This window comes from Lipophrys pholis, assembly GCF_963383615.2.
Source record: "Lipophrys pholis genome assembly, chromosome: 15".
Lineage (NCBI taxonomy): Eukaryota > Metazoa > Chordata > Actinopteri > Blenniiformes > Blenniidae > Lipophrys > Lipophrys pholis.
Genome location: NC_137642.1, coordinates 17,747,807 through 17,877,109, shown reverse-complemented (window position 1 = coordinate 17,877,109; position 129,303 = coordinate 17,747,807). Strand labels below are relative to the sequence as shown.

General features: G+C 41.4%; 2 protein-coding genes across 2 annotated transcripts in view; one reads left to right on the top strand and one right to left on the bottom strand.

Moving 5' to 3' along the window:
* The window catches only part of LOC308121147 (signal-induced proliferation-associated 1-like protein 2), an 89,231-nt gene extending 60,846 nt beyond the window's left edge, over positions 1-28,385 (top strand). The window contains exons 10-21 of the mRNA XM_080482245.1: positions 1-142; positions 3,059-3,205; positions 4,419-4,522; positions 4,980-5,068; positions 6,327-6,700; positions 9,619-9,882; positions 13,212-13,350; positions 19,076-19,295; positions 21,373-21,504; positions 23,752-23,869; positions 26,031-26,109; positions 26,559-28,385. The exon at positions 1-142 is cut by the window's left edge and continues 113 nt beyond it. Coding sequence (XP_080338371.1) covers positions 1-142; positions 3,059-3,205; positions 4,419-4,522; positions 4,980-5,068; positions 6,327-6,700; positions 9,619-9,882; positions 13,212-13,350; positions 19,076-19,295; positions 21,373-21,504; positions 23,752-23,869; positions 26,031-26,109; positions 26,559-26,705 — 1,955 coding nt within the window. The 3' untranslated portion in view covers positions 26,706-28,385. The remainder of the gene's footprint in view (positions 143-3,058; positions 3,206-4,418; positions 4,523-4,979; positions 5,069-6,326; positions 6,701-9,618; positions 9,883-13,211; positions 13,351-19,075; positions 19,296-21,372; positions 21,505-23,751; positions 23,870-26,030; positions 26,110-26,558) is intronic.
* A 48,294-nt stretch (positions 28,386-76,679) lies between these two features.
* disc1 (DISC1 scaffold protein) lies at positions 76,680-128,907 on the bottom strand. The gene is made up of 14 exons (XM_080481585.1): positions 128,366-128,907; positions 123,446-124,356; positions 122,476-122,545; positions 120,232-120,388; positions 118,768-118,864; positions 117,800-118,032; positions 113,465-113,519; positions 111,656-111,758; positions 111,293-111,481; positions 96,937-96,997; positions 89,057-89,297; positions 86,864-86,908; positions 81,054-81,179; positions 76,680-79,071 (listed from the first exon to the last, which is right to left on the bottom strand). The coding sequence occupies exons 1-14, from the start codon at positions 128,439-128,441 to the stop codon at positions 78,880-78,882; spliced, it is 2,556 nt and encodes an 851-aa protein (XP_080337711.1). The 5' UTR covers positions 128,442-128,907; the 3' UTR covers positions 76,680-78,879.
* Between the last annotated feature and the right edge of the window lie 396 nt (positions 128,908-129,303).

Here is a 129,303-nt window from a genome sequence, read left to right as displayed (position 1 = left end):
CCACAGCTGCCGGCACTCCCTTATCGCGCGGATCGCCCACTCAGGGCCCGGATCGCCTGCAGTGCCAGCAGATCCTCCAGCAACACCAGGCAGCTATTCCCAGAAGCACCTCCTTTGATCGGAAGCTGCCAGATGGGTCCAGGTAAGCTCGCTCACCCTTTCCACTGTTCTTGTTTCTTGATTAAAAATGGCCAGACTGCCGTGTGCCAGTTGAGGTCAAAATTCAACAACGTGTTAACAAAGCTTTATTAAAGGGCAGATCAATGTAATGCTGTGACAAATAGAAAATCTCAGTTAAAGTTAAAACTAGATCACTCTTGTTGGTACAAAAATCAAGTTCAACACTTCTTTCTTTGGGGTTGAAAGGTTTCCAAGCTTCTTTTTTCTTTTCTTTTTTTTTTTTGTTGCCTGGTGTGAGACTTTTGATCAAAAAATCAAATCCTGTGAGATGAAACCTTTGAACTCTCCGCTTTTGTCATCGAGCAAAAAAGAGCGACAGTAACACCGTGAGAGCTGTTTTTGTGCTCAAATATTTGCATACACATAAATGGAGCATTTTAGTGAAATGAATTCACGGCTTGGCTTTCATCTCACTTCAGATGATATAGCCACACTCAGACTTTGTTCCTGTCCCGGGCTGTGTCTCTTTTGGACATCTCCATTGAGCCATGTAAAGCAGTGATTTGTTCATTCTAATGAAACCCCTACAGTCATGATAACCTTTCCAGTTTGTCACACCGACCCCCTCCCACCACCACCACCTCCTGTGGCGTAGCCTGTTCTGACTACACTGAGATAATGGCCGCCCTCTCTGCCTAATCAGAGTCCCTGGCAGTGGGTACCCTCCTTCCTCTGTCCTCCTCCGAATGCCGCTTCCCCCTCTCTCTCTTCCCGGGCTTTGCCGAGGAGGAGGTGATAGGGACACTGACACAGCTCGGCTCATCTCATCCAATTACTGGAGAAACAAAGAGAGAGCTCTTCCCTGGACCACGATATGTAGCACCCCAGAGGGAGCAGGAGAGGAGGACGGGGATGAAGGAATCATAGATTTAAGAGGCAGAGAGGGAGACAGAAGGAGAGTATTATACACTCACACATCCTACAGGAATAAATCAGCATAAATTATTTTGGTCATTTGTTAGAGTAGCTCTACTAATTTACAAAAATAGGTAATTAGATCATTTATTTACACACATTGAATTTGCTGTGACACCTCAACAGTGTGAGAGTAAACAACCTGAACCATGAAAAGAACAACAAAAAAAGACACTTAAATCTCTAAAGATTGTAGGAGTATTAATGGTATCTTCAAATATCCACTATAAATTCAAATTAACTGGAGCCTGACTGGTGTTGTCATGAAAATACTTCATCTTGCTGTGTTTTTTTTCTTAATATGGAGGTTTACAGGGCACATAAAGCACCTAAGGCACCATCTCATCCACACATGTAGCTGAATCCACATTTCAAACCATAAATGTGATACTTTCCATGAAGCCGAATGAGACAGACCCCCTAATCTCTCTACCTACAGCATGCAGTTGGAGCTGAGAGAAAGCGCTTTCAGTATGCCCTCAGAACTTTATATGTCAAGAGAAGAAGAAAAGCCTCTGCTGCTGTTTCACATTAAAGTGGCTGGACTCTGCTGAGGAGACTTATGCTTCAGCCGAGGAGGAAATGTAGGGATGTGGCCAGCACGTTTGATGATGTGTGCTACGATTGAGTTACTGACAGTTTAGTTTCCCTTGGAGATCAAGAAAAAGAAAGCCGGTGACAGACGCAAACTGTTGATGCGGAGAAATGTCTCGCCTCCTCAGTGAAAGTTCCTGCTTTAATTTGTGAACTGCCACCCTCTATGAGATTATTTATATTTGATTTGTCCACACATTTGCACATTTTCAATCTCCGCATGCAGCTTTTGCATGTGACGAATCGTACTTGGAATTAAATGTTAAATCATAAACACTTTTGTCAGCTGGGAAATCAACTTCGATTCAATCCAAATTCATTAGCTAAACAAACATGTAAGCAAAAAAGACTACGCAGATATGCAAAGTATGAATTATCCAACCAGACTTGGCCAGGGACTTAATGTGAAAGCCATGCTGCCTGTGTTATTGCGGTCTTATTTCCTACTGGTCATCTAAACCTACTCTGGTGTGCTGGACAAAGGAAAAGCCTCCAGGCAGCAGACGTCACTTGCATGAAGTGTTTATTTTTCACTCCAGGCCGTCGTCCACCAGTTTTTCCTGGCCAGACAAAAGTAAGCAAAGAAATCTCCTTTCTCAAGATATGAAGTCGGGGCAGTGAAGAGATTTTGGAGAGTCTGAGCTGAGATGATGGTTGAATTAGGTAAATCTATGGAGTTTATTTAAAGGCCACATGTGCAAAAACACTTTCAAGAGCGGAAATCTCAAGCTTCCTCTCACATATGGGAGCTCCTTGAACCTCGACACACACAAGACTTCACCATCGGGAGTACTGACTGCATCTTATTACCATAACTAATGTCTTTTTTTTTTTTTTCTGTCATTTGTCTTTGCTGAACAAGACACTTTCTCACTCACTGACAGTTTCCGTTGAGGTTCCGGTCCATGGTGCTCACATGCATCATGACACCCAATGATCATGTCATTAATGGCAGGAGTGGGAGACGTTTTTCAAGTGGTGGTAATTCTGGTCTTTGAAATACCAAGAAAAAAAATAGGTTTTTTTATGCAGGGTCCATGAATAATTTGTAACAGCCCTCTACAAATAGATTGGTGAATAAAATTTTCTAAAACTCTCAACATTATTATATTTAACTAGAAAATTCCAGAGAAAAAAACTGTGCCAGGAAAAAAAAAAAAAAATGCCATCCTAGGAATAATAATCTTTGCACCAAATATAAATATATACCAGGAAAAAAAAAAAAATTCCCATTTAAATCCCAACATCCAGTAATGGCATCACATTTTAAAGTCATCCTGAAGACATACTAGCCATTTACACTTTTAATCTGTTCATTGATGGCATTGTGCTGAGCAGTGCTTTATATTGTGGTGCTTTGTTTCTGCAGGATGATGCAGGATATGGAGAATCCCCAGGTCAGCTCCTGTAACAAGGGAGACCAGCACTACCGCAGCTCTCCCAGTAACCAGTCCTCCTCCAGCGATCCCGGGCCCTGCGGCAGCGGCACCTGGTCCCAGCAGCCTGGATACGACGGGTATGTGACCACAGCACTGTTACTTTTTTTTTTTTTTTTTTTCAAATAGCCTCTAAGTAGTTCCTCCAGGATTATGTGGTTTTGCAGTAATGAAGGCAGCAAAAAATCAGTCCCGGCGCTATTTCTGAGAAGTTGCAATTTTATAAAATGACAGCAATTTTTCAGCCTGAAATGACCAAATCATCAGAGCACTTTTAGCCCCAGCATCACGTTTTATTTTTTGTGTTTCTTTTTTTTTTTATTTTCTGTGCAGAAAGTGATCTAAAAAAATAATGAAATAAAGGTCTAATACTACATCCAAAGCATAAAAAAGCTTTGGTTTCCAGAATTGTTTCAGAACAACAAAAAGTGCCTGAATGGGAACTTACAGTTTATAACTGTTAGAAATCCCAACTTGGTAAAGCTTTTTGTTTTGTTGCACGCCTTTAAATTCATGTTCATAAGAATTATAAAAAGATGTGCACTGAACTATAAAAGGAATTTATTGTATCATGAATCTGAATGGCAGATTTTGTGTTCAAAACTGATCAGATGAGGTGGATGACACAGATTTAGATCTTTTTTCTTTCTTTTTTTACAACCTATCGTAGGAAACTCGTCTTCACTGTAGTTTCAGGTGCTTGCATAGCCTGCAGACAGTGCCGGAGTAACATGTGTCGGGGCTGTGTCTCGTACATGAGCAGAATACTTTAGAAACCCGACGTCCTGTCTGTAAGTGGTTACAGACCGTGACAAGAGGCTTGGCTTCCCACTCCTGCCTTTCTGTCAGAAGCCTCAAAAGTGCAGTGAACTCTTGAAGGAGCGCTGAGCCCCGTTGGAGCCGCTTCGCTGCAGTTCAACAGAGACGGCGTCTGATCTCCAGTTAGTCTTTGTTAAAGATCACGCACCACTGTGGCTTCTGCTCATCTGCTGCAAACCTTTATCCGCTCTTTAAGGCTTAATTAAGACCTGCATTGAAAACAATTTGCTGCTCTGTCTCCTTTTTTCGAGAGCGAAAGAGTGCATGGCATGCCGAACCAAATAAAAGGAGGTTGGCTGGCAGCTCCTTTGTTCCATTATAAGCTCAAGTGATTTGACCTTTAATGATCTTGAGCTAATTGCTGTACATCTGTGGAGAATCTATTGAAGCCTTTTCACTGACTGGAACACAGACCAAGTTCTATAGACAGACAATCGTTGACGGGCCCTTTTTGCTCCTCTTTTCATCCTCCAGGTGTCCCTCCCCTATTCTCCATGAGCTGGTGGGGGACATGCAGGGAGGAGACGGAGAGATCCACAGGGAGAGAGAGCCCACGCTGGAGAGGACCAGGTCTGCTGGTGAGTCTGATCCTCTCATGACTCATGGGTTTACGTTGCCTTGTACAGATATGGGCAACTTGTTCATAGGCTACTGTCGGCTCCACATTCTTTACGTCACGTGAGGCAATTACTTTGAATTTATTATTAGTTTTCCAGGTAACGCTGATGGAGGGTCATTTTAACCACATTTAAACCAGAAATCAGTTTTTATTATAGATACTGTAATTACTACATTGAAGTGTAAAAATATTAAATGAATGCATGTGGATTTGATGATTTCAATTTTGAGACGAGCAGTTAGTCTGTGGTCGTGGTGCTTTGTCACAATTTGGCCCTCTGGTAGTAAGCATGAAGTCGCTAGCCCCAAGACGGCAATGTCTTAGCAGGCATGTGACAAAACTAGCTGTTTACTCTGCTGCCGCCGCTGCTGCTGCTGCTGCTTCTTTATGCTCCACGTTTCTTTATGGCTCCGCAGAGGCCAAATGGCACATCCCCTCCACCAAGATCCTGAACCCTCTGAAGCAACGAGAAGGAGGAAAAGACTCGCCTAACAAGCTGTCCAGGGTAAATGCATCAGCTACTCTCATTTTACTTCAACTGCAATGGAAGCAAATAACGTGCTGAATATTTAAAGTTTGACGCAGGCTGTGTGCAGTAAAGTGTTTTTGTTGTATTCAGCCCTGCACTGTCAGACCTGCTTTACCCCATACTGGCATTTCAAATGGTGCTGGGGTCAAATTGCCCTTGTTTTGGACTTTGCTGCAATCAGCCGTTGAATTGGGCCGTTCAGCTGGGCTGTTCATGTTTCCCCTCCAGACACTCTTTGCAGTTATCACTTTCCTTTCATCAGCATGCTAACCAGCGTCTCATCTCATCTCCGTTTCTGGTTGTCTCACTCTTTTCTAGGACACATTTTCCTAGAAGGTTGAATATATTAGGAGCTGTAGCCTCTCATTTCTCTCCCTCACTCTCTCTCATTTATCTTTTTTGAAGCCCCCAAAACAGTCTCTTTTATTATTCCCTTTTTGAAGCTGGAGGCCTGCAGATACACCTACCAACTTGTTTCGGTGCTCTCAGCACTAAATCCGACCCGCAGAAAAAAACTTAAACCATTCTCCTGGCACCATATGTTCCAAATACACAGTTTGTATTTGTTGTAATGTTATTTAAGATGCTTCCATTATTTAGCAACGTTAAGCATACTTTATTGAAAAAAGTATGGCAGGTCAGCCCTTTTTAATTTATAATTGATATTCTCATACCACACATACTGTTGACACTCTTCACCAGAGCATTGTTTCACTATTCAATAAATTGATTTTTAGTGCTGCTAATGCACATAGTACATTCACTGAGGTCAAGTTGACCTGACCTTGACTTTTTCTTTAGCTCAGTTACAAGCATCTCTGACTGTTTCATTCAAGCTGGAGGAAATAGGTGATGAAACTGTCACTCATTCCCTTTGAACTCACCGAGAAGTCATATTGTGTTGGATTCTCACATAAGTAGCCAAATACGTCACGTGTGGCGTATTCTTTGTGTATTTTCTTGTCCGTATTACTGTCGACTAGCTGACAGAATAATGGGCCTCGGGAAAACAAGCTGTCGCCTTAGTCAGGGACACATGAACATGTGATGTAGCCTGATGGGTGAACCCCTCCCCGTCTGGTACGCCAAGCATGTTAAAACAACCGTAAGAATTATTTGCAGCTGCTGTTTGACCTCGTTTGATTTACTGGGTATTTCTTTATCCTTCACCCCCTCTCCCCCCCCAACCCCCCCTCTCTCTCTCCCCCCATCTCCCTCTCTCGCTCCGTGCCAGACGGGTGATAAAAACTCAAGCCACTCAAGTAGCAACACTCTTTCAAGCAACGCCTCCAGCAACAGCGACGATAAGCACTTTGGCTCTGGAGACTTGATGGACCCGGAGATGCTGGGCCTCACATACATCAAAGGGGCGTCCACAGACAGCGGCATAGACACTAATCCCTGCGTGGCTCCAGGGGCCCGGGTGCTTCTGCAGGGCCGGGCGGGGGAGCAGGGACACCCGTGGGTGTCGGAGCACCATGAGGATGGTGCATCAGAGGAGGATCATGGGAAGCTGTACTTACAACAAGGATATGCTTCTGCCATTATGTCCAGTCATGTGACAGAGGGCAGCATCGGAGACCTGAGTGAGATCTCGTCACATTCCAGGTACAGTACAAACAACACTTGATTTTGTGATTTTTCTCATAATGACACTTTCTAAACTCGTGTCTTCTTTGTTGTTTGTGGGGAAAACAAAAACTTTGTCTTGTGTGAAGCTACAATCTGCGACCTATTGAAGGAAAAAGGGCTTAAGTTACTTATATTTGTTGCTACAAGCACACAAATCATAGGTTGTCGCTTTCAAAATCATCACATCTCAAGCAAAATGATAACTTTTAGGGTTTTGGATGAATAGATTATGAGTTTTCTTCCCATCTCATCACATCTACCATCAAAATAAGAGACTTTCTTTTGTTAAAACAGTATTTATCTTTGCACTTCAGTTTCAAGGACTTGAATAATCCATTTCGAGGTGCACTGAAACCGTTCTGGAGGCTGGAGAATTTGCTAACTAATTTTAATCTGGTTTTGTTCAAAGACCATCACGACTGGTGATTTTTCTTGTCCATTGGCAATTGCTTTTTTCCAGTCCAGGCTTTGTTCTATCATGATGGGTCAATGATTTGCCCGCTGAGGTAATTCACACCCACTTTTATAGCTCACAGCAAAATCCATTGTATTCACATATGAGGATGTACAGTCACACGCAACCATTGGCAAACTCATCAGCCTGCACTGTATCCCATTTAACAAATAAAAAAACCCACAAAGAAAGGTCGCTGGCTGCTAGCTGACCTTTTCACCCCATCGTCTTTCCTCACTGCTGACCTGCAGCCCGGCCTATCCAGCTGTGCTGGAGCCGGTGGGTGGGGCTGTTGTCAGGCTGGAGCAACACGGGGGGGGCTTCATCACACTGTCGTCCAAGTCTTCCTCACCAGACTGGGGCCCATCTGGGAGAGCGAAAGGGTGTCAAAGAGAATTGGCCCTGCAGCCACTCACAGTCTGTCTTTATGAAATAAAATGAGTATCTATTTGTTTATGTCGTGCGGGATTATGTTACCGCAATCTGTTCAGATCATTGACCTGTTGGGGAGGCGCCTCAACTGTCCACTTCAGGATATCAGTCACAAATGTGGAGATGAGCCCATGTCGTCACCTTGATTAGTCAGACGTTTCCCACCTTTCCTGTAATGGTCTTTGACACCAGAGTGTCATCTGAAAAAACAGTGAAGCAGCAGGAGCACGTTTTGCGGGGTGTGGCCCAGATGGTCATGAATATGGAAACAAGAGTGTGTAGCACCTTCAGCTACAGACAAATCTGATGTCCCAGGGTGTTTTAGGAGAACATTTTTGCATTTAGTGAAAGTTATCCAGCAAAAAAGAAGACACCAGGACCTGAATCGGACATCTTTAATGAGCCGGTTGCAGTTTTGCCCAAATCAGAAATCCATTCAGAGGAGCTAACAAATGGATGCTCACCACAAAGAAGACATGAAACTTAAACTGTCCACTCATACTGAAGAGATAAATGATGAGAAGCTACAGCAGATGAGAGTTTTCAGGGTTCCTCTGCACACTGTAAAGTAAAATGTTAGAAGAAACTGGCAGGAGTATTCATGTGATATGTTCACATCACAGTCAAACGATTCATTCAACTTACTCAGTATTTGAACTGAATAATCTTAAGCATTTTCACCAAGCGGAAATAAACATCACACATGAGCAAATATCAGAAAACCATTTTAAATCGGGCAGAGTTCTATAATACACTCAAACTGACAACTGAGCTTTTGGTGTTTTTTTTTTTTTTTTTTTTTTTTTACAGACTGTCAAAAATAACTAGAAATATATGTCTCCTTTACTTCAGGCATTCCTTTGATCGCTTGATCATAACTTTAAGGGTCAGTTCAGTCAGATAACAAAATTAGAAACAGTTCCCCTTGTGCCTTGTGGCATGCACTTTAGTTTTATGCTTGAAGTACCATAAATCAGCAGAAGTCCAAGTGATAGATATCCTGAGCCTGTGTATACACTGTATAAAAAAAAAAAGATTTCAGGTTTAAGCTCTATTAGCTCATTTTTCTTAAATCAGTTCTAAGCTACAGTGTGTCCACTTCAACTATCTAGGTCAGTTGTGTTCAAATAATATTGGTGAATAGTCCTAAAAAGGGGGAACAGTTGAATTGTTTTAAATTAGTTTGGGATCACTTAAAAAGTTTGGTCATTATACACCTATTGCAAAGTTCTTCGTACTATTTTCATCTAAGCAGTTCAAATTAATCTGAACCATTAAAGTAAGATCATTAGCTTGCTTGATGCAGTTTAAGGGCAAGGTTATAAATGATTTTAAGCCCAGTTAACTATTAATCTTCTGTGCATTACCCAAGCCAAAACGGCAAACTAATTAGTCCAGTAAGCATTCGATTGCATTAAGATTGAGGGATGAAGCCGGAGAACAAGAGGTAAACCCACACTGGTACAACGACATACAAACTTTAGACACAATTGTGCTGAATCCGAAATGTTTTGGAACCTGTGTCTTTCTGCAAAACAGCGACAGTGCAAAAATGATGCAGCCCATCATTGTGTCGCGCTTTTTTTTCTTTTACAGTGTAGCACTCCGAGTCTGAAAGAAAGCGCCTCTCTGCAATTTGAACGCACTGACCCTTTAATGCGGTTTGTCAGTTGATATTTGACTAAATACTGAAAGGTCAAGGTTCAGCAGAATAAGTCACATGATAGATTGGAACTGAGTCATCTCCTGAAGCGAGCGAGCAGGAGTACACAGCAAGTCATTCCATCAAAGCAAATACAGATTCAAACTCATTTTCATTGTAAATATCTCATTTGTTTCTACAACCTGTGCTGCCAGCATCTGTTGTCATTTCTTTCATTGTTTTAAAAATGCTTGATTTGACTTCTTTTATGATTTACTCATTTGTGTCTGTCTGTTTTTTTGGAATTCATTCATTTTGTGTTCACTTTTGAGTTACATTATGCTTTATTTTTTGCTGTTTGATCAGTGGCTCACATCACTCTGGCAGTCCCTTGGCTCGCGGTGCCAGATACTGTATGTCAGCTGACTCGTCCAAGGTGTACACCATCCCTCAGACCAGCAGCTCGGGACCGGGTCCAGAGCCGGGACCCGGGCCTGAGCCCAGCTCAGAGGCCTGCGGACAAACACGCACACAGTCCAGTTGCAGTCTCCCAATGGGCACGAAGACTGCTGGTGAAGATGATGATGATGCCCAGAGCACTGAGGGACCTCCCAACATTTCAGAGTGTGGGTGAGTGTGTGTGAGAGAAATAAAGTCGACAGACCACATATGAGACATCAACAAAAGTCCCCAACACCACAGAAAAACTGAAAAAGTTTCTAGTTTCCTTCCCATTCACATGGTTCACTGTTGGTTCAACACTCGCTCTCATGCAAAGCTCGATGACACACTTTATAATCACGCTCCTGTCAGCACTATTCCTCTAGCTGCAGAGCTCTTTTCTCCAAGACCCATTGTCGTCCCACCAATCAGCCCACCCAGAGTGCATAAACTGGCCTTGATTGAAGCCGACAGCCACAAAATAAATAAGCTCAATGAAGCCGCGGACATAATACACTTGGCACATGTCACTTGTGGTTATTGATCGTTGTTGTGAAGCAGGGTCCCTGTGGACTTGCAGGCTGAGACTCCACCAGATCAGCATCTCTGCTGGGAGCCAAGCGATGATCCACACACTGCTGTCACACATGCAGCCCAAGGACAACAGCCACACGTTTGTCTATAGAATTATAGATGAGGAATGAACGCTGCTGTTCAGCTACGTCGAGAGCTTGTAATCTCTCCAGACTTTATATGAACATCAATGACCCACTGTATCCATCTGATGATTAGATTTTGTGTTGGAGGAAAAGAAAAGATTCTGACAGTGAAAGTCAAACACAGACGTGATGGTGTGAGTGTGGTGAGGTTCTTGTTTCGAGCTTTGGGTATGTTTTTGGAGGAGTAAACCTGGTATTTGCCCTGGAAGACACTCCCCGCCCTGTCTCTCAAGTAATTTCATTCAGGCTGGGAATTTAGCTACTTACAGCTGTGTGATTGATCGCATGCACTGAAGTCATCTTCTGCCGACTTATGAAAAAGCTCCGTAATTCACTTACCCTCCCTATTGTTTGTTTATATATTCCTGCCGTTTTATTTCATCTTACATAACGGTGCCCCATGATGAATGGCCTAATAATACTCACAGATATTGTTCTAACATAATGAAGTTTCTTTTCCCCCCTTTCTCCAAAGTTTTCTCATTTGCTCACACTGTATGTAATGCAAGATGTGGAACAATTCCTCTAACCCTCAGCTTTTCTTTTCTTTTCTTTTGCTTTTTTTTGTCTCTGGCTTCTGCTTCATGTTCCAGCGGAGCGGAGAGCTTGTTAGCCTTTCTTCTCAAAATCCTCTCTGAGCGTTCAAGGTATACAGTTGAAGTCAACCCTGATCTGACCCAGCCTGCTTCCCTCCACACACCACAACCCTCCACCCCTCCCCTCCACCCCAGACCTTTACACCGCTCCTCTGTCATGGCAAGGTCTTTTGCTTCGTCTGCCATGTGGTAGATGCTGTAAGTGGAGGGCAGCTAGGTGTGTATCAGTAGCTTGACCAAAAACTGGAGACATGGAAACATCACTTCAGCACTATATGTAAAGCTGCACACTCTTATATAAATATCGGTTATGCAAGCCATGCCTCTTTGAAACCTCTTGTATAATCTCAGAAATTAGTTCCTGCAGAGAACTTAAATTAATGAAAATGAGTTAAACTGACAGGGAGCCTATTTTAAGCTGATTCGCAAGTATAGGGCTGAGGTGACTGGAGACATCACGCAGTGAAAAAAAGATTAAAACATCAACAAGGGCCAATGCTTTAAGAAAAGGAAAAAACATTCTGGTGTGACACTGGACCAAAAGTAGCTTCATGAGAAATTCATATGGCTGTAAAGACAGAAAACGGTTGAGAAAATAGCTAAATGTTGTTGTTTTTTATCATTTGATTAATGCTGGCTGTTCAAGTCAAGACTTCTCATGAATGAACAACAGTTAGCGGCTTACACTTTCACACGGATCCCGATTAATTCTGCCCAAGATCTTCTGCAACATGTACCCTGTGGTGTTTTCGTCTTTACTTATAGTGGCGGAGTGGAGAAATATGCGAGGCGCCAAACCATTACTGCTGTGGTTATATGCACTATTGCATCTATTGTGGGTTTCCAGTAGAAGAAGCGGAAGGTATTGCTACATCGCGGCGCATCAAAGGAGAAAATCTATTTCCATCAATTTTTTATTGTTTCCTCTTTTGGAAGTCGCAAAGCTTCCTACCTCAGCCAAGTCGAAAAAAACATTACATTTTCCACCTCAATCTTTTGGCAAGGCTGATATTAAAAATGGGTAGATGAAAACATGCCTTCTTTCTTCACACTTATACTTGAGATCTGCGGCACAAGGACACATTTTAACAGAAAAAAATTACACACAATATAATCACTGCTGCACAATATAGCAAACTTTACCTGCAAAGGTCAGTGCATTAGTATTGTTCCAATCTTCCTGCAATTATGAATCGATCATGTAAGAGCAAATTGGACAAGCACTAAGTCGAGACAGAAACGCTATTTCCCTACAGTTTTAAAATGAAGCCTTCAGCAATCAGAGCTTGGTGAAATGCTCTGATTTTCTTTTGAAAACGGAGCAACCGCTCGTAATTTTAAGATGTCTTAAATTGGTCAGAATGGCATCTGGCAATCACACATTTTCAGTATCTGTCTGTGTATTTGGGGCTTGGTTACTATGGCGCCTGAAGCTTACATCAGTGCAACTCTCAGCCATAGTGTCTCTAGGTAACCATCACAGCCATGCTGTCCCATCATCTAATCATCTAGCAAATCTCCCCATGGCCGTCTAACACCCTGCCAACAGCACTCAGTGTGTCATGCTCGGGCTGCTCACTTCAAGCAGAGGTCTCGCAGCCACATGACTTCACCAGCCAGGTCGGTCACATCCTCAGCGCCCGTGCCTTCCCCTACTGAAAGACTCGCCACCCTCAAAATCATTTAAATGTGCTCAGACAAACCACCTCTGACAACCTCCACCAACAAAACATGTCACCTCTTGTGAGTCCATCTCCAGGCCCATCTAACAGCTCTCCTGCCTCCTTCTGTGTGAACACTCCTCTTGCGTCTGTGGTTAACACTCGTGTCTAGATGTTGTTTTCTCTCCAAAAACCCTTGTTTCTCCTTTCCTTTCTACCTCTCACGGTGCTTGGCTGCATCCTGTGCAATCCCTTTAATCGCTCTGCTGGCACAGTGATGTGGGACAGGATGGCATTGAAAATATTTCCCCTTCCTCGCTCCTTCTCCATCCCTGTTACCTCACGTTCACCTGACTCGCATGAAGTGTGGAGGCACCTGATGTTAGAATGTGAAGACAAATCCTCCGTCTAAACCCTTTTTGTGATACTTGCCACTTTTCTCCCAAGTAGCCGGGGCTACCTCTGATGGCCTCGCTCGCTCGACGGTCCGTGTGACCCTTGTGGTGAACTCTGCTTCTCTGTGCCCTCTGTATCGTCTACAGGCAGCTGTACGCACACGAGGCTGCATGCAGGCTTCAGGCTGCTGAGCGGGACGGGAAATCACTGCAGAGACTTTCCAAAGAAGAATACATTAAAATGATGCTGCCTGACAGCCCACCGGGAGAGGACAGAAATCGGAAGGTGAGGCCTTTTTGCATGGCTAACTGATTAATTTGTGTAATTTGGCTTCGCAATATTTATCAGAGAATTCAACGATCCGCCAAGTACCGGTAAGTCTGTTACTCCTGATAGTCAAAAATTTGTATTTTATTTTGTAGTTTCTATCCTATTTTACACAATGAAACTTTAGGAATTGTTCTGTTATGTTTTCATAAGAAGTATTCTTAAACTGGTATTTGGAATACATTTTATTATGAATACTACACAGTGCTACAAATTGATATAAGAGGCATGTTTATCTTTATTCAGCTCAGACACTGTGGTAAAACCCGGCAGTATTCCACATTTTGCAGCTTTATCCATTTTGATCAATCGTTGCAGTCCTGTTATTCAAGCTGTGCTCCTTGCATTGATCCTTTGAGGACAAGCCATCATACATTCAGAGGGAGCCTGAGATTATGATGTTGTTTAAGCCACACAGGAAAATCAAAACTCATTAAAACTGTAAGTAAATGACCAAAACTATTAGTGAATGGCATCCCGGGAATCGACTGCAAAATCTAAGGCTTTTTGCTTGTGCTTTTCTCCTGCTGGGGAAGAACCAGAGCAGATAACCACTTGCTGGGAAAGCAAGACAAACATCTGCTGTCTATCAGCTGGCACTGCTGCCGTACACCACAGCTGATACGACTCCTGGAGACTCTTTCAGTCCACGTCGACTGGCACAGTGTTTGGTTAATTTCATTTATGAAGGGGCCTGAGTTTGCTCAGTCAGGATGTCATGGATTAAAGGCAGGAAGTTGCAGCGCGCACATTGATGTTTGATGTTCCTGAGTCCCGGAGACTCTATTAATTGCATCTTGAGTTTCCCGCACCCTCCCCCATCCATTATCTACCAGGAAGAGACCCTGGAGAAATGGACAAATGGGCTATATTTGGATGCTGCTCAATTCTAATACAAATGCACTTCACTTCCCTAGAGAAGGCCGGCATGTCCTCTGGCGTAGGCAGGCCTCGTCCCTCAGATGAAAAGCTCAGGGCAGCTATAGCCTGTGATGTAGTCTACTTGATGAGAAAGGTCAGAGGGTTTTGTATAAATCATCTGTTAGAGTACAGTTAGGTGACGTCACTGCAGTATAGAGATGTTTTTTTGTTTTTTCGCTAAATATCAGCAAAGTGGCCAAAAATGAAGGTGACTGACCAACGTCATGCTAAAGTCGAGCAAGCCACAAAACTTTGCCTGCGGTGGAGATCAACTATAGTTAACCGTTTAAAACCAAGCCTTTTTTGTTATTCTTTGGCTCAAAACATTTATGCTTTTAAAGTTTGTGCATGTGGCATCAAGTGGAAAAGCACTGGTGATCAAAATGTGGCAGGTGGTTCGATGAAATGAAACAATTTTGATATTTTGTTGGTTTGATTATTGATTGTTGGAATTGTTTGTGGAGCATGTAAATATACTGTAGCTTGTATATTGTTATATCATGCAACTTCTTTAAATTTGTGGACACTATGAGTCTACAACAGCTTAGATTTACACTCAATGATGAATAACGCAATCTGCATTTTGACAAGAGAAGCTTATTTTTGGTCAGTTTTCAGCAATTTGTTGGAGTCTTTCTCCAAAGACTCAAATTAAAATCAAATTACAAACACAATTTGCTGAATAGTTTCCAAATTCTATTTATTGAATTTGTTTTTCTCCTTGCAAATTTCCTTGCCAGTCACACGGCCTTAAACACGGCCTTCCTTGCCAGTCACACGATATTTCAAACCTACCTCTGCTCATTCCCAATGTAGTTACTACAAATTATAAAGTGTGATTAAATGAGCCTTCATCATGTCAGACTTTTTTTTCTTCTTCTCTTTTGCTTGACCTCTGAGTGTATTTGCATCTTTTGCAAGACAACACCAAATTTGTAATTCTATTAAATGAACATCGTGTGACACTTGATCGAGTGATGAGCAAAAGTAACATGGACTCCTTCAAATTTGCCTGAGTTTATCTTTATGTGTGTTTTCACTACTAGTCGTGAGTTGGTCTTATGAGGTGAGATAGTAGCTTCAGTCAAGGAAAAACCTGCTGCACAGAAACACACACGGCAAAAATCAACGACTTGGCTCATAATTCTAAACACTAATTGAAAAGCATTTACAAAAGCCCATTTGTCTTTGCAGTCTTTACACGATATCCTCTATATATTCCTGTAATAATCCAGAACGTTGCACCGCCTCTTGCGTGTGTATAACTGTAAGCAGCTGCGTCAGCCTGCACTGATACACCGTCATTCCACTGCTGCTTTTCTCTCACAGAGAATGATGGAAAACAGTGCTGGTTGTTGCAATCTGTCTTGCCTCTCTCATCGAAGGAGATGATATAGTGCATTGAAGAGCAGGTCTGGGAAAGGGATGTCTCGCTGAGGGCACAGAGCCAGACACTCCAGTAATACACATATGATCCTTATAAACATATACTGCACTTTTCTGGGAGCAGCTTTGCTTGGACTGCATGTTTTCCATCATAAGCTGGCACGCAATAGAATGAAATTACCTCCATGGCAGTGCTGAAACCACCGTCACTTTATTCTTAACTCGCATCGTATAGTCTTGACGTGTTGATCGTCTAAGTGATTGAACAGTGTGTACAGTAGTACGGTAGTCACCCGATGCCATTCTTTGCATGTCACTAAGCAGGTGCAGAAAGATTTTCCCTGCCGGCGTCCGCCATGACGCCCTTCCACAGCAAGACGGGCCATTGTGTGGTTGACGTAAAGGAAAGGCAGTTCGCAGTTTATTCTCCCACAATGTTCCTCATTTTGAACCTCCTGTGGGAAAGAAAAAAAGCATTTTGAATAGGTGGTTGTCCAACACATCCTCCCAAGTGGCACTTCAACGGGTTCCAACGCTGCTTGTTGGCTTTGTTCAAACATGGGCAGTGAGGGGAAAAAAAGAAAAAAGAAACGAGGGGAATCAGGAAAAATGGGGGTGGATGTGTCACCGCCGCCTCAGCCGCACCGCTGTACAAAAGAATTCAAAGACCTCACAGCACAACTCGGCAGTGACTGCTGCCAGCTGAGGTGGATTTAGACACGCGAGAAACGTTGATATTCTTGCAGGTTTTAATAATACCTTATTTTCCGTGTAATGTGCACAGCAGGTTCAGTTAACCAGTGCCAGGATGTGTGCAGAGAGGCTGGTTTGATGCTGTAGATGGAATAAATAGATGGCTTTCTGAAAAACATAAAACCCCGTTTTGGAGATGGCTTCATTTGCCGTGACTCTCATTTATTGGAGCTTTAAATCCGTGCTATTTCTGCTTTATATAAGAGAGTAGCAAATCCCCTTCAAAGTTGTTTTGATGAGCGAAAATCTTATGGGGTCTAATCTTGTAAAGTTGGGTGGGAAAGCTTGCAATGAGAGACAACCTTGTTAAGTCAAAGCCTTTGAGATGTTCTGTGAAGGCTGTATGTTTGTTGCTTTGAATTCGAGTCTATATCTCCACTTTAAAGACACTAGATATTTGTTAAATTCTCACTCTGGGATCTGTGGAGGATCTGCCTTTGAAATGGAGATGGCTGGGTGTTGGCCTGCGGGGATACCACTGTAGTATGTTGGTTACAGCTGCGAAGCTACGAGGCAGACTTCTACTCATCTGGCCAACTGCCCCCGCATATCATTTGTGGCTACTTTTTATGTCACTCCTGCTGTATTTATGTAAGCTAAATGGGACAATGATGGATGGGGTTGGTTATTGTGGTTTTTTGTGTTTAAACTGGAGCTCTTCTGTCAAAATTTTACCCACAGTAATGAAACACTGGTGTCTCTGCAACGATATCCTGTGTAATGTCTCACTGTGCACAGAGGACACCCCCCTCAGGATCAGGCTGCTCTTCAAGCCCCCTCAAGCTTTTTTGTGATGATTCATCCTGACCTCGAACTCTTTTTCAACCACTTTCATTTGAATCGGCTTGAACAAATCTTTAGATGTTTTATTAAGTGAATTCACCAGCTGGCATGACTATTAATCATCCCTCTTTTTTATATGCTTGTTGAATCTTATTAATTCTGTTTTGCATGTATATGATAATATGACAGAAAAGTGTTCTAAAGATTTAAATTTCATTTATTGATTTTTTCCTCCAAGGTGTTATTCTTTTGAGTTTTCATCCATTTTCAAATCTAATCAAATATTTATCTATCAATATCCATCAAATAGTTTTCTTTAAATTTGGAAAATTGATTCACCTCCCTTATAGTTGCAGATTTTGTCACGTAAAGGTCACCTTATTGATTGTTCAAATTTAGCATCCACATTTGTTCGTACACAGGAATGATTTGATAGTATTTGGTGGTTGGTGAAGTCATTATGACCTAATATTGGGAAAAACCTTTCAGGAAACACTTGTGCAACATGAAGAAGTAATAATTGCATATATTGATATATATATGAAATGTAGCCCCAAAAGTGATATTTACCTTCCAAATGCACAATGTTTCATGAAATTCAATAAGTCAAATAAATGACCATGACATGTTTTCAATAACCAAAGTTATAGTTGTAGTTTTTTGCTAAATACATGTTTGCAGGGTATTGTATTTTATCATGGGATCTGCTCTTTGGATATTATAGGAGTAGGCACAAATATGTTAATAATATTTGAAAAAATATGAAGATAAAATAATGGAGACTTGTTTTAATTAGGTGTAAAACAAACAGTGTGTATATTTTGTGGCCACACATCGAGGTGGACAATGTCGAGGTCAGAAAGAAAATCTTGTCATTAATGTAATAAATAAAGTAATTAATCTCAAAAGATAATCAATCTTAATAAAATAAAACAAAATCATTTCTTATTAGAAATGAGTAATAATCTTTTATTCCATTTGTTCCAAAGAAAACATCCCTATTGTGGATTGGTCATCTTTGCCACCGTTATTATATGACACTGGGGTGAAATGAATGTTATCTTCGGTGGTTGGCGGAGGAGTACAATTACATGTCCATTATTGTAGTTCACCTGATGCTTCTGGTTTTATTAAATGTAGTTAAGCATCACAGTGAAAAGACTCATCATCATCTACAGTATATAATCACATAATACCCTTGTTATTGCTCGTCTTAAGGGTTGGATTCAAAATGAAATCTGCTTCATATGGGAACAAACACACAGAGTGTGGCTAAGTTGTCCAGGATGTCAAACATTTAGCCACATTGGCTATCCCACAGAGATCCCTCCTGTGTTCATCCTTTCACCATCAGAATAAAGAGCATAACTTGCTTCATGCACAATCTTTGTTTTGCTTGACTTTCTGTCTTTGGTGAGATAAAACAGTATCTCCCACTGGCACACAGTTTCATCTCTCTCACACTTGGCCTGCTCTGCTTTGTCTTGTTCCTCACATCAGGCTCAGTGACTACGTGCTGCCACAGCACAGTGGCCTCTGTCACCACCTTCATGAGCCTTGTTCCCTCTTTTTCCCTCGCTCTGCCAGACACTCTCCAGCTGTGCTCAATCCATCTGCATTTTCCTGCGAGCACAGACTGTAATTGATTCCCGACACCGCTCTCTGATGTCTCTCGCTCACCCACCCGACAGCCCACTCACGTAAAGCTGCTGTGCAGAGAAAAGGCAAAGCACAGCAAAGGTGCATCCAGGGGGCTCAGGCAGGAACCCGAAGATCACGCATCTCCTGACGTCCTCAACGTCGTGTCTGTCTGCTAACAAATTGTTTTTCCATCTTTCAGGTGTCAGTGGTGGGCAGTTTGTCACCGAGACGTTCCCTCTATCGAACCCTGTCTGACGAGAGTGTGTGTAGTAACCGTAAAGGTTCGTCGTACGCCAGCTCGCACAGCTCCATGCTGGACCAGGCCATGCCGAATGACATCCTGTTCAGCACCACTCCACCTTACCACAGCACGCTGCCTCCTCGCATGATCCACAATCAGGGCGCGTCCAACCTACGGAGTAAGTACAGACGCAAAATAATTCAGCTCCTTCTAGAGAAAACAAAACAGAACTTCAAACTGTCTCATCAAAGTTGAGACAGAAAGCTAATGCATATTTTCTCTGCATGTTGCTTCTGGATTATCATTCCGCTTTTCTGGCACCATACAAGAGCCAGGATAAGATACTCGTTTGAAGAGCCACTCCTGTCTTACCAATATCATTAGCGCAACTGGTGCACACTCTAGCAACGCTACTTAATATAGCCAGCTAATTGGAAATGGGCGAGGCCGCGTGCCTCATGCGAGGGACCTGCTTCTCCGTCTGCATTAAGCAGACACCTGTCACTGTTGGCTAGTATTCCCCGCTCTACCGTCTTCCCAGCATCCACTGAACAGGCATTAGCGATGAGAGGTGAAATGTGTCCTGCACACACTGCTGCAGGTCTTTAGGATCTTTGACATTAACATGCCTGTTTTTCCATCAGAAGTGCCACATTGTCTGTCATACATAATGTTTCATTCACTCATCAGTTCTTGCCTGCCTCCCCTTCTCTGTCCTTCCAGTCTCATTTCCATACGGTTCCTCACCTGTCTCCTGCTGCTGTCATTAGATAGAAAATGGCTTTTGGAAAGATGTTTTTTCTCTTTAGCCTCCTCTGGCTGTCAACCTGATGGATTCCTGATTGTTTTGAAGGATAGTTGAGAACACTGGCTCTCTCTTTTCCTCACTGAAAAAGCCCAATTTGGTAAACAGTGAATCACTCAAGCTCCAAGACGCTGGGTAAATTGAAAGGAGAGTGTCAGCATCACCTCAAGCTCTCTTTCTGTCTCTTCTCTACTTCTCCTCTCGTGCTTTTCTAAATGGCTCTCCGCAGAATGGGAGCTTGTTTATTGCGTTCGCTGTCTTTCAAGGGCTGACAGGGAGGAGGGGTGGCAAGCACAGAGGGGAGGGAAAGAAGATATTGATTGAAACATGAAGACATTCACTTAGACAAGTCATTTATCGCCTCTCAGACGAGCGCCTCGCGAGTGCTACGCACAAAATGCGGTTTAATGTGACTGGAGCCTATCCTGCTGTCACATAGATACAAAACTTTTCTTTGCAAAGTGTGATTGTTTGCAACCTGCTGGAGGATTTGTCAGATCGAGGCATCTCAAGATGATTTGGAGTTGCTTGACAGCTAATAGACCTAAGATGTATAGAAAGAGGGACACTTCACTTTTCCTCCATCCCACAATATAAAAGAAGCCAAATCTCTTGCATGTAAATCCCGGAGTCTCGCAATGGTGATATCGTTTGCGTTAAACTTGCGTTAAACCCGTCCCTTTTTTCCACCAGGCCCAGTCACTAGTAAATGCACAAACACAAATTAGATGTTTTTAATCACCATATTGAATAATGTATAAAACCATGTATCTTATCAGAGTAATGAGCACTTTATCAATGATGATTAAGATCGAATCTACCACGCCACGAAAGCAACGACCTTTAGGAAAAATATTGATCTGTTGCGCTGGCTCGTGTTCTTCCAGGGTTTCAGTTTTACGGAGTGCTCGTGATCGTTCTAAATCTTTTTATACAGTCGATGCTATAAACTATCAAGTTGTCTTGCTTTGAATCATTTCTCAACAAGCTTTGTGTAAACAATAAATTGAAAAGTCTGTGAATTCTTCGTCTGGAGACTTTCCAAGCTGTAATAATCCTATATGCCAAAGCATGGCGTTGGGAAGTGAAAATGTAATTTATGATTAATTGAGCTGCAAATTCTTGTAACACACAGCAACATTAGCTTGGGTTTAGATTGTAAAGGTTCAGCTTGAGAAGAGCAGCTGTGATTTGAAGACAGAAAAAAGACTTCATAAGTCATAAAATGGGACAACTAGAGGTGTATTTGAATGCCACATTTATTAGAGTTTTAATTAGACAACTAACTTTACCAGTAATTACGATTAAAGTAGTGCCTTCATCCCTCGACGCTGCTGTATTCCTTCTCCTGCCCCCTTTTGTTCGATTCCAACTGATGGGTGACTCAAACATTGACCCTAAACTGCGGCCAGGCCCAGACACTGATCGGAGTGCGTGCCTGTCTCTGCAGATGAGTTTTGGTTCTCTGACGGTTCCTTGGCGGACAGGTCCAAGTTCAGCGACCCGGGCCTCATGCCCCTCCCAGACACTGCCTCGGGCCTGGACTGGTCTCACCTGGTCGATGCAGCACGAGAATTCGAAGGTAACCAGCCTGGCTGAAGCTGCTGGCACCTCGTGTAACCCAACTTCCCTCCCTCCTTACTACCTGTGCCTCTCCCGACTGCTTACCGCGTGTGTGGCTGTACGTCAGTAGATCTTGCAAGTGCTGGCTGACTTGCATGTGTAGGTTTGTGTGAGCTGTGTGTGTGTGTGTATTTCTTCTGGTCTATCCTAAAGTGTTGGAGGAAGGTGGCTTTTGGGAATTCTTCTTTTTTGCACCTGTGCTCTGGGCCCCTATTGTGATTCCCATCAAGTACATGGAAGAAAACGACTCCTTTCTCAGCACAGACATTGAGCCAATTTTCATACCGTAAAGCCACCAAGGAAAAATGATTCACCATGGTAGCTTGTGCGATTGGGTTGTCGGGTTTTTGGTTTTGAGGTGATTTGGGTTCTTCTCTTGGCCTTTCTTTGTCCCGAGAGAGAGTATTTGTGTCTTATGGCATTCAATCTGGATAGACTTAAGCTTTGACATCGAGCTCTGAGGACACCATGAGTCGAAACTCAAAGTTTTTATTGCACTCTGGTTTTTGGGTGATTAGCATCAACACATCTCAACCATATCATGGTTGGCATTATCATTTATTTATTCTTTTTCTGATTTAAGTGCTTTTTCAACCACCGTCATGCCAGCGTGTTTCCCCATCTATCCTAGCGATGCAAAAACATGCAATTTTATTCCCCCACTTGAACTCCATGTGACCCCGGACCAGTGAGCAGGCGACGTAGCATGTGACCATTCATTTGTCATAATTAATGTATTCACCGCAGAGTTTCTTCCTTGATACATTTTCCTGCCACATCGCCTGCAGCCTATCGTTTAACCATAGCGGAATCAGTGCAGATGATGCAGAGTCTGACTGGCAGCAGCAAGGCAGTCGTGACGGCGGCCCTCCTGGCCCAGAAAACGCTGGGGAAACTTCTGCCCTGTTGCCGAGCAGAATGTGACTCCAGGCTGCCGTAGCACCATGTATGTTTAACCAGCTCTGTTTAGAGCCATGGGGAGGCGTAGAAAGAGGTTGGCTGAGATGTAAAGCATTTATAGCATTCATACCGTTAGCCCTGTGGATCCTCAGAGGCTGCTCATTTTCATGATGCAAACGGACGGTTTGGATTAGCTTGAAGTGCACACACACACACACACTCACGCACACACATAAACATCAAAATGAGACTGTGTTCTCTTGACTTTCAGAAGTAGAAGCAGATGGAATTAAAAGCTATCTTTGGTAAATTTCATCAACAAAAGGCTTCTGGTGCAATCACTGAATGTTCTCTTTGCCACCAATGGGTTGATTTATTTTTTCTTTGGTTCTAAATAAACAGGGAGCTAACATGTACACTCAGAGGGACTGCTGTGATCTCTCCTCACTGTAAGCTGTTTTTCCCTTGATTTTTCTGCAGTTTGTCCACTAAATCTGGACACAAGGTCACAGGAAAATAACAAGCTGCTCTTCTGCGCTCTTTTCTGCTTTTTCTCAAAGTCTTTAATCTTTCTGATGCAGCCATCGAATATGAGGGAAATGTTCATTCATATGTAAATAAGGGCCTGGTTTCCCTTTCCTGCCTCGTTTGAATAACCGACTCTGGGCACGACCAGCTTTTGTCTTGGAGTGGATTAGCTTTCATTTGGGGCTAAATTAATGGAAGGGTTTCCTTAATCTTTCCTATGAATATGCAGATTCTCCTATCTTCAGGCTCAGACCAAAGGTTCGCGAAAGAGTAGTTTGTAGAGAAAAGAGCATTGCGCTTTAAAACAGAGCACTCCCTGAGCATAACGTGCCAAGTTTTGGTTTTCCATGGGGCTTTGATGAGGCTTAAGGGCCTGATATGGTAAAACAAGCATGACTGGTGTCTTACACCTCCCTGCGTTGCACTCCATTATGTGCCAAACAGCTGTCACAAGAAGCTCTGAGGGGTGAGGGACCTGATGCGTCACCAACAGGACTGACTTTATCTGTTATTTTCTAGAAATGCTCTGGTTACCACCTTGTTCTTCATTGTCTGGTTATAGATCTCTCACGATGTGAGAGCCGCCATTGGTGCCTTTGCAGAAGGTTTTACACTTCAGCCATTCATTCATACAAACCATGAATGAATTCACCTGTGTGCATGCATGTCAGTGTGTTGTTATGTTTTATTTCTGTTGCATGTAAACATGGTACAGAGACATCTTCTGCTGTGATGAGAGGCAGATCATGACTTATCGTGTCACCTCTTCTGTCTCCAGACCAGCGTGTGGCGTCTTTCTGTACCATGACGGACATGCAGCGTGCCGAGGCTCTGCAGATCTCAAGGGAGCTGACCAGACGAGTGGCGGAGGCGGAAGGAGCGGCGCTGGGAGCAGAGTAGGCTTTACAAACAAACTCACAAGCACCAATGCTCCAGTAGCAAGAAATATTGACTGTGGGTTAAATCTGCCCCACTGATTGTCCAGTCAGAGCTTCGTAACGGTTTCTAGGCACAGCAGGTCTGTCAATCTTTGGATTCCTCCACATGATGAAGGGGTTTGCGTGAAAGTCTAATAAAATTGATATCAATCAATCTCTATCTCCAGAGGATGACCGATGGTGAGACTAGAATTTAACACGGGTTGTGATCAATGAATTGAACGTAGTAGTTTTCGGTCTTTTCTAATCTCGTAAATAATGTTTAGAAAATCCCTTTGCAGGACTGGAATATCCATTGAGTCAGAATCAAAGTATGACGTACAGAATGACATCAGAAGCTCTGACATGCTCTTCATGTGGTTTTGGAAAGTTTACACTCCTTTTCCCCGCCTATAGTGCTGTATAGTTTATTTTGATGGTTTGTGATTAAAGGATTGCATCAAGTAACATCTTGGCTCCATTTTACACCCGTTGCAAAGCCACACCAAGCGCAATGCAAGACACTTTAGTGGGCTCAGAGCAGCGTAACTGTGATTTTAGGCACCTATCTTTGCGGTGTAAAAGCGTGGCAGGCTTAAAACAGAGCTCTCCAAACTCTCCCGAAGGGCCACTGCCCTGCATGTTTTCAATGTCTGTGTCATCGTCAAGCTCGTGAAAAAGCCTGATAATGGGCCACTTATTACATTCAGGTGAGTTGGTGTTGAGAGACATGTGAAACACGCAGGGCAATGCCCCCCAGGACCTGGATTGGACCACATTGTTTCTGAATGAGTTTCTGCCAGGTGCATTAGTGGCACATTGTGATAATGGGGCAAAAAAACATTTGTGCCAGTGACCCCTTTAAATCAATGGTACATTGTTGTTGGGGGGTTTTTCCCATTATTCTAAGGGCGCTTACTTCCCATAACTGATTTGGATTGTTCGTGTTCTCTACTTGTTGGCCTCAAGAGTCTTGACAAAACAAAAAGTTGAAATTGTGTTTGTAATTTTTAGCTTTTTATTATGATTTTTTTTCTCTTTGTTTATTAAATACATTAGCACCATTAGCATTAGCATTGTTAACATCCAACAACAGTAGAGTCTGCTTGTGTATCTCCAAAGTGGGACATTTTACATTTGCACACATTGCGTCATTGTGACTAACAAATTATGTTGACATGAATTTAGCTAAAGGCAGATACAAACAAGTGAGCTGTCACACAGTCAATGTTGATTTGTGCCACAGTTAAAAAATCGCAGTACTGATCTCCATCATAATAACTTAGTGCACAAGTTGATGAGTTCTTTTTTTTTTTACAGCAAAAATTCCCCTCAAATCCTTGCACCAGTAAAACATCAAGGCGTTGGTGCACGTGGCTCTTAAAGAAGATGAGAAGATGACATTCTATTTATTTCTAATTGCTACGTAACACTAAAGATAGAATTTGGCCGCACACGAATACATTTGCACATTATTCATTAGCCGACAAGGAGCCCACAGACACCCAGTACCACCTTGTGAGTAGACCGAAGAACATGTCTTTAAATTGAAGGCTTAGTGCAAACAATGCTAAAAAAAACAATGCTAAAATGTGAGACTTGATGGTTTCCTTAAAATGTCATGAGTGACCATTTAAACATCAAAAAACAGGAAAGAAGTCAGCAGTGCATCACAGGGAGAGATGGTCACACACATTCAGAAATTAACATAAATTGGATATTTTTTGAATGTGGGCGAAATCCAGAGAAAACCCGCATACACTCAGAATGACTCCACAAGTCTGGACTATTGTCACTGTGAGGCAAGAGTTCCACTACACCACAAATGTATGTACATTAAGGGTTAACTGCAGCTCGAACTACTCAGGGAGTTTGAAACAGGTCGCTGATTTGATCACTCTGCACCATTAAAGGATCTCTCGGTTTGAAGGTTGCTGACGCCAGGACTGTGGATTGTTCAATATAATTCTTAAATCTATCTTGAATTCCCCGACGTCACTAAAATGCTGAAGTGTCATGGTTTTACTCACGGTCTTGAAGGATTAATGTGTGTAAACTGACGTTTTGTTGCATGTATGGAATAAAAGATTTTATTTTTCTTTAGTATAATCAACACTTTCTGTTCCTCGTGTAACCTCAGCGGCACCCCGTCCACCCTGACCGGGAAGGTCAACCAGTTGGAGGTGATCCTCAGGCAGCTGCAGCAGGACCTCAGAAAGGTGAGCACATAAACTGCCAGCGTCTCAAACAAGCTTTCTGTCACGTCTGCACATTTTACAAACAGTGTGTGTGTGTGTGTGTGTGTGTCCGTGTCACACTACTCAGAAGAACAGCCATTGAGTAATGGTTGCCCAGAGGTCTGTGTAATACAAACTCGTCCACTTAATTCAATATCCTGCTTCCTTTCCTTATTGTGTCCCGGCCCAGCATTTCCCCACCTCTACTAATGTGCCTAAAATGGAGGGAGGAAATGCACTTTTATCCGCACAAGAGGAAAGACTGCTTTGCCATGTTAATGCCTCCTATTTAAACCTCACCGACGAAAAGACGGATGTTCCTGTAATGGGAGGGAGGGGGCTTTTATCAGCTTCTTTTGTATCCATTTATTTTTTTTCCCCAGCGTTGATTGTGTGCTTGTGTGTATGTGTGTGTGTGTGTGTGTTCTCAGGAGAAAGAGGATAAGGCGATGTTGCAAGAGGAGGTGCAACACCTGAGACAGGACAACATGCGACTGCAGGAGGAGAGCCAGACGGCGGCAGCTCAGCTCAGGAAGTTCACAGAGTGGTTCTTTCACACCATCGACAAGAAACCCTGAGAGAGGGAGGAAGAGGAAGAGAGAGACCCACGGAGAGAGAGAGCAAGAAGGCCTTCACTCCTCCTGGGCACACAACTCCTACTTAAGACTCCCAGATGATTCGCAGCCAAACAAGCTATAAAACAAACCATTACTGGACCCCAAGAGTAATCAACAGTTCTACAGATACATTTTTTTTTAAACTTCATGCTTAGGAGACTGTCCTGCCCTGTGTGAGCGACTTGAAAAATGCCGATTTAAATCTGGAAGTTTGGGGATCCTCCTCTGAAGTGCAGGCCTGTTTCTGACGTGAAAGGTTGCTCTGTGTTGGCAAATGAGACTCTTGGGAAACCTCCTCATCTCTGACGCTGGAGAGGAATTAAGAAAGGCAGCCGCCCCCCCACTCCCGTTACTCTGGACTGGGGGGTGGGTAGGGTGGGGATGGCCCCGCCTGTCTCCCTGGGATCTTCTTACAGTAGTGGAATGTAAAGCTCATTTACTGTAGTCAACATATAATCTACCTACGTTTGTCGCGTCAGTCTACTGTACTGTATACTCAGCTGTACTGTATCATACTGCACACACTGTCACACAGCTGTTTCTGCACCGGCCTTCACGGACACAGGAGAGCAGAGGGGGGCGAGGCGCTGGAGGGAGGGGAGAGGAGGGGAGGAATGTACTGGACATAATGAAGTGGTACTTACTGTCTGCTTGCACCAAGAGGAATCCACATGTGGCCGTCTTGAAACGCACGGCGGGAGGGGGGGGTGAAATGAATGTAGCTCAACTGAGACCCCCTTTTTGCAGTTTTCTTTTAAATGTCCTCTAAAGTTCTGGTTCCCAAAGTCACAAAAGTGTTTGAGTTTTATTTTTTGTTATGTTTCTTTTGAATTAATTCCACCATTTCTTTTTTTCTTTTTTCTTTTTTTTTCCGCGTCATATCCTTCGGGTCACATGGCAGTAAACTTTGATGTCTGAAAGGTGCTTTTCCTTACACACATTTGTCGGTAGTTTCCATTCACTGTCCCCATGTCTTAGCAATAACAAAGTGGTAGTAACAAAACTGTGTTTTTAAAAATATAAAATAAAATTTAAAAAAAAAAAAAAAAAAAAAGTGAAAAGAAGTTAGCACAAACGTGAAGAGTTCCTGTGGAGACGCAGTGGTATTTGACATGTATTTATAAAACACGAAGAGACTGTGCCTAAAACTCTTGGTTGTAAATGGATTGTTTCTTTTTGCTTTTAGTTTTCCTTTATAAACACATGCCTTGTCTGTGGCTCACTGATATAAAATCATGTGTGAATGAGTGAGTGCGTGCGTGCGTGTGTGCGTGTAGTTTATCACAGCAAAACGAGTTCTTATGCAGTGGTTTCTAGAGCATTAGCGCCAGTGAACCACACTTACAATGCCAAATGTGTTTATTTCTGTACATATCTGCCACAGAAGTGTCTTGTATTTAACACTATTATTTAAGCTTATTTAACCTAAAGTTGTTTATTTTATTAAGGGTATTTTTTTTCTGCACTAAGGAGAGATAAAGCTCTGTGTATGTTGTAAAAGTGTGTAGCTTGCCAGGGCAAAACACTATATATTTAAATATATAAATGATGACTTTGGAGATTCCAACATTTGGATGCTGCTAGATTAACAGTTTGCTGGTTTGTATGCTTTTAAAAATGTCTCTCTCCATAAGCAGTCTCATTCCTGGTGGGACGTCGGTCGCTTTTTCGTTTTTTGTTTTTTTAAATAAATGTAGTTGTGAAAAATAAGTAATTGTGTTCGCTGGTGTTTCTGCTGTCCCCAAATTTGATACACCAAGGCTTGAAAGCCGGATGTGATATTTTGGGGGTGAAAAATGAGTGAAGCTTTTACTGAACACATCACATACATCACTATTCCGAGTGTTGTGAATAGCCGTTTATTTATAAAGTCATCTTCAGTTCTCGGTGCACTCGCCTTCTCAGCTCAGACTTGTGCCATTGCTGCTTTTGCTCTCACAACATATTCAGGCTGCACCGGAGTCCGACAGCAGCCGCTCTGAAACCACCTCTTCAGGCCCTCAGAACAGCTGCTTTCTGTGGTCCTTAGTGTAATTTTGCTTTCACGCTGCATTCAGACAAAAAATAAATAACTCAACTAGTTTGACCTAAATACAGCCTCGTGAGAACACTGATGTCTTTTCTCTGGTCTGCTGGTGAAATAGCTAGTTATGATAATTAGTGAAAAAGGGAATAGAGTAGTATATTTTTGCGGCATGAATTCTTACAATGTACTTTTTTGTTACTTTTCATGTAAAATGTACACCAAGTAATGTGCTTTGCTATTTTTAATTGCATCAATTCAAAGGCAAAACCGATTGTGTCTAATCAAATCAAAAAAAAGTGTCATTTTATTAAACTTTATTGCCTGTCTGAGAAAAGTGCTCGAAACGTACTTATCTTTTAGAAGTAAATTGAATCAAATGACAGCTAATAGTTAAAAAGGAATGAATATTGTGAGTAGTTTTTGAGAGTATTTTGTACATAAGTATTTGTTAATTACAGACTTGTATTTGAGTACTGTTAAGCAGTCTAACAGTAGCAGTAACTTTTGAGTACTCTTTCCATCTCTGGGTACACCAGCGCTCAGTAGTATGATAGAACGACTTTACATCTTCTGGGATTTGCCTCCAAAGAAAAGTGTGAAAAGTCAAAAAGCCACTTAATTACATTCTTATTTCAACCTGTTGTGTTTTTCATTTGTGCAAAGTGGGCCCAACATGATGGGGCTTACTGTATGTCGGTGTTTACCTTCAGTCAGATGTGGGTATGTAGGGGCATCAGGATGTGCTGGTCAGCAGATTGTTTTTTGGTTCTTAACTCTTCTTTTGCAAGCGATTTCCCTATTCTCAGCCTATAAGTTAACCTTCTGCCGAGCTTTATGTTTCTTGTGCAGACATGAGAAGCTTAAAAGGTTTTCTTGTCTTAAAGCTCAGAAAAGTTGCTGAGCCAATTTCCAAAATGCCAGACAGTTCATTTGATACAGGAAGATCTTGCACGTCTTAATAGACAGCTGTAGCTTAACTCACATATGAATGACAGAGTTCTGATTTCGGAAGAAAAATGCATTTCACTGTGTTCTGGCCAGCCTGAGACCATCTGCAAGCTAAGATAACCTGCACTCAGTTTTGTCAACAGTGGAGGTAAACAACACCCACAACCACAACATTCATGCTTGCTCAAGACTCTGGTGGTTTTAGATTTGTCCTCCTCTGTCCAAGGGTACTTGATATGCTCTTGTCAAAATATTTGAAATATTTGTTCAGAGAAAACAAAGTCGATAAGAGAACAGTGTAGAGACTACCCCATATACTATATCACATGAAAAAATCCCATGTGGTACGAGATTATTCAGGCGGACAGGCTCCGCGAAAACAACATCTTGTTTTGAATTAGGTTTATGTCTGAGGAACTGAGTTTATGTTTTTCAAAAGGAAATCACAATGGCTTTATGATACACCCTGTTTAACCAGCATGTTTCAAATTGTTTCTACTCATACACCTTCATACGTGTATGTTGTGGTATAGCAGTTTCTTTTGAAAATATTAACTTATTTTGGAGTCAACTCTCTGTTTTATGGACAAATAATGCCGTAGCTGACCATTAAGATATGCGACACTGCCTTGGGGCATTTCTGCATGGAATTTGTATGTCCTCCCTGTGCATGGATGGTCGTCTGTGGTTTCCTCTCACGGTCAAAATTACCACCACCACCACCACCACCACCACCCATCCAAATGCATGAACTGATATAGAAGATAGATGGCTTGGCAATTATTTTTACAATAAATTCTCAAACTTCTTCAAAGCTATAGATTTGACTTACAAACAGAGCAATAAACATTTGGTGAAATAAAGTAATTAAAAAAATTGTCAGGCTCTGAATTCGTGCTTCTAGAAGTGAGTTTAGTTGTGATTTGGAGCTGAGTATAGAGAGTGCTCAGCAGCAGCTGATAACCTGCTCTCAAGGCTTAGACATGAGACAAAAAGCTAATTTTGGAAAGTACATTTCTGAGCTCCTGCAGAAGAAAACCAGAATAACCACCTTTTCCGTCAGATTTCTCATCCTGTATTTCGTAAACAGCAAGTGTGCTAAGACTTTTGAGTGGAAACATGAAACCATTATGTGTTTGTGACTTGATTCCCAGCGAGCTGGTGCGCTTTAAATAAATGACAGATGTTGCTTTCACTGCTGGGATGGCAAAAGACTCGCTGAATAATTAATCACAAACCTTTTTGGGTGCAGACAGGAAAAAAAACAATTAAGTTTGTTTGCTACATCCTGCATAAACCTCCAGCCCAGCTGCTGGAGTGTGGTCCAATCCATCTTGTTCTCCTGCGACCGATGGTTATGCAGCTGCACTGGATTGTGGGTAGAGCTGTTCTGGCTTGCTCGCATTCTTTCCCCTCTGGGTTTTACCTGCAATGGAGCCAGCTGCTTTTTCCATGTTTGAAGTGTTGTTTATCTTTATTTATTTCCATTTGTGCTCCACCTCTTCTTCAGCAAAGGTTGAGGTTACAGAGAGATTTACATTTCTTTTTTAGAAAAAGAACCTGGCTCTATCCATTTCTAAACACTTCATGAATGAACCCGGAGGTTATTGTGTCCCGACTCTCCCGGGAGGCTCTGGATCTCGGTCTGACCTCCCCGTCAGGTCCCTGAGCACCAGAGCTGCTCAGACTGGTTGTGTCTGTGCACTTTGAGTGGGTGTGAGAGGATGAGCTCCGGGTTTGGCAGAGTGCAGCGTTCAGCGAGATAAGGTAGTTAATCTACATGTGTGCCCACAATGCCAGGACAGCAGATGGGAGCTCACGCTGGCACAATGCAAAAGTGTAGCCTGTTTCAGATGGTGGAGGAGTTTGGGCTGTGCTGCGGACTTTGACCACCGACTAGGGAGAGTTGCCAAATGACTTTGGCATCAGGGAAATCTGGAGAAATATCCACAGAGCTTGGGATCCACAGAGCTTGGGATGACAACAGAGAGAGTAACGACGGAGGAGCTGTCAGCAATAGATGAGCAGGACCGATCCAATAATACATGTTGGAATTTCATTAGCCTTGCAAAATATGCTGACAAGCAGTAAAGTTAGACCCAATTCAATAGGTTGACAATCTCCTCCTAACAGATGGTAAGAGCTTCCAGCTACATAAACCGCATTGATTTCTAATATTTGCCCGTGTCAGCAATTTAAGGAATAAATGCTGGCGTTTCTCCTCCATTCAGGAGTGACGGTCATCTGCTGCCTCACAGATTTGTTGCTCATCACACATAATAGCATGTGACTGGGACGCAGTTGTCCTGCTTCCACAGTCCCACAGCAGATGCTCCCCTGCTGTGAGTGCCACCCTGGTAGTGATCATGTTACCCAGAGTAGGGTTCAGTGTGCCCAAAGCACAGCTGGCGCGGCGCAGGGGGAGGAGGGGGCTTTATCGACAGTGTCTGTAAGGTCAGCCTTATACACACAGCCTCATATCAAGTAGCAGTGTCAGCTTCAGCTATCAATTTCCACAGAAACAATATATTGAATTTTTTTGTTGTTGCTGGTGGATTATTGTGCTCAAAATCAGATGTAGGATTGCAGAGAATTATTCATAAATATCTGAAATTCTGTCCATGCATTATTCATAAAAGCAGATTGATCCTTGGTTGAATGTCTCTACATGACGTTGTCTACTTTTGGCATAAAGTTACATAAGACTATCGTGTTCACAGATCAGAGATTAAGCACTTAGAATGGTGGAAAAGAAATAAAAACCCTCAATAGGCGTGCCTTGGCTTTTCCAGAGTTGCCAAAACTCAATTGTGTTGTGTGCCTGCGAGGTATAACGGCAGGATTAGAGCTCTCTCTCTCTCTCTCTCGCTCTCTCTGTCTCTCTCTCTCTCTCTCCCTCACCTGGACTGCTTATCTGGATAGCTCATCTCTCCTCTGCAGGCGCTTTGAAATCCCCCCCTCTCACTCACTGGGGAGCCGCATCTCACATACAACACAAAAGAAAAGGAAAGAGAGAAGAGAGGAGAAGAGAGGAAAAAACAGAAGATCCTCCAAACCAGCAGACAGTCATCTCTCTTCCCATCTGCCTCCCGGGTCCCCCGGGCCGTCGCTATCTGTCAGTCAAGTCACAGGTGACCACCCTCTTAGCTGAACCCAGTGAAGGGCGACATCTTATAAGCTGCTTGCCTGCCTGCCGTCCTGCCTGCCTATCCTCAATAGAAATCAAAAGGGTGGAGAGAGAGTGAGAGCGAGAGAGAGAGAGAGAGAGAGAGAGAGAGAGAGAGAGAGAGAGAGAAGAGGAAAATCATTCCGTTGAAAGGTCATTGCTGGCAAGAATAGCTCAAAATCTCACATCACATATCCAGCTGAGAAGAAAACCTGGACAAACCTTGTGTGGTGTGGTTGTGAGGGTAAAAGCAGGGCTCATGTCTCGTGCTCCCTGCGTGCGTCGTTTCATTGCCAAATTAGATAAAGAGACAGGAACAAACAGATAAGATGGGGCTGCCGAATTATCTTTATTTGCCAAGATGTCCTTGTCTGCTGTCCTTTTCAGCCGAACAACGCCAAGCTCTGCTATTGATTCTCAATCGGCTGCTTCCAAGTGCAAACATCCCCGGCCCGGAGGAGGGGTTCATGGCGTGGGGCAAGTGGGTGAGTGGGTGGTGGTAAGGAGGAGATCAGAGCGCACATCTATTCTTTTTTTTCTTTTTTTTAAACATTGATTATGTAAAGTTGCATTAGTCTGTCTGGGTCTAGGTGGCTGAGTGGAGGGGTTGATCTGAAGGGTCATGGGAATATTGACGTCTGGGGGGTGATTGGTAGGTGGGGAGTGGGGGGCGTATTGTACCGAATAACAAACAACCCCCATTGACCCATCATCAGCAATAAAAGCTTAACTGGAGAGGAGATCAATGTTGGAGAGAAAAAGATACAGAGATGCTGAAGGTCAAAATGTGTTTGCGCTCTTCTTCCTGGCACGATAGGCGCAGGGCAGAGTGATGCCAGAGCGCAATAGATGAGCCGTCAACCTGGCAGACTTGCATCACACTGTAAAATTCACAGCGTGTCCATTTTTAAGAGCAGACCCATCTTTACGTGCAAGCTGATAATCTGCTTCTCACCTCTTTGGGTAAAAACTTTCAGCATTTGAAATCAATACATACGCAACAATACCAGGCCCTATGAATACATTTTATTTAAACTGGGTCAAGCATATGAGACCATTCACTTCTTGTCCTTCAGCCTTCCTGGCTGTTTCATACCACTCTGCTTTTTCCATCTCTCCTCGTGCAGTGTTGTTATCTCTCTCTGAAAAAGCAGATGTCTATATTTTAAACAGTGAAACAGATGTGAAGAGCATAATAAATGCCATAGTAGAAGGCCATTCCTTTTTGGTACTCCAGGCTCTTTTCCATCCCCTTCTATACATTAAATAATTATGTGAGAACAAACAAGGCAACGGATGATGTAATGCTTTCATTTAAATGTACATGATCTGGAAAGGTTTGGGAGGAAAATGGAGGATTTGATTTATTCTTGGTTTTCTCCTGTCAGGATCATGAAAGTTGGTCTGCAAAGTGTCCACTATATTCCCTCCAGATATACTTAATTGCAACAAGCCCTGAATAGAAGTATTTAGCTTTCCATCCCTGTGTATTAGCCTTTTAATGGAATGATGTGACCTGTCTATGGTCCAATCTGGACATTTTACCCTGTCAAATGGGATGAAATGGTTTCTGCACTACACAAACCCGAACAAGACAAAGTAGTGTAAATGATGCATGGATGAATGGACCATGAATGTCAGTCCATTGTGAGATGGTATTGAGGCAACGTTCAAAGTGGTTTCACAGTTGGAATATACACAGAAGATAGATGTTCTGTGTATTCCCTGTACAGGTTAGGATAGCAGACTGACTACACTCAGATCTCTGTGGACTTGTGTATCTGGCAAGGACAGTTTCATAAATACACAGGCACACTTTCACTCAATATAGTCACCCACATTTCTTTGAAATATGGAATGACGCCAAAGTATCGGGAGACAACTTTTACAGGCAAACTCCCCAAACTTTAAGACAGCTGTTGGTTAACAGGTTCCAGACAGGAATATTCTTGCTGTGAAATGACGGTGTTAACCACTTCACCACTAAGCCATCAGTCTGATCAGACAAAACCTGAAGCCAACAGATGGTGGGCACATCTTCACTTTTAATATCTACCAAAAAAAGTGTGAACAAAAATTCAGGACACAGATTCTGATGATTTTGTTACATAGCTGCTACATCAACAATATGTGCTGATTAAAATGCCACACAGGTGGAATTTTAGTTTTGATGGCAAGATTCACCGTTCCATATATAAACTCTACGTATACAGTGATTGCAGATGGGATTAATTTTCATCAGGACAAACATGAATTAATCACACCCATTCACTCAATAGATTTGGACAAATGAAGTGGACGGTTTGTCAAGAGTCACAGCCACAAAGATTTACTAGGGATGACCTACACTGACCTTACGTTGCATAAAATATCTGACCTAAATTAGTAGTTACATCCTTCCAATTATCTCTTTTTATCATGGACGTGATGTATTAGTCTCCAGCATTGCATGCCAGATGGTGGCGTTTATACAATTGCATTCAGCATTTTAACAGAAGTAATGAATGCTCATCTAATAAAGCATTAAAAAAGATATTCTGTTTTTTTAATTAGTCTGTTTATAAGGAGGACTTTATGTTTACTATAAAGGCTATGAAGCAAACACTGATTATTGCTATCCAGCAGTCCATTAACTGGTTCAATGAATACAAATAAAAACTGACTTTTTCCTCCCGCACTGACAGCTTAGTTTGTGATGTGGAAACAAAGCTTCACCACCACACTTCATTGTACTGAGTGATCTGTTTGACTTGGGTTATCTGGCTAAGTTTACTTTTAGAATAATATCTATCCAGGCTCCTTGAGGCAACAAAAGATGTTCAATCAGATCATTTTTAACTGCATCCCGGCTGAACAAGGACACACCGAGGACTGGTCACCAGTCCATCACAGGACCATGTTAATATTGAGCTTTAATCGTATCTACAGATTCACCTGTACTTATGAACAACACAATTGTGTGAACATGTAATATACACTTCATCAGCAAAACAAGATGACGAGTGAGGAATACTCTGGCATTATACACAGGAGTGGAGATTATTAACATTGCCCTCTGATCTCTGGCCATTATGTTGTATTGATTGCTTATATAGTCAATAATATACAACATAATAGGGCTGAACGCATTTGCATAAAGCAGCAATCTTATGATGAATGACCTTTAATCTCCACAAAACAAACACTGAGATCCAATCCTCAGATGTGCTGTTGAGTGTTATTTACTTACTTACTCACTTACAACGTATTTATCTTTGTTCCCCAGTGCGACATAACACTTTGACAAAGTGCTCACCGAGCTGCCGGTGCAATTTATGTGTGTAATAACAAAAGTACAAAGCTCTGGTGATCTATACGTCAAAGATGAGCGAGTCAGCTTTCAGTGTGTCAGGTCCCTGAGGTTCCACAGATAGTTCTTCCTTTTATCATGCCACCCACCTTCATGTCCTCAGTGTCACACAGTGCCAAGTTTAATCTCATTCATAACCCACTTTACTTCTTCTCTAGCAGATCATGCTTCAAGGAAAAAGTGACACACACTCGAAAACAGATTGCAATAAATTCCACACATTGAGACTAAAATACCCCAGTAACCATTGAACAGGTTATAGAGAAACTGTGTGCAAAGATTTATGGTTTCTAAACATTCCTGACTCTCTTGGTGAACTCCTGACTTTTGAATGGATGCAAACACTGGGCCGTCATCTCGGTGAGGGATGCTCAGCCTCAGACCATTGGTTTTAGAAATGGAGTATTGGTTTTAGGAGTGGAGCACTGGTTTCTTGCTCTTGTGTGAAGTTATACCTGCAAACACATTGCGAGCATCAACTCTGTTAATCTATTCATGTGATATGAATTTAAAAGTCTGCTTCTTTCAAGATCAGAGCTCTGCATGACTGCCAAAAACCACATCCTCCTAGCAGGAGTGCACGCCTTGGAAAGCTTGCTGTTGAAAATGTACAATTTTGATAAAGACAGAATAATTCAAACATACCAAAATCATAGATGTGCACTATTTGTGTATCATTTTAGGAAAATGGTTCATACTTACATCACAATGCTAATATTGTGTGGCCTCAATAGTGACTCATGAGTGAGCAGGAAAGGAAAAAAAAACTCCCGTTTCCCTGTGGGAAGATGCATTTCAATGCGATAAACTGGCAGTTCCTCAGTGAAAAGGAGGGGGGAGCTCAATGTGGCACCATGACAGTTATAAGGATTACAACAACAATTATTTTCATCTTAATTTCACTTGTATATCTGGGGCGTTATTTCCCAATACTCAATACGTTGACAGCATTAATAAAGACTTGTTTGTTATTGTCGCGTGAACACTGTAAACTGGGAAATGGAGCACCCCAACTGGAAAAGTCTCAGCTTCCAGCTGCATGCACATCTAATTAATAGTAGATGTTTGCGTGTATTCAAGCTAAAATATGTGATTGGCTAAACAAAAACATGTTCGCCCTGTCACTTTAAGCAGATTAGAGAACACCTGAAGTCGTCTTTCAATCTACAGTAAATAGACTTCCGAAAAATGTTATCAGCGTAAATCTGTCATCTTGATAGCTGGTGTAATATAAAAGATTATTTGTTTTAGTACAAAACCTAAATCACAAAGCCAATCCTTTGATGTTTTTGGAGCTTTTCAGGGAATGTAAGGATTAGAGAAGAATGGGACAGAGAGGACTTTGGCGCTCAGGAACTGAGACAGGATTTCTGTTACTCTCATTCTGCTAATGCTCAGCTTATTATTAACAATACCAGGTACCCATCTGCCTCCTTTCCACCTCATTTCTCTGTGGGGGGAAAAATAAAAAGCATCAAGGCTGCATATCAAGCACCAGAGTATCATGCACTCTCAGATAGAAAAGAAATGGGGTTTTTTTCTCCTTCTGGGAGCACCTGCTTTTCTCCATCCAGCTTGTGGTTGCTGTAATTGTGCCCTTTCTCATGCAGTCTCTAATCATCATCCACTATGTGCGCACCATGTGATAGTGTAAATGGACCAAGGAGGGGAGAAAGAGCCACGTTAAGTGCATATCTTGTGGCGGCCAGTGTGTCTGAGAGCAGCTGGAGGAGCTCAAACCACAGCAGCATCTGCAAAGAGTGAGGTCAGGTTTCTGTCACACCACCCACAACGTCAGACACTGACAGTCAAGTATTTCCAAAATCAGAAAGACAACTTCATTTTGGAGTTGATCTACATCCTAATCCACTCTAAACTGTCATGTCTTTTCTTAAAATATGTTTCCCAAACTTTCAGATCATCTTTGCTTCGCGCACATTGTTTTGCTGGTTTTGTGAAATAATTTACCTGCAGCCAGTTCGTGCGCAAATACCTTATCTTAATATTTGTAATCAACCATCTTCCTGTCAGCCTTCTCTGCTGAATTGTAAACACAGGCAATGAGTAAACAGCATTCCATCTCACGGGTCCTTTCAGAGATTCAATGCGAAAAAGTTTCCATTTAATTATGTCCAATGCCATTTCCTATCCCTGCCACTCTCCCACATCGACGGCTGTGGTGAACCTCAAGGAACATTTTCTCACCTCAATTTATTCCAAGATTTGAACGTTTCAAATGCTTGGCACTCCACAATTTCCACGCTCACATTGGAAAACTATTTGAATGAGTTAAGATACGTTTGCAGTGATTCTGCAGCTGTCAGAGGATCACAAACATCTCTGTTTCTGTTTGTATGTAAAACCAAGATCCACTGCTTTATTGATGTGAAAATGTTGTTAGTTCTCAATAAGTAATCCTCTAAAGAATGAGTTACCAGGTGCTTTGGAACACTGCATTTATAGGAAGGGTTGAAGATGGAATGTGCAGTCGATACAGTTTCATGCTTTTGACTTGCGTGTATAATTTCATTCACCATGAAAATCACTAGTGCAGAACAATAATAGAAACTCCAAACCTACTTGTACTAGTAATTTACAATGCTGTCGTGTGTGTGTGTTTCTCCCACTCTTCTGACGGAGATTCGAACACATGAGGTGCTAAAACAGGCACGTGAGTTCCTCGTAAAATGACTTGAAGAAAGCACAAAACAAAAGGCAGCGTCTCCTCCCGTCGCACTTCCCTCTAGTATCACTTTGCTCGCCAGACGCTCTGGCACTCCGAGGAATGGGGGCATTATAAAGGGATGAAGCCAGACTTTAAGTCTGGCTGTTGATGGGAACAAACATCCGCCCTGCTCCTCCTACGCTTCACACCAAACACACAACACGCAAGATCTAATGAACCACCATCTGGCGCTTTCAGCAGACCTGGGTGCCTTCGCTGAACGGGCGTCGCACAAAGTTCCAGAAGCTTCAGCTCCAAAATACAAATGCACATTAGCAGTGTGGGCTTGGCTTTGAATATTTAAATCCAGCTCATGCGGGGGAAAAAAAGAAAAGAAAGAAAGATCAGATTAGTGTGTCATCATACAGGAATTAGTATCACGGTATTTGTCTTCAGTGTTGATTGAAACATCAGTATTATTTGGTGGCTCCAAAGCTGGACTGCTTCTAATGAAGAGCTTGCGTTTGTCCACGTGTCAGCATTGTGTTAACATATTTATGGTGCTCCTAAATACTCATTTATTCCGCTCGGCTTTATATGAAAGGGCAGGTAATGGCAATGTGTGCTTGTGCTTTAATAAAAGAGCTGAAATGAATTTCTCGGTGTGCATAAAGGCAAAGTGATGAGAGATCACGATATGGGCGGCTGAAAGTTTGCGCATACAATAGGTCTAATTCAGCACACAAAGGCGGCGCATTGTGCAGATGAGATGTGAGCGATAGCAGAAATGAATAGCAATTGAAAGGTGTGAATGGCATCTCTCATTAAAAGCAAACACGCTGAGAGGCAAATAATCTTCTGATCCAGACTATTCATGCTTGTTTTAGTTGGACTTCCACACTGCTCCCATGTGTGAGAGAGCTGTCAGCTGGGGAGGGTTTTTTTTTTTTTTTTTTGTCATGACAAAACAGAAAAGGTCTCTTTTTGTCTACCTGGCTCTCCACCCACAGCACAAACGTATGCTCTCCAATGCTATTGAGGCTTGTTCTCACCTCCAGGCTCAGCCAATCCTGGGTTTCCACGGCGACGGAGGTGTGAATTGTGCCGAGCATCCAGGCTGTACAGTAAGAGTGGCTGTTCAGTCTCGTTCCTTTTGTCTTTCTGTATGTTTGGAGGGGCGCATCTGGATAGCAGAAGCACAGAAATCGATACTCTGAATTCCAGAAGCTACAGCTCAGCCTGCGGAGCTCCTCTGGCTTTCTGCGAGTCTTTCCAAAGTGGAGACGGGAAGGTGAAGGGTCACCTGCTACCAGCATCAAAAGACTTAACGCAGCCATTCACAATACGAGCTTATAAATCCTGCGCTCTTAGATACGCTTTGTTATGTATCATCTATCTAACAATCCATCTATCCATTGCTGGTATGGCTGCATGAACAAACAGAAGCCTCTTGTAGTCGACTGGGTGTGTGACTGTTTTCCTTTTCAAACCACCAGCTCAGCAGTGACTCTAATGAACTGCTTATTGTCTTTGTGTAGGAGCCTGCTGCTGATTAAATGTGGTCATGGTTACATGAGTTGTCTTGACTTCTTGGTCTTTGCCAGATGCTTTTCAACTGAGTCTGAGCCCTTCCACGCAGACCTATTAGCAAATTCTTCTGCGGGCTTAATGTCACTTCTGAGCAGTGGGTGTCGATGTGATTGCTCATATTTGGGCATTTCTCCAAATACTTCAGTAAAAATGTTACTGTGTAAGCTATGCAGCTTTGGCTAATCCTGATTTAATTTTGTTGGGCTGATTAACATTGAAGTATCTCTGCCTATCTGTTTGCTTGAAGTTTCTCATGGGGGCTTTGTTACATTTGAAGCATGGTGAAGGTAAGAGAATTAGGCTGCATTACAGTGAAACTGATCTCATTTTAGCCGGATTCTCTCTCTCGCTCTCTCTCTCTCTCTCTCTCGCTCTAGCTTAAACCTAGTTTTGTAATAAAGATGGATCTAATTAGTTCCAGGGAAATCTTAAGAACAAAATCTTTATATCCTATATTGACGACCTGGTAAAAGGCAAGGTCCTTAAAAGATGTGAGAGGAGGGTAAACGAGATTGCAAAGTTAATATTATCAACTAACCATTTATGTATGTACAATTATTAAAAAAAAAAAAAAAGACAAAGCAGAAAGACTCTGCAAAAAAGTATTCTGCCAAAGATAATAAGTGAAAAATTCAGAATTTTGCCAAAGTTGAACAGAGATGAGTAAAGTAGATTATGAAGCATAAAAACTGAAAATAAGCTTCCAGGAGGTCATTTTGGTCATTTTGAAGGAATTCTCAACAAATAAATACACTGAAATTATGAGACTGACAGATGAGTCACTGGCACTGAGAGGAAGAATTTCCCTGGCAATTGCAATGTAATTTGCAGTATTTTATTGTAATTGTATGGGAAGGAAACAGTGGGAAATGGTTAGGAAAGAAATGCTCACCAGGAGCAAGAAATATGTTTGTTATGGACTGAAACTGACTCATGTAATTACATGCACTGATGCCAAACATTAGCTAATTGGTTTGCCTGGTCTTTTGTGGTTCCTTTTGTTTGGAAATAACAACTTTCCTGCACATCACAGTGTCAGTCGGCACAATGTGATGACTTATGAAATGTTGTCCGCATGACAATTTTCATCTGTAAGAGTTCACAGAAGAAGTGTTGACTGTGGGAAATTTGAAAAGTTGCCAGACCCTGCAGGTATTGTGGCTTTTTACAGAAACTTACATCACTGCACACATTTCAATCACAAGGTTGTTTTTAGGGACCGAACTTTAAATGCACACAACACAGGCATATTTACTATGGATTTTTCATTGGCTTTCTCGAATGACACTTAGTGTTATTTAATTAGTTAGTTGATAAATAATTTAAACTGACTTGGTGATATTTTTTGACTTGTTTTGCTTAATTGATACTACTAACCTGGAAGAAATCCTTGTTTTATAATGAATTCAGCATTTTACTTTTTATTCTAGGTAACAATGGGGTCATCAGTCTTGCACAGGGCAAACAGAGAAACAGACATTCTCATACACTCACATTCAAAACCTCTGATGATTTTAGGGTCAAAAATAAACCTCCTATGAATGCAACCAGAAAAGATCCATTTTATATTACCATAGTTAATCTATACTTGGAAGACAGCAGCCATGTACAAAATGTATATCTTTTTGATAAGATGCTGTATTAAAAGTCATTCTGAATGTTGTTTCCGTAGCCTGACCACACCCATGGTGATTGAATGTGTGTACTGCAGCATTTAAAGAGCCCAATAACCTTTTTTTTTTTTTTTTTAACGTGTTCAAGAGTGGGGAATTTTAAAATGCCGCCTCAGCTTTGAGGTGTGGATAGGCAAGATGCATATTTGTGGAAAAGGATGATGTCATTGCCCCACCTCTCGACCTGATAACTCTGCAACGTCACTTAAGAACAAGCAGGAGCTTCTGATACCAGTATGTTTAGTAAAGTCAAATTCACATGCTGACCAAAAGGTTTTTTGAGTTTTTCTTTGGAGAAAAGAGCCAAAATAATGGAGAAAAACCGTGAATACATGTCATCTCTGTCATTTTAAGATTTCTTATAAAGGACTGCATCATTATCTCTAATGGGCTAGCCTGAACAGATTGATGTCACTCTTAGAAAAGAGAGAACTTCTTCATTGTTAGGGCACAATGATTTGACATAATCTGATAGTAATTAAGCCATTTCAAGGTTAGATATAACAGGCGGTAGGTCAATAAACAAGTCTACCCACTTCTGTAGAGTGTGCACACCCACACACAGCACTAGTCCAGCGAAATGAGGCCAGAACAGAGAGGGTAACTCATGAAGACAGTTGGAAAGAGCAGTCGATGTTCTGCAGTGTCATGTTGTGATCAGGCATCACAGACAGTGCTGCGCTACAGCCAAAACCACACAAAGAGCCCAGGAGAGACGGCAGAGAACAAAAGGGTGGGAGCGGGCATCCACTCAAGGACGCCAGATACAAGAAAACATTCATGCTCTCAGCCAGCTCCAGAGTTTTAGGTGGATGACTTTGCTTTCCTCCCCTCCCTTTCTTTGTGTCTTTCTCCTGCACTCCTGGTCCTTCAATATGCCTGAGGCGAAGCAGAAAATCAGCTGAGGTCGGCACAAACACAACAACCTGAGGTCTTGTGTGTTCTTAAAGCAGCAAAGAAAGACAAAGCAGCAGAGGCAAGAACAATGGATAGTGAAAACAGGATTAGCTGCTTGGAGAACTCAAGGTGGCGTAATCTGTCTGTGATGATATATTTCCAGATGGCAATCATTTCTGCAAAGATCCCCTAATGACTAAAGGTCTCACTGTTTCGGCACGTTACAATTTATCCATCTTTATATGAATAAGGAGAACAGGAATTGATGGATGAAAAGTCATAAGAATGTACCTTTGGGTGAAAAAAAACTTTTGTCTGTTGTGTTTCTGCTTTGTCACTTCTGATGACACAAATGGCAGAGAAGGCCGACAGGTACTGTGCACTCACCTTTGTGTCAGTTCGTATTTAGGTCAGAAAGGTTCATATGTATTGGCACAACAGGTCACTAACCCTGAACAAACAGACATCTCCTGATTCATCCACCTGTGTGTATGTTTGCCTGCTGACAAAGAGCTTTCATCCTAAAACAGAAAAATGAAAACAGATCATATTTGTTCGCCGGCTTGTTGCTCTTTACATGTTAGACATGGCCATGAATTATGTCGGGTAGATGTCATAGACTCCAAACAAACAAAGTCACAGAGTACTGGCATTGTTGACTCATCTATCAGGGTTTCACCGTTACCACTCTAACTTCCATTAGTATCATTCACATTTTTCTGATAAAACAGATGAAGTGCATTATTCCCTCAACTGAAGTTGCATCTGTTTTTACCCATGGGTAACATCTGCTCCATATCCAGGGGTTACAAGACATCTCATCTGTGTATGTGCTGGGTCACGTTCGGGAGTGATGAAGTGTATCAACATTCCTCACGGTCTCTTCACCAAAGGTTTGTCCGACATTGAGAGCGTCCCTTCTCACAAGTAGATTTAGATGCCGGCTGACACTGTGCGGATACTTTTTGAGGGCAGTGACACCAAAAAGCATATTTGCCTCCTGGGTTTGTTTGGGAGTGGTCAATGGGTCAGTGGTTGCATAATCAGCTTGGGGCGTGTGTGTGTGCGTGTGCGTGTGCGTGTGCGTGTGCGTGTGCGTGTGCGTGTGCGTGTGCGTGTGCGTGTGTGTGTGTGTGTGTGTGTGTGTGTGTGTGTCTTGGGGATTCCTCATCAGATTTTTCATTTATCTGCCTTACTTCATATGATGCATTAAGGCTGCACAGTGGTTGATTTGCTAACGACAACCAGATGGACATAGAATGATGCAGAACCAAGTCTGAGCGTGGACCAGAAATAGAAAACACTTTTTAGCATTTGCCTGACTTATTTTTAGCTACCGTAGTGGTGTGGCTCATTGGATTGCAATAGCAGTCACTCACTATATGCTTTAGTCCATCTGGAAAACGAATTGCCCCAGACTTGTGTTGAGACCTTCATAGGATGCAGCCTACAGACTGTGGGGATTGCGTGACCTTTACTTCTTGTCCACCATGAGGCTCCAAGAGGTCATTTTTGGACTTGAGTATACTATGTTCACCTCTCAAACAATCCCTTGTCTTTATCTTGCACTGTGAGGTCTGTATGCATGTTGGCATACTGGTGTCAGCATTTAGTTCAAAGCCCTGCAGCCCCCCTAATGCAGCCTCGCGCAACAGCTGCATGGCTTCAAGTCTTGTAAAGTTAACCGCAACATTGTGTAACTTTGAAAGTCCCCTGGTTATTGAATAAGAATAAAGATGCACACATAAAGGGACAGAAATAGAACATTCCAAAACTAAGACACAAAACACTCAATTTGATGGCACAATCATTAAACACATCCGTCACCGTATCCAAGGACACTGCAAGATGGGGGATCTAAAGGGGGATTGGTAGATGACCCACTCTTCCACCTGAAGCACAGATGCCCATTAAAAATCAAGTTCAGTTACTTTATGATTTAAAAAATATATGTATGTCTAGCAAGCTACTAGACTCGAGCAACAGGACCCAGACAATAAAAACCTATTCAGCTTTTGGTGTTTAACCAAAGTTTAATTTAAAAAAAGACCCGGCAGAGGAAGTAAGGATGCATTTATGGTCATATGGACTAAACCATTTAACACTGCAACAAGATTCTTCAATATAACTTCATGAATCCCAAATCAAAGCATTGTTCTCTGATTTAATCTAGTTCATGACCAACATCCGAGATGGTTCACATTATACGAAGATACAATAATAAATCCATTTTTAATCCAATTTTTATGATTTTTTGTTTTCATAACATTCCTTCATGAATTCATAGTAGTCACCAGATCATTATGTAGATGCTGCATGGTGGCAGAATTAGGAAAATAATACAGAGGTCTATCTTCTGAATGATGGGGGGTGTCTGTCCAGAGGGGTCTGCTGCTGAGTCAGCTGCAATCCAACATGTCAAGTAGGACATCAGAGAATTAGCACCTGGCCCGTCCTGGTTAGCACTACCAAACACATGCTTTCAATGAAGGTTTGTGCTTTAAAGCTTGTGACAAAAATGGACGGTGGACATTAAGTTGCCCTGCAGACTCTCCTCTCCATTGGGAAAAACGAATTTTGAACTAATATGTTGCTCTAATGGCATTTGGCAAGTAACTGAGTAGCCTACTAATAAAACAAACAATAATGTTGTAGCCATATCTAAGGTTTCCATGAAGATGTTGGATGAAAGATGAAGATTTGTTATCCTTGGGTCTGTCGAAGAGCTGCTCCCTGAGATAACTGCTTTAGCCAGCATAGTTCATGTATGTGATCATTTTAAAACCCCTAAATAAACTTAATACAAACTTTATAGTATCTGCCTGCATGTTGGTAGTTTATCTCAGCTGTTTTGTTGCTGCATCTTCATGTCTTCATTTTTTTTTATTTCTTCAAGAAATTACTTCTTTGCGAAGTTCTGCACAACAGCTGAAAAGAGCCAGACCAGCACATGTGCAGTGGAGTGCATGTATTTTAGACACTTGAAAAGTTACTCCACTAACTTTGAAATAAGTATCTAGGAAGTGTTGTCCTTTATAGTAACTTGTATACCACTGGTTACCATGAATGAAAACAGCAAGAAATAAGATTACGCATCTCTTCGCAGAGAACTGAAACAGGATCACCACAGTGTCTGACAACCTTCCCTATTCATCATAAAGTGCTCTGCAGTATATTTACCGATTCTAATTGAATACCAGCAAAAATAAATAGAAATAATGATGGCTATTGCAGCTCTCCCTGCTGAAAATCTCCCAATTTGTATATCCAAAAGCTTGTGCAAAGCTTTATCTGTTGGTGTTGGGGCAAAATGATGATGGTTCAATTTTTTCAAACAAAACTAAAAAAAGAATAAATAGCTTCCCTCAATATGATCCCCACCTGCTCCACCTTTAAAGATGTTTGCAAATGTACTTTTCCCAAATCCAATTTGTTCCACGCGGGGCATAGAAAGCAGAGAGAAAGGCAGTCATTTCACATGCGCTCACATCGAAATAACTGCTGTCCACCCACACAAAGATGGCAGGTATAATCAGACTGTCAGTCAGTAGGGAGCAAGGGCAAATGCATTTCACAGTCAGAGTGAAACCAATGCAGGACTTATGCATGCATGTAGGTCAGAACAACATCAGCATGCTACTGGATTACGGCTAGGGACACCTCCACCCTGATCTTTCTCCATGTTGATGCTGAGAAGGTGTAACTGAGTCCTCCTGTATGAAGGCTAATCCCTCACAAGGACAGATTTAGCTGCCGTGTCCCTTCAAGCTTTCATCTTGGTCCAGTGCCGATGTCATTGAGCACGCTGCCCTTACTAACTGAGGTATGTGAAGCGCAAACAGCTTCACACCTGCACTGAACTGATGCTGCCGTTACAGGAGAAAGACGGCTGTTAGATTAACGATCTCGTAGGAGGTTCCTCTCCTTGCCATGCAACAAAGAGCATCGGGAAAGATTTAGGAGCAGGTCAACATCCTGGCTCACACACTGTCAAATGCCAGCAGGGTGTGTCGATGATGAGGACGAGATCAGAAGGAGCCTCAAAGCTCTGATCAGTCATCCCCGCCTCAAATCCCTTAAACCCCCCCGTGGTGCCTGGGGGGCTGTCGGCAGACACCCCGCACACTGCACGCAATTACCCTTTAAACTGTCCCCAAGCACAATTACCCTCGCCCCTTAGCAGAGCAACACATGGTTTTGCAATAATGTATGGAATGGTCCTTGATGATTTGTGTGTTTATGTGACGGTGTTTGTTGGGGAGGGCCGTGTTGTGTTAGTAACACTACCCTTCACCCTGTCTCCCAGTTTGAAAGAGCAGACTGTGATCAAAGGCACTTTGAAGATCTTGTGGAGGTAAAATGGCAACTCAGTTATATTTGAAAAACATTAACAGTGTGAGGTCTTTTAGTGAACATTAGCCACAAATAAAAAGACACTACTAGTAACCAACCATGTGCTGTTTGGGTACATGATCTTGGGTCAATCTATATATTTGCTCCTGAAAAGTAAAGGACAAAGGATGAATTCTATTCTCTTAACCTGACTTTATTTCCTTCGCAGGCATTCAGTAAAATATTAAGCTATATTTTGGGCTGTACAAATAGTGATGCCTCTTCACTGTGCCAGTGGCTGATTGACGTTTCTTTAGCCTGTGAATTGAAACAGTTAAAAAGCCCTTGAAGGTTTCCAGTTCTCGGTAAACCCCCCCAGTGGGTGGTTCCTCTCAGGAGGGTTCACACACATTTGTTCCAAAAGCCACTATTCCTGTTAAAAACAACAAAGCACTGAGCTTCATACAGAAATAATTCACAAAAAACACATTTGTAGTCTACAGCAAAGTCTAGACCAGACATGGGAAACTGACAGCCCCTAACCACTTTTTAATGTTACCCTGAGCCAATTCTTAAAATTAATAGAATATTGATTGCCCTGGTTTCAGGTGATGGGAAGCAGGAGGTTGTTTTAACATTTGTTCTAAACTGAAATTACTCTGTAACTGCTGTGTTAATGACACACACAAACATATACATATACACATATATATATATATATATCCCTGTGGTAGAAGTGCAAAGTCACAATTTGGTTTGTTTGTATCGTGAGGATATTAATGCAGCCTTCTTCATGATGATTAAATGTCAATGTCTGTTCTTGGTGATGTAGATAATGGCCTACACAAGCTGGTGGAAAAGCTCAATCATAATGAAATATTTTTTATAATAGCATGATATTGTTACCATTCAGCTTAAAGATAATACAGAAGCTATGTATCAAAAAAAAAAAGATCAAGGTGATTACTGTGACTCTGATGTCCATCCATCTGCTTTATTGCTTCATCCAATTCAGGGTCCTGAGAGCTGGAGATGATCCCAGCTCATCAGTGGCAACGGCAGAGTACATCCCAGGCAGGTCGGCAGTCCATCACAAGGCAAACCTAGAGAGACGGATAAAGCACTCACGTTCACAATTTTTAGAGTCACCTATTAACGTCAAGCACATGGTTTTTTGGGATGTTTGAGGAACCCATCCATGGGGAGAAATTACAGCATGCAGAGATGTTGTCACAGTGAGAGAGCGCTGATCACTACACCACCATGCAGACTGTGACTTTGATATTCAGTTCATAAATACACATTGGGGAGTTTTTTTTTAGTTTGTTTGGTTTGTAATATCCCAGCATTTTGGTGATCGTTGATTTGAATGCATTCGTTAGTTCTGTGGCAGTTTTTCCACAATGGTTTATGGTTAGTAGGTTACCTAGTTAGATAAATTTGTTGGAGACGTTGCTCTTCATTAGATCAACCTCTGTAAACTCTCATAATATTTTCTCACATGTGATACATGACCAATGTTTTTTTGTTATTTTTTTTCACTTTACTTAAATGCTTTTTTTGTTGTTGGTATTTCCCTGTGCAGCCTCACAGAAATAAACGAGTGTGGAAGATATATTGTTTACCACAATACAAAAACCATTTGATCTGAGTGAGACAGTAGATTATTGATTGAACCTGTTTTCTGCTCCAATGTCCGGATTAGATTTTGTACAACAGCTCCTCGCACACATAGAGTGAACAGTAGACAAATCTAAACTAATGCTCAATGAACAATCATGCGAAGAAGAAGAAACAACATGTTTTTACAGAACTATCTGAACTTGTGTTCTCTTTTTGGGAGCTTTACTAGTCTTGATACACTAAGCCATGTTTTGTCTAATATCAGCAGGATGGCAGCAGATGCTTCTAGTCTTAAAAATAGAAATCTTGTTTATTCCCAGATTAGGCGTAATGTGCATTTTGGATTTGGCCATCACTTATGAAGCTTCACTTGAGTTCAGACAAAGCCCCCTGCAGGCCCTTTGATATTAGTTCTCATGTATGCTGAGTTATCACTGGTTCTCTAATAACATTTGTTCTCATATTTTGTTTTGCCTCCAAATAACTGACTAAACCTTTGACCATTAAAACGTCTCTGATGTTCTGTGTTCCTCCCTTTATTGAACAATGTTGCTGCCTTTTCAGATCTCAGCAATCACTTTGGCAACAGTAGTTTTCATCAAGCTTAGTAAAATATAGATTCACGTTTTAAAAATGAGACTCAGCTTGTGATGAAACCAGAATTTCTCTTGTCATGTTAGCTATCCTGTGGACATTTTTTGCAAAAAGGACAGTGTTTTGGGGTAGACTTTATAGGGGAAGGAATTTCTGTTATGCTTGCGCCTTTCCGCATGCGTTTCCTCCCAAAGGTCCATGCACGGCTTGGTGCCATCAATTGTTAGAGATGGTGAAGTGATTAATTTCTGTGTCAGACCCTGGGTTGATTGGACAAGCCTTTGGGGGGGAGCTGGATTGATTGGATGGTTCCTGTTTCTCTATAGCTGCAAAGGTTGTGATGGTCGAAGGGGGGGGAAGGGTGTGAGGGGTGAGGAGAGAGGGGAAAGGCATACGGTTCCCTACTTCCCCCTCTCTCTCCCTTCCTCTTTCTCGTTCTCCCTTTTTTTTCCCCCCTGCTCGCTCTCTCTAGAGATCGGCCGCAAATTAATACAAATCAGAGCCCTCTCCTCCGGTTCGAGCCTCGCTGCTCACCTTCCCCCCAGGTAGGATAAAGAAGAGAGGACGCTGGAGCAGGTGCAGCCAAGTGCAGAGCAATTGGAGGAAGAATGATTGGAATATCAGTGAGTGAGTGAGTGCTATTGTCCTTGTCTGGCAATGTATGCATGTGTGCTAGTGTGAGACAGCGAGAGATCACAGATAGATAGAGGAGGGGAAAAAAACAGTGGTCCCATTTTGCTTTTGACACCTGTATTAATATAAAACCACACTGCTTCTTTTTGTCTTGTGAAACAACTGGACAGATGTTTGAATTTCTGGCTCTCCAGCTGTCCTTGAATCAAAACTTATTCACATGTGACCTCCTGACAGATTGGTGGGAAACATGTTTAGTAGAGCGCAACTGAAAATTAAAAACGGGATGTACTTGCCACTCCCCCTCCTAAATCCTTAATGAAATCTTCTGAATTACCCCCCCCCCCCCCCCCCCCCTGTTTTTTTTTTTTTTACATACTGTTTGTATGACAGTTGACAAATGAGGCCACACAAAGAGGCCAGGAACAGTACAGTGATGGTGACAGAGTGACCCCTTCTGGTCTGATGCCCAGCAGTGAGCTCCAGTGTGTGGACAGTGTGCCCAGCACTCCAAGTCTGTGGTTTGTTAACAGCGGTAATATTCCTTCTCTGTCCCCAGATCGTGAAATGATAAAAAATATAATATGAAGAAATATGAATCATTTCAAGGATGTATATTAAGGAGCAATAACCTGCAGTGCAATGCAGTTTAGTGCTTATGTTTAAATAGAGGTGAAAGCTTGATTTTATTGAGTTTCTTAGGTAAATATTACAGAACTACTGTATATAAGTGACGGTATTGTGTGAGCTATAATTACAGCATCTACTATTGTTTAGCCAGCATAAACCTCTCAAGAGTTCAAACATTACGATTGATTTAAAAGTGTCACACTGTTCTGTTGAGCTTCATGCATTATTTGAATTTGAGTTGGTGAAGTTGTATAATTATATTAAACATTTTATTCATATTCATCGTCTGTTGTCTAATTTCATTACAGTTGGGAATAATGGTTCTCAACATAATTTCCTTGAAATTGCCTCCAAGAAAGCCAGCAGACCTCCTCCACAATCTCTTCCAGTGAAGTCAGACACTGGTGGACACAAACCAACATAGAGGAGTCTATAGTGAGGTGGCATCAGCTTCAGCCCAACTAACCCACCAGCTCTAAGTGGGATAAAGCATTTTGTGTGTCTGAGCTGAAGTTGAGATCTGATGTGTTTTGTTAACTGTGTGACATTTTATCCTCGGGGGATAGTGGTGACAGTCCAGATTGACAAACCCATTTCAACGTACTATTTCAACACAGCATGTTACCATGGAGAGCACCTGAGCTAAACTGTAGATTTAGCCCATGTCAAACATAGCTCAGTGAGGAATAACCTTGGGCGTCCAGGCGCGCCACCCTGCGCGCCATACCTTCACTCCCTTCCAGCCATACCACCCCCCAGCCCTCTGATGCTGGTGTCATTTTGTCAAAACAGATCAAAATCCAAAAGTACTGAGTCTGACCAAGCCTCTTCTCAGTGCTGATTCAGTGCTTGAGGCTGAGCTATCAGTTACATTGAGTCTAGTGTTTATCAGATACCATCTACTGAGTGAGTAAAAGTAACACGACAAGAAGTTCAAATGTTCATTGTAAAAATAGATCAATACATTTTTTTTAAAAAAGCTTCGAAGTAGTGTTGTGAGCTGATAGGACTGCACGTGTCCCATATCCAATAGATCGTCGGTGAAGGGACAACCACCGTCCCCTGGCATGCTGGCGAACCAGATGGGGGCCTAATTTGTTACCCAAATGTCACGAGGTGGAGTTAGCAGGGGAATGACACAGTAGCCTGTGGCAGTTCATGTTCAGCCTGTGTAGTAACCAACAAAAAAAAGCCTCTTGGGGGCCATATTTGTCCAAAGGACATGGTCATGGTTCAATTATTGGCCAGTATAGCTGGTGAAGTGTGAGAGCCAGGTGCTCCTAGTTATAACACAGAGACTGAACCACCAACAAATATAATAGGTTGCAACATGTCATCTAGATTTCACACAGAGGTGAGTAGTTTAAAAAGTTTTTTTTATCCTCAGATATATCATGTTTTACTTATTATAAGACGAATAAACTAGCATCAGCATGCTGACATTTCACCCAGCAGATGTAGAAGTCAAACAGCTGCAGCATATACAAAATAAATGTATCCTACATCTTCACTGATGTCTTTCCCACCGTGTTGCTTTTATAATTGAACTCATCGTCATTTAGTATTAACAACTTCAGATGAATAAAACAGATCGCTATAAAAGCAATGTCACTTACTTAAAAATATCAAATATGAAAGATCTTTAATCTTCAAGTCAATCTTGCATTTTATTTTGATATATATATATATTTAAGGAAAATAGGATGTTATGATCAGATCACTTACTCTGTGTTGACATGTTGACGTGCTGCCATTTTACTCAGTGTGTCTTTGCAAAGCATTTCACAAATATTGGCCCCTCAAATCAATCAACGTCTTATCAGCATGCATAAAGGATTAGTAGTTAAATGTATTACAATAGCACAACTTGAATTTGTGGCTTATTCCTGAAGACGTCTCCCACTAACTTTATAATGGCTTCATGGCTCGCATGTTTCATGGCTCATATTGTGGCCCCATTAGTGATCCAATGTATGGAGCTGATGGACAAATTATTATGGGCCTTCAGGGCTCAGAATCAGTCCGTCAGCATCGTATATGTAGCTCACATGGACACGTTAGCCATTTTATTCAAATGCCCCTCCAATGGGCTTTCACTTCTGTCATTCACAGCACTTAAATGCAATCAGTGAGGCAGGGACCCGGGCTCATTAGTTTGACACGACTTGATTAAAATCCATCCTCATGGAGAATAACCATGTTTGCTCAGTTAATAACATTTCCTGTATGTGGGTCAGTTTGTGTCTGCTTGCCTTTTGTGCAGTTATGTCAAAGTGCTGCCTCACTGGTGAACGCAGCAGCAGGAGGACTCCAGGGCGACACGTGAGTTGCAGAGGAACGCTTTCAGCTCCAACGCTCTCCTCCTCCCCCGTCTGCCATCGTCCACAACCAAGTGCTTCTTTATGGTTTGGCCTTTAGTGAAATGGTCCATTGTGCATCAGTCCATGAGCTCACAACTTCTATTGTCCAAACTGAAGGTACAGTAAAGTTATCAGTGGCCTTTAAATTTGATTCAATACATCTTATAAAACTGCCTTTGTCTTTAGATTTAGCTCCTCAGGTTGCTTTAGGGCAACAACATTGCCAGCCTTGCCTGTTGCCACAGTTGCCTTTATCTCAGACTGAATGAAAAGTGGCTTCAAATCCTCCCTGGAGGCTGTTTTCTCCCATGAAACCTGTATGTCCACAAGGCAAAACACCACGCAATCCCCTCCTTTCCCTCTGTAGCACTAATCACCTCTAAATCAGATGCCTTCAGCAATTTCACAGGACAATAGCGTCGCCCCTTTTAAACCCTGAGGCAGCTCACCATGCGGGAGCATGAGCAGGAGGTACCCCAAACAAAATTGGAGCACCATATGTTTCTCAAAGGGTTTTTTTGATAATAGATTTCTCTAATATGGGACACTTACACCTGTACACCGTTGGAGAAATTGAGAGAGATTGAAAGCCTCGATGTTGCAGACATAATGGTAAATACCTAAGGCGAAGAGGATCATTATTAAAAAAAAGAAAAGGCGAGCTGTTCGACCAAATTAAACACTAGCCTCATTACAAATGTCCCGAAAAGAGGAGATCAATCTTTTCTCACTGTCAGGAATGAGACTGTAGCTGAAGCAGGAGTGAACTAATACACTGATGTGGTGTGACAAAACGAATCTGTTGCCACTCTGATGTCTCAGCATGTTTTCAAGGCTGCAGGTAAACAAGCACAAGAGTAAAGTCTTTCATAGAAAAACTGTTCGGAAAAAAGCATTCACATTGTTTACTTTAGTAAAAGTACAGACACTTGTGTAAAAAATACTTTGGAAATTGATTCTTCAATGAGGTGAAAAAAATCCAGGTTTTGTCATTTGCTCCGTCTGCGCAGATGAACGGTAAATCAGTATAGAAGATGAATGGATGGTTGGATGGATACAACATTCTATTTAAAACTTCCCCTTTGAAATTGGAAACAGGAAACGTGGTATTCAAGCATTATTTGTGCTTTACATCACTCTTACCAACGACTGCACCTTCACCGACAGTTTTATTAATGTAAGACGAATATAGTTCAGATATTTGTGTCCAAATATAAAGAGTAAAAGTAAACATTCCTCACCAAAATAAAGTACAGTATAGATATTTGGAAATTCTAACTAAGTAGAAAAACACAGTACAAATACAGAATAATATGAATATGATTTCCTGTAGGCCAACACTAAAGTAAAAAAAAGAAAGAAACAGCGACACCTACATGTCTTGGGTCTAAAGTAAACTTGAGTAATTGTTTGGCAGTAAAATGAATATTAAATATTAAAAGATTTATATTGAGTTTGTATGTCTTGTGCTCCTTTATGAATTAATCTGCCCCTGAAAACAAATCTGAGGTTGAAATTATTCCAAGCCTGTTGTAAGAGGGAAAGGTCAGAGTTGGGCCCATCAGTCATTTCTAGACAACAGCAGAGCTGGAGAGCTCCGGCTTGTGTAGAGAAGAAGAAAGCCTCAAGGATTCCCTTTCAACAGATGGGGGTGTGTTAGCCGGGCAGAGGCAATTAGGCCAGCTTTAATCCTCCATCTGCTTTCTCCATCGTTGTCCGATCAGCCACGAGCGAGCCCCCCCCCCCCCAAATAAAACCCCCAAAAAACCCCTGAAAAGACCGGGCACCTCCAGTCACTAGAAAAACCCTGACAAAGCACCAAGAAACTAAATAAACTCTGTCAGCCATTTTTTCCCCTTAATTGCCCTCGACCACTCTCTGCTTCATTTTCCTCACCTGCACCTGCTTCTTTTCAGCCTCTCTCAGGCAACACTTTCCTTCTCCATTTCTACTCCTTTCATCACTTTCTAGCGGAACTGAGACATGGGGGTCTTGTAGCGTAATGGCACTTGTACGCCCAAATTGCAGACGCAAACATATTTAGGCCCACTCCGGGTGTAAACGCACTGTCACCAGCAAGATAGTGGTATTATAAATCTCTTAAATAACATATTTTCCGGCTCATTTCTCTCGTTGCTGTTCTCTTCAGCGAGATCCACAGCAGGAAGACATGAATCTGTTTGGCTGAACCAGCTGTGATCTGTTGTCTTGCGGCTGGCAGAGCAGAAAACACACAGATGGGCCTGAACGGAAAATGCAAAGCTCACTGTACCTGCTCCTCATGGTGACAGTCTCAGAGCATCAATTTGCTTCAACTGAAGTGCATGTTGGGTTGTCAAATGGTGTCTGCATCTGACAAATATTGTTCCCTTTCAAGCCCAACAATGTGAGACTCCACCATCACTTTACACAGCGATAAGTCAGATGTGTGGATAGTGGCTTGTAGAGAATAAAAGTCTTTGGAACAGCTTTCATGCCACGCTGAAATTGATTGTTACATTCACATGAATCCAAGGTTTAACCACTAAAATCTGCAACTAATTCATTAATCTGGCACCTATTTCCCCAATTAAACTGATAAATTGTTTGGTTTGTTAAATTTGTGAAAGTAAGGAGGAATGCCCATCTTAATTATGTAGAGCAGAGAGTGACACCTTCACACCGCTTGAATGATAACACAATTAACAAGGAATGAGCAATCTGACCGCTGTGAATTATCTTACACTTGTGCATGAAATACAAATTAAAGATCTCATCGTGCATCCAGTTGGACTGTTTAATCTGTAACGCCGGATTTTCTTCTTCGAAGTATGCAAAGTAGCTGTCAGGCAGATAAACGTCCAACATCAAGCCAAATTACTTTTACCATGAGCTTGTACTCCACTAAAGCATTTCAGTAGATTCCATTACATTGAACTTTTGTCCTTTTCAGCAATGACATGAGGAAGTCGGGCACCTCGTGGTGCAGAAAATGTGTTAAATGGCGCTACACAGATTTTCTGTTATTTGGGTCTTGGTTTTTTGTATGACCGTAAATAATTCCTGCAGTTATTACGACACCTTCAAACTGAGTTACACTTCATAATGTATAAATTAACTGCGGCCTGGTCTGATAGGACAACAGGGTCTAAACAGCAGGTCTGGACGGAGTGCAAAACGTTTTGGTGAATAAAAAAAATTATCAAGTCTAGAACAAGATTTGTGAGAATATCAATAGAATGTGTAGTCTTCTGTCTTAGGATTTAAGTCACGCCAAACGTCTATCAGTCCGGTGCCTGTACATACATTTCTAAGGACAGCAGATGATCTTAGCTTTATTATACAATTGAAATCAACAGCTAAGAAGCCCAAGCCCCTGCAATGATTATTAACATTAAGATCGTTTGTGACATAAATTGAGGTAAGTCATTATTCCAGGCATAAATATCTTCATGCTCCTTCATGCTGATAGGAAGGTTCTTATTTATGAGGATGGATGTGCCTTTTTTACTCTGTGAATGGGAGGAGAAATATACTTGGCCTGCCCAGTCCATCCGAAGCTTCAGATGGTCAGTACCAGATAGTCTTGCTTCCTGAAGCAAGGCAATCAGATTTTAGTTTTTTCAGATATGTTAAAAAATGTTTTCTTTTAATCACGTGGCCTAACCCCAGGACATTCCAGGTAACGAGTTTAACCAGACATGAGAGCTGCAGAGCCGGAAAATGACTAGATGAGAGATAAAGAGTGCAGAAAAATCAATCAGAATGGAAGCAGTTATATGAAAAATTAAGCCTGAACCCCTGTCTATTGACAAAATGAAAATAATACATATAAAGTCTGAACAGCAGCCTTTACCCTCCCCTATCCTGTGCATGTGAAAAAGGCGGCTCTGTCCTTTGGGAAGACACCACAGGCCGGCCGGGTATGCAAATCCACTCGGGTATGCAAATCCACTGAACTTGTTAAGGCGAGCCAGCTCCTTCCTCACGTTGTTTCGCCTTCGTAGGCTCTCCGCTGGCAAATCAGGATAGAACAAAAGTTGGGCGCCATCATGGAGGATATTCTTCAGGGCTGCTCTGAGCATCGACTCTCTGTGAGGAAAACTTAGAAATCCTACCAAGACGCTTTTCGGGGGGTTGCTTGGACCCGGAGTGGGAGCCAGGTCTCAGTGAGCACGTTCAGTCTCCAGTGGGGGGGAAGTTGGCAGGAAGGCCGACAAAAGTCAATAACGTCTGGAGAAATTCCTTAAGGGGGGGCGGTACCCTCCGCCTTCTCCGACAAGTTGATTATTTTCAGGTTTTTATGTTGACCAAGCTTTTCCAAAAGGTTGACCAAGTCATCAGTTTTCAGCTGCAGGAGTTGTGCAGTTTTTTTTCTATGGCGGCTATGTGAGTGTCGTGGGCACCTTGACTGACCTCTGTAGCAGAGAGTCATTCCTCGACCTCCTCCATGCGCCCCTCCAGCATCGTCTTCCACCAGATTGATTTTAGGATGGGAGGGGCTGAAGCTGTTCACAGCTCACATCTAGTTAAAAGTGAAAGTGTCTTATTGGGAATTTAGAGTCGCCAATTAACCCAGCAAGCATGTTTTGTGGACTGTTGGAGGAAGCCGGAGCACCCGAAGAGAAGGACTGGGCTGGCAGCTCCAGTTGGGATCTCAGGAACACTTAAAAAACTGGGTGATGCACTACCAAAAGGATTTCTTCTTCTTTTTTGGGTTAGCGTCCATCTCCAAAGCCATCTTCTTATCATTTAACTCTTTAGTAGATTTCATGTTCTCCATGAGATTAAATTCCAGTTCTAATACCGTGGCTCTAATTGTTCGGAGGAGCTCAGACTGTGTCCACCTGGATTGTTCTTTTTCCGATGCAGAAATGGTTTCCTCGCGTTCTACCAGGAGGCACGACCTCTCCATCTCAACCCGGCATCTTTCTTCCAGGTGATCTTTTTGTGCATTTTCCATGTTTTTGGTAAGTGTCACAACTTGGTTAATTTTTTGAGCGAGGCTCTTCTCAGCTGCAACCCTCTTCATCCAAGTTCACAATTGTTTTGGAAGCTTCAGCGTGAAACTTCTTCTCTTGTTTTTCCCGAAACAGGACTGCCTATTCTTCTTTCAACTCGTTTCTTTTTAGACTCAGGCTGTTTCCTCAAGTTTTCAAATTCAGTGAGGAGCGTGGCATTTTCTTTCTTCAGTGTGGCCAATCTTTTGTCCTTGTCATTTAAAATCTGATGGAACTGTTTCTGCCTTTGGATGAAATGTGGCGGGGTCAGCAGCCTAACATTTTCAGAGTCACTGAAAGTCTGCAGTTCTAAGCTATCTGGGTGTAGCAAATTCTGATACCGGCGAAACTCTTTGACCTGTGCCTTGTCAGTTGTCTTGTTCACGTTGGTGGTGCTGCTGGTGTCACCTCTGAAGGAAGGGTATAAGCGTTAGCGGACAACTAACAAAATAACGAAAACTAGAAATGAAAAAAACATGATGATATAAAAATAAATACGACACTTCATTTTATTAACAAGACAACTAACTGAAAGTGGAATAGAGTGCTTATAAAACTAACTAAGATTAACTGAAGTTGTAAATAAAATGTCTTCAGTTGTCGTCTTTGTGAGCTGGCAGCAGATTACAGCAGGTCACGTGTCTGTGTCTCTGTGCTGGTGTGATAAAAGCAAAAAAACTCTTAAAATTCAAAACTATTATCACCTTGTTGCTCTGGAGCCGCTGTTGATTTCTCCATTGCGTCTTCATGGTGCACGTTAGCTGCTGTTTCTGGCCGTTTTTCTTCAGAACTTCCAGGGTCCTTGTGTTTACGCATGAGGGGGAGCCCAGTAGTCATGACGGTGGAACCCTTAAATGTTCTCTTCTAACCTCTTTTTGACTTGACTATTTCATTCACAAGTCCTGATTCTTTCACTTCGGCCTGGTGGAGACAGGCTCGCTCTGAATCAGGTTGAGACGTTTTGCTGTTCGAACCTTGAGGTGGTTGGCATGTTTTCTTGCTTATATCAATTTAAGAAATACCAACATTCAAATCAAATGTTGTTATCAGCCAAAATAAATATGATTGCCAATCGATCAGGTGATGATGCTTTAAATACTCATCATTTCGTTATATAATTGGGAAGATAAATAATTGTGACATGTTTTCAATAGGTGTGTCATGGTAAATAAATGTGTCCTCAAATGTAAGTAAAGCAAAGCTTGAGAATCACATTTTGATGTCAGACTTCAAATGGAATTTCACTTGACAATAATTAGTTGTCTGTTTAGATTCACAGCAAGAAAAACATTATTGAAGCTATGTCAGAAGTAAGGTTGAAGTAAGTCTTTGAGCAGCTTTTGGATACAAATTTCCAAGGCCATATCGCATACTGTATACACGGTCACAGTACATCCTGATCCGGTCATTGGCATTTTTGGATCAACGCCCTTGTACATTGTGGTGTGTAATGCCTCAATGAGTCTATTTGAGTACATCCAAACAGATTTGAGTGTAAGAAACTAACCTTTCTTTTTCTATGTGTTTTTATCTTTTTCTTTTTTTTTTCCCCACTGGCCTTGGGGTGGGAGTGGGTAGCTTTCTATTTGTTAACTTGTCTTAAGTTTGTGTGCAAATGAAAAACAATAAATAAAGTTCTTTAAAAAGTAAGGTTGGTAGTTTCTTATGGACAGGCTTGTAATCATTTACACTCATGATTGTTCATACTCCAACTCTCAGCTGGCAGACTGATTTTCTTTACTGGACTTCATTTGATTAATTGAATGATGTAGACAGTTCTAAGCACACATATTCATTTGTTGTATTCCTGAACAATTTAAAGGTGAGCATGTTTCTATTTTTGTAAAAGGCATTGCACGTTTGATCTCCCGAGGTCAAAGGTGGTGGAGACATGCGCATTCATGTATGTATATGAGCAATGTCCTTAGTATCAAAGGGATGTGACATATTGTTTGTACTTATTTACCTGTGTCACTGTTAGATTAAATGCTAAACAAGTTACCTTACTGGACACATACAGAAAAGATTGTACTATAATATGAGAGAAAGATCTAGACCAGCAGGAATGGGATACCCCGTAGATCACATTGGCGGCATTCTTCATGCCTACCTGCCCAACAATTTATAAGTGCTGCCATTGCCACCAGTAGTACATTAACCTTCCGTAGTGTTAACAGGTCACGGGTAGTACAGCTTTGGCCTCAAGACTAATTCGTGGGAGCCAAATAGCTTGACGAGAGCAGGCGGAAAGATCGTACCAAGCATCTGTGTCGGTTCAATGACTAGGCGTTTCATCGCCTTTAGAAGACTTTAGCACATTCTCCTGCATCAAGTCCCTGTTTATGTTGACACTAATTTCATTGTGGTGCAGTAAGCCACTGATCACACTCAACAGACTGACCATCCCCCAGATGAGATGGAAAATGAGTCACTCTGCTAGATTAAAAAAAGAGAAAAGAAAACCCTCGAATGTGCAGCCATGTCCTTCCACTGAAAGAACACACTTTTTTTTTTCCCCCCTCTGCTGTATGGAGGTTTGTTCCAGCCAGTGCTCTGTCCGGAGGCATTGGCTTGCCTTGCTACTCACAATAGTGAGCAATAACGCAGGTTAAGGGGTCAGTGCATTAGTTGCTGTTATCGTCACAGCATGCAACACATGCAAACGACTGGATGGGGGCGCAGCTTTAGAAACCCATTTTCAAATAGAAATTTCACACAGATTGTAAAGCTAGAATTTATTTCATAATACAAAAGTGCAAAGTTATAACTCGGCTCAGGAAAAACATCAATAATTAGTTATGAACTAATTGTTTTATGAATTAATAAATGAAGATGAGTTCTAATTGGAATTTTTTTGTCAAAGAAATCATAATGAGAAAGCAGAATTTGTAGGATAAAACCATTTATTTCAAGAATAATTTTTTTTTAGAAATAAAAGTTTAAAGAAAAACTGTTGTGATCAAGACAACTTTTAATTAGCTACATTATATAATTGTACCAGGTGTGGCTGTTGCAGGCTGTACATTAAGACTTATTATACATTGCAAAATATAAAACAACCTATTTTGAATTCTGTGTTTATTGATCCCAACATGAGTTAACAATAATACTTTTATTTCATACACATTAGTAAGTCTGGTATTCAGTTAAAAAAAACACCACTTTCTTGTGTTTTGTCCAGTCTGATGAGTAGTAAAGGCCTCCGGGGGGAAAAAAGTCCTAGTCTGAACTCAGATTTTTTTCAGTTCCTATCCGTTGTGTTGGAGCAACACAACATGTCAAACATGCAACACGGTGATTTCCCAGCACCAAGTTTGGCGAACGCAGCACTCTAATGATCAGATCCGATGTGTGAATTTTCATACTGACAATGGTTTCAGTTCATAGTTGATGACTCCCTCTAAATCAGCTGCTGAGCAGAACAAAGCCAATAACTAACTCATTAATCCGATTTCTGAAACTGTCTGAATGTCACCGTGGGCTATCCATAGATGTCTGAGCTCCAAATTGGCCCTTGGTGCGATATCTCACTGCGATATCTCACAGTGAAGCCCACAGTGTGACATCCACTGATTCGACCAGGCTTATCTCACAACTGACAACTTCAACTTCAAACAGTCCAATCAAATGGTTTATAACCAGAGCTATGGAGATTACATGTATATTCACATTTCAAAAGTCCATGTTTTTTTTTTTTTTTATGTTATTTAAGAAACTCCACAAAATGTTATTGTATGTTGTCAAAACAAATGCAGAGAGGTCATTAATAAAACTGTCACGTTCCAGTTAGTCCACAAAGACCTTTGAGCTTTGCTTTAGGCTCTATCATGCTGTTCTAAATAGCACTCTTATAGATATTTGGTTTGCTTACATGCACATCTATTTGGCTTCTACATAGAAATAAAAATACATTTGGCATGCCCTGATGACCTGGACAATCAGCACTGCCCTGGCTCCACTTGATGAAATTCAATCCGAAAAGGCCACATCTTCACATTTGTAAAAGTCACCTTCCATTATCTTTCAGTCGTGGTGGCTCGATGTTCTCAGAGCGCTGTAATATTATCTTTTACAAGTATGGCAGGACCAGCGTGACATTTGTAAACATTCACTTGTTTCCCTTTTCCCTCCATCCAATGTCTTTTCGACCAATCAGATACAGATCCTGCTCTGCTGATGGCTGGGGCGTGAGCCAGCAAGTCGCACCATAAGAAGCCTTCGAGAGCGGTACTCATCTCTCTGGCTAAATGCCACGATGTCATCGCCGTGGTACCACACAGAATAGGTCCTCCAAATCGTGCGACTCATGCCACGCTTTCTCAATGTGACTGGATTTGGATTGAAATACACTGGCCTAATAATAACCCAGCAGGGTAACCGGTTTCTATTTGATTCCAAATAAAGTGGGTGGGTGAAACGCGATGAGTAATTGGCAGGGAGATCTGCAGCCTGTGAACTGCAAGTGTGAAAGACAAGCAACAGTCCCCTGAACATATTGGAAAATCAGCAATCTGCGGTCTGTCTCGGTATAAATGGTCAAGCAAGAATCTCAGTTTATCCAATATCCTAGTCATTTATTTGTGACTCATTTGAGCTCCATGTTTTATTATCATTACCAGGTAATTGTGGATAATCTAATTCTTTCTTGCGCTTATTATATTGCATTCATTATTTTGTGAATCAATGACAGATATAGAATCATCCACACAGTAACTAGCGCTGCTTCCTCACAGCAACACATTTTGTGTTCTCACTGAGCATGTATAAGTTTTATCAGGGTACTCCAACTTACTCCAGAAATTCAAAGAGATGTGTGCTACAATGGGACTCTGACTTGTCTAAATATTTCTTTCTTTTATAGGCATTTTAACACACACACACACACACACACACACACACACACACACACACACACACACACACACACACACACACACACACACACACACACACACACACACACACACACACACACACACACACACACACACACACACAGACAAGTCACCCTGTGAAGATTTAAGCCACTCACCTTCAAAGTCTGAAATGACTTGGTGGCCATGAGGTGTCATCCCCCGCCTCAAACTTAGATAGACAAATAATTGCTCCCCAATATATTGCGAGTGATTTGTTGTCCCCTCGGCATTGACAAGCTGACCTTGTTGCATTTCAGTGGAAATTACAGCCCAAAGTGTAACATTGTAGATAGACTGGAGAGTCTCCACTATTAACTAAGAGTAATCCAACAAATTAACATGTAAGGTTGCACCATCAACTCAGATACAAGGTTTTTTGTTGGGTAATAACTTTTTTAATGTCATTTCTGCTCATCTAATGAATTCACTTCTTCTACCAGTGAAGCCAAAGAGGGAGTTTTACCATAAACAGATGACTGCTCCAAACAAAGCCAAAATCATCCAGAGGTTTACCACCATGATGTCATCTGTCCAGTCACACACAGGAACTTTAGAGACAGTGAATGTTGGAAATATTGACCACAGCAACTTTAATCTTATTCCATGAAATGATGTTGAACCTAAACAAAAACTTGAGATGGTGAATGAGGCCGTCGCCTCCCACTCTCCAGTTTTATTCTTCAAGCAGTCAAGACAAGAACATTGTTTAAAACCGGCATTCATTCAAGCACCATAAAATCGATTTGCTGAAGTATGTATGCCAGAGTGTTTTTTTTGTATTTCAGTGGTCATGTCAAATGTGGTCATGTTAACGTTACTGTAGCTGCCAAACTACATTCAGTTGGACAGATGCGTGGAGAGAGAGTGCAGTTGTGCTTCTGGCAACAAAAACAAAAAAAACAAAAACCTTGCTGGTTGCAGTTAATGTGGCGTAGAGAGTCTGAGGGACGCTCGGCACGTGCCGTCATTCATTTTCATTACCCGTGAATGGTAGTGCCAATGGAGATATCAATCAGTGTGTGGATACTCATGCTGAAGCTGTCATGTGCCACCATGCTGGAGTCAGTGGTGACAGACGAAGATGGATGACACATCCTGACACAAGGAATATCCTTCAACGGGAGAATAATTAGGTGAGTGCCATTCAAGCAGGACTGTAAAATGGAGGGATTGCAAATTTTGCCAGCGTTGGGACACTCTCGTATGACAAAAATACTCGTGACTAAAAAGAGCTTTGATGATGGAGACAAAGCCAGACACGATGTTTTCATGTTTGTTGTCGTCGTGTGTGCCCTGGTCCACCTAGTACAGAAGTGGGTCACGGTGTGGTAGAGAAACACCTGAGCTAATCACTGGCTGGCAAACAGGACTGTGTCGCTCTCATTGCAGCTCTGCATCTTTTATGGCGCAGCGTCAGGTGTCTGTTCAAAAGATTTATAAATAGCACAGAGCTGCTCCCTGTGCTGCAGATCAGCTTCCCTCTCAGTGTCATTAAGCCCAATTGGAACGGTAATTGCTTATAGCGAGGCAGTGAACCACATCGCTGATGGATGGAAGGAGACGGCAAGACTATTTCTGGCAAAGTTGTTACAGATGTGTTGGTGGTGAAGGGACACAATCATAGTTCAAGCTTTGGGCATCGTAGGCTAGAAACCAAACTTTATTGATCCTCTTGGGGAAATTACTTCTCTAAATTGAAACTAGCTTTGGGATTCAAACCTGCAAACTTCCATTCCCAAGTCCACATCTCTAACCTCTCGGCCACCACTGCTTCCTGTGTGTAGCTTGCCTTCATCCATTTAGCAGCCGGGATCCACCAAGTTGGATTAACTGTTATCAAATCAGTCTGACAGTAAGTCTGACTGCACAATGTCTCCTTCCACTGAATCAGAGGTGGTAACTGCTATCAGGCAAATGAATAAACAAGACTAAAAATATACTTTATCTACAAACACCACAGGTGCATTCAGGAGATAAATTAATAAAGTTCCCTATATCAAGACTTTGCTTTTGTAGCAGTGACGCACAATGAAAAAAGCTCAGTAGCAAATTCAATAGAGAATGTGGGTATGGTCCGCCATTTCACTTCTATGGAAATCTGTAAATCATTGTTTTGCATTATGTATTTTTTGCATAGCAGCAGTCACACGAAAAGAGTGTTTGAAATACAGAAAAGATTCTCACAGGCTGACTGTGGTCAAGACTCACTGTACCTCGTAGGGTCAGCGTTTTTAAAGTGCAGTGTATTCGTGATTGCTCATCTTTTATCTTATTGAGGTTCGTAAATAGCCGTTCTCATGCAATGACCAACAGCCTGCAATAATTTTCTGACAGTGCCAAAAATGCTGCGATGCCCGACTTGCTACGCCGCACAGCTGCCAGCCTGGGCTACACACCAACCAATTGAAATGCTTTGGACTACGACACAATGACCAGCGCAACACAGACGCCACAACAAAACAAGTCAACAAAACGTAATGGAGAGCTATGTTTGCAGAGGCCTTGTTTACACATCGTGTTATCGTCCTCCTATGATCACAACAATGCAACATCATGGTGTTCGTGTACTAATGCGTGGCGCAGCCAATCTCACCATATTTAAATCCAACTTCAACATAGTGGATTTTTAAGACCGCTAAAGTCAGTTCAGTTTCTGTGATGTTCCACTAAACAGCAAATGTAATGTTTATTTAAACGTTTTGTTCATCTGTGCAGGAGCAAAGTGAACAGAAATGTATAGATGTGAACGAGGCGCAGTTGGTGTAATTTTCTCAAGATGCTAAACCAATATCTGAGATCACAGTGTCTCATTGTTGACTTAGCATGGGGCCATTGCACAATGAGCTATTCATTATAAATTCCCTGATTGGTTTGTTTCAAACATTACACAAGGCAGCAACAGCCCACAGAAATCAGAGCATCCCACAAGAGAAAGAAAGGAGCAATACACACTTTTTTCTTTTTTTTCAGTTTGCTTCTTTTACTCAAGAGGGTTTCTCTCCGTCTGGCTGCTCGGAGCAAAAGCAGCCAGCAGGTTATTTTTCACCTCAGCACCTCACCTTTTCCGCAGCCATGCTCGGTGACAGATACACCCAGTGGGTTTGTGGGAGTCTTGTGCCTGCAGATGGCACAGTGGTGCTGATGGGGCACTACAGTGGTGCCGTAGGCTGCACGGGGACATGCGGAGGGGGAGTATGAGAAATAGTAACACCAAGCAGACTGTGAAATGCTGGAGGATGGATGAGCTACTGCCATGGCAACAAAAACAAAGGGAGGGCAACATTGCTAAGACTCCCAAGGCAACTGTTCATGCTCTTTTCCTGGATTTCTCGTATCACCCAGAGCATGAGATGTTCACTAAGGGCTGCCAGCTTATTTCTGCTCATGGGTTCATGCAATTTCCATGCAACATTTTCACATTTACCACATGAATAAATGTGGGAATAAATACATAACTCCCAATTTGATAATTTGTCATGATTGCACATGAATCCCAAATCAAATCAAATATTTCTAAGACTAATAACTGTTAAAGGAAAATAAAATGTTGGTTTTTTTTTGGTTTTTTTTTTGCATTATTCCAATGAAATACTCCCCAGTCTCATTTCTTAACAAATAAGACCCAGTGGAAGATAGACACGCAAAAGATTGAACCGCATGAACAAGAAATTAGGACGAAATGAGATGCCCATATTCCAGACAGACTTAGTGTTTTAGTTTCAGCCGCTCCCACCATGTCCATGACCTCGGGGTCACGTGGAGACAGATTCCCCCGGGTGTTTACAAAGGGCTCCTCAAGTTCATTTCCTACACTGCAGGAGGAATGGCTGCTTTTGGAAGTCTCCCAGGGAGACGCCACAAAGTGACCTCATGGCTCTGCAGTGGACCGGTTGCAGAGCAGGATATACTGTAGTGTACTGTATCTCTCTGCCAACTGTATGTTATTAATCTGACAGCTGTATATTAATAAACCTCGCAGACCCCTGTGTGTTCGATGTTTTTCTCACTTTGCCCTTGAAACTGCTGCAGCCTTATTTTTGAAGTGTTACACAACGTCCCAGACTCCAAAAGGTGAGGAAGGTATTAGGAGATAAAAATGCAGTTAGCATTTTCTGCAGAAATCTAGATGGAAGGGGGGGGGGGGTCACACTGGGGTTATTTTTAAGAAGATTTTGTTCTTTTCCAGGACAAGCTCCTTGTAGCGTCAGTCGTTAAATCAGTAAACTGTCACAACAATAATCACTGATTGTATTTTTTGGAATCTCACAAGGGTAAAATAGACCTGATTAACTCAATCTTTATTGGGTTTATGTGAAAGCAGAAAACAATTCAACGTTGGACAGTTTGAAGTTGTTGACTCAAAGTTCTGTAAAGTTGTTGTTTTTTCTTTAAATATAAGAGGGCACAATCAAAAACAAAGGCGCACTAACATTCAGTTGAAATAGGACCATGATTGTATTTCCAAGCCATTTTTTCCCCCCATATGTTTTGTAAGACATGGAAAAGCACCAAACATCACGTCCTGGGTACTTCCAAACTATATAAGAAAATCAGTGAATCATGTAATTTGAATAACCTTCTGGGGCACTGTGAAGCAAACTGGAATGGTTGAGCTTTTACAACTGCAATCGAATCACAAAATACAGCTTTTCACTCAAACGCAACAAATAGTGGCCGCCGTCGTCTCCATCGGTTATACAACAAACCCTCTGTCCAGGGGGAACCGGTAAAAAATGGTCATATGTAAGAGATTGAAATCAGAAATGATGAAGTAAAAAACTCATACTGACAGATTTTATTTATTAGACTGAACACTAGGCAAAACAAATTTTTACAATGACCGTGACATATATGTGCCATTGCTGGAGTGCAGCCCATAAGATACTGTATTCTCGCTGACAACTTACCCAGTTTACCTTGCAGCTAAAAGCTAAAATATTACCATCAGTAACTAGCATGGACAATATCTTTGTAGAAATTCAACACACACATGGCTGAGAATCAAAACATTCAATGGTTTATTTCTTTATAAATACTTCTTCTTTTTTTTTTCTCAAAAACTGACCGTTATTCCCAGGATCCTGCTTTTTGAAGCAATCAAGCTAATCTGGCCATGTTCAGAGAAGGATTTCTAACATGTTCTTTGTTGGAGAGATTGGACGAGTCACAACACTTGTTTGGTGCAGTACAGTCGACTTGGAGTCATCTGAGTTCCAAAACCCGTGTGACAAATCCTTATCAGCGGTCGAGGCCTCGGTGATACAAACACATGGAATATTACCCGGGCATGACATGCAACCAGTTTATGATTACACGGATACTTTATGCAGCTGCAAGGTTAAACTGGGGTTAATTCAGATTAAGATGATCTGCTATATGCATTAGGACATTTGACCTGGGTCCTTATGCATGCACGGGTCCTAATCTATAATGCTAAGTGCCACTTTAATCAACTGATATACGGTGAGCTTTTCCGGTAAAGTGGAGAGACACGCACGCATCATTGCTTTAATAGATCACGCAAACAGTCTGCGTTTCTTGTGTTCCATTGCCTCACAGCGATTTGCACAGATGTGAAAGTCAATTTAACAAACTGATATATGAACGACCGCGGGACAAAAACAGACTTGGTGATTTAATTAAAAATGTCCAAATTAGGTAAATATACCTGATGCACAGCCTCAAACATCTTTGTGAGACAATAACATTGATAAAACTATAAATAAATGGTGTATGTGAGTGTTTCAACAAGATTAAAAGTCCCGTGTTTTGGTAAGAGTACAGTTTAACATCTATTGATTAATCAGAACAGTCATTCAGCAATCAGAAATACATATTTGTGTAACTGGACTTTTCTCAGTGTCATGACACAATATGCATGTTTAATCCACTTTCAGCTGCTCAGGCTGATGAATATTGATGTTCCCATTTAACTTTATCTTGTCTCCTGTAGCTGTGAGTCTGCTTATCTAGGTTTACTACTTCCATTTCATTTGGATAATTCATGCCGGAGGAATGTCATGGAGATGTAGGTAGCAGTCATTCCCAACATTTACCCATTCAATATAATTAATAATAAATCAGAGGACATGAGGTCTAATGAAACAGGAATTCTCTTAACTGCTTTTCTGCAAAATCCAGCAAGCATCTATTCTCTGATGTGTGTTTCAGCCAGCATCTTTTATAGATATACATCATCCCCTACAGGAATACTCTCATTGCTATCTGTTTTCTCTGTCATTCTCCATTTCTTCCTCTCTTTTTCACTCTGCTCCCGTTTTAAATTCCAAATGGCACTAATGTCCTTGGGCTGCTCTTCATCATCTGTTTGTTGCTTCAGTGTTTGAGCTCTAAAGGATGGGAAAGTTTAAGAGGACCCACATAGCCACTCTTGACACATTTTTTTTAAGATGCTGCAAGTCTCAGGGCTAAAATGCTATAAATAGTGCGTTAGGTTCTTGTCAAACGTACTGAGGCATGTTTCTGTGTGTGTGTGTGTGTGTGTGTGTGTGTGTGTGTGTGTGTGTGTGTGTGTGTGTGTGTGTGTGTGTGTGTGTGTGTGTGTGTGTGTGTGTGTGTGTGTGTGTGTGTGTGTGTGTGTGTGTGTGCATCATGAATTTATGCTTTTTGTGGGGACTTACATACGTTCACACACGGACATTATGAGGACTGAGGACTTGTCATTCCTGTAGGAACATAAATGTATTCATGCAGACAAAGATCAAATGCTTAGTTGAAGACTCATTTTATAAGGCAGACTGCAATTTGTATGGAAAAAAAAGGGGGAATATTATGTAAATTTAATGATGAAAAATGACATTTTTAAATCAAGTTGTATTACTAAACCGTAGTGTGACAGGTGCCATGGTTGCAGGTCTGTATAAGAACACATTTACTACTGTAGTAGATACGAGCAAGACTTTTTAATGGAAATATAAATAACAAATGATGAAGGAACAAACAAGGAAACGCAGGGAGAAAACAAACAATTAATAACAACAGTCACATAAACCACATATCAACATAGAACTGTTGAGCTCCTATTTTTGGACAACGACTGATTAATTTGGCCTGAAAGATGGCCAAAGAGCATTTTAAGTGATTGTATAAAATACAGTGATTCCGGGATTTAGAATAACAAACTAACGCGCGGCACAGTGCCGTGTGGCGTGGCAGCTTCACTTCACTTTAAAACACATTTAATCGTTGTTTGTTCAGTCTGCTGTAGCTTCATCCAATATGATAGGGAGATGAATTACTGTAAAAAATAATTTAGTTGATGTGCAAATCGGAGACCAGAGAGGGAGTGTAGCTCCACCAAATATTTCTTATTTAGTTAAGTATAAAAATGTGTGGAGAAAGGAGAGCTCCGTACTTTGGATTTCATAATCTATGTCACATAAGACATTTGTGGAGGTTGAAGTCTATATGGGGATAAAATTTACATTAATGGTTTTTGAAGGATATTTCATGATTTTAATTCAATTGCTTTACGCCACATTCAGTGTGTGTGTGCGTGTGCGTGCATGCGACATATGTCATCGGACAAACTTGAAACTGACAGCTAAAATATGTTGGTATCACATAAGTGGAATACTTTCATTTGCACTAATGCGTCGCTGTTAATGCTCCACTTCGGAATCAGCATGACCCAGACAATAACCCCTTTCATCTGGAATGAACGGAGGCATCATAAACCAAGTCTGATGTCAACCCAGGGTCAACTCACTAATCTGTTATGCAGAAAGGTCTTAAATTAATAACATTAATACCGGGTCACAGTGGTCAGCGGGAGACACATTTGAGTATTCTGAAAGAGTGCAAACTAATTTGAGTATTACCGAGGATGAGTGAAGAGTGTTTCCACTCAGCTGTGATGCATTGGTCCAGTGTTGATTTTTAATATAGAAGCATGCAGATTGCTGTCACGCACTCACCTTGTTCAAACAGAAACACATTTTGCTAACAAGAGCAATCAGAGACTTCTGATGTTTGCCAAAGGTTGACTTGGGCTCAGAAAAAAGAAAATAGAATCCTCACTTTGACAGGAATAAAGAAATCAAGAAGCGGCAGGCATATATAATATGCAATGTTATCTAAACTTCACACCTGGAACAGAAATGTTATTTTCGTGATCTTGATTTTGTAAACTCACCGCCTGGCGTTGTCACTGGCATGAATTGAAAGTGAAGTCAGCTTTTGTTACTCATGAAGAACAAACTACAAACAACCTCCGAGGCCAGCGGGGGTTTAACGTTTAAAGCCAAGTGAATCTTCCGAGAGGAGAGTTGCTTTCATGGGTTCATTTCAAATAGAAATCAAAATGAAACACTGACTGCAGCTTTAATGAAGGGGAATGATGAAACCTTATAAAATTCGTATACTAAAACTTTAGTCCCGCAACAAGGATACAGGCTATCATCAGCACCCGGATATGGAACGTTCATGAGAGAAAGTAGTCTTCAGCTTTTGGAAACATGTTACCATATATACATACATTACTATATGTAAGTGTTATAGAAATTACTGAAAAGTAGTCAACAGTTCCATTTAGTAGTTAAATAAAATGCCATTTTCCCACTAGCAAATATAACGGACGGTTCTATCACTTTTGAATTTCAGATTTTTCAATTAATGTACATGATGATGTTTCACAGCTGCTGCAGTAAGAATGCAGAGGTGTGTAAGAATGTTGATTCAAGTTTGCGATCTTTCATACTGCGCACAACAAACAAGATTGTTTGAGCATTAATGTCATGCAACTGTCCTGTGAAAACTACTTTAGCATTTAGCAACACTGCAAACCCAAACCAATGAGCAAAACTCAAAAGTCAGTCGCACCTAAAACAAAGAATTGGATTGCCCGCTGCTTGTGCTTCATGATTGCAGTAAATTAAGTACACATAAACTTTTTTTTTTCTTTTAAAATAAAAAAAAAGAATATTGTAAATGATTTTAACTTATTGTCTTTCAAAACTTCTCAAATTTTGTTCCAATTACCTTCGTTAGATTGAATAATTCAAACTTAATATGTCCAAAAAGCTTCTTTTGAACAGTGTCGTCCTCCCCTCGGCCCTTTAACATACGACAATGTTAACATGAGACACAAAGAGCACGGGACCCTGTTTCTCTTTAAAGTTAACAAGTCGATCATTTTTTTCAACATGAATTATTTTTTTTTTTAATTGGATCTATAAATAAAGATAATGTATTGTTGTTACACAGCGATTCAATCATTCTGTGAATTATCAATATTGATTCAATGTTGTTTTTCATTTAAACATTAAATGTAGTTATTATCAATGTTGGTTCAGTGAAGTCGTTTCAACTGTGAAAAACAATTGAATTATTGACAGAGTCACTGTTGAAAGAACATTTAAGTATCAACCTTGACAGAATAATATCTAGTGCTGAAACTTCAACCTCAATTAAAATGATGATCCTGAAGGAATTTAATCCAAGGACCAAGGTCAACGTGTTGTCTTAAACATGAGGATTTGAGTGTCTATTTGTATAATTCAGATATGTTTCACACCTGGATCGACTGGATCTACTGGCCCTGGATCACAAAATGATCCATGAAGTGAACTTTACACACAGTCTTTGTTCTTGTTGATGTTTGGTCCAGACAGACAGATGCTGCGCGTCAGCACCTTTCACCACCAGCTTCCTCCCCAGGACAGGAGCCTCACCACGTCTCATTAGGCCAAACTGGCAGCTCGAGTGAAGAGGAGGAGGACCACGTAGCCCTCCCCCCCACCCCCCCATGGCAGAAACCTCCCCATTGCTCACAGGAGCTCTCATTACTTCCCTCCCCTCCACTCCTCTCTCTGAAGGCAGCCAGCTTCATCCATCAGAACCATCGATCCTGTCTCCCCCCGGTGTGGTATCTGTCTGTTTTTAAAACTAAGTGGGAAAGATGGCAGAGCTGGCATGATATTTCAGCTTTCCAATGACAGCACAGTCCCCTTGGGATGTGCAAGGTGAACCAGAGGCTGGGCTTCTTTGAGGAAGCATCATTCCATGGATCTAAATGGAGGAGCGCTCCCCGGAGGAATAACCAACAGTATGTTTTTCTGGTTCGGACATTGAAGTAATAATCAATCTATTGTTTCCTCTTCTGTTCTCTCTGCTCGCTAAAACAGTCTACAACTCATCTCTCTTGACACTGGATACCAAGACAAACTCGTCTCTGCTCGAATCAAACGAAATCACACCGTTTTCTTCCCTGCGAATACTGTTGTTTCACGTTCAGCGCTGATGTTTCACATGAGAGCACCGGGAATCTTTTTAAAGAGATTTGATGTTGTGTCACGCAGAGTTTCTCTTGACTTTGATCTTATTACTCAGTTTTTGGTCAGAGCCGCACACTCAAGCTTTTAAAGTGATTGCCTCCAAGAAAACCATTTTAGTGCAGTCCGACAGGAGCACTTGTTATATTTCTAATGGGGATCAAAGTTACTGACTGTGACATCATTTATTTTTTCACCTACCCCCAACCTAAATTACTTTAGCTTATTCCCTCAAGGTCTAGGTCGGACAGAGGATGTGTGTATTTGTGTGTGCGAAGATACAAAAAAACCCTGCAGGTTTTATTAGGAAAAAGATACACAACACCAAGCATCTAGTATCTCAATTGACAAAGTGAATATAATTCTGAATATATATAGAATAGTCTGATAACCTGTTGATGCTCTCCTTCTTCATAGTCTTGTTTCCTGTTGCTGACTACCCTAACTATAACATGACCAAAAAATAAATCCTTAGAATAAATAAATACCTATATAAACAAACGGTTGCATGTTCTTCTGTGCCTGCATGGGTTTACTGCACGTAGTCTTTTCCATCACGGTCCAAAACATATATATATATCAGGTAAAGTGCTGACTCTGAATTGGTTCCGTCGTGTCTTTGTCCGGTTTCAGCGGGAAGATTGGAAATGATCATATAATCAATAGGTGCAGTTAAACTCTGTTTGCAGAATTGTAACCAGACTTTCAAATCTACCTTTACCTTAACAAGACAGTGTTTTGTGGTAGGAAAAGCAAATACGCTACAGTTTTTTTCAGGACAAGACACATGTCTATGTACATACTGGTATAGAATCGAAATCATACATGACCACGTGTGGCTGTAGTTCTCACTGTTTGCAGATTACAAGTTAGTTTCCAAAGATCATTAAATCACGGATTTTACATCTGGTGGAGTAAATGAAAGGTCAATTCAACCATATTTATATTCGATTTGAATTTACAATTTTTCTCAATGCACTTTAACAAAATGAAGAAGTATGCAGAAGTTTTCATTAATGTGATTGCCATATTACTGAAATATCTTTGTGGGAGAAGAGCTAGATCAAAATGTGGTCATCTGGTCGTGAGGCTGAATCTTGTTTTTGTTGGCCTCACAATGATTTGCCCTTTTCCTGCTCGGAATTCAGTCACGTAGCTCCAACCTTCATGAACTTGTGGTGAAATCAGTGCTGATGGAAGAAAGTTCAGTTCTAAGTTTGACCCCTTCAGATTTTGGGGGCTACAGTTACTTTACATGAACCACGACAAAACAACAGTGGACAGAAAGCATAAACGGCTCTGCACTTTTATGTGGGTATGTGTGCTTGAGAAAATGAATTTTCCCATTGCGCCCAACTATATGTGAAGGTCGGTGTTTTGAACGTCCATCTCACCCTGCTAAGGCGTCCAAAGGTCTGTCGACAACATACTGATATCCAAATTGCTCCCAATGGTGTGAGAGCATCTTTAATGGCAGCCTTCAACCTTAGTGTGTGTGTATGTGTGCTCTTGTACGAGGAATGGTTGAACATAAGTGATCAGTTTAGTGAAATGTGCAATATGGGTAAAAATCCATTTACCAAATACAATACACTAAAAGGCATGCACAAGTAGTGATAATGGAGTAAATGTTTCCTGTGAATAGTCATCGTGTACCATTTAGCAAAATTGTTGTGTTTATTTTAGACGCAACCCTGCAGCTGCTGGGGGTTAAAAATATATAGTGTCCTCTAAATTAGTTTATGAGCAAAGAAAATGCTGGGAGCGTTCTATAATGTACCACCCACTATGTACATGATGTTTTTAGATTAGGGAACGTAATTTTCTCAGGTTGTTAAAGTCCTCAGATTTTCCAGAAGGAAAAAAAAAAAAACTAAAGTCATGACCTTGCTTTCCTCTTTGCAATTAGTGTCAGCATATCTTTTCTTTTATAACAACCTATTATCCTTTTTTTTTTACACCACCTGTGCCGTTCTATTCATGACAAATGACTAAAAATGTAAAAGCACATCACTGCAGCAGAGGTCTCACCCTGAGAGGGACTGGTCAGAAACTTTGTTTTTATAAATGTATTTTATTGTCCAAAAAATAATCTACCACAGCTCGTTGTTGCCATAGTGATGATTGAATCTCTTCTTGTCACAACAATATTATCATGATAGGATTTCTCCCAGTGGAACAGAGTCCTTACAGACTCACTCATCAACTGTTGCTGCTCAGACAGAGCATGTGCAGACTAATTATTCCCCCACCTTTATTTTGAATCCTTAAATATGTAAATTAGGGGTATTTTTTGATTGGGCTCCTGCAGTAAAAGTCTCTCTACTCTTGTTCAAGCACATGTTGCACGCCCACTTCTGATCTCTCACTAACAATTGTTTCTTCACAAGTGCTCTTAGATTTTCAATGTGTAATTTATGAAGTGGCCAGACTTACATGCATATAGGTGTGTGTCTCTGAGTGCAGTTCATTTTATCTCATTATTTCTTACACAGACTTAAACAATGGATTTGGGTCTGTTTCTGAGAAGACTGCATCACCCTCTGGCACAGTTTTTATAATTGAGTGTGATTTTCAGCATCACAATCAGACCACAGGAAAAAGAATAAGGCTGCTTATTTCCTGTTGTCCCTGCACAGTCTGTTCTATTTTTCACTTGTGCCGAACATCTTTCATCGGTTTGACAGTGAAATATGCAGATTTGGACTTTGCAATTAAATGATTTAAAATGCTTATTAATTCGGCGGGAATTTCCTCCCTGTTTAATTGCTCTGTTGAATTTATTCAGCAGTTGAGTAAAGTGCAGATTGAATTTGAATGAGCTCCAGAAACCACTGGAAAGCTTGAAATAAAAGGCAATTTTTAGGCAACGGTCAGGTTTCGTGTCCAGTTTTGTTGGATACAAAACCGCCTCTCGAGAGATTCGACTTCACTGACTCAGTGACCAGAACTGACACGCAGTCACTCACACATTACAGAGGTGTCAGTTTCAGGGGAGACTGCAGAAATCTCCCAGGGTGTGAAAGGCATGAACACCAAAAAAAAAAAAAAAAAAAAAGAAATGCTCAATTTGCATTCATTAGTGATGTCTGTGAGGCTGGTTGAGGCGCTGCGAGTGGAAAATTTCCAGCACCATCTATGATTCCCTCACGCTTCAGAGAGTTTGTACATGTACCTGCCAGACAATGTAACAATTCAGCAGGGAATCTAATAAACAAATCAAGTTCCCCACCCACCAAATCGCTTCATATAAACACATCTCGACAATCATTCATTTATTTAGGAAATACTCTCCATGAAACCAGTGATCATCTCCTACAAGTGCTTGTTATTTTTATATGCTGAATATGACTTTTTTTTTTCTCTCCCTTTGTTCTTTTCATTGATCCGAAGGATAAAACTGAAAGATTTACACTGTTTATACAACACAGATCTGCTTGTAGGGAAGTGTAGAAAGCAAAGAACAGTTTAGAGTATCCTCGTACCAAATCGCAACGATAAAGAACCCCGCGCTGCACGGTGCATCATTTTACATCAAGAAACATCTCACTCCGGTACATCTGCCTGCTGAAAACCATCTGGGTTTTTCTCTGTGGCCATTTTATGAGCAGAGCTGCCACGCGGGGCACAGTATGGTGCAAGCACAGATTCAATTATGAGGTGGGGGTGTTTGGCAGGAAGGTGTGTGTGTGCCAGGCTCTGTCTGCATGCTGCCTTGAAGCTGATAGATGTGGGGACTTCTGGCCTGGCAAGCGGCTTGAAACCTGGCAGAAATGTGAGAAAGGCCCTATTGTTCAGCTGTGTTTACAGCCGAGAGCGTGGGACAGCAGAAATGCATGCGAGAATCCCTCAACTCTCCCCGCCCCACTCCAAAAAGGAAAGAAGGGGGGAAAAAAAAATAAATGCAGAGGGCAGAATCAGATGAGAGATAAAACAATGCCATTCCATTTTTCTCCATCATGTCCTCTGTGAAGCTGCCTACCAATTAGCCACACTGTCGCTGCCGAGGTGAGATAACAATAGTAACCCATGTATCCCCTCAAGACCTCACTACAAGACCTTTATTACCGTATTGATATCTCCTACATGTCACCACTGCCCTCGCTTGCCTGGCAGCATGCCCGCACATTTTCTAGCAAGGAAAAAAAGAAGAGAAAAAAAATAAAATCACCAGAGGGGCTTGTAAGTCAATACAAGAAGAAAACAGCAGGACACAACGTTAGGTTGAATGGTACATGCTGTAATTAGTGTGACGCTGTAAGGAATAAATAGGGGAAATGATACAGCGAGTTCAAGCTGCACAGTAAATCAAAAAACTGATTAATGGGTGAAAGTACAATTACGCTTCTGGCATGAAGTCAAATGACACCCATTGAAAGCATGTTCTGAAATAGAATATAAAAAAAATAAAAATAAAGAAATCTCCACATAATCAGTGGCAAGCAGTGGAAAAACAACAACAAAATAAACAGCAGTTGCAAATACTTACTTCAGGTGCCCACTCATAGTTTCTACTTCATATTTCCCAATTCACTTTAAGATGCAGTTTGACCAAATTTCAATGTTGGCGCAGGTCTGCAAGTACACACAGCTTCAAGAGAGCAAAAGGGAGGCAATCTAAATATTGCATTTTCCACACAAAGACAATAAAGTGTTCGCTCACATTCTATAGCACCACAAATTAGTTATGTCATATGACTGAAGTCTCGTCACAATGAAACCACACAGGAATAGATGCTTTTTAGTTTCTGTGCAAAACTGTTCATATAAATGTTTAGATTGTCCTTTTGGTCCATCAATAAAATCCTTTAACCAGCTCATATTAAATTTTTTTTAAATAAAATATAGTTTTGCTTAAAAGGTACAATATGAAATAGTTTTAGCTTGAAATGTCTTTGAAACCACAAACTGCCAAGAATGAGGGCTGGAAGGAGCAAACTAAATGCTACAGTAAATGTTTAACTTTCAAAGTCCACAGAGCAGGACCCCATGAAACATTTTACATACTGTACCTTTAACGCTGAAAACTTCAAAAGCGTTGGCAAATGCTAAAGTTTCTACAGTAAAAACTGAAAAGTAACAGTCATATAATTGCACAGCAAAACATGACATGAATGTCTATATCCCAAAAAACATATCATAATTACTCTGTAGACCAAAGTGCGTCTTCGCTGGCTGGCGAGAGTTTAAAAACTTCCAAGAGTTGAAAGTACAGTCCCTACATGTTGCATTTATCCCAGAAACCCTTCATTTTTCACTTGTAGATGGCGGAGATGTGACACAGACTTTCTTGGGCTTTGTAGTGGAAACTTTCAGCGGTACCACAGTGGTTGGTTGTGTAGCACTTTGAGTGGGGGTTTACAGTAAATGGATATGGGGTCACTTCTACTGCAAAGCCGAGGTCAGACTCTCAGAGAGCCGGTCTGTGCACGAGTGCTCATAAACAACTACAGGCATCCATTTCAAATGTCCCAGCTGTCACTGAAGTACTGGTCTTCTTCCTCTTCCTCTTCCTCTTCCTCAGTCCCATTTTTCATGAGGTCATTCAACTCCTCTTCCTCTTCTGCTTCCTCCTCCTCCTCACCCTCCACTTTGAGATGAGCGAGCATCGTTTGTAGAGTAGATTTTACTTCCTGGACTTCTTTCTCAAGCGACTGTGCAAAGTGAGTTAAGGAAGAATTGTGCCATAGCAGACATAAACAAATTTATATGGACAAAAAAATAAAAATAAAAACAAAAACCATGCCAGCAGCTAAAAATCTGAGTAAAGGTGACACTTGTGGCCCGGACAGCTAATGGTGATAGCAGAGGACAGCCATAACCTGATGAAGTCATCAATCTCCAATTTGGCCCCCGAACAGATGACGGGGACAGATCATCAAGTCATACCCAATTTAACCCCATCCAATTCACTATTCATGAGCTCGTCTCAACTGTGAGGCTGGTCGGCAATGTGGGGACCCAAGCAAACAGACTGCCTGCCTAAATTATTCATAAACCGTCAATGAAACGGGATAGAGGCTGTCATCAGGAGGGGGATTGTTTAACCTGCTTAGAAACTCAAATTAATCGTATGAGTGTCCAGCGTAAGTGGGAAATCAAAGGGATGGCTTTGATGGCAGATGGGGCCTGATGGCTCGTTTTACTGTCTGAACGGACACAGATTGTCCTCATTCATAATTAAGCAGCCATTAAATAACTTGTCATCAATACTGCAGACGGTTCGACAAGACTTTTTATGCAACATGGTCCAAATGAGAGGAAGACACTTAGAATTATGCCGAATCTCTCTGACACATATCATAGACTGACTGAATTTTGCCTCACTTTGGTTTTGCTTGTCAATCCCAGTTTCTGTGCTGCTCAGCACAGAGACTCAATTAAGACCCTTAGAGCCGACTGGTTTGATCTTCCTGTCACTATGGCAACAGTGGCAGCATCACCAACTCCATTTCTGCGAACCAACAGCATTGCCCCGTGTCTCCTGCGTCCTCAAGTGTGCATGGCACTTTTGGACGAGTGGTGGGACTTCAAATATTGCAAATAAATGACACTCGAGGACATGAAAACAAAGAGGTGGAGAGAAGTAGGCCGGTCTCTGTCAATCTCTGTCAGGCTACACTCATATCATGCAAACAACGGAGAAATCTGTAGTGACCCTCCACCATGAAGGGAGGGACTTGAATATCTAAGAAGCTTGCGAAACAATCCATCCCTGTTTCACTAAGTATAGAGGCATTCGTGATCCTAAGTCGAAATATATATTTTCATCATTCGAAAAAGATGAGAAAGATATCTTTTCCATACCGAGTTAAAAATTACAAATATAATAGATGTAAAAATGAAACTAAATCTTGAAAAAAAGAAATAAAAAGAAAAGTTGAGGCTCAGTGACAAATTTTCTTCCCGCAATAAATATCATTTCAATCTCTCCTAATAAGCCCACCATGCAGAGGGGAAAAGTGGAGCAAGAAAAACACACTAATCTATTTCCAATCAGCTTTCTAATTAGCGCAGAAAATGATGTATTGTGACCTGTAATCAGCTTCAACAGTTTGATTTGAGTCATTATCACAGATAGCGTAATTTCCTCCAAGCCAGATCCAGCAAGTGGAAGTGGGCAGATTAATAAAGAAGGGAGGGGGGGGGGGTGAGACTAGGGGTGAGGCGAGAGGCAGAGAGGGTCAGCTGGAGGATGGACATGAAGATACAGCAGGAGCAGAGTCACTGCAGTGGCATTCTCCTCTGCGGTGCAGCGCTGTCAGCCTGCTTTAATCTTGGCTTGCTGTGACTGGCGGCCCTCTAATAACCTCACATGGACTTTTACCATTTCATTTTCCAGTCGGCACATCCAACCTGTCAGAGAAAAATCCTCTGATCCCAGTTTATCTTCAATTCCCTCTTTGAATGCACCAATAATGTCAGATAGCACAGGTTGATTTCTTTTTCTTTTTTTTTTTGCCTTGAAAGGCAAAGTCAAAGAAAGTTAACATCAGTCAATGTTCAGGCGGTCAAGAGACTATTTCTGGGACTGGAAAGGCCTTGAAGAAACTCAGGCCTTCAGATACACAGACAAAGACACACAAATAAATGTTTACAGTTTGTTTTATCAAGGGTTGGACTGAAGTGAAAGGATATGAGTGAGGGCCTGATCCCGGTTCAGCATGGCCGTCTGCAGCTCGTCTTCTAAGGTCATTAGTCTGTCACTAATCAGTTCGCAGCGCTCCGTCAGGTCCGTAGCTTCAGCCTCACTGCATCCATCCTGGGCAAGAAAATAAAGGGAGGATGAGTATATCTGTACACACCTTTTCATGCACACGCATATGACTTTAAAAATCAATGGACATATATGTGTGCTTATCTCAATCTTACATTAAGAACATTACTACAAACATGGTATAAAAATATGCATTCTTCTTGACTTATGTTGTGGGAACATAATTGAATAACTGAGAAGTGGGAAAAACATGCTGAAATGCTGTTAAACTGATCTTCTTCTTCTGTTTTTTATTATTAAACTCTGAAGTTTGAATTTCCCAAAAGGTAACTTCACTAATTCCCATTTCCATTAAAGTACTTGGAGATGCAGCACAGATGTGTTGAAGTATTTGTTCTGCATTTGCGCATGAGTATTTGGTCATAAGATTGTCAAACACAAATGGCACCAGTTTAAGAAATAAAAGCGAATATCAAATGAAAGCCTAAACGATCCCTATATTTGTTTATAACATGGACCAAGCTCCAACTGGAAGAAGTTTACTATAGAGCCTACCCAATGACCTTTCTCTATCAGTGTACTTTGTTTGGATTCAGCTTCAGGGTCAAACGAGGCAATGAGGGAAAACGTCACTGTTGATATTTACAATCTTAAATGTAGCTAATGTGAATTTTCTTTATGTCTTCTTGAAAAATCTCAAGATGGAGAACATAAAACATTCCACTAGCCACAACACTGGATACATACAATAATAATACAGCTGCACACCTTCGCAATGAAAGATTGAATGAATATATATATATATATATATATATATATATATATATTCATTCAATCTTTCATATATCCCAAAGTAAGAAAGCAGTAACTTTCCTTACTCATTTTGTACACAAAACACACCTCTGGGATGCTTTAATGAGAGTGATGCTGAGAGTGTGGTAAGGGATGTCAGGGCAGTGGGGAGCAGAGTGAAGCAGGGTGAAGCACTCAGAGAGCAGACCTGGCCATAATTAGAACAGGCCCATTTGCAGACATCGTGTCCTAGTTTCCTCACACTTATCAAGCAGAGAGAATACAAACACACACACACACACATACACACTCACACACACCTGCATGTAGACCCAGTGAACTTATAAAACTACACATGGAAAGTTTAATCTGACTCATAGCTGCAGGTAGGAAATATCAACTCCCTGCAGGTCAGAGCTGTCAGAACGATCACTGCAAAGTCGTGTCACTGGTCTTTGTCCTGGAATCGCGCTCATTCCCTGGATGATGTAACATTCCAAAAGCTGCGTGCAACAGCAGCAGGCCCGAGGCAGTGCGGTGTGTTCAAGTCACTTCTCATGCAATTAAGAAATTAAGATTTAATTGTAGTGTAGCCCACAGGGCACAATATTTAGGGACAACATATTTTTGCGTTTGAGGGACAGTCATTACAAATGTGTCTCCTGGCTTCCCCTTACGCAATGCTGGGGTGTTCAGCAACCACAACCAAGAAACAAGACTGTCAAATTATAGATTCACTGAGCTGTTTATTTGTCAAGGTTAGGGGCGTCTTTAGCAGATAACAGCCTCGTGTGTGTGACGCTAATTGATTCTCTACTTGCCAGCCTCCAGTCAGCTTTTATAAAGTCAATATACCACCACAGGGCAAGAAAACAAAAGCTCAGAGTGCAGACTGACAATCTGTTAGCGACTTTGCGCACAGAGAGTATAAAAACTATCTTGAATTAGTTTTTTCTCGCATCAGGTGGTGATCAAAACAGCACGTGCGAGTTTCCTTGCCATCCCTGCCTCTGACAAATAGAAAACATGAGGACTGGGTTTCCAACGACATGTGAGTTTACATAATAAAATCCCAAGTGTGCATGCATCGGCATGTTGATTCCCATGGTAATGTTATTAGACCAAAAGTAAACAAAGCAAACTGCAGGGGCATGAAGTTAAGCAAATCATTTAAGAATCCAATATATGATTGCATGTATGCATTGGTATGATTATTTAAGCCATAATGAGTGAGAGGCAGCAGGTAATTGCACAAGTCCCCATGGGGGCTGTTCTGGTCGACACATTGCACCAGGCGGACAATACCGAGCCGTAATATTGCCCCGGTTTTACACTGAAGGTTGTAATTGCTTTTACAAAACAATAAAGTGTCTGAATTCATTTTGAATAAGAAATTAACTGGCTCATGATTAACTAATCTCTCCATTTTCACTGATGCCATGTAAGTGAGTTCATGCCTTCCACCATCCATTATCCACTTCCAGAGTGGGTTAAGAGATTATGCACTGCATTGTCACTGTAACAGTCCAACTTGCGACACGCTAATCCAAGGAACAGGTAAGAGACAAATCGCAGTAATAAAATAGTGAATGTGCTCCAGTAAAGTTTTGGGGCCACTTAATGATGTAGTGGTTAGCACTATAGCTGAAACTGAGAAGTAATTTGTTTGAATTTCAGACTCTGGGTTTTCCCTCCAAAATCCAAAGAGATGGTTGTTAGGTTCATTGTTGACACTACTCTGCCTGTTTGTTTTTCTGTGTTTCCCCTGTCAATGGCATACTCTGCTTCTTCACCATTAGCTGGGATCTGAAACATTCTGCAGTAGAATTATAGTTTCTTATTTAGTGTTTTTGGTGATGCTATCCTCCCTTTATGTAGTTACACTGACATTACCGCAGTGATGAACTCAGTCATTTCTTTTAAGCAAAAACAAAAGATTCAGCTCTGCTGTAAACATCAGTATATTGATTTAAAAGCCTCCATGCACTGTCTGTTGGAGCTCATACTCCTTCACACCAAGGCTCAGTTACATGGCATTTACTCAAAATGTCTATCTCCTAGGTCCATTGTACATTGTTCGGCACAAAAGAAAGGATGCATTTAAAGGTTGTAATGTTGTATTTAAAAGCTCCTAATGTGCTATAAAAAACAAACACTGCTCTTTGTTGCAGTTGATCAGCACATACATGTTTCTTACAGGTTTGTGCTTAATCACATAATCCCTTTTGTAGCTGCAGCCATCAAATGTCACTGACCAGTGAAACAGAGAAAAAAAAGAGAGCAAAAAAATGTAATCCTTTCTTCCCCAAATTGACTCATTACACAGCTTACAGCTGATTTTAATGTTTTACAGTTCACTGTCTGACAACAGCCATTATCGTCTGTCATCACCAAAGGACTCAAGAAGCAGCTACAGTATTTCAGTCTGTATCATGGCTGATTGGATGGACGGATACTTGGAGGTGTTAGAATCTAGATGCAGCTTTGGTTTTGTTCCATACTCCCTGCCTCCCAGCAACAGTTGTTGAAGTTCAAAACAACTTGACCATTTCAAGTTTGATTTCACAAGATCATGATCAAGATGAATAAAACAAAAAACAAAAAAGTGTAAAATGTGCCTATTGATGTGTGCTTTGGAAGAAAATTCTTTATAATTCCAACTCTTCTCCATTGCCTGCTTCAAAAATCCTCCATAAACTTCTACTCATCCAAAACGCAGCTGCCACCCCTCGAACCGCCTCCACCCACCACATCCCCCCAGTGCTCCAGCAGCTCCACTGGCTCCCGGTTCACCAACGCATTGATTTCAAGATTGTAGTTTTCACATTCAAGGTAATCCACAACCCCCCCCCCCACCACCCCACCCCCACGCCCACCCCTGCCAATGGAACTCCCAACAACCACCCCCTCCGGAAGATGGACTTCCTTCCCGCATTCAAATCTGCACTCAAAACCCACTCGGATTATTATAAAATTATTATTAATAATTTAATAGTTGTTTTTCTTTTTGGCCAGATATTTACATCACCTACGTATATGAGAATCGAATTCTAATATGAGATATAAAACTAACCAATTAATGGGACACGCTCCAGGAAATGAAGGCCACTTATTGTAAGAGCTTAGCCAGGGGCTTGAAGCTTAAGCGGTGAAGAAATGTCTCGTTCTGCTAAAAAAGTTGAAGATTTTTCTTGTTTACTGACGACAATAGTATACTAATTTACCAAAGTAATTTTCAAGTGAAAAAATCTCACAGCAGTACATCAAATCTAATGAAAAGTCTGCAACATTTAATTCTAATAAAAAGTCTATTCTTGCTCGGTCGTGTGGGTCAATGTGAAGAGGGAAATATAAGGACCTTGAGAGGATAGGAGAACAATTAATAGAGATTAGAAGAAAACAGACACACGCGCACACACACGCACACATACATACATATACACCACACACACACACACACACACACACGCACACACACGCACACACACGCACACACACGCACACACACGCACACACACACCAATCAATCTCCATTGTGGCAACCGGGCAGGAGCTTGGCAGCAGCTAAGTGGAAATCATTTACTTAAAGTCATTATGGAAAGGAGAAAGAGGTCAGACGCTCAGCGTGGAGACAGAGGATCTAATTCTTACGCTTTCCCATCACAACACAATGAAGCCAAAGCGACCAGCAACATTAGACAGGAATCACATCCCAGTCCAGCGACATATCTCACCTTTACTGTGATTGAAACCATTTTATGTGAGACAGTTTATCTATAATCTAGCGTGACTTAGTTCACAGTGACACCACTGTCATGGAGATCTTGTATGTTTTTAAAACAAAGGGATCAAACTAAGGGTTCATACTTGGACTCCATCTGGAATTGTTGATTACTGACCATGTCGGAACACTTTTAACACCTCTTCTGATCACTACTGAAATGTGTGTATGGCTAGAGTCTAGATGAGAGTCTCTCAAAGCCTCAAGGCGGCGGAGAGAGGACTGCACTCTATCCGGCCGGGTAGAACTCTGAGATAATCCAGTGAACTTGACATTTGAACTCTGACTTGTTAATGAGTTGTTCTTTCTCTCTAAATCAAGCCTTAACAGAGTGATTTGATATCAGATTTGCATTTGCAGCATCGGGGATGGATTGGCCCATGCTTAAGAGATCTATAATAAGACTTTCTATTCCAGTTTGTAGGACCATGCTGTTGCACATTGGTGACAGCAGGTGCATCCAACAGTGTTTGCCTTCACTAACGTGGCGAGTATTTAAACAAATTGCACCTTTGAAATAAAACCATGATAAGACACCTTGTAGTCTCTAAAATAAACCAGGGCAATTTAAAGGCTCATGTTTTTGTATGTTGCTGAGAGTCAGCATGTCTGCCAATGATTCATTTATCAAAACATTACAGTGAAGCCAGAGAATGGAAGAGGGGTCCACAGCCTTCCGTGGAGGCTGTGTGGCCAGGCTCTGAGGGGAAAAAAGGTTGGGAACCACTTTCCTGCACTGCAGGACACTGCTTTAAAGGGCTGAGGCTGTGCACAGAGATATTCAAACTGTTTACCTGGCTTGAATTTCTGCAGTGGCCTCTCTTAACAAGCATAGTTGCCTGCGTGCTCTTTCTACCTGGCGTGGATAAATGCATGAATTTAAAAGCGAGAGGAGTTGAAAGGAGAATACATGCTCAGCAAAAAAAAAAAACTCCCCTGGATGAATGAAGGATTTAAAAGGCAGGGTGCAAGCTCAGGACAGCCTGGGATGCCAGCCAAGGCTTCTCATGTAGATCAGTATTGATCAGCCGGAGAGAAAGGTGACCGGGGTCGTGTTTAAATTAAGGTCAACTCTTCAGCCCTCCCTCAGCGCCAACACAACTTTAATTACCATAATAACGTTCGACCATGTAGTGACGGTGCCAGCAATACAAACCTCTGGGTGACTGTCCTCCATGCAGAACAAAAACTCTTCCAGCTTCTGCAACAAAAGAGGAACATTTGTTGAGGCCACGCAGTCATAGACCTGCTCATGAATTATGGAAAATACAATTATGTTGGCTGTGTAGTGTATCTGTGCAGCACCCTCATAATGCAAAGACACTGTAATTATTCATCACCAAAACCGACAAGGAGGAAATAGATTAACTAGCTCATCTGAACTGCAGGTTTCCTTTGTTAGCGTTCGTGGAAAGCAATTCTTCACTAAGGAAGGAGGTAATTACTGCACCTATTGGATGCCAACATATTGTTTGTGGCTTTAGGGTAAGCACATAACAATGCAGAGCAACAACAAATAACAATCAGCAGATTTAGAATTATTTTTAATAAAACATTGTGTAACGTCTAATTGCGTTCTTGGCTTTGCTCTGAGGTAAACATACTGTAGTTGACCGTCAATATCTTTTCACTCTCACTTCAAAAGCGGCAATTTTCAGTCACTCTCAACAGCTAGATTGCCACCGCTATCTCTAATAACATCTATCTCACTGCAAACATATTATCTGTCACAGGTAGTTTTCCAGGTATGGATTCCACCGACTGTCTGACATCCAACTACAGAAAAGCTCCTCCATTGTCTGATGCATCTAATGAAAACACTCATATCTGACAAACAAGCCAACCGATACAAAGGAGATTCTGAAGTCCTTTATTATTTATAAAAGTGAGAGGAAACAACTTAATTAACGAAGAAACACATAAAAGGATTGAAATATGTCACTAAAAGGGTATTTGCATTTTAAGATTTAGAGTCTAGAGCAGCAGAACAAGATTATTTACTTCTAATACTCAGCTTCTCTCTTTTATAAAGCATGATAGCATTTTGAGAATTGGCAGTCTTTTTCATAATAAGTTTTATAATACAAATGTCTTTTCACTCTCTGTGCAGATTAACTGCAAACAAGTTCCTAAGAAAACTTCAATACTTAGTATGTTTGCAGTGATGACCCATAATGTAGAAGGATTCAATTTAAAATGCAAAAATAAAACGTTTGGATTTTTTTTTCTGCTGTCATACAATGAAGTCTGTAAAGAATAGTACAATGAGCTTCAGGGCACCACCACACGAGGGCACGGGAAACAGGATGGAGACAAAAGAGAGAAACGGCTGGCTGTCTCACCTTTTAGTTCTCGGAGAAATGTTAGGAGGGGCTGGGCTTTAGGAGGAGAAAGAAAAACAAAGGGAAAGCAGAAGATAGATTCATGCAGTTTGTAAAAGGTAGAGCAAGAAGGGGGTGGGGAGGGGGGGACATTAGTGCAATGTGTTTATGAACAGGTCTGCAGGAGAATCCTGAACTTCCTGATTTAAGAGATGTTAGAGGGAACTCTACCAATAGGATAAATAAAACTGGTGTGTTAATGTAAACATTCATAGTGAAATAACAATCTGTGAGACAGATATGAGAAAAGCTGGAACTTGTTGGCTTTGTTCCAATCTCAGACTGGTCTGTCAGACGACGTGGGCGGAGGAAAGTGTGAGAGGAGCAGCGAATGAGTTGGACTCAGCCCTGAGGCGGTGGACCTCAGCTCACTCTGGGATAGACCAGCACACACACACACCGACACACTCACACTCACACACACACACGTAATCATGCAGAAACAGACTCTCCAATCTGCACTCTTTAGAATGAAATTCTTGGAGGAAGCCAAAGTGTTTCCAAATGGTTGCCTCCCTCACACCCACATTACCCTGCATTGGAAATACCTTGGAGCGAATGCACTAATCGACTGCAGCTCAACTCACAACAGCTGAGTACAAACTGAAAGTGCTTTCTTCTTTTGAGGTCATGTTTCACACCTCATTGAAAAAAACAAAAGAGCAAAACGCAAGTGATTCTGAAAACATGCAGTTCACATTTGACCTTTCAGTGTTATAGATAGGCTGTGTGTAGAAAATGTATAAAGCTGAACCACTTCAAACTCCCAAAAGGGAATCTTTTACATTCACTATCCGAGATCTCTATCAGTATCTGTCATATACAAGAGCGTTTATTCAATAATAGATCATCTTTATTGCAGACACATGTCCATATAAAAAAGAAACAGACAAGTACATAGACAAAGTAGATAACAAAGTATAAAAATGAATAATACATTATGTGTTGTTCACTAGACGTTCCTTTACCTTGGTGAACTCTGAGTTCTGCAAGTCGGCCTCAGGACACCATCGTCCTCCTAAAGCAGTCAGCATGGCGCAGTCTTCCTCCTCTTTGGTGCTCGGCTGGGTTGGGGTATAGTTCGCACCGGGGAGGTCTTCAATGTCTGCCCCGCTGCTGCTGGAAGTTCGAAGCTGGAGACCCCGCAGGAACAGGTGGCACACTTCCAGATCAGCCTCCCAGATTCGCTCCAAGCCCGGACAGCTACTACTGCAGGGTGAAAGAGTTGTGAAGACAAAACAAGGCCAGGTAAAAAAAAAAACAGACTGACAAGATATTCAATTTGACCAACTAACTGTGCTAAAAATCCTATCATTTATACATTTATTGGGGTTTAGGTCTAAACCCCAATGCTGTAGATTTGGTAAGGAAAATTGCAAGCTTTAAATTCATGTTGCTTCATTCAAAACTTATTTTTTCTTGAAGACATCCTTGGAAATGTTAAGATGATGAAACTGTGATAAAGATTTGGAGAGTGCCAGTGCCTCATTTTCTATGATAAATACCTTGTAAGTGACACATGCTGTGCAACAATAATTTTCATTTTCTGGAGTAAGTAGGAAGTTTATTGATTTATTTGGTCAGATTTTTTATTTATTTAGTTTTTTATCAGAGATTCCTATCCAATATCCTAACCAAAGGCTGTATGTTCTCCCTCTTAAGTCTTCAGCACTATTGTTCTGTGTGGTGAGACTCACTATAATCCCAGTTTACCTTACAGATAGTCTAAGTTAACACTTCTAGATTGGCTAACAAAAGCACAACTGACTGCACAACTAATAGTTGTAACAAGTTTGTATTAGTTTAAAGGGAGAAACATCACTTAACATGTTTGGTAACATGCAATCCAGCTGGATTATAACAAGTCATGTCCAGGACAATTTGTTAATCCATATATGTTTAATGAATCTATCAAGTTATCATCAATGTAGCAGTTCTTATTTTGAATATATGACTAAACAATGTAATATTTTATTTTATCTACAATACATTGTGTTTTCAATGTGAATATTTTTTAATAGAAGTCTAGCTTTTAGAGACCTTTTCAAATAACACTGAATTCACATTGTAAGAAGTATATAGAGCTGAGTGTATAGAACATGCACTCAGGTACAGCAGGGTTTCATGACAGTAACATGCAAAGGGAGCGGAGTAATTATATAAGGAGAGTAAAGGACATCTTTAATAGCATCTCGACAATAAAGCACTGACAAAAGAGCGACGGGGGACGAATGAATCATTCAGAGATTATGAGTCCATTGACAAAATATAATGAGACTGAATGTCGTCCTGATAGCTTTCGCCTTTTCTTCAGAGGCCTGCAGCAGAAAGGCAAGAAAAAGCCTGGATGGGTTCACCTCCTCTTGGGGTCACTGAGCAAGAGTTCAGGAGGAGGACAAGAGGATTGTTTTTGTGTTTATCTGTTTATTGAGTTACGATCGGTCGTCCTTCTTCACTCTGGCTCCCCCTGTCAGTCCCGACATCCCAGATACAAGCTCCTCTAACAGAAGACAACAACTACAGATGACTGGAGCGAAAGTCATTCTGTTGTTCTCATTTCATTGTTCAATTATTTACGTTCAACTATTCTTTACTGCAAGACCAGAGATTTGTTTGTATCTTTTATTTTACGTTACCTCTTAGGGAATAAGAACATTTTATTTAATCATTCATAAAGCAGGTCTTTCTGACTTACGAAGAAGATCTTTTATTTCATATTAAACACTCCAACACTGACACAAAGACCTTTGGAATGTTCCCATTTATAGACCCTCTTCCTTCACCGACCTTTAAAATAACAAGTCATTGCTAAATGAAACTGGTCCCTGGTGACATTTTCAGACCCAAATTCATTGATCTCAATTAGAAAATTCTCTTTTTGAATATTTATTTTGTCAAGTGGTTTTCAAAGTGTTGGGTGGGCATCAGAGAGCTTCTCTGGGTTCAGCCCAGGAGCAGGAATAATCCGGTTCAGGGGTGAACCTTTGCCCAGCTTCATTTTTATCACGATGTCCGCTCAAAATGTACAACAAGTGGAGGTAAAACTATTAGTTATTTCATCAAAATACACATTTTATAACTCAATTCATTGCAACGGTATCAGAGTTCAAATTACAAAGATAAAAAAAAGCTTATTGTTTGTGTAACAATTGCGACCGTCACAAGCTTTAGAGATAGACTAAACGGATATTTCTAAAATACAGGCAGCTCATAATACTACACTGAAAATCTCTGATTTAGCCCACATACCAAAATGTAAACACAACCTCCTCAGATAAATATTTCAAATAAATAACATCATCTCTTTGTGGCTAACGCACCACGAACAACTTTGTTTCCAGGATCGGTGGAAAACAAACTAAGTCTGACAGCGTGCAGAGTCAAAGATGTGAATTTGTATCAAACATCCAAAAGGAAAAAATGTCCTCCATCTGTCTATCTGTGCCAATTCCCTACCCAGGAGGAGATTCTCTGTCACATACAATAATTCTCACACTGAGTGACTCAAAACAATAAAAACATCACAATTTTATACTCTAAGTGTAAATATGCTTACATATAAGCTTCACTAATATATTCAGTATTTTCACCTGGCGCCTCTCCTGCTGTGCAGTCAGATTTGAGAAATTGCTCCCTCTTTCACACATAAACAAATTCAAAGGCGAAATGCACCCAGACAATAATGTCTAATCTGTCTCTCTGCTCATTCTTCACTCTCGCTCAGTGGTGAGCCCCCCCCCCCCCCCCCCCCACCCCACCCCACAAAAAAAATTGAATGCCACTTATTTTCCAGCCCATCTCCTGGCTGAAAAGGCTGCCAACCTCTGCACCCTGCCAACGCACGCCTCTCAGCCGTTCGCTAACCTTCATTTGGCAGACAGACAATAGTGAAATTGCTCGTCCCCACCCCCTCTGCCCTCGCCAACTCGCTATTCGGTGCCTCTGAATTTTACGATGGCGAGGATGCACCCAATGAGCCATGCCATTGTTATTTGTCTCTTCAGAAGTGGAGGGACAAAAAACACACACACACACACACACACAGATGTGTTAACTTACATGCACGTGCTCATAAATCACACTCTGTTAGGACTCACTGTACAATCATGAATATCCCTAAAAATGTCAATCCTGGCCTCATCTATCACAGAAGCATTCCTGTATTGGCAACTGCACCTCATTACTAATAACTGAAATCCACATTAGGCCTCTTTGTAACAAAGAATCAGACAACATGTCAGCGCCTGAGCATCCCTCTGATGGTGGCATCCTGTTGCCCGTTCGGTATGCACTCCACCCCCAGGGGTTAATTGGTGGCAGCCGCTCGGCCTACCATCTGACAGCGGCAGGGTGTGGGCGTGCTGCGCCGCTGATGGCCCAGTAATAAGAGGGAGAAGCAGGCAGGCACACTCCTTCCACAGTCCCACTGCTCCCCTGTGACGGACTGACAGGACTGCTCTTTCTCCTCAAGGCGCTGCATCAAGGCACCTAACAAGGACGGATTATAAATACACTCTACCTGTTACAAGAAGGTCCAGTGGTTTGGTCCTGCTGGTGTCAGCAGATTCTCTTCAACCACACCAGGTGGAAAACACACACTGTGGGTGCACGTACTACCTGAATAATACCCTGCACTCTACCCATTGTTCGCCAGAGAAAGCAAAAGTCCACACATTCATCACTTGAGTAGATGCAGATAAAGGTGAAAAAGTGTTGGAGGTAAAAAATGTGTGTGCCCGTTTACTCCATTAAAGTGAGAAATGTGATGAGGTTTTGTATTAAAAAGTAAGATGGTCCCTAAGGTGATGTCGTAGTTAGAACTCACGGCAAGAAACGCCTCATTTCGAGTCCGACTTAGGAGCTTTTCTTGCAAGGAGTTTGCATGTTCTCCAAGTGTATACGTAGCTGCACGTGTGTGTGGATGATTGTCTGCATCAGGTTTGAAGCTTTCAACTAATGTGAATGTATTACAGCCTCAGCAAGCCTACTATAAAGCCATGATGGATGGAAAAGTTAAAGTAACTGTTAAAGTTGAATGTAAATTGCCTATGCTGTTGTACATAGTTATGTCAAATGTGTGCGCCAACAGTAAACTGCATAAGCAGTAAACTCGAGAGCATCAGCTCGAATAATCAGCTGTAATCTTCAGATACATCTTTTTTTATCTAAAGTTTAGAGGTATTAGGAATTAAATTTGCTCCTTCTCCCCAGTAAGTTACGTACCTGAAATAAAGAGTATATTTGAATATCTTATAAAACAATGAGAATTCACTCATTTTAAAAAAAGTAAAAGGGAGATGTAATCTTCCATCCTAACATGTCAACTAACACCAGCTGTGGAGAGGTGTTAATAATAGGGTGAAAAAGAAGAAAGGGACAATTGGAGGAGGTGTGATAGATGATGGATGAAGGTGGTATTACATGGTGGGAGGCTGAGGGAGGATCCAAGCACATCTTTAGATTGTACATTCAAGAGTTTGTGCATTAACAGTGATAAAAGGGGAACATATTCCCATGGGTTTCTTGCTAAGATGCTCACAGCACATCCTCAGCATTAACTAAGAGAATATTTGAGGAGTATTTGAATTATTTCTACACCAGTTAGTTTGCGTCCATCTGACAAGATTAATGACAAACCCAAAATCCTACATAAGAAGGAATTCATAACATTGGGACAAATAGACGAAGCACTTTCTAATGAATCATCTACATAATGTATAAAAAAAAAAAGCAATGTGGTGCTTCTAATCTGAATAAAGATTTTTTATTTTTTTTTTGTTCTGGTGACACACTTAACAGCATCTGTGCTGCTCTAACATCCTGTTCTAGTCTTTAGCAAGGAAGAGATAATTGGTTTTTTCAACACCATCCGTCTCCACGGAGACCAGACATCTCACCACACTAATCTGCCTCTCTTCTGCCTCCCTCCCTCCCTCCCTCCCTCCCTCCCTCCCTCCCTCCCTCCCCCTCTCCTCCCATCACCACAGCACTCCATCAACAGTAATGTACATTGGAGCTGACTGATAACATTTACAGTGTGTGTGTGTGTGTGTGTGTGTGTGTGTGTGTGTGTGTGTGTGTGTGTGTGTGTGTGTGTGTGTGTGTGTGTGTGTGTGTGTGTGTGTGTGTGTGTGTGTGTGTGTGTGTGTGTGTGTAAAACGCTGCACATTCGATCAAGTCAAATATGTGTCACCGTGCCAAGCAGGAGCTGGTGGGAGCTACCAGCACTCGCCAAAAGTGAGGGCTGCGTTCGTGGTTTGATCGGCGCCACCTGTGCTTACACGACTGATCCAATGTGGGAAACAAAAATCGTTTAGATGTGGTGAGCAGGAAAATTAGTTTACCCAAGAAGGTGGCCTTTAATATGATTTTTTTATTTCAATAGTGTGATGTGGTTAGGTACACATGATCAAGCACATAATCAGATGACCCTGTAATTAAGTATCTACTGGACTGATGGCGACAGGAAATATATGACCTCCAGTGAGAAAAGATACGGCACGCAGCTGTCTGAGTGTTTGGAGCCAATTCAATGTCTTTTAGTTTTATCGGTGTTAGTGGTCTGAAAACTAAATTATTTTCTAAGTAATTCCACATCAGACTGACTTTCTGAATTTCCCATTTTAAATGTTTTCTTAATACAACCTTTAAATTATGGCTCCCTTGTATATATTCTATTGTTTTAATAGATTGTATCCTTTATATACATTGATTTGATCATTTTGTCTTGTTCTACCTTGCCCCTCAAGAGTTGTTTTTAATTTCGTTGTACTTGTATAAGGACAATAAAAGCATTATATCCTATTCTAGATTATGAGAAGGCCCCTGATTTACACATAGATTTCAGTTTTTATGTTATTAGATGTTTGATGTCTTCAGCCTGAGGCTCCCATCAAAAAACAGCCTGTGTGACATACAATTGATCAGAATATATCATTGAAATGCATACTAGTAATAACAAAATTTGGTATTTTTTTATAATTGACCAAACTACAATCCATCATGTTTTACATTTTTACTCTCTGAAATCCTTATAAGTAAATAAATCATTTATTGTTACACTTTCAATGGGTATTATAGCATTCTTGTTAACAATCAACATAGTATTTTAACAGTGATATTCTGTTGACTTTCAATGTTTCTATGTTGGAGACGTGGCATGCATTGGAGCTGTGATTTACAACCTGGCGTTTAGGATCCTCGAGGGGAGGGGGCACCTGATCATAGTGGCGTGGTCCAAAGCTTTACGTGCTCCAAGGTTGTCAAAAATTATATGCACCTTCCCTAAAAACAGAACATGACTGTGTGGATTATAAAACAGACTTAGGGTCCTGCTTTTATATGTTGATGAGAGTGGGCGTGTTCACTAACATTTGGCTTCACTGTCATGTTTTGGTAAATCAGAGTGGGAAATGGGGGGGGGGGGGGGGGGGGGGGGGGTTCTTAATAAAACACACTGACAAATGCATCTTACAGTAGGTCCCAAGCAGTGCCATGGCAAAACGTGTAAAAGTGTGGAATATACAGGCACTCTGGGAAAATAATCAACTGTACAAAACACAAAGCAACCATCTGTGGTAGTGACAGAGGAGGTCCAGAGGCATGCCTCCCTGCTGGGCACAGAGATCGCAGCCATGTTGCTCCTTGACCATGCAGACCTCCAGCGTGCACATCCATCAACAATAAAGAGCCCAGCTGTCTGGGCCCGATTTCTCTCTCCGATCCAGGGATCCACTGCTTCTCCAAAGATGCTCCAGAGAAAACTAACCTCCCCTCACGTACCACAAATAGAGGCAGGGGTCAAGCCAATATACAGTATCCTATAATAAATTCTTATTCCAGCTCAAAGTAAGCTCAGGCTACTCAACCTCTCACTGCTTCACACAAAAAAACCCCCAAAAAAACAATAAGAGTGGAGAGCACAGCTCATATGGTGTACACACAAACATCACTGGCTCCACTTAGCCATGTGTAAAATACAAATTGTTCCAAAACGCTGCACAGTAAGAGTCAATTGCATCACAGCTGCTTGGCGCTGTCTGTCTGCCGAGCTTAACACCCCTCATCTACATAAAGAAACACAAGTAGGTGTAAACTGCTGGGTGTCGACTGGCTCCCACACTTTCTGCTTGAAGAATCAGAAACTCAGCTCATCAAGTCTGACCACCCACCACACGACAGGAGCACAGACGCACGGAAGAAAACAAGGAAACAACTTGAATCTCATTAAGCTTCTCTCAGGCCACACATGCTTAGTTTTTTTTGGGGGGGGGTTCAGCTTGAATGACTTCCTGATAGTAATCACATCGAAATATGTTAGTTAACAACTGTTTATATCTACAGACAAGAAAAAACATTACTCTTCCTCTGCTAGTTAGATTCTTGTATTGAAATGGCAAGAGCATCTCTCAAAACCCTCAGATTTCCCTGCTGCTGCACTCCCCCTGAATCTCTCTGGTGTCCCCCAGGGGAGACCTGAGCCACACTGTGAAAACCACCATCTTATAGTGAAGGTGAAAAATGAGATGATGCAGGATGTCTGAAAAATGAAGGCATAGAAAATATGTGAGAAGGTGGGAGGAGGAAGAAGACAAATTGTGCAGGTGAGAGACGGGGAAATATGAGAAAGGGCCTCCGGGAGACAATAGCACAGAGGAAGGTGTGAGTGCAGGATGTGGTGGGTGCGGCGAGGTGCAGGGGAGAATGGTCTCTGGTTAAAGGACGACAGGGGTGAAGGCTCGTTCCTTGGAGGCTGCAGCTCTGTTTGTGTCTTGTTTATTGCCACTGTGGAACAGTGAGTCTCCACGTCTGCATTGAAAGGAGAGATAAAGATGTAGCACATGCTTACCTGTGCATTCTGTCCTCCAACAGCTCAATATACTTGCTCGTGTTCTCTTTCAGCTTGCTTTCTGTTGTGAGAAAAGAGCACAAAAAGCAATAACAGCCTGTTGCATGCACTATGTCCAATACTTTTATTAGCAGTGATGGGGTATCCAAGCAACAAATCACAGCTCTGACACAATTAAAATTGACTCGTCATTAGCCGCTGTAATACACGGGCTCCAGTAAGTAAAGGTAGTCGACATCACAGCTGGTGATGGCAATTGTGCACAGAAACTGCAACAGTACAGTTCAATACCGAGGACCAGCTGGCGCTCTCGTAACGCGAACGTACAATTGAGGAGAGATCATTCCCTCCGCTCTAAGAAGGGATGAAATCGTAGATGGCCCGAGGATAAAGGGGGATTTCATTATGGCATAGTTCCCCATATCATGCCAGATTTTCTGCGAGGCATGAAGTTGGATGGAAAGCTTATGTTGCTTCCTGTGCCCTTCTGCCAGCAGCGAGTGGAGCCTGAGGAGGCAGACGGAGACTGGCTGAGGATGGAGAGGAGGGCAATCTGAGCACCGTTAATGAGCTCATGTATGAAACATGAGAATATGCCCCCCGCAGCAGAGGATCTTCAAACACAATGGGATGTACTTATATCAAATTGCAGCAAGTATATATGTGCACACATGCTATAATGCTCAATACAATACAATCCCCTTTCCTCCTGCGCTGTCGCACAGACACATAAAGCCTCATAAATCTGTCGATGTCAACATCTGTACCACGTATACGACAACTGAACAGAATCAGGGCTTTCCCATACTTATGGTCAGAGAACCTAAAGAGGTCAGAAGATAAAGTAGAAATGTCATTAAGAGAATCAGGGATTTTTCTCGCGAAAAGATATTTTCTTGCTTCTTGTTTTGTCTGCAGGCATGTACTAGCATGGTTTCGCAGTTACTTTCAAGGAATAAAAGTGCCATCCAACAGTTAAAATAACTTTTCCCAGAAAGTCAAGTTACCACTTAAGTCATTTAATACATTTAACGTTAGAATTTCTTTCTGTAGTTTCCTCCAATAGTTAACTGGTGATTCTAAATTTCCTGTAGTTGTGAATGCAGGTGTGTGTGATCGTCCACGTCTCGGTGTTGCATTGTGATGAACTGGTGACCTGCTCAGGGTGTAACCTGCCTTCACAAAGAGTCAGCTGAGATCGGCTTATTTAATATTACAGTATTTGGCTTGTCCAAGATACACAATTCTTTCACCAACAGTCAACTGGAAATAGAAATGCCAAGATGAAATGGAAACTCCTCTGGAATAAAGTCACATTAAAGTACATAAAGAAAACACCACCAAATCGGGTGTTGTGAATCACGGTGATGTTTGAAGTGTAATTTGTATCGTAGTGCTGATGGTGGTTATTAGACAGAATCTTCTGGGAGAAGAGACAGGTTTTTTTTTGGGGGGGGGGGGTTGCACAGCAGGAGGGCAAAGAAAATGTCTGAGAGAAAATGTGCTGGACACACGCTTAAACACACGTATTTCTGATTATACTTTTCTTTTTTCAAAACAACATGGAGATTGCTGGTGTGCGAGTGCATGCATTACCGAAGTGGATCTCACCCACGTGGCGTTTTCATCCGAAGTGGCCAAATCTGTTCGCTCTGCGGGAGGAGGGAGGCCGCGGGAGAAGCTATCGCATATCTGTTCAGCAAATCTGGTGTGCGCGGACCAGACAGCTCACTTACCACCCCTCTAATTGCTATGCGAGATCCTATCCTACCTGACAGAGTTTCCCTTGTCAACTTCCATTCACATTGGCTCCGCTAAGCAGCGTGCAAGGAGATAGCCACTGAATAATAAATGGGGGCATTAGGCCTGACTTTGGATGGCACCGGGCATGTTCGGATGGAAGATGACAGAGGAGGCTACGGCTTGAGCAAGAGCCAGATTCAGAAATAATAGAAAGTGAGGAATAGAAGGATCAAGGAAGGACATAGGTGAATTCATGGGTAACTTAATATGAGAGGGGATCAAAAAGTAATGCCTCCAGAGTCGCTTTAACTTAGAAAATGAACAAATCAAAGCAAAACTCGCACGGACCTGAAATGCCCTCCAAACTAGGAGATCCCAACATTCTTTATTCCTCAGAGCCTCCTCTAAGATTGCTTGTAAGAAAAGGCACTCAAGTTGCTGATGTGACAAAACATCCCAGTGAAGCCAAACGCTGGGCGACACACACGCCCCCATTAACACGCAAAAACAGAAGCTATAAAATCCAGTTTGATTTCTGTCATCTGATGCTGAATTCAGCAGATACATTCAGTGATGTACCAGCAATCAGAATTAAAGGGGACATATCATGCTAAATCCACTTTTTTAGCCCTTAAATGCATTTTGTTGTATATTTAGAGTGTTTAGAAGTACAGCAAAGTTCAAAGTAGTCTCTTCAGGTGCTCCGTTGATATCTTTATATTCTGTTTTGGTCATATTTTGCGATCGGTTTCGATTTTTCTATTCTCTATTACGTTTTTTGAACAATGACGTCACAGTATTCTCAGCGGAACTGCCAAATTAGGACATCGACATTTCGAGCAATCCGCCATTTTTGTTTCTCGCTGCGATTTTGTAGTCCAACCGAAGTTACGAGAGGATAAGTCGAAATGTTCGGTTGTTGGATGTAGTAACCCACAAGCTTCGTTACACCGTCTCCCAGCATCAGAACCTTTTCGAAGTGCCTGGTTGAGTTTTATTTTTCACAGAAATGTACCCACATCTGTGGGTAAGGTCATTTTTGTGTGCGCGAATCACTTTAAGGACGACTGCTTCAGCAACCTCCGCCAGTATAAAGAAGGATTTGCCGAAAGACTTGGTCTGATTGAGCGGTCAGTTCCTTCTATCTATGGAGACGACGAACAGAGCACTTCGGTAAGCTGTATATAACGCTAAAAAGTGTGATGATAAGACGTCCCTGTCATTGTTTTGTTAGCATTAGCAGTTGCACCGTCTTCATATGTTAGCGCTGTGTGCTCGTTTTAGATTATAATGTAACTTCTGTGTTAAATAGTCGTTGTAATACAGGCAGTATTGTAGTAGTGGGCATGGATGGAGAAGTTAGTGTAAATATAGTAACACACCATTGCGTTACATCCATATGAAGACGTTGTTCTGTAGGTGCATCATCGTCATTTTCATCTCGCTCCGCCGGGTCCGACTCTGGCTCCAACATGTATGGCTGGATGGACAAATCTTCCGTTGTTGACATTTTGTAAATAATGTGTGAATATAAAGTTTCTGCGCCGCTAGATAATTGTATCTGTTCTATCAAACTACAAAGATGGCCGAACAGGGTGACGTTGAACCGAGTGTGACCTCTGCAACCTGGAGAGGAGGCAGGGTATGAAGTGTGTCATTTGCATTTGAAGAGACCGCCCCAAAACGAGTTGCTCTCAGAAGCGCATCAGAAAAGGGGTTGAAAAGGGGCCTGTGGAGCTATAATAATGAGGAATTCAGACCCAAGCATTGCAGTTTCGCGTTGTATAGACCACAACTGTATGATTTATATGTAAAAAGGAAGGATTTAAAAGCATGATATGTCTCCTTTAAGGCTGCACAATATGAAGCAAGCATGTATGCATGTAAGCAATGTAATAATACAGTCATATAGTACTGTGATAACAATATGACTTGCAATTAAAACAAACACTGAAGTTGATGTGTTAATGTCTTTGTGATTTGAGAATTGTTTTGATTTCTTGGGTTTCTCTTTGTTAAAAGCACCTAGAAATGACTGTGTTGTATATGGTGCTGTAGAAATAAAGTTGAATTGAACTGAGTTTTTTTTTCATACAAGCAGTGCTCTTCCGGCTTCATGTAATTGATACCAGTTGTAACTTTTTTTCTAGAACACGTGTCTTTGCAGTTCCCATCAGCAGCATTTCAGAAGTGGGGCTGTTTGGTGGCTTCAATGTTATTGTCGTCATTTTTACAGGATTTTTTTTTTGTGCTTCGGACCTCTGTCACCACAAAGCTCTCTCCAAATACTCTGCAACCTCAGACAAACATCTACCTACATACACTTCTTCAGACCTTAAGGTGAATTATATGTTGACAAGCAGAGCATGAAGATAAATTATTGCAGTTTCATCTTTTGCAATATGTATATTGTGGCTGCGGATCAGTTGCAGGTCACCACCATACACAAATCCATCCATCAGGAGCAATGAGGGATTTGAGCACCTTGCACGGCAGCCTGTGTGAGCATGCGTGTGAATAGGTGATTGTGACTAACAATGCAAAGTGCTTTGGAACTGCTGAAGCAGCTAAAAAGCTCTATATAATTGAAATCCATTGAACATAACAGGAAGGATAAATTTCCGATATATTATGCAGCAATACCCAGAATATATTCCAAAGAAAAGATGGTAGCAGGAATGTTCAAATCTGTGATGGTCATGGGTCAGGTAGTAAAACATGTGTAGTTTTACTACCTGACCCATGACCGTCACAGATGGCTGGATTTGCTATTTAACTTGGCAATGGTGGAAATGTATATTTCACTATGCTAATGTTGTTGTAGGCAGAGGGGAATCAGTGCAATGTCCTGTGGCCATACCATCCGGTGGCGCAACTAAAGAACCTCCTTGGGCGTGACGGATGAAAATAATCTCCTCTTTCTAAGACGGGACAAGACATCAAGCAGCCGAGCCTCCTCCTGTGTCGAGGGGAACGAGAGCACTGGGTGATATCGGTGCTTCCTGTAAGTCTGCGGGAGGCGGCCGTCATTGGCAGGCCATGCGAATAAAATCGCCACTAAAAATCCCATGAAGAAGAGAGCCGTTCTGTTACTCCACGCTACAGGCAGCAGTACATTTAGTGTTGAGGGAACTTCACAAAGGCGTGCATGGAGCTTGCATTGGAAATTCATGAGCTGAACCTCTCCTCACACCAGTGATCTCAGCGGGCGTTAAACATCACTGATTGCTGCCAAGGACCCCGGCCAAAATCGAAGAGGCCATTCATTCATAATACAAACAGAACGGAGACACAGTGGCAAAATGAGGGGAATATGTTACTGGGTGTTAAAGGAAGGCCATGATCTATTCCATCATAATCAATTACTTTGACACTAAAGTGATTACTTCTGCTCAACAGATGTAATGTTGATAAAAATAAATAAATGATGAATGGAATGATGACAATCAGTGATGCAGAAGACAAAGCAAATGAAGCAGCCACGCCAACCCAGCCGATGATAAAGTTACGGACTTTAATGAGCCTTCAGAAGTTAACGCCGGCAAGGTGTTTGGGGGGTTGCTTCTGCATCATGAGTATTTGAACGGCTCTCTAATTGAAAGTGAATAATGCAGTAATTCATTGAATTCCTTGTAACAATGAAAGCCCGCAACATCTGTGAAATGCTTGTGTTGTCAAACAAATTAGAGGCGGCACCGTGCTAACGCCGAGCGGGCGATACGCGCGTCATAAATAAGGCGGAAGAGAAATTGTTTGTCTTTGTAATTGCGTTGAAGGCAGTGGCGGTGATTAATGTGCTTAAGCACGGTTTGGGCTGCTTGAGTGCACCGCAGGTAACACAAACACACAGTCAGCATATGCGGTCGTTCACACTGTGTGAATGTATGTGAACATAACAGGAGCAAAGCTAATGGTGGAAGAGGGACGGGCATTCAATAACCCATGATGCTCTAGCTGTAAGATCACAAAGCGTAGCTGTACACAGATGGCAGCTCGCATCGTGTAACATATTGTGGGTTTATGCACGAATGCACAACGAAAAGAATCATTTGACAAAAAATTTGGCTGTGTATAAAATCTGTGTTGGTGTTGATGTATAGTATTGCTCTGCTGAAATCTTAAGACACTCACACTGTCATTATAACTCAAGTCGAACTCCGTAAATAGAGCTTGTTTAAAAAGGCTCAACTCTGAATCCACTGCTGCAGGCTGCAAAACATCCACCTTTTTTTTCTCTTTAGAACTAAATGAATCACTGGGAAGCCTAACAAAGTCATCCGAAGCGAGGAATCATATAAACTGTAAAACACTCAACACTTCACCTGCTGTCAAGCTGGATCCTTCAGACATTTTATTCCCTTCTTCCTCTGGGAACTGCTTGTTAATATATTATCCACAAATGATTCTTCCCATGTCACCACCCCTTGATTCAAACAAGAGTCTTTCCTACAAAGCTAAAATACAACAACCACAGAGGAGAATCAGAAAGTTTTTACCTGGTAGTACACAGTATATTCAACAATCAATTTTCATTAACACTTTCCATAGCCTGAAGGTGATCGCATTGCAATACAATGAAGAGAAGAAAATATACAATAAAATCACAATAAAACTTGTGCAAAAAAAAAAAAAAGACAATAAAATAAAGTGAAATAGAATCAAAGAAAATGCTTGAGAGCAGCTACGAATTGAAATCCAATCTGGATATATAAGTGTTGTGCTTGGATTTGAAGAAGCCAGAGTTCCACCTCAGGAACTCCTACAATAATTGGTCTGATGACCTCAAAACAAATTGCTTAAGAAATAAAACAGTATACAGAGCTCGTGATCATAAAATATATTTGTATGTCTTCAACATGTTCTGTACAAATAAGAAAAATAGAGTTAGAGCAAGGACCCTTCATATGTTGATACATCAATCACACGTTTTGACACAAGCGAGTCGCTAAAGCTGAGCAATCAAAGAAACGTGTCATCCCGTTTGCTCATTGCCCTCGGTCACATCCTTTTCGCTCCAATGACAGTGCAAGTAGAATTTGTTTTGTTGATTCTAAAATGCCATGAGATGACCATTTTGTAATTTGTGCTACACAAATGAAATCTGATGGATCCACATTAAAAAGAACCTAACACACACAAAAATACACAATTCACAGTACAATAATGTGTCTTTAAATAAAACTGTATACATTTATATTTTGCATTCATTTGGACTAAGAGTACCTGAAACCTTTAGTTCCAGGTGCAAGAAAGTGAAAAGGTTTTCCCCCGTGGATTATTATGCTAATCAGACTGGCCGTGTAGAGAAAATCAATGATTGTAAATGCACTAGCAGAGGTAATAACAATAAGACTAAATTTGTACAAGAATGCCACAGAAGTGACGGAGAGGCCGGCTTGGACGGACTGTAATCATGAAGGAACTTGAGCTCCGTTCTGATTGTGCTTCGTTACAGCTTCATTTTGACAACAATGGAAGTGATATGTGTCCTTGTACGAAGGCGGATCTAAAACTCCAGAGATGCTAGATCCTCTATTTGATCAAACTGAAATGGTGAAAAAAGAAGAAACATAAGTCGACACGCCACAGGAGAGTTTTTTTTTTGAAAAACGGTGAATAGAATACAATAAAGTGAGTTTCCATCCAATCAGACAGCAACATTTCAGAACCTGTCGAAAAGACTACCTCCAGAGGAACTAAATTTAGACCCTGGTTCAAACGAACAAAGTTCCTGTGATCTTCGTAGTACTTTGCCGAAAGTTCATATGGGAATAATGCAGGTGAGCATATGGCCCGCGGGCAAAAGCTGGCATGCTGTAGGGTTCAATACAGACTATGTGATGATGTTTGAAAACTGTAATAATCAGAAAATAGACAATACCTGTATTTTGTTTTTGTTCATTTTTTTAATTAAAAGCCACCTCTATGTCAGATTTGTCCACAGTAGGTTACAATGATTCAGACCAAAGTAGCCAATGGTAGCAAGATGCAGCAGTAGGAAACTTTTTCGCTGGTGAAACTACATTAGTATCAAGTCCATACTGGGAGATTGAATCAATGAAAACATGCACCCTGAAGGGTGCAGAAATCGTGCTGCTTCACACATGAAAGGCATTTGTTAAGAGGAATTCGGTTTCTACAAAATAAACTTCAGGTTGTTCATAATTTTCGTAAAAACTGTATTAAATGCAGACATTTTTAGAAAGCGCTCCATTTTACTGCTCCAAAGCAAATAGGAAAATCTGGAGTTCTTAGGCATATTTTCTAAATTAATATCCGTTAACTTGTCCAGCCCAATAAAAAAAACATATGGAATTCTAAATGGTCTGTCAATTATAATGAATCCCACAATCCTGGAATAAACTATAGTGAATAATCCTTTCCGACTTGTTTTGTTATGCATTCCAACATTTCTTGCTTTATACTTTTCAGATGTATTTTGTGTGCCTTGGTTTTCCCTGTCGCATTCTGTTTTGAGCATTGAGGTTTTGTCATGTCTGTGGCGCTCCGCTTCCTTTTGTCTCTGTACTTTTCCATTCAGTCTGTGTCTGCCGTGTGTCACCTGTCTTTGTTTGTGTCCAAATGTGTCCTACCTGGGTCATATTTCACTCCGGGTGTGTTTAAGTCTGTGTCTCAGCAAAGGTTTGTGTACTCATCCTGCCCTTCATCGGTGTTAGGCTTAGAGTTCTGTTATATTTGACTGGTTGGTTTAATATCATTTTAATCATGAATCTTGGTTTTTGAGATTTCTTTTGTTGCTGCAATTGCCCCTTTAAAGGGAATGTTTATTGCAGGTATTATCAAGCTAAGAGTTATTGGAGCATATGCATTCACTTCTGACTGCATTTCTTCAGGGATTGGATTTATTGCTGTGATATATTGGAGTTGAAATAATCTACATTCAATAACAAGTCTCCTTGTCTTGTGTAGATATTGCTTTCAGCCTTCATATTGAAGGAAACATAGAAGTTAACGCTTTTAAATCCTATTTCATTACCGCTGACAGGAGTTCGCATGCTTACCTCCCATACCCAGAACTCTGGGACCGTTTATGATGTCTACAAATTTAAAAAAAAATAAGTGTAATGGTAATTTCAGCAGCAGAATTCAAGATGTTAACATGCTTTAGCATCTAATGTAATTAGTCAACACGATAAAACTAAATGTCTGAAGAAAGGAAATTGGTCGATGTAGCATGATTGCCATGCCTCTTCCTCCAGAATTCCAACAATAGTTTGCATGGCTGAAAATCCACAGAGGAATCACATTTTCAGCAGGAAAAAAATAAATAAAAAAAAGATTATTGCTAAAACTTCAGAGACAAAAAAAACCATAAAAATTCTCCCAGGACCACTTAACCAATGCAGCGCTCTCAATCATTCAGATGCTCTTTAGGAGAAGAGCTGCCACACGTTCCATCATGTTCTCAACAGAAGCACCCTGAAAGAGGTAGAGTCATGAATAAATCATACATGACCTCGACTTCACGATTGGCCCTCCAGTATGAGAAAATTGCATTTGTTTAATGACACGGAGTGACAGCATTTTGATGTGCACTCCAGCTGGACTGGTACAGTACAGTTTAGCCCAAACAAGCCTCAGAATCTTGCAGCGAAGAGCCTTATGTGGAGATAATAACTGGAGGAGACAAAAGAAAAAGAAAAAAAATAACTGAAAGGCAGCTGCTGTCTCCACAACAGATAGACAAATTACCTGCGTGATTGAGAATATACTGGCAGCATACTAACCGTAGCATTAACTAAGCATTGAGAGAACACTTGGATGAATGAAGAGGAGCGCACACTGAGGCTGGAGCTGTGACTGTCCTCACTCCTGGGGGTCATTCACTCATCTTATACGGCTCTTCAATTATTTATTTGTAAAATTGGTATCGCTGGAGATCTCTTTCACGGACAAAATTATACTCTCAGTGGGGAATCAGACCTCCGGCTATAATGGTCCCAGTATTCATCAGCACTCGTGCCAATAGCAATTAGAGACATAATGGTTCCCAGGCCAAAAAGCCCCCCCACACACACCACAAAGCACTCCCAGTTAAGATGCTCAACAAGCTGAAGCTGCGCAATTTGACTGAATGTATATATTTCTGGAGCTGTGGCTACATATGTAGCGCACCACCATCGAGTACGGACTGAATGAATAATGCAATGTGAAGCGTCTCTGAGTGTCCTAAAAAGCGCTATTTAAAAACCAATGCGTTATTATTGTTATTTGAAATTTGTCACAAACCCAACTACACAATGTGTTGATTTGGTGCTCCTGCTTTCAGAAACAGGTGCATTGTTTTCTTGTTAAAAAGTGTTACTGGAAATATCTCAGAAAGCAAAAGAAAGGCCATCTTGACTTGGAATTAGACCGTCATTTCCAATCCCCCCCTCCAGCTAAAGAAATGGTAATGTGCTGTTTGTGAGCTATCAGTTTCCAGCTAGTGTGTGCCAGCCCCTTATTACCAAATAGGATGACAGTTTAATGAGCCCCTTGCTTGGTGTCGGCAACACATTGTGAAATTGCGCCTGCTGCCATATTGTGTGCGCCCACTTGAGCAAGCCACACAACCGTTCATTAACTTGCCGTCCTGCGTGTGACGTGTTGCCCACCTGACTTCCTTTCCTTTGTTTAGGCGCAGCCTTTCCATGTCACTGGTTTCCCTGCCCGCCGTGTCCCTGGGACCTGCATTATGCCATGTGAGGCACGCACTGCGTTTAGGATGCTGAGGTGAACTTGGAAATGCTTTTTGGTGCTTGTCATGGGAGGGATTAATAACATTCCGGGCTCTTTATCAAGTCCAGGTTCACGTCTCTGCAACACAAATCCCTGTAGGTGACCGAGTTTCATGCACACACATTACTGGAAATTAAATAGAATTGCTTCGAAGTAAAGAGATTAGTTTGGGTTGTTTTTTTTTGCTACAATAATATGAGATTACAGAGCTTGAATGAACAAAAACAGCAAGTCTGTGAATTATCATACTCCTCATAAAAACTCCATCCAACTCTGCATGAACAATGAAATGTAACAATAAAAGAGTGCCCCCTAGTGACAGCAGAGGGACCATTTAAGACGAGACAATGGCACTTATGGTGACACTGCAGCCTCTATCTTAAATGATCTGAATAGCAGAGTCAGTTAGACGGGTGACTGCACGCTCTGGGCGGGATTCAGAGCCGCACTCCTGCACCACCTGCTCCAACCCCATCACTTCATTACCTCCCCCGCCCCGCGCTTCTGCCTCACTGCTTCAGAGGAGGAAGTGACCTTTTTTTAATTTTTTATTTTTAAACATTTCCCTACAACTGATGGAGAGAGGAGAGGAGCACTGCAGGTGGTGCAAGTAAAATCCATCTCTGGCTCTGATGGCGTCAAAATCGATCTGAAACACTTCCTTCCATGAACCCTATGACACAAGATACTGAACTGAAGGTGGAAGATTTACACTCCCAGTGTTCCAAGACAATCCTCCCAACAGTTTGGGTCATCACTTCTTTTCTCCAGTCGAAACTCTTTATATCAAGTTATAGAGTCTTTATCTACATGAGGAGCTCCACACGAAGCAGAGAAAATACAAAAACTTATAGTTTTGAAGCAAAATGTTCATTCACAAAGCTCTTTATCAGTCTGTCGTATCGTGTTTACAGCCTTACATCTGTTGCCCCACAACACGGTCAATGTTTTACACTTGTGACAACCAAGAATGGAATGAAATAAACATCAACAATTTCAAGCCAAACTGCACAAACGAAATGCAGCCCTGATGAAGTATTATTACATTATTGACTGCAGTTATATGATTTTGAAAGGTTATCCTTTAATGACACACCAATCATTACATTATGGTCAAAATGTTATAATGATATTGGATCAAATATCTTATTACACTTTTAGCAATTCATTATATTCATTTTATTGAAAATGGCAAAAAAAAGATTGAATTATTGGCAGTTTTTGTGTTATTGGATAATATTACATTATTGGTTTTACGCTGCACCTTTAAGCTCCAGATCTTGGATGTACATCGAGAGCGCAGTCAGTGCAGATAAATGAAGCTGTTGGCTACTTGACACAACGTAAAGCTCATTTCCACCTCGCACCCTCCCCTCCAACAACCACCTGTCTCGCCCGGCAGCTCATTGGAAGCCGAGTCCCTGCCGACAGTCGATCACGTTTCCCTTATTATGGTTGAAAAGTCAGAGCTCATTGATGTCCTCGCAGAGTGCAGCAGCATCAAGAGCGGACATGTCTTTCAAAGAGCGCTCATAATAATTCACATTTGAACTGATATTTAAAAAGCGTTTTCAAAGAAAAACAGAGAGACCTTTCAAATACACAACAAACACTTTCTGGAGTCACCGGGGAGCTAAAAAGAATTTTTTAAATGCAGCAGCTCTCTTTCTCTCAGGTAATGGTGCACCTATTTGTGTTCATAATTTAAAAATGGCTATTTAAATCTACTATAGTCACTGTTTTTATAGTACTGGTGGAACAAATGACTGAGTATAATGTTGAAAAGAGCCCAACGGAGGGTCATTTTCTACAGCAGTTTACTATCTTTTAACCGCAGTAGTTGCTGTTGAAAAATGCAAATAGGAAAAAATCCAAATTAAAGTGTTGGCTATTGTAGCTGTAAAAAAAAACACCAAATTGAATAATTTACCAACTCCTTAAAAACAAAAGTTACAGGAAATTAATCCAGGTTTATATTTTGGCCACAACATTTACTTCAAAAACTCCTTTGCTACTAGAATGACTGGGTTTGTGTTTTATTAGAATTGTCAAGTTGTGAGTTAATTCTTCTGCTTTTTTGTTCCGAACACCATCAGATGTCAAACTCTGGTAGTTCTTCATCTTACTGCGTTTTTACTGAGAAGCACATTACAAAAGTGTGACAAGCTGGTGAATCTTGTCATCCAGAGAAAGAGCAACTTAGTGACTACTTAACCTCTGTTCTCTACTTTCCGGTAGTTTTTAGTATGTTGATGGATATAACACCAATAGTCCAGGAATTATAGTTATTAAAAGTCGGTATTATTATGAAAATATTTTTGACACAGATGCATCAAAACACGGTAAAATCAACATGTTGGATACCTTCAAGCAGTGATAAGAAACAATAAAGGGACTAGCAGCAAATCTAAAATTGTTCGCTGTTACAGTCAAACTAATTAAATGTTTTTTTATGATTATCCACAATAATGTTTTTACCAACCTGAACATTTGCTCCACAATTAGATGCTTTCTTGTACAATCAGATGTTATTTCGCCTCAATGCGCATATCTACCCTACAGTTCTAACGTGGGTGCTTTTAACTTATTTTCTAATTAAAGATGAGACAGATTTTTTCCAGTTTTGAAAAGCTCTTTGTGCTGATTGTTAAGGCCTTTCATGCTGACCCAAGCAGAAAAAAATTAGTCACATCTCATTGTTAATTCATTTCTACATCTGCAGCCAGGAGTGTTACCAAAAAAAACTATCTGAGTTGGCTACTTTAATCCTCCTTAAAACTAAATGTCTTCACATATATATCAAATTAACATGATATAGTGAGTTCATTACTGAATATCTTCCGAAATTGAGCTGGGAGAGAGATTTTCCATATATAAAATGCATGCATTGTATATAAATAAATGGACATAAATCTGTTTTCAAGCTGGAATAATGACATGTGTACTTCTACTAAAAACTCTGAGATGTACAAGACCTATGAGATGTTATGTGTCATGTTAACCACAATGGGAAAAAGGTCAAAGTCTGGAGGAGGATGGGGTAGATGGATGAGGGCTCTCATCCAGGTGACTAGTGTTTGAGTCAACATTAAATTTTGTGGTTACAGAAACATACTTGGTTAAAGCTAAAACGTAATCTTTTCAAACTGTGACCGAGAATATTTGGTGCCTAAAGTTAAACAAACAGCTATGAGACAAAGTAAAGAGCATGATTCATCCTTCACTGCTGTTTGTCTCCACCAGTAATAGTTCCTCCTATTCGTTAAATGTAATGTTCTCTTGGTCCTGCAGAGGGCGCATTCATTAACAAGCAGGGGAAGTTTGACTACTTAAGCCTTTATCAGGCAAGTGGCCATTTGTGCACTTAGTACATAAAACTAATAAAACTGACTTTATGCTTAGTATGCTCGTTTAAGTTATCCTGCCTCTATGCAAATAACACATCACACTGTTAAATAATAGTATAGACTACGACGATTTGTCCCATTTGAAGAACAATTTCACTGTTTTCAAAAGGACTGACTTTTAAGATTTAGAAAAGAGCAGTCTAAGAGCAAGGAAATATCCTTCAGAACCACCACTGGAAAGAAATGTTCCATTTCTGTCTATTACAGTGACTGCACTGTGAAGTGAAGGTGAGCGAGTGGAGATGGACCAGCGAGGTCAACATGAGGATGTGATGCGATTTGTTACACCTGACCAGGCCAGTATTAAGACATCTTTTCAGTCTTTTACATCTTTTTTTAACAAGTCCCTTCCAAAAATGTCAAGTTATTTCTATGGTAACTTCTATTTTATTACTACTACAAGTTACAGCCTGTAGTGATCTTTTGCTTTTACTGTGAAGGCGCCCTTGTCCTGGATGACTCACCGTGCTGAGCCTCCCGGTCATCCAGCTCCTGCCTGAGATGCTGCCGCTGCTCCTTCATCCTGGCGAGCTCCTGGCTGCTCCCCGAGCTGAGGCTGTGCAGCCTCTTGGCCAGCGCCTCCAAGCGGTCCCGCTCCAGGTACACCGCCTTCATCTCAGCTTTCAGCTCCTTGGCACTGCTGAAGTCATTACCTGGACCAGCGCACCACAGGAGGACATTACGCCTGCGCCGCCCATCAATGAGCTTCTTGATCATTAATGGTGTAATCAAGTGAGGCTAATGGTAGGAGATTCAACTAAATGAGGTAAATCGAGAAGATGTGATGTGGCAGGGATGTATTGGGACTCGGTTTAGTGGAAAGTTACCTGAGATGGCTGCCAGTTTGGCCTCATGCAGCGCCAGAAGCTGCGTCTCGGTCTCGCCGACTTTCCTCCTCAAGCTGCTGCCCAGTCTCTGACTCATGACCACCTGGGGATAAGAGGGACAAGCTGATGTGGGAGAGCGGGAGGAGGGGTGGGTGGGGGGGGGGGGGGGGGGGGTGGTAACTAACAAAACCTGTGCAGACACATGGATCCCACAGGACGCGCGCTTCTCTTCCAATTCCACTTTCATTCTCTCTGCGACACTCATTTTTACAAGACCTCACGGATTCATTTACGTCCTTCCGCGCTTGCCCTGCTTTGAATATACAGCCGAGCATCAGCGCACGATGCGCTACCTTGTCTGTAACCTTTACAAAGAAAAGAGAGTGCCTCTCCTTTCACACGGGCGCACGGGGGAAACGTGAAATCTCCATGAAAGATATCATTAGAAGGTCAGGGGAGAAAAAGGCCCTGAATGTCACCGTCTGATGGGGAAGCAGCACCTCAGCTTGGCAGAGCTCACAGAGGAGGTGACGGCCTGTCTGGCCCCCATCTGCCCTCAGTCTGTCCTTTAAACCGCTCCTCTTTTCAGTGTACACGCTTTGAGTTACAGCCAGATACAATCCCCATGATGCACTTCCCTCTTTTGAGGAACTATTTTCACAGCTCAAAGGGATGTGGAGACGGATTTTCGTCTTGAATCTGACACAGTTTTGTGCAACACTTTGAAAAGCCTGACAAATAGATTGGTATTTCTGAGGCTGAACATCTCCAGGGAGTTTTCTTCTCACAGAAAATAAGGAAACTGTGGGGTTTTTTTTTTTCTTCTTCCCCCAAACAGGCTTAGATAATATTATTTCATGAATTACACAAACTAGAAACAACCTTACAGTGCTATTCAGACTGTAGAAATGTGTGACAGTGGTGAATTAATTTCAACAAATCAGGCTTTTGTCAATTTCGAACAAGTCAATGGAGAAAGGAAAAAGTTACTTTCAAGCCACTGATCATTTTGTCACAGCGGGTGTGCCGTTTTCCACATGGTGGATTTCTCATTTTGGGAGCCAAACTTTTAATTTCTGCCCGACAATGGACAATCTTGTGATTGTGGTGAAAGTGGCCCTCGTGTTGAAAGCCTCCACCTGCCTTTGAGGTGCAGTTGTAGCGTCAACCAATCATTTGATGACGGGTTTCTAAAAGGGCACAGTCAAAAGAGAGGGTCTTTACAGCTCGCCCGGCCCCTCGCGGTGCTCCCCTCCCTACTGAAACCAACACTTTCCAGCAGTTTGCCGCAGCTTCTGCACCTTTCTGCTCTCATAGATCTATATCTATATACATCTTTGGAGCATCAGGGACACGGTTCAGACAACGGAGAGCGTGCAAAATCACTTGGACAAATATACGATAGGGAAACAGTAGTACAAGACAAAACGTACTAAATGTTCAGTTTTACTTCATTTCAGTCTCTTAATTCTCAATAGAAATGCACTCCTAGTTAAATAATGGGATGTATTTTTTGAATAGTACGGTATTGTCTTACAGAGGGTTTATTCAAAATGGCATCTCCTGCTGCTTTACACTCTTGCAAAAAAAAAAAAAAAAACTACTTCCTTGTCAAATAGAAACAAGCACATGAATAGAGACACTGGCATTTAGTATGCATATTGAACACAGTGGTGCTGGCACACGCCACATACTGTCTATTTTGACTTACTCCTCATTAGATATTCATACACATTCAGTCATTGTTGGCATGCGGAGAGGAGGCTGAGCCGAGCAGGAATAAATCGGGTCAGAGGAACAGTGGCTTACTTTTGCAGTAGCTTCCTTGATGGACAGATTTAATGCCTGCTCCTGCTCCTGGAGTCTGAGAAAACGGAAACAAAAATGTTAGAGTGCAGCACGAAAAGTCACTCCTTTCTCTTTCTGACATTAGTGGAAGTTAATGAGGATTCTGCCCGTTTTTTCTGGCATCATTCAGCTGCAAATCACAGGGCAGTTTACCAGCTATAAAAGAACTTACCGAGCCTAGTAACTTCTGTAATGTAGTTTCTACAGACAACTTGTGTATGGAAGGGAACAGATATAATTTAATATGTATACCGTTGCATCAAACCGCAGAAATGTGCAGCTTCACAAAGAGAATTTGTTATGTTTAAATTGATCTGAGTATATGCGATTTAGGTTTTTACAGAGGGCAAACATAAACACAAAATGCCGTAAAGTGGTTTAATAATGTTATATGTCTAAAAGACACATTCAACCTTAAACTCAGCTGATCAAACTCGTCACGGTGGCATCATTAGGGAACGGTTCCTCAAATGAACGGGCCATAGAAAACCTCTGGGATATGCTGAGTCGCCTTGCAGAGACTTCTAACTCTGTGCCCCGGAACCTGAATGACCTGAGGGCCCTTCGAGTTGGGATGCCTCAGCAGAAAAAAGGGGACCGCTTTGTTTCAATACATTGTTTGAGATGTTATTTGCCCTAATTTGCACTATTTCTGACTGAGCCATTTTTGTTCTATCACGAGTTTCAGAAAACAATTTTTGCAAATTACTCAGGATTATTTGCACTTTTACGCCGCATTCAAAATTCCGCCATTTTGAGTTTGCGAAGCATGAACGCACATTGCATGGAAACACTGCACTGTACAGTTTCATTACACTTGATGACATCATTACAATGACAAAGACATGCGCTGGTAATTTACTGCAGTTCAGAGAGTCTGCTGCGACTTGTATATTACATGTTGATATCACGATAACGATAAATTTGCGACATACCGTATAGCTTTAATTTGCATCAGAGCCATACCATGAGGATGACTTTGTGTAATGGTGCATGCTGAAGTCAGAAATAATGCAATTTGATGAGGAATGTGAAATTTCTGGTTGTCTGGAATAGATTGTCTAGCTGGTGCATTACACGTGAGCGATATAAGTTGTACTGATATTGTTTTAAACAACAACCAACAATGTGGGAGTTGTCCATATATATAAAGTTCTGTGGTATAATGTCGCTCAATTGAGATGAAATTAGGCTTTTTACCTTTAAAATGATTTTGCATTGAGATGAGCATTTCTGACATCTGGTATCAAATAAGCAACATCATAACCAGACATGTATGTAAACAAGCTACAGGACAAACCATTAATCACATTATCAGCTCTGAGAGATATAAATCGATTAGTCGATGGAAATTTCAGCAGAACATCTACAACGTTATGTACAGCAGTCATCTCATTCCATAAAAATGATAACGCACTTTTAATGTAACTATAGCTGGTGTTCAGACGATGTCTGTCTCCAAATGTCAGTCTTACTGTTGCTTCTTCTTTTGTAGGGATTCAGCTATTCTGGGAAAAAAAATGGATTTCTTTCATCCATCGATTGTACAGACACCCACACAGAGAAATAAAGCCTTGATACGAGAAAGAAATGTCTGGTGCTATTTGAAAGGGGAAATGGAACACAATCACCACAATGACCCGGAGCACGCCACCCGGATGTGTGCAGCTGAATATCCAATCAGAGGTCGCAATTTCAATCAGCGGCGAGAATAAATGCATTCCAGTCGGGGCGAGAGGATGTCAGATATCAAATTATGCCAGCGGTGGCGGGTCACATCGCAGAGAAGGCGATAAGTACAATTTACATGTCTTTCTAACAAGTGCCAAAGACAGAGAGGCTTTCCACAGTGATCCTTTGCAGGCTATTAACTTCAGAGGATATGATGCAAAGTAATCATTAGCATCTGAGAAAAAAACCATTAAAATTCAAAGCAGGCTCAAGCAGGTGTGAGAGAAGAGCTTTGAGAGAAATAAAGTAGTTGTGACTGCTGAATGAGTCCTCTCTGAACCTGAAAAAATCAACAAATCCCTCTTCAAGTCTCTCACATTCTCACATTACACCATATTTGTTTGTCACAAGCTTTTGTTTGTAAAGATCTACAGTAAGTGCTTTCATTCAGCAGAGAAACAAAAGCCAGATGGCTCATGCACGTGCACTGCTTCCAACAAAGCGAGTAAATTTAGAGGCGAAAACATCCCGTGTTTATCCAGCGTGTATTGCAAGGTGTTGTTATTTGGGATTATAATTTGGTAGGATTTTTAAACAGTGTGATTTGACTCAGTTTTATTGGCAAAAATAGAGTACTTCCTCAGACTGTCACTCTGCCTCATGATGCATTAAAGTGGGGAATATTTTGTCAAACAAAATGCAGCCTCTCCTTTCGAAAAAGTAATTTAATGATAAGAACAGTTCAAAATGTAATGACAGATTTAAAAAAAAAAAATTATAATTACTCCTCCGGTAGTCTAACTGACATTTACAGCTCTTTAGCAGCCCCAGCTGGTGACACCAGGTACTGCATGGAGACTCAAGCACAAAGAGAGATGATGTGACTATCAAATGTGATGTGACACTATGCTGTGTTATTAGGTTGGTTGACAGAGCGATAGATAAATGAAAATATGATAATTACTTCCATGTCACAAGTCAGCATGTCAGAGTTAGTAGATTTTTTTTGTCTTTATAACCACATTAGAAACTGTGAAGTGTCCGCGCGCCGTTATGCTGAATATCATGAAAAAATCTTTTGAATCAGAAGGAATTGTTCTATAATGATGAGTTCATGAGTAACTAGGAACTGGAAAAGGTTTCTTCTTCTACCGACGTCATATCTACATTGAGATAAGTTTTGCAACGCTGATGACCATGCGCCAGGATCTTGAACTCCTCACTAGTAAAAAGTCCCTTTTCCCAGCAGGAGCTTTCAGAGCGCTCCCTCCACATGGCAGCAGTTCAGGAGATATTTAACAATTGTTTTCACGAATGCAGCATTTGTTCATTTTTTTTTTGGTTTTGTGATATTCTCAAGCATGAATAAGGACACTCCCTCTCAAAACTTGAATAAAACAGACTTGTAACTGAAATAATTTAAACCGGCCACAGTGCAGGTTACAGGTTAGTGGATGGTAACCACAAATGAAACTCATGTAAAAATACATTTCACCAGGTGAACTTCATTTCATCTCTGTGCATGTGTTAATATTATTGATGAAGCAACATGTTGCTTTTTTGTGATTGTCATGGGAACACTAAATTGGGAAATGGGACTTTCCCAACTGGTACCGACATCAGTTCCCAAGTGAAAGAATGCAGCAGTAAATTCTAATATCCTGGATGAAGTGTGGCTTTTTTTTATCCATTGAATTCTCTTTTCTACACAAAACCCTAAATTGATACCTAATGCCTTTATTCTTATCTACCTATTATTGTTATGATACCGACTGTTTCTTCTGTTTACACAACGTTTATGTGATATTATTCTTCATGTAAGAAATGATTAGTAATACCTTCATGTAACAGCTCCGAAAATGTTGGTGGTCTCACTGCAGTCTCTCTTTTGTCTCGGTATTAAATTAGTATATTAAAATCTACAATGACATTTTTACATTTTGTATCCATGACAAAGAATTTGCTCATAAACCACAAGCATATTCCAAAGTTTGTGCTTGTTCTGAATGTCAGATATAACCAAAAATAAATTTGTATAATACATTTAGATTTAAATACCCGTCAACAACTTCTCACTTCATAGTAAAGGACATTTTTAAGTGTTAAACTCATCCAGTCAAATCTCAGTGAGTCTAGTGATAAACAAGACAAACCATCAGAATAGGTGCCAAATGCAAATGTATACAGTGTGAAAACGTTTCCTCACAGTAGAGAATAATTCCCATTTCCCACCTACCTTTGCACCTTTTTTCTGCCGCTGTGCAGTGGAGCCTCTCATCAAGTCAGTAATACATCAATGTATCTGCACCGAAGCGATTGTTTCCTCCTTTCAGCTCTGACCACTCTCTATTCTCAGTCCTGTGCCAGCTAACAGCAGGTATGATTCAGTAATTACCTGCAGCTTTGCAACAGAATCTCTTTTTTAATGAATAGTGAGGAAAAACAACTTCATCTAAATCTGCGACTGTCTCGTCTTTTAATAGGATTAAAAGCTTTTTTGCAAGATCGGCGTAAAAGCAAAACCTCAAAAATCGCCCATCAGAACTTTCACTGCATTAAAGTGGACTCAACTAAAATAGCACATTTCACCACTTGACCAGTTGTTGACCCGCTCTACCAACTGACCTGAGGATGGAGGGCGGGGGAGCGACGGAGATCTGCGAGCGGTTCTCAGACGTGACCAGGTCCTGCAGAGTCCGGCTCATGTCGCGGAGCTGGGCCGCGGTGCAGCTCTTCAGCACGGAGCTCTCCAGCTCCTCCACCTCCACCTGCTGCTCCTCCTGCTGCATCTGCTGCTCCAGGCGGCGACTGCGCTCCTTCAGCTCCGTCAGCTTCTGCTGCAGCTCTGCGATCTCCCCCTGGCACACGGTGCAGAAGGTTTCATGTTCAAGTTTTATTTCTTAGATTTTGCTAAATTGCAGTCAGTTGATGGAAACCAGAACCCTGAAAGGGAAACAAAACTTTACATTTTAACAAAGTTTTTAAAATTATTTGACGATAACTTGCTATTTCAATTGGAAGTCTCAACTTTGAGATCAGGAGCTTCATAAGTAAGTCGTGGTGACAGTTTTTTTTAAGACTTTTATAAGTCTTTTATTTAACCTATACTTAACCAGGAAGAAAACCTTTTAAAAAGGAACCTGGACAAGAGGTCTGCATCATCAGATTCTAAAACGAATACATTTGATGGTGTACAACAATTGAAATTGTAAAATGCTGCCGAATACTATAGGCAAATTATATTCTTATAAATTCTATTATATTATCAGTTTTTTTGAAAGTGTAAAAAATATTAAAAGCATTCACACTGATTAAACATAGAGGTACGATTTGGCCACAATCACCTGTGATAATGTCACAGGTTTGTCCGTCTGTCAGTAAGAAATAAATGTACTGTCGGTTTGTATATTCTCCAAAAAAGAAACACTTTAATGGCAAAAAAAAAAGAATGAAATTTAATGTCAGGAAAGCTCGTCACTATAGATTTGCTGGTTCAAATCTAACTGAGAACAGGTCAGTGTCAAGGGTTCCGGAGTGAGGAAGTTAACCCCCGACTGCTCACGCACGCACACACTCACACGAGCTGAATTTACCTCCACAAGTCGTTTCTCTTGAATCAGCCGATCTTTTCGTCGACTTGGACCCTGCAGTGAGTCACATCGCTCCCCTGCAAACAGCTCCGCACCCTCCCTACTAAGCAGCCACAGAAAGACGTTGTGAGTTTCAATTCTCACTTTGACACAATATTTTCGATCTCTTTCAGTGTCAACAAGGTTAATCAAACATTTAAAAAAAAGAAAGATATCCATTTATATGTCAACAACGGTAACTATTCATGTGGATGTAAACAAAAAAGAATGAATTACAACAAAACCGGTCTGAACTCGTCACATAATACACTGATAAAGATAAAGAAATGTAATTAGTTACCGAGGATAAGCCTGGGATATGACCTGATTTATAAATGACATATTACAGGTATCCTGCACATTAACACAAATTCTACAGGTTCTTTAACGTCTGACAGCATTTATTAAATTATATTGGATATATTATTTTTTTCTTCAGGAGTCTCCTGAAAACCTGTTTTCACTTATTTATTAACATTTTTACACATAATACACAATAACCTGCAGTTTCTTTATAATTATTTTCTTCTGCTTGTTTTAGTGAAAAAGACATTTTTTTATTTCAACCACGGTGCTTGTGCAGGTTGTTGAAGCTACTTATTATTTTCTCAGTAATTTGATCGGTGAAATGGGTGAAACTGCGACATTAAAGAGGTGAGCTGTGTAGGTATGTCTAGATAGAGTTTTAAAAATACAATTGTTCAGGTATACCTTACTGAAAATTAATCACAAACATCAGTACTTTCTCCTCTTTACACTCCTGAAAATGGCTCGTTACTTGTTTGAGCCTGTATGATTCAGAGTTACAGTCAAAGTATCGCTTATCCAGACTGAAGGTGCAGAGGTTGAACTTGATAGGCATTGTGTTACATCACTTCCTGTTTATGTTGAAAATAGAAAAGTTCTTTCAAAAGTTTTTAATGAAATTCACAATACGTCTGTATCGTAATTAATGATTCCTCCAAAAATGCTATTTTGTAATAAAATTGAGTAAATTTTCAGAAACTCTATTGTATTTTCATTCAAGTCAACATGCTCAATCTGTATTTCTACCTATACAAAGCAAGTGAAGACTTTCAGCAGCTCTGGGTTTTTGCTTGTTTTACGGGCTTTTGTTACGTTACATGGTTCAGGATATTCTCAGGAGGCCACACCTGATTTCCTTCCTGTCAGAGGAAGTATTTCGGAGAGCTTCCGCTCATCGCTCTGCGCTAAAACACTATAATAAAGAAGAGAGCATTATAATGGTGGCAAAATAATGCTTAAAAACTCATAAGTAATAAAATAAGATTAGAACCAAATAAAAATTATAACATGATCTGATAAGCAAAGTATATATTTACTTCACTTCACCTGCTGCTTCACAGAAGCAAACCACGATGAGTTCCAGTGATGCATCATTTATTGTCAGTGTTGTGTGTGACTGACCTGCGCTGACCGGAGTCTGCCCTGTGGAGGGCGCCGTGCACCACCTGTCTGAGCCTCTCCAAGAAGAGCGCCACCCCGGGCTGTCTGGAGGGTAAACCCAGCCTCAGGGCTCCTCGCTCTCTGCAAAGCTCCTCCAGCTTATTCCCAAAACGCTCAGCTTATGAAGACACACAAGCACAATCAGTCAATATAAACATCTGCAGAATCAGCAAGTAGTTCAAACGCACAGTGAAACTATCGTAAAGGAGTGAATCACTCCTAAAAAATAAAAAAATAAAATGCATTTAATGCTCTGAAATTTTAATTCAACTTTAGCTTTTATAATGTAATTTTCTGTTGGTGAAATACAATTTCGATTTGAAATTAAAAAATAATTCAGTTTGAAACAGAACAGTAATCAAATGCTGGTTCACTTTTTGTCTGAATTACAACAAACAGTATGGCTCCATAGTTTTACTGTTTATACAGGTGAGTTTCATTAGTTTGAATGGCAAAAGAGTCGACTCGTGAGGAATACTCTGTGTGCAAAAGTACATCTTATAACAACTACAACACCATAACTAGAGATTCTGTTTTGTATTACCCTTAATGCATGTTATAGTAATAGTAGTAGTAGTCCTGTGTCAAATTAAACTTCTACATGCTGTACAGATAAAGACGTATGGCACAAATGCACCAGCTTTCAAAGTAGCATTAACAAAGTGGCATTAACAGAAGTGACGTTCACTTGACGGCTCCTCCTTGCTGAAGCAGATATCGGAGAATTTAAACTCAATTCTCTTTGAGGATCATATGCATCAATTTTTTATATTCTGCTTTGTCTGTGGGAGAAGGCGTGCATACATTTGAAAATGAGAAATCAGTTTCATAGTGAGAAATTCAATTCAGTTTGTGCTGGCACAAGATTTAGTCCACATTTTAGGGTCCTTCTGTGGATATCGAGTCCTGATTAAATTACTCATTGATTTTCAAGGTATTTTTTGGCGTCTCACCTCGGTCACTAATAATCAGTCGTACTGACCTTAACTTTACAGCTGATTCTAGTGGGCTCATACTTTAGGTAAAGAATGCAACTTTCTACAGGCGGAAAATCAAGACAGTAATTAAGCTAAAAATGTTTTTTGTTTCTTGAAAACATGATCTCATGAATAAATATTTTTACTGGTGGAAAAAAAAAAAAAAAAAAAGACAACTCGATGAGCACAAGTGGAAAAACGTCCCTGCCCGTGTTTGCTGTGCACAGTATCAAAAGGCAAACAGAAAGTGCGACAAGACGAGACTTTACTGGCCCAAATAATCACTCCTATACTCATCCACAGCAGATGTATTTATTTCTGTCGCAGGGCCCAAACAGCAGGTCAGAGTACAGTGTTCTTTCAAAATAAACTCTTCTCACGTCATGTAGACCAAAACATTTGGGTCAAACAGGAACACAATGAGGCCAGTTTCATCTCGAGACGGATTCATTATGAGGTGCAGGTCACATCCATTAGGTTCAAAGACTTGTTAGTGCGTTTCCAGGAATTTTCAAAAGTCACAAGGGTCAGAAGTTAAATGTTGAGACGAGGATAAATGGAATCACTGGAAGTCAATCAATGACAAACTTGATTCTCGGCTTTTTTGATGCACGTCCTATTTACACAGATACTCAGACTTGCTTTCTTTCAAATTTTATGAAAAATGCCATCCGTATGAGGCTCCTACAGTTTATAATCCTAATTTTATATCCCCGTTCAAATGTAAGATGACTTCAAAGGTCAACAACTGAATGACGGTCTGGCCTCCTCTGGCCTCCTCTGGCCTCCTGCGACCCTGGCTGAGTGGACGGGGCGCCCCCACATCCCTGCTGAAGCTCCACCCCCGAGCTAAACCTTCTCCAAAGCTGATACTCAAACTTAGATAGATATCACACATGGTGTACAAATTAAGTATTACTAATTACACGTGGCACAAGCAGATTTGAGCCACTCAATCCAGTCAATCCAGTAATAGGATTGGTGCAGTGTTACAGTCGGTAAACAAATTATTTCTCCAGCTGTGATTAATGTGTCACTTTATTAAAATTCTCTGCAAGATCTGAATCAACTTAGCAGGAAATCAAGCCAAACTTTGATGCCAAATCAAGGGACACCATCTACCGTGTGTATGGCTTCAGAGGCTTTCTGTCCCGTCGTGCGACCCGCATAAACAGGAGGACAGTCTTCCCCTCAAACACAACTATAGTGAAGCAAAGTCTTGGTTCACCTGCGTCGTAGTCGTCAGCCAGAATGGCTTTCTGCTGGAGTCGCTGCAGCTTCAACATCATGGACTCAATCTGAGAGGGAGACGGAGCAGACGGGAGACGGAGCAGGTTAACCAACAGTCAGCACAGAGGTCAATGACCCTTAAACTCCCGCTAGAAAGACCCGTTAGTGCAACGGCCGTCACTGTGACACTGGGTCACAGAGTTTGGGGAACCGACGATGCCATGTCAGCACAAAACTATATAACTGTGTTTCTTTTTTTCCTTTTTTGGATAACTTGTGGATTGTAAACTTTAAATAAATATATCTAAATGAGAAAAAGTCTCCACTTTGACTAGTGATAATGATCAAACCTTTACAATCAGTTTTCTGAGGTGAAATACTCGTTGGTTCGTCTCGTTCGAGTATAGAGTATTTCAAGCAAAAATGATAGAAGAGAAATTAAGTGTATTAGTTTGGAATTGTTTTTTTTTTTTTTTTTTACATGATATGCATATTAAATATGATGCGACAGAAAGCTTTGTTGCGTTGTTTTGTACTAAGAAACTACAAATATTGGACATGAAACATAATAAACATAAAATATTAAAATGTCAAAGTTCTGATTGAATGCTAGACTTCCTAATGTTATTCAAGTTATAATATATTACAGTAACAGCCACTGGCATCCGAAGCCAATAAAAAGCATAACTACTTCTTGATCAAATATTTGAAATGAAAGATTAGCACATTTCATTTCATCTTCTTTAGAGTTACAATAAATTATATTTCTAAAAATGTGTGTTTTTGCTAAGAATCATGAGCCTTTTGCTCGACTTGCAACAATCTGAAAAAAGGCCTCTTCCCTAACCTGTCTCCCATCATGGCAGCTCACCCCACATTTTGAAAACCACTGCTTTGCAGGACTTCTTGGAACTGGTCGCGGTGTAAAATGAATAATAACTCCAACACGTGGGGTCGATTATACCCACCGTGGTGTGAGTGCGGTTGTTTTGGAGGCAGTCGTGTAGCACGCCCTCGTACTTCTTCACCAGGTAGTCCCAGCCTTGCTCGGAGGCCGGAGAGGCGCTCTCGTATCCTGAGGTCACGGAGGAGGCGGAGGCCGTGTCCGAGTCCACCGACAGTGAAGAAGTGACCTCTATGTCCAGAGATCGGGAGTCACAGTCAGGCAAGTGAGGCGTTTCCTCTTTACTCCCCAAAAGATTTTCCCGCCAAAATGTCCCACCGAAAGTCCGCTCCTCTTTTTCTAGCCGGCTCCCTGCGGCGGGAGCAGCCAGCAATTGGACAGTAGTCGACTGGTTTGAGTCACTGTGCTTTGTGGAGAGCGTTTCTGGTTTTGCCTGAGGTGTGTAAGGTGCTCTGGCTGATGGATTTAGTGGTTCTTTTCCCTGAACTGGTGCAGTGGTTGTGTCTGTTAGGGATTGTCGGATGAAACTGAAGCTGGAGTTAAAGGATCCCTCTGGCGAGGCCTGTTGCGGTGGGCTTCGTCTGGACCGGAGTTCATCGGAGGATTTACTGCGAACAGGACTGCAGTTAAAAGTGGGAGGAGGATGTGCAAGAGAACCGAGGAAACTCTGAATCTTACAGGAGCTGCAAGCCAGTTTATCTGGCTGCTGCGGATTCATTAAAGGCACTTTGACGGCACGCGTTTGACTCAGTCTTTCAGTTGCATCAGCGATGTCAGAGTGACGTCCAGATTTTTCGTTCCTAATACAAGCGGTTCTCCCATCCTCCTCTTCATCTTCCTCCACCTCCTCCTCGTGCTCCTGCTGCAGTGCGTTAGCAGCGCTCTGCAGTCTGGACTGCTCTCCTCTCATGTACCCCGGTCTTCGATGGAGCCTCTTACGTCCGGTGCTGCCAGCTGTCCCTGACGCTCTGCCACCTGTCGATGGAGAGATTAACCATTAAGCTGGACAACTCGGTCATGAGGAAGATAAAGCATGAGCTCATAGGGACAGCCAGGATTAACAGTACAATCATGGCCTAAAGCAGGAAAATGTGGCAGTAATTAAGCCAATTATACAGTAGAACGCATGTGTGTGTGAAGCAACAAGACCCAAAATGGCCGTCACCAATTCCCAACAGCCCCGACTCTCCATGCTTGAAGTTAACGTTGCAAAATGAGTTAAAAAAAAAAAAAACAGCTGTGTGATGTTTCCCAGGGTGCTTCTCCAGCTGTTGGGAAATACCAAAGCCACACAGTCATATTTGGGTTAGGACACACCTCTCGGTGGAAAAAGGAGCCACATGAGGATTGTATGAAAATTGGAATTTGCTCATTTTGGAAAACGCTGCAGACAACTGGCCTGCTGGGATTGAATCGTGACAATAAAACTGCTGAGATGTGAGCCGGGATGTTCATGTTTCAAACTGAAGAACTACTTCATGTGGCAAAATGATGAGCTCTAGAATAGGTCTGATACCGTTCTGAAAAAATGTGCATCTAGATATAATATATCAAACAGAAATCAGTGATTAATAAATGAAGGACCATTTTCACCACTTTTAAATATTAACACCTTGACCAGGAAAACAAGTATAAAATGTAAAATGTGAGAAAAGAGTTGTCTACGTTTAAACATTCGACTTTGGCATTTACTTGTTGAATGCATGTCCAATGTTCAGTTTCACTTCGGCTTTGGTAAACTAACTCTAATGAAAGGTGAGAATGTGGTGTCCGAGGATTTTATTTTCTTCTGCAGCAGGAAACAAGACCCAAGGGGGTCCACGTACTAATAAAGCCCTGCAAGCTGAGAGGAAGAAAACACAACTGATGGTGAAAGACTGACCAGGGTAACTCTTTGAGGAACTATTTCAGGCAAACAGAAAAGTTAAAGTCTGAATGAAAGTGAGAGAAAGTAGAGCAAAACGATAAAGTCTGGGTCGTGTTTGGCGCCGGACACCTGCTGCAGCGGCGTATGATTTGTACGTAAAATGCGTAGGATTCAGATGAGGAGGCAGGCTGAGATGTTGGGAATCAACAGCCTCTTTGTGTCCAGCTGCGCTGCTCCCTCCGTCGCTGCTGCCTCCCCATTTTCTCATCCCCCTCATGCACACACTAAAGACACACAGGGGCACAGTGGCGCTTTTGTGCCGAAAACAGTGCAATCAGTCATACGTTTGTCATCGTAAAACCCCGTGAGCCACTTTCAAAACCCTAACAACACAACCGAGTTTCATTGGGGAAAAGCTGTACTGCTGGAGCATTACGATCAACTATTGGAGGCACAGATTTCCCTGTCTCTAAAACCATCCACTGTCACCACAGAGGAAGAGACAGTAAAAGACACCACTTCAAGGAACGCTTAAAAGGAAGGCAGGATTTATAGTGAGAGTGACACTGGGGTGTTCCCGTGGTCTGCCAGCTGTGTGTGTAATGTGTCTGTGTGTGTAGAGCAGAGGACCCTGTTCAATAAGAGCTTTCCGTCCACTGGGACCCCGGTGCCACAGCTCCAGTTACACTCGGCTCCATTAGTGCTTCTTTGCAGACGTGACCACTGTTCCATAGCCAATTTAAGAAACCCAACACTCTCTGTAGGTATACCCAATACTATCGCACACCGTCTCCCATCTGCTGTGGTCAAAATATCATTTTGAGACCACTCTCACATGTCAAAGACAGCCCTGCCATTGAAAGGAGAGGGACTTGTTGAAGGTATGTTAGTGTATCCTGGTCATACTTCGATTACACAAAGCCAGTTCTTCTCAGTAAAGGGGAAGGAAATGCCCCTATTGTGTGTGTCCACTAGCATGTGTGTGTGTGTGTGTGTGGCGGGGGGGACAGCTACATCTCAGTGGAAGCCTTTCAGAAGTATGTCATTTGCAGCTTCCTGTCAGGATTTGTGCTAAAACCGTTTGCCAGGAATTCCGGCAGAAAACTCAAATAAGCACAAGAGAGAACTGAAGGGGCTCGACACCAGATTAAACGATGGCATTGCAACAATGGCAGCACTCTAAATCCAACTTGTTGCCAATGTTGGGGAAACTGTGTGCAAAGTGTGAGAAAATGAAATGTCCCAGCCAGAAGAGGCGAGATTATTTACCTTTGCAGATTAAAGAGGCCCTCCTCGGAGCCCTGAAGTTAAACAGCGCTTCCCATTGGTCGCTGAAAGCGTTTCAGCTGATGAGCAGAGGAATGCAGAGGATCTCATAAAAACACAAACGTTTGAGGAACCAGCTCTGCACCCTCGGACACACACCAGCAGATCTGCCTGTCAGCAGACTCCGGAGAGGCAGCAAGGCGCTCCACAGATGTGAAACGCCTCGTTGCTTGTGACCAGCCGCGGCAGACGAAATGTGGAAGTGAGAGTTAACCACGAAATCTATTTATCAATCTGAAAAGATGCCTGGATCAGTCAACAGGAACTGTAACATCACTGTATGACTGTCCGGCATTACATCTCTCCTCTTCTCCATTTCCTTTGTGGTCACGAGGATCATAAAGCAGCCCAACATGGTGGAGTTGGTGGATAAAACATAATGTCTCCATTGAAAAACATCAAATATGTAAGACTGGGACACATTTTTCAACCAATACACAAACTGGGGTAGAAGGTGCTTCTGAAACATTTATAGAAACTGTCTAGCTTCAGTCACTGGGCTTAGATGTACAGTATAATATGAGGATTGACTTTCTGAGTGTTGGAGAACTTTGAGCTGAAAGTGGACAGAATAAAGAACAAAAGCCAAAAATGGCAATATCTTTGTCCGATGATGGGCTCCTTCGATTACCAGAGCCAGATTGTGACCATTTCTTCCACAAGAGTGTATGAGAAACATGGCTACTTGGTAATGAAAGGGAGGTAATAAATGTATTTGACATTAAACTAGAAGTAGTGATGCAGTGATTACAATTGATCAATGGAGTTTTGTAAAATTGCGTACCAGCCGCATATAATGTAGACTGAAGCTGCACGTGGCCACGTCACTTATAACTTGGAATATCTTCTTACAAAGAGCAGGGGAAATCAACAACATCTCTAGTTTGCAGGTCTTTACACCGACTTCAAGTCACTCTGAGAATTAACATCAAAACAAGACTTCTGGTCAACAAGACGGAACGGCTCAGGCCTTTCATTTCACCTGGATCAAACATGATTTTTTGTTACCAGAGTTAAAACAAAATCTGCAGAAGCTGCTTCTAGTTTTCATGCACCAAATAGTTGGAGCAAGCTCCCATAAACTGTGATATTTTCAACTCAACTCTTTAAAACAGACTGAATACCTATTTGCTGCAAACTTTCAGCAGTCTTGTATTGCATTTTGTTGTTATTGTGTTTTATTCTAACATTTCAATGCTTAGATTGTTCAACATTTTTTTCCAATTTTGTATTTATTTTTCAGTCTTTTTTTGTTGTTTGTGTTTGTTGATGTAAAGTACTTTGTTGCGGAAATGTGCAATGCAAATAGAGTTGCCCTGCCTCCCAGAGAACTGACTCCTGTCCAGTCTGAACATAAAGAGACAGAAATTGCAAGATACACTAAATACAGGGATGTGGCAGTATGGAAAAAAGTATCCAACAAGCATTTAGTCACCTGAAACTCATCATTTATCCACCTGATGATTGTTAACTTTTAGACTTTAGAGATGGTTGAGATCATATTGTGAGTTCATGTCAGTGCAGCCAACCAGCTGGATGATAAAGAGCAGAGATCATGTCTTTGTTGAGCTGGAACAGTTCACAAAAGTCAACCACTGTGTGCACAATGAAAACCATCATGTGGAGACTGCATCCTTTACTGTTTCTTCATGTTATGACCATTATTCACTGTAGGTTAGTGTTTTGAGTCGCTGTAATGGGAATCTCATGGTGAAAGTCCAGAGCTGCTCTGCACAACATCAGGTTCTGGTTAATGTGAGAACAGCAGCTGGCTGTAGAACTTTTCCTTACCTTCAGTGACTTCGCAGCAGTGAAGCAGAGAGCCGCTGCGACTGTCAAGTCCCATCAGTCCCGCAAACATCTTCATCAAAATGTCTTCAGAAGTCAAACAGTTTCAGATCCCCGGCTTTGGTCGGACTTACAACGACCATGTTTGATGAGAAGCGGAGCCTAGCGAAGGGACTGATCTCATTTCCGTTGTGGGAAAACCGAGCCCAGACCGGAGTTTTGGTTTTTTTCTCCTCCTTTTTGGAGCATCGTGTGAAATCGGCTTTTGTCTGCAGTTTTGTCGTCCTCGACAAGCGTTTCCTGACACAATTCTCACAGTTTTTACGCGTCTCCTCCGCGGCAAACAAGTGAGCGCCTTTACGCACGAAGACACTGTGAGGAGAGAAAGAAATGTCTTCGTGTCATGTTTCTTTTTTTGGAGAAAATGAAATCCGATGGTGAAGTGTGATGGTGGAAGTCAGAGTCCAGACACGTCTGTTTGTATCTTCGTCGAAAAGTCGATCATAAATCCGTTAGTCGCTGCGCCTCCGCGCCGCACCGCACCGCACCGCTGCGCCGCTGCCGCGCGTCCTGTTGGAGCAACGTGAGCAGCTCCTACGTGTTCAGGAATTTGACTCCAGACTCCTTCAGACCGCCTCACGGCCGCAGCAGACAGCCTGTGAACGGAGCGACAGACGCAGCTGTGGATTCAGATCGTGGAGGAAATGTGGAATATCAGATAAAAATGCTCCATTATCGTCAACCCACTCACATAATTCAGCAGAGTGCAAAAAATAGTTTAGTTTAGTTTAGTTTAGTTTAGTTTAGTTAATTAGCTACAATACAAAACAAAAATGTCCAGACTTGTGTATGATGGGGAGCATGAGGAGGAATGAACAAATGAACAAAGTTCTGTATAATACTTGACAACAGTATTCCGGGTGGTACTTCCACCTTCTTGC

Coding starts and splice junctions, on each gene's coding strand:
- disc1 (XM_080481585.1), bottom strand. CDS start 128,441: ATGAAGATGTTTGCGGGACTGATGGGACTTGACAGTCGCAGCGGCTCT. Junction 122,546..123,445: donor ACAACCGCACTCACACCACG/GTGGGTATAATC, acceptor TCTCCCTCTCAG/ATTGAGTCCATGATGTTGAA. Junction 81,180..86,863: donor TGGAGGACAGTCACCCAGAG/GTTTGTATTGCT, acceptor TTTCTTGCCCAG/GATGGATGCAGTGAGGCTGA.